At 53.6% G+C, this 144,179-nt stretch overlaps 1 protein-coding gene and 1 non-coding gene across 2 annotated transcripts; both read left to right on the top strand.

Moving 5' to 3' along the window:
- Positions 1–62,028: 62,028 nt before the first annotated feature.
- LOC144723247 (teashirt homolog 3-like) lies at positions 62,029–127,508 on the top strand. Its single transcript, XM_078601832.1, has 2 exons — positions 62,029–62,183; positions 122,779–127,508. Exons 1-2 carry the CDS (start codon positions 62,144–62,146, stop codon positions 127,398–127,400), a joined length of 4,662 nt encoding a protein of 1,553 aa, XP_078457958.1. The 5' UTR covers positions 62,029–62,143; the 3' UTR covers positions 127,401–127,508.
- LOC144723426 (U6 spliceosomal RNA) lies at positions 96,328–96,430 on the top strand. The gene has a single exon (XR_013586178.1). It is a non-coding gene; the product is annotated as a U6 spliceosomal RNA (small nuclear RNA).
- Positions 127,509–144,179: the final 16,671 nt, after the last annotated feature.

Genomic DNA, 144,179 nt, shown 5'->3' with positions numbered 1-144,179 from the left:
CAGACACACACACACAGCCTGCTAACTGGACATACAGACACATAATACAGACACACACACAGCCTGCTAACTGGACATACAGACACATAATACAGACACACACACACAGCCTGCTAACTGGACATACAGACACATACATACAGACACACATACACAGCCTGCTATCTGGACTTACAGACACATACATACAGGCACACATACACAGCCTGCTAGCTGGACATACAGACACATACATACAGACACACATACACAGCCTGCTAACTGGACATACAGACACATACATACAGGCACACATACACAGCCTGCTAACTGGACATACAGACACATACATACAGGCACACATACACAGCCTGCTAACTGGACATACAGACACATACATACAGGCACACATACACAGCCTGCTAACTGGACATACAGACACATGCATACAGACACATGCGGTGAGGCCAACCGGGATGAGCTCGAGGATAAATCGCCCGCTTGCCGTGAGTTATTCCTCCGCATTTTACCCCCTGATCCTTGGCCTTGTTCATATCTCCGAATGTAAACTGCTCTCCAAGCTCAAGGCGAGCTCTGTTCGTGCGTCAACTCTGTCCCGATAACAAAAAAAAAGTTTACTCGAACTCCCATACAGGCGTACGTACGTGTCTCGATGCACGTCTAAGGTTCCCTGTGTAAAGTCGATGGGTTCCTGGTAAGTCTGTGGATCTTCGGATAGCTAGACAGTCTACCCTCAATATAATGCAGTGAGACATTCATCCGCGTGTGAGTCTATGAGTCTCTGTGTAAGTCAGTCAATGGGTTGCTATGCATGTCTATGGGCCCCTCTCCCTCTAAATGTGCCATATCCATTTAGCTCTGTCCATGCTATTACTCGCATAACTTTGCATTGGATACTCCTCCCAGTTGCATCCAATTGTTCAAATTGCGTATGGAGTAACTTAATTCGCTGTCTTCTCTGACTTCTCGCGGTAACTATAATTTTCCCGATTAAAACATTATTTTCATTATGTTCAGTCCCTTGGGCCCCGATGTAAATGTGCGGCTCTCCAAGTCTATGGATCTCCCTTGCAAGTCTAGGCGCTGTCGGCAAGTCTCTGAGTCCTGAGTAAGTTCATATATGAATCGATGTCTAAGTCTACGAGCCTTTGTTTATGTCGATGGGTAGTTGGACAGTCTGCCAGCGACTCGGGGGAAAAAAATATTCAGAAAATTGTTGAGCCTTGCAGTGGCAACACTCGTGGCACACAACAATAAGCACCTGGGGTCGAATCCCGACTCGGGTGCCGTTCTGCGTGGATGTTGTATGTTCTGCCACCACTGCTCTCCAGAGTCGGGATGCGTTGCTGAAAAGTGAGACGACGAAAATCGCCATCTACTTAAATGAAAGCGGTGTACGGGGTAGTGCCGCGGTGGTGGTGGTGGTGGTGGTGGAGACGAAGGCTGAGAGGCGACGTACAACGAGAAAAGACGCGGACAACGCTGCCAGCGACGTGAGTGTGTGGCGGTCGAGGCGACGCAAATCGGGGTAGCGGTGGCGTTAGCAGCAATGTGACGGCGCATTTGCGAAGCGACGTAAGACGGAGGGAAGCGCGAATCGGGGCGTCGCTTTGACTCGCATTGGCCAAGAAAAACATGTCCCGACGTGTGACACTTACTCGCACGCAAATTGCACTCGATCTGATTGTCACGCAACCACGGCGGCAATCGCTCCCTGCTGCAACTGCGCAAATATGTGGCAGAAGCCTCTTTGGAAAACAAAAACGAGTTTTGAGACTGTGCGAGGGGCTTTTTTTTTCATGGGTGAACCAGCGTAGTAACAACAACAATGGTAGCAAGAGAAATAATAATGAATATATAATTTATTATTCATAATAAAGAAACCCCACGGCATCACCCCCCGCGCGCACTCACCTCAAAGTCTGCAGCCAAAACAACAAGAGGAGTAGGAGGTAGTCCCCAGACGTCGTTCCTGGAAGAAGCGGCGGTGGCCAGGAGATGCTGCATCTCATTGCTCTGATTAAAAACATCCCCTGCCTGTGAGAAGCGGAGACAGACAGACAAAGCGAGGGACGACTGCTTGTGTGTGTGTGTGTGGGTGCCACGGTGGCGAGATGTTAACTACCTCGCCTGGTATACAGGATGTCGTGGGTTCGATCCCGACCCTGACGCATGCTGTATATTTTGGAGTTCGCGTGTCTCTTTCCCTGTGGTCGCGTGGATTTTTCTCCGGGTCCTTCGGTTCTTTTCCCTCCACATTTAGAATCCACATCACGCGTTTAAAAGTATTTGGCTGCTATAAATTTCCACGTGATAAGCAATTTCGTTGAGCCATTATTCGTGGCGAGGTCGCTTCTGAAAAGAGCTATATAGCTCAGTGGGCCATACCTGGCAAAATACAAACGACAGTTTAGTTTGTGTGTTTGTGTGTTTGTGTGTTTGCTGCGCTACGAACCCAGCAAACCGAGTTCGATTCCAGCTCACGGCCACCACCAGCAGTGACGATTATCTGCACTGGTCCCCAACCTCCCCTAAGTCGACTCAGCCTCAAGTGAGTACCTGATGCGGTGTGTAAACATCGCCACCGGGGAGACAAAGGCGGCTGGGCATGGACCTGCCGGCCAATCCTCTTGTGTGCCGTGCCGGACTTCATAGGTGATCGCGAACAGCACTTTCCCCAATGGTCTGTCAAGACTATACGGGTGATCTTTGCATTTGTTTGGGAGCGAGTGATCTCTTCGTGTTTATCGTCATAGCGCAACGAGCCTGGTGACCCGAGTTCGAACCCCTGGGCTCGAACAGTGGCCAGCGATATCGGAACCCTGCCCTGGGCCTCCCACGTAGGTCGACTCAGCCTTAACCTGAGCACTGTAATCTGGGTGCCAGTGCAAAGTAAACATCAGAGGCCTCGAAACGGGGTCGTCGTCTTTTTTTTGCCACGCATCCCGTTCGCGTGCTGCGTGACGGAATTCACCGAAGGCTCTTTCAGAGACCACTTGTCCCACAACTCTATGTAGGTTACGGGGGGCGGGGTGGGAGTAGAGGTGGAGGAGGAGGAGGAGGAGGAGAGGGGGGGCGGTCTTGTTTGTGTCTCTTTCATAGCCATGCGCCTGTGTGTGTTGTCACCTTTGTTGTCATATTCTGTGCTGCCATCATCTGCGCTGTCATCAGCAGCGCTGTCATCAGCTATTATGTCTTCAGCTGTGCTGGCATCATTTGTGTTGTCATCCGCTATGATGTCATCGGTTATGCTGTCATCAGCTGTTATGTATTCAGCTGTGCTGTCATCAGCTGTTATATTTTCAGCTGCTGTGTATTCAGTTGTGCTGTCATATGTGCTGTCATCAGCTGTTATATCTTCAGCTGTTATGTATTCAGCTCTGCTGTCATCAGCTGTGTTGCCATCAGCTGTGTTGCCATCCGCTATGATGTCATCAGCTGTGCTGTCAGCAGCTGTTCTGTCATCATCTGTTGTCATCAGCTGTGCTGTCATCAGCTGTGCTATCATCAGCTGTGTTGTGGCGACAGGTGTAAACAGACGCAGTTATTTTTACTGCTCCCAAATTCCACGTCAGGCTCAAGCGTTTGTCCCAATCACCCGGATTTCATTTCTGTGATCAGGGCGCCCACGTGACCAAGAGGAGAGAGAGAAAGAAAGAGACGCAAACTCCAAATCCACAGCAGGCGTCAGGGTCGGGATCGAACCCACGGCCTCCTGTATACCAGGCGAGGGAGTTAACATCTCCTAGCCACCGTGGCGACTCGAGGAACGCTGCTCATAAGGAGGACACCTGCACAGTGTTAAGCGCGTGAGGGCGAGGGGTAGTAGGGGAAGAATGAGGGGGAGGGGAGGGCTCAGGATGGGGGGCTCAGGGGAGAGGTTGGGGGGGCTCGGGGGAGGAGAGGGCTTGGATTGGGGGGCTCATGGGAAGCGTTGGGGGGGGGGGGGTGCAGATAACCGGGATCAAGTTTCCGCTCCGTGTCCCCATTGAGTGAGATTCACGGAGACCCGGTGAGACGAACGGTGACACGAATTTGTAGCGAGCAAAAGCATTTCCATGTTTGCCTTCTCGCATTTGATTTGATTTGGAGTTTAATTTTGTCTTCAATTGGGGGGCGGAGTAGGGGGAGGGTGGGGGTGGTATGAAAAGAGTACTAGACATTAAATGAAGCCGGGTGTCTGCGCTTGCCAAAGCGAGGGGCACTCTTAGCGAACACATTAGAATAAAAACAATCCATTTCACAATAACGTGGACTTTATAAATATATTTATTTAATATATATAGCGTACATTCTCCCCACCACCACCCCCACCATCCACCCACCCACCATTCCCTCCCCTCTATTTTTTTTTCTTTAAGCCTCACTTTGCGGTGAATGCGAAATTGTTTTGTTAAAGATGACAACTCCGCAGGAATCGAATAATAATAATAATAAGAAGAAGAGTTCACAAAATTAATACAATGATGAAGATGATGATAATGGAAAAAAAAAATACCGCCCACACACCCGAAGCAAAGACAAAGATCCCTCGTGTAGCCTTAGGCGACTTTTGGGGCAAGTGCTAATTTTTACACAGCACACCAGGCACTCACTTCAGACTGAGTCGACCTATGCGAGGCCACACGACTGGTCCCGGTAATCGTCACTGATGTTGGCTGTGAGCTGGAATCGAACTCGGATCGGCGGGTTCGTAGCGCAGCGCGCTAAACCGCTGCGCCACCGCTCACCCACACAACACACCGCTCACCCACACAACACACCCCATCACACACAAAGACAAAGATCCCCCCTATAGCCTTAACAAACTGTTGGGGCAAGTGCTGTTAGCGAGCACCTACGAAGGCCGGAACGGGTACACGAGGGGATGGGTGGCCGGCACCAACTCCGACCGCCTTTGTCTCCCAAGTGGCGAGGTTTTAAAACACCGCACCAGGTACTCATTTGAGGCTGAGTCGACCTAGGTGAGGCCCAGGACGTGTTCAGATAATCGTCACCGGTGTTGGTCGTGAGCGGGAATCGAACTCGGTTCACCAGGTTCTTAGCGCAGCGCACTAACCGCTGCACTACCGCTCCCCACACACGGATGCACACGGACAACACGCACACACGCACACACGCACACACGCACACACGCACACACACACACGCACACACGCACACACGCACGCGCACCAGGATATAGTTTGCATCGGGAGGCGGTCCATTTTAAAGTCAACATTTGTATTATTTAAACTCAGAAGTAATTTGCTTTGCTTCCCTCCACAATTCCCACCCCTTGTCCCGAAAGCCGCAGCGGTCGCTCGCAATTTCCGTCACTCGCAAGAAGAGGAGGGGGTGAGTCGCGGGCAGAGGACTCGGCTCTGGGTTGGCACGGCTCCCCCCCCCCCCGCCACCCCCCCCCCCCCGTAGTTTACCAAACGAACGCGCAATGTCCCGTCCGCTGTTGACGCATTCTTCATGCTCGTAGCTCGCAGGCAACGATGCGACCCCTCTCCCCCGGCCGAGAGAAGAGACAAATAAAAAGAGCCCCCCGGTATAGCCTCAAACGAGTGTTGGGGCAAATCCACATCCGATTAGCGCGGTTGGCTAGGTACGGTGCAAAAGAAGTTCAACATAGATGCATTCTGTTCGCGAGTAGCAGATTCTATATATATATAAAACTAATTTATCTTGGAACGTCACGCTGAATCTCACGATTATTTTACATTGTACTTTTTAAACATCTTTTCAGCGATTAATTATTGTTTTATTATCATTGTTAGTATTATTCACCTGGAGCAGCCGGAGGAAACCCTAGGCCACGCGCGAGGGCGCAACACTCGATATCCCCCGCACAGACGGAACAAACAGACGGCCGTTGAGCCCACGTGTTCTCCTGGCTACCCAGGGGTGTGGCACCTCGTCCCCCTCGACGCCCACGCGGAAGGGAGTTTCACAATAGCATCTTTTCGGTGATCCACCAACCCTATGAAGGCCAGGCACGGCACACGAGGGGCTGGGCGACCAGCACACATCGTGGCAATGTTTACGAGTCGCACCAGGTACTTATTTGAGGCTGAGTCTACCTAGGGGAGGCCCAGGACCGTTTCAGATAATCGTCGCTGGTGTTGGTGGCCGTGAGCGGGAATCGCGTGGTGCTGACTGCTACACGACCGCTCCCCACACACGGAGCCCCGACACACAACGTGGACGTGTAATGAGAAAGACAAAGATCCCCCGTATAGTCTTAACAGACTGTTGGGGCAAGTGCTGTTAGCGAGCACCTATGAAGGCCGGCACGGCACACGAGAGGGGTGAGTGTTCAGCACCAGGCCCGGCCGCCTTTGTCTCCATAGAGGCGATGTTTACACACTGCACCGGGTACTCATTTGATGCCGAGTCGACCTAGGAGAGGCCCAGGATTGATTAAGTTCAAATATTCGCCACTGTTATTAGTCGTTAGCAACAAATCGAAATTGAGTCACACGGTTCATCGGCCAGTGTGCTCACCACTACGCCACCGCTCCCCGCAACGTGCACTGACGCACAGGTGATCACGCGTGTGGAACGCATGTTGATTCTAAATGTGTGGGGCGTGGGGGAGGGGGGGACCGGAGGACCCGGAGACAAAATCCACACACAAACTCCAAATATACAGGTGTCGTCAGGGGTGTGATCGAACCCACGACCCCCTGTATATCAGGCGAGTAAGTTAACATCTCGCCACCACGGCGCCTGGCAAGCCCTGATCGTTACCCATCCAGATCCTGCTAAGTCCGACAAAAAATACCGGGGGGGCGTACAACTTGCAAACACTCCAAGCGCCGCACAGACGGATTCAATAATCCATTGCTGGGTCCAATGCCGTCTCTTAGGCACGTCTCACCCCATCCACCCCCAAGGCCATCGAACTGAACAAACATCGCAATTCCATTAATGATCGCTTTGAATGCAGGAGACAAAGCGTAGTGCCTCTGAGTGAGTGAGAGCGCGGGAGAGATAAGTGAGAGAGATAAGCGCAGAGTCTATCCCACGCACGCAGACGGCTAACGATAGTGCGTCACTCGACGAGAGAAATGCTCGTCTCGTCTCAAGAGCTCGGAGTCGTGACCTCTTCTGAAGCACTCCCCACACCCCCCTCCCTCCCTCCCTGCCTCTTTTTCCACCCCCCCCTCCATCCTCCATCTGCCTCTCTCAGAATGAGAACCTTTATTTGTTCTGGACAAATCCGATGAGCTATGAAGCTCTTTTTCACAGATGCCCCTCCCTACTTCCCTCCATCCCTCCCTCCCTGCATCCTTCCCTCCCGACTCTTTTACCTCCCCCCCTCCCACCAAGCCTAGAATTTGGCGTTGTGGCTCAAAGACTGAGAAGACGCTGATGAGTTCCTGGGGTTCATGAACGGGAATCGAACTCGTGGGGGGGCGGGCAGAGTTCGTAGCGCAGAGCGCCAGCCACTACCCCCCCCCCCTCAACACATACTCACGTGCACACAGACAAATACTTCCCGGAAAGCCTCAAGAGACTGTTGGTCAAAGTGCTGTAAGCGAGTAGCAGCTGCGACGGCGACACGGCACACGAGGGGGGGGTGGTCAGCACCACGCCCGCGAGGGCCGCCTTTGTATCCCCAGTGGCGATCTTTACGCAGCGCACCAGGTGCTCTTTTGAGGCCGAGTCGACCTACGTGCACACGCGCGCAGACGCACCCACGTGCACACTCCGCGCCGCAAAGCAACTTCTATCGGAGTTGATGTTAACATCTATTTGCTTTGGGGTACATAGATCACACTGGTCTACAATTTGTTAGACGTCGTCTGCTTCAGAGATGAAATGTGCTCTTTATTGTTGATTTGATTTGCTGAATTCAAATATGACAATTATAACAACTGATTGGCTACTGTTCCCATGATATTCAAGTTTTTACATTTCACGTCTATGTATATTGTGTAGATAGTAGAGTTTTAATCATAAATTGTAAACCTCGGTGTTTCCATGTGTGTATAGTTGCTTTACATGATCACACGTCACCTGTCCTGTTCATGTAACACTTTTAAAATCAGCAAAAGGGTTATATCAATAAAACGTATTATGAAACAAAAGGTACAAAACCATTATGTATATATATAAGTACATAGTTGAGTCCTTATTCAATGTCTACTCGTCGCTTCTTGGCTTGTCTCTTGTAGGCATCAAATGGAGCATCTCTTGTCACTGTCCAGCAATAGTCGACAAGCATTGATGGGCTACATTTGCCCTGGTAGCGTTTCTCCATTGTTGCAATGTCCTGGTTGTCTGCCTTGTTGTTTCCGAGAAAATGTGTTGCGACTAACTGGAAGGCGTTCCTTGCCGTGTTTTCCTTGCCATGCAGTGCACTGTCAAATACATCATCTCGAAGAAGTTTACGAATCTGAGGACCAACGAAGACACCTTCTTTATCTTCGCTTTGTCTTAGCTTCACTTATCCTTGGAAATTTTCCACGGAGGTACTTAAAAGCTGTTTGTGTTTTGTCCATGGCTTTGACAAAGTTCTTCATCAGACCCAGCTTGATGTGTAAGGGTGGTAACAAAATCTTCCTCGATTCAACAAGTGGTGGATGCTGAACACTATTCCTCCAAGGCTCCAATGACTGTCGAAGTGGCCAATCTATCTTGATGTAATAGGAATGTCTCGCACGACTATCCCATTCGCAGAGAAAACAGCAGTACGTTGTGTATCCAGTCTGCAGACCAAGCAAGAGATTAACAACCTTCAAATCGCCACAAAGCTGCCACTGATGTTGGTCATATTTTATGCACCTCAAAAGTTGATTCATATTCTCACATGTTTCCTTCATATGGACTGCATGACCAACTGGAATTGATGGCAACACATTTCTATGATGCAGCAAAACAGATTTAAGACTCATCTTCGATGAATCGATGAACAGTCTCCACTCATCTGGATCACGGACGATGTTGAGGGCTGCCATCACACAATCGATGTTGCTGCAGGCTACAAGATCACCTTCCATGAAGAAGAATGGGACAAGATCCTTTTGACGGTCACGGAACATGTAAACCCAAACATCACCTGCCCGGAGATGCCACTGCTGCAATCTGGAGCCCATCAGCTCTGCCTAGCTCTTGGGTAGTTCAAAATCCCTGATAAGGTCTTGCAGATCACGTTGTGTTATGAGGTGTGGTCAAGAGGAGGAGGATGGGAGAAAATCTGGGTCATGTGACCTTGATGGTTCAGGACCAGAAGTTTCATCCTCTTCCTCGTTTGACTCAAGTGAGAATGATTCTTGTGCATCAGGAACCGGCAGTCCTTCTCCGTGGGGTACTGGGCGTGTAGCTGATGGAATGTTTGGATAATGCACGGTCCACTTTTTCTTCTTTGACACACCTTTTCCAACTGGAGGCGCCATGCAGAAGTAACAATCGCTGATATGATCTGTTGGCTCTCTCCAAATCATTGGCACTGCAAAAGGCACAGATTTCCTTTTCCTGTTCAACCACTGGTGAAGATTCGTTGCGCAAGTGTTGCACCATATGTGTGGGGTCCACATCTTGTCCTGATCTCCAATGTTGCAGCCAAAATAAAGGTGATAGGCTTTCTTAACCATCGTGGTTATACTGCCCTTTTGTGATGCAAAAGCCACTTCACCACAAACAGCAGAAGTTTTCTGCATTGTCCGAGGCATCTCTGATCACTTTGGCTCAACAGAAATGTGTCCCTTTGCAAACTCAAACACTGACAAATAACAGAGCACGACGCGGTATTATTTCTCGAGCTGATATAGGGCAATTTAATCAGCAGAAGGATGTAAACCTAGTTATGATTGCATCATCCATGACTTATAGGAATATCATTATGCAATTCGTATCATGTATGATGCAATGCCAGGTTCAGATTGAATCATTCATTGTTTCGTTAAAAAAACAAATACTGTCCAAACCCAGTCAAAGATTTATTCATAGATCCAGTCAAAGATGTATTTTTGTAATTTCTGATTTAAATTGAAGTCCCTTCCCTTTATAACTTACTTATCCTCCGCCATTCCCAAGTCAAGGGTCATATATACTGACCCAGTAGAATATCTTGAAAACGAGAGCCAATCAACAATTGTAATCATCATTTTCATTCTCAGTGACCCAGAATTAGTGAAGTCGGAGTACATTTACTTCGCAAGCATGTTGGCTGTAGACCAGTGTAGTTAATTATCATACCGGCAGATGGTGATGCTTGTTAAGAACACTAACACGTGTGTACGATTCACGTCGAAGTGTGTGGGCGAGAAAACCCCAAAGGTGGCATGGTGAGGGTGGGCGGCACCGATTTAAGGGGCTTGACTCATGATGGCACCTCCGATTGGCTACGTACGGTGCGAAAGAATTTCACCATTTACAACATACACACATAACAAGTTGCATGCTCGTGATCCAGCACTGTGTGGAGGCGGCAGTTGGTGAATCACGGCGCGGATGTTGCTGTGGAACTCCGCTCGCCATGTGCAGCCGAGGAGGAGCCTGGCTCGCCAGGTGAAGACACTACATCAGTGTGCAGACGAACATGATCTGCCCCATCCGTATGGGATAGAGCGTTGCCCCTTTACATTGTTGGGTTGTATCCCTGGGAGCTCCTCCGACGTGAACACACCTACATTGATTGGCTAAAAAAGCATCTTACTCAATAGAGAAATGCAGAGCTTGGGTAATATGTTGGAACCGGTTCACTGCCTGGCTTGCTGCCTTCCGGCTTATCTGTGGTTTTTCAGAAATTGTGAAATGCAATTTGCATGCGTGACGACGCGATATGTCATACTAAACAACGTACTGATGATTCATAACAAGGATGAAACAGGTACATAGGGGACCCATTGCGTTATTGATGCTCTTGTGAGTTTGTGGTCTGCACCACGTAACATACAAACTGATTTCCTGCTCAAATCATCATTGAGAGCGCTCATCTCCCGATGTCACTCAGTGGTGACAATTCCACATTACCACGGGGCGAGGCCGAGTCCATGCATAGCACAACCACTGGCGACTTCCCCGCAAAGTGATACTTGTTTTATCGACTCGCGGAAGGATGATATGCCGAGTCATTAACTCCCAATCAAGATGTGTTATGGCAGTACAGCAGGTGGCTTCGCGGACAACGCTGGAGTGTGGCCGTCCTGTGAGTTTTACGAAGTCTCCTTCGATAAAGGACATTTTCTGTCGGTGAAACAAAATCAATGTTTTACTTCCACGGAGTTACGCTGCTATAGACAGCCGGGCTGTTGAGGCGAGTGCTGTGAGCAAGCCCAGGCGCTGTGTCGTGGAGAGCACCCATCCCAGACGCATTTGTCTCTCCCCTGCACCAGGTGCTCATTTAATAAAACCGCCGAGTTGACCTAGAGAACACCCGGGACTCGATCACATGGAATTGAAGAGGGCGTAGGTTCGATCCCAGACCCTAACGATGTCAAAAGTGATGTCCCTTATAGGCCGCGTACATCCCCAGATAGTGATGTGAGTCTCACTCACCCACTCACTCAACCACTTACTCACCCATTCCATCACTCACTCAGACACTCACTCACCCACCCACTCTCAATCACTTAATCTCTCACTCACTAACCCATTCACTCACTCACTCGCTCACCCACCTACCCAATCTCTCACTCACTTGAACTCTCACTCACTCACTCACCCATTCACTCACTCACTCACTCAGACACTCACTCACCCACCCACCCACTCTCTCACTCACTTAATCTCTCACTCACTCACCCATTCACTCACTCACTTGCTCACCCACCCACCCACTCTCTCACTCACTTAAACTCTCACTCACTCACTCACCCATTCACTCTCTCAAGACACTCAACCACTCACTCATTCTCTTTCTCACCCACTCACTCACCCACTTAATATTTCACTCACTCACTTACCCGCTAACTCACTCACTCTCTCACCCACTCATTCAATCTACACAATGTGAAGCGCTCCTGTAGCGAGGATATGTTACCTGCCTCGCGTGCTATGCAGGGAGACGTGGGTTCGATCCCGTTGTTGTTTATTTGGAGTCCGCGTGTCCTCTCTCTCTCTCTCCTCGTGGTAATCACGTGAATTGATCTCCGGGTTACTCCTCTTTTGCCCCCCCCCTTCCTCCACATTTAAAAGTCAACACGCGACGAGAATATTAACCTGCTGCTATACATTCCCACGTGTTTGGTGATGATTATGATGATCATGATGATATAAGCCACTTCGATGATGTGGCCAGGTGGCCTGTGAACAAAGAGCTAAAGGTGGTCAGGTTCCCATCGCGGTGCCCTAACCACTCCACATTCTGAGTCACCCTTCCACCACATCTTACCCACGACCGTGACTCTCCCTCACTCCCTGTTCGTCTCTCTCTCGTTCTCTGCCCCCACCCTCCCCCACCCTACTCCCTCCCCACCTCCCTCCCCACCTCTCTCTCTCTCGCTCCACTCCTCCCCATACATCTGCACAAGACCCCACTTAGCGCTGAGACGGCGCGCTCTGCCTTTAACGCAATGTAGCTTCAGCTCAGTGTAAACTCACATCGCACGATGCACACCAAGGTCGACCCCCCCCCCCAGGCAGCCCCCCCACCCCAGTCTCCCCCACCCCCCTCCCGAACACCCCACGAGCAAACAGCCGTCGCGTTTGTAGAGCGAGAGTCGTGTCGTTTATCACGTGTTTGCTTTCGTGCGGCGGTCAGATGCACGGATTTTCTGTCACGGCGGTGAGCGCGAGAGCCACCACCATCGCTATCGTCACGCACCCCTCCACTGATACTGCTGGTGTCACGGCCTTCGTCGTCGTGATCGCCATCATCGTCGTTATCACCATCATCGCAATATAACCGCCACCATCGTTATCATCATCACCCTCCTCCAGCGTCACAATCATTGACATCACCAATATCATCACATTCCCAAAACTACCACAATAGTGATCATCATCAACACTCTCGGCCAACCACCACGCTCATCATCTTCACCTTCCTATCGTCATCCTCACCCTTCCATCACCATCACCCTCACCCTTGCATCACCGTCACCCTCACCCTTCCATGACTATCACCAACATTCGCAGCCACAGATAAATTAGCGGGTGGCTCCGCGCAATATACATTCTGAAATAAAAATAAGCAAAGCAAACCGAAATTTCGATTTAAAGCTTTCGTGACTGCAGGGATTCATCTTCTTGGTTCTTTCGGTAAAGTCACGTAGAAGGAAAATAATAAAATAATACAATTTAAACATAATAAAATAATTCTCACGACGTTTCGGCCACAACGCAAGTAGCCGTCCTCAGGTGAAGAAACAGGTCTGTCGAGAAGACAGCGGTACTCATTTGAGGCTGAGTCGACCTAGGGGAGGCACAGGACCGAACACACAGAGACAAGCACACAAATAAGCAAAGCACTCAGCCTATGTGTATTATGCAACAACAACAACAACAACAAAACTGATCAGCAGTTCATGCGGAACTGCATTATGCTCCACTCGTGTTAAGTCATCACGGGGAAGAAAAAAAGCCGTGAATTTGAGCCCAGTCGACCGACTGAGCAGGCAGCCAATCGGTGAGACGCATTGACAGCCGAGCTTCAGCATCGTCACGATTGGGACTCGCCAGGAGCATTGTCCGTGATGACCGCGAGGCGATGACTCGGGATGGGGGGGGGCACACGGGGAGGGGGTGCGAGGGTAGCGGGGTGGGGGTCGTGGGGATGAAGGAGGGGAGGGGCGAGTTGGGGTGTGAGGGGCGGGGGGCGGGGGGGGGGGACAGCTGTTGCCCTGACTGTGTCCGACCGCAAGACGAGATCACATCGATCCAGTTTCACCATAAGCACACACACACACACACCTCTCCTGTATTTCACTTAAAAAGTTGCGTTTACGGAGCAAGTGCAATAATTGGATTGTTTGTTAGGCGAGGCGGTCATCTTTATTTAATGGTAAAAAACCCTCCACCACTCGACAGCATAATGTATACGCGAGTAACACTGTATTGGTCACAATTTATTGATCACATTATATTGGTCCCCATTGCATTGGTAACATTGCACTGATCACATTGTGGTGATCACATTGTATTGGTCACGTTGCATTGGTCACGTTGTATTGATCACATTGTATTGGTCGTATTACATTGATCACATTGTATGTTACCGTATTGATCACATCGTATTGGTCGCATTGTATTGATCACTTTGTATGGGTCACATTGTATTGGTCACATTTTATCAACCACACTGTATTTATCACATTGTATTTATCACACTTTATTGGCTACACTATATTGATCATATTGCATTGGTCACATCGTATTGATCACAATGCATTGGTCAAATCGTATTGATCACAATGCATTGGTCACATCGTATTGATCACAGCTCCTGCTGACTGAAATTCAACATCAACGTGAACTAACAGACTCACGAGTTCACGTGGCTCTGGTGGAAACTCGAGAGGTTGAAAGAAACGCCGCCGTACGTTGATGTTGAATCAATAATGTTCAACTTCTTGGTTCTTTCGGTAAAGTCACGTAGAAGGGAAGTAATAAAATAATACAAATAAAACATAATAAAATAATTCTCAGAACGTTTCGGCCACAACGCAAGCAGCCGTCCTCATGTGAAGAACAGGTCTGTCGAGAAGACAGAGTCTGAATGACAACCCCAGGCTTGGAGCGTCTTTTTAAGCTGGGTTGGAGGGGGGGAAGAGCGCCTTGTCTCGACAGACCTGTCTTCACCTGAGGACGGCTGCTTGCGTTGTGGCCGAAACGTCGTGAGAATTATTTTATTATGTTTTATTTTTATTATTTTATTACTTCCCTTCTACGTGACTTTACCGAAAGAACAAAGAAGATGAATCCCTGCAGTCACGACAGCTTTAAATCGAAAAATAATGTTCAACTTCTCAAGCCACCATCGATGCAGCTGTGGCTCTTTCTGTTCGACTGTGATCAATACGCTGTGGCGCTTGTCGGGTGGTAGAGGGGGTCACGACAACAATAGTTGGAATATTAAACTCTCGCAAAAAAATAATATGGATCACACCCTCGATTCTCCACTGCTGGATAAATGAATAGTGCCCTCTTTACACTGTATAGGGTTGTTTCACGCTTCAACACACCGGTGGGATAAAACAGTGAACTATTTGTCTTTTGTCAACGTGACACTTTTTTGCTGATTGGCCGTGTCGGGTGGTGGAGGGTTACGACACATTTATAAATAACGCGATCTAACCCAAAAACGTTGATTATGAATAATATTCAAACTTAATTTGGAGCTTTCGTGACTGAAGGAATTATTCTTTGGTTCTTTCGGTAAAGTCACGTATAAAGATAAAATAATAAATTAAATTAAATACTAGCATACGACGTTTCGATTGCAACAAAAGCAATCATCATCAGGTACAAATTAAATAGAAACACAAATCTAGCATACTTAGAAATGTAATGTAATACAACAATAATATTGGTCGCGAAAGCCTACGTGTTTTCTTGGGAATTGAAAGCACTCGATGATTTCGCTCGTTGTGATGAGCGTGGGGAGACAGAGAGAGACTTTTGACTTTTAAACAACTTTCATTGCCGCCAGCAGCAACAGCACTGGCGGCGATTCCGATATGAAATACACAGTCACCAGCAACACAAATAGTCGCTATAAATCCACGCGCTGAGAGAGAGAAAGATGCGGAGAGACACACATGTATTTATGTTGAACTTCTTTCGCACCGTATGCAGCTTAGCCGTGTTCATAGGCGATGCGAGTGAAGGACAACAAACGAAACGCAGAATGCCGTTCTAAATGAATGGGTTTTTAATCTCGATGCAATAGTCCATAACTCCAGTGGCTTCCTAATATTGGACGCATAGAGATACAGAGAGATAGACACGCATGGAGGATGCATACAGAGAGATAGATGCAGACAGAGAGGCATACTTTGAGGGTGACGATGATGATAGTGGTTGTAATTGTGGTGGTAGTGGTGGAGTAAGGGTGCCGATGATTGTGGTTGAGGTGGTTGTGCACCTATCATGGCCGACCAAGCCTCAAATGAGTACCTGGTGCGGTGCGTAAACCTCGCTACTGGGGAGACAAAGGCGGCCGGGCGAAGTTGCTGGTCACCCACCCGCTCTAGCGCCGTTCCGTGCTCGCTAACAGCACGTGCCCCAGCAGTCTCTAAAGGCTTTAAGGGGGTTCTTTGTCTTTGGTTGGGTTAGAACGATAGTCATCATTGTAGCGGTGGCGGTGGTGCTGTTTGGTGACGGTGATTTGAGGGGGCGGGGGGTTGGCGCGGGGGGCGCAGTGGGGATGAGTACAGCGAGCAAATAAACGCGCCTACCTTTTGGGGGGCTCGGGAGGGGGGCTGGGGAGGCGGGGGGGGGTTCGAGTTACGGAAGAGTCGGGGGGAAGGGATGGTTCGTTTGTGGATGTTGTGGGCAGCGCCACCACTAAAAGCTTAATTCAACGATCTCCGCTGGAGCCGGGTTCGCTGAATCATTTATGTCCATGAGGCTCCCCGGGCGGAGCGGCTGACCCGAGACTCCTCTCGCGCGCGCGAACACCTCCCCGGGTCGCACCCGGGTGCTCTGTCTCCAATACCGGGAGGATGGGAGGGGGGGAGGGCGAGTGGCAGTGGGGGGGTGATGCAAGGAACGGGGGGGGGAGATGGGGGAGCGAGGTGGTGGGTGTCGGAATTCAGAGTCGGGGTGGCCACATACAGAAGTCACGTGCTTGACGGAATGATTGAGCTGATTTAGACACAGTGATGATGATGATGATGACGATGTCTGTTACGTGTGCTCGAACAGGAGCGGGCAACCCAAATATCAAGATGAGCCATTTTTGTTTCGAATTCCGTAATGAAAAAAATGCTTGGCGCGTCAGATGGGACGTGTCGAACAATCATCGGGCGCGCGCGGCGTGCATGGAACGGCTTGATTTGTGTTGGGATGGAGGGTGCGGATGGAGTCAATTGGTAAAAGCAGATAGACGGAGTGTGGTGGTGGTGGTGGTCCGTGCGGACTGGAGTTTGGTAAAACCCTGTTGTCCTGCGTGTCGGGTGGTGGAGGGTTTTGACGACACGCGCCACGGTGGCCAAAGGTCAACTACCTCGCCTGGTATGCAGAAGGTCGTGATCGACCCTGACGCCTGTTCTATATTTGGAGTGTGCGTCTCTCTCTCCCCGTGTTCGCGTTGATTTGTTCTCAGGGCTCCTCCTGTTTTTTCCCCTGCACATTTAGAATCAACATCACGCATTCAGAGAGGAGTATCTGGCTGCTATTCATTTCCACGCAATGAGAAGCCACATCGTTGAGCCATCGTTTGTAGCCAGGTTGCTTGTGGGGGAAAAAAAAAGAGTGAATACCTTTAGATGTGAAGCTGTCGTGACTGCAATGATTCATACTCTTTGTTTTTTTTCGGTAAAGTCACGTAGGTAAAAAATTAAATGAAATAAATGATGACAACTAAATTAAATCACGACGTCTCGGGCGCAACACAAGCGTCCGTCATCAGGTGGGAAAGCATCGCCTACTGCTGATGCATTCTGTTGTGTTGCGCCCGAAACGTCCTGATTTAATTGAGTTGTTTTCATTCATTTTATTTTTTACCTACGTGACTTTACCGAAAAAAACAAAGAATATGAGTGAATACCTTACTTGGTAAAATAAAAATAGCGATTGAACCAAATAAATAAAATAGATTACCACCTCGCTGCTGCGTCTCTGTGGCTCTGTCACGCGGTGCCGACTCCGTAACCGTGGATCCGGAGGTGTGTTTTTTGGTGTTGTTCAAGAGGAGGCCCCGAATCCACTCCGCGGATTCCCAGTCTCAGGTGGATTCACCGACGACGACGATGATGGTGATGATTGATGATAATGCACCGGTCCTCCTGGAACGTGATGGCAGTGGCTCCATCATCACTGTGCTCTCCGCCAGGACTGCCGCATAGACACACAGGCGCACGCATACAGAAGAAATGCCCCCCCCCCCTCCAACCCCCCTCCGCCCCTCCCTCCCCCCCCCATATAGCCTGAACCGACTGTTGGGGCAAGTGCTGTTAGCGAGCACCTATGAAGGCCGGAACGGCACACCAGTATGTGGGTGGTGAACACCACGCCCGCCGCTTTTGTCTCCCCAGTGGTCATGTTTACACACCACAGCAGGTACGCATTTGAGGCTGAGTCCATCTAGGGGAGGCCAAGGATCGGTTCGTATAGTCGTCACCGGTTGGTGGCAGTCGGGTCCCCTGGTTCATAGCAAAGCACGCTATTCCCTACACCTCGGTCCACCACAAACAACAACCGCTATTCGCCACTAAGTGGCGGTGACATCACCACGGCGCTTGTGCCAGGCTAGGTGCACATTAAGGCCACGTGAAGTGTCGAACGCCCGCCGACAGGTGGTCACAGGACAGGCCCAGCAGGTGCCATGGGTCGACTGACTGAGATGACTGGCCGATGCACCACCTGTGCCCCCTACTGTGCCAACTCGCTGTGTTTTAATCGCCCGACGCTCCACTCGTTGTTGTGAGCTTCGCTCCTCTGCCCTCCGTTGTTGCTGGAGGGCGACTGCCTCCAACTGCCCAGCAGCAGCGTCCTTCACGATCCAGATCTTGACACCGCTGGTACCAGTCATTGGCAAGCGGACTCCCCAATAAACCCACACACTACCACACATGCACACACTCTCACGCACACAAGTACAAAGATCCCCCATATAGCCTTAACAGACTTTTGGGGCCAATGATGTTAACGAGCACCTACGAAGGACCGTAAGGCACACGAGGAGGTGGGTGGCGAACACCACACCCGACCGCCTTTATCTCCCCAGTAGCGATGTTTCCACACCGCACCAGGTACTCATTTGAGTCTGAGTCAACTCAGGGTAGGAGGTCTAGAACCGGTTCATATAATCGTCACCGGTGGGTTTTGGCCGCGTTTGTGTGAAGATCAATTTGGGCAGCCGGGTTCGCTGAGCGGCGCGCTAACCGCTGCACTACCGCTCCCCTCTCTCGCACGGACACACACACACGCTCTCGTGCACACACACACACGCGCGCTCTCGTACACACACACACACACGCGCTCTCGTGGACACAAACACGCTCTCGTGCACACACACACGCGCTCTCGTGGACACACACACGCGCTCTCGTGCACCGACACACACACACACACGCTCTCGTGCACACACACACATGCGCTCTCGTGGACACACACACACACACGCTCTCGTGCACACACACACACGCGCTCTCGTGCACACACACACACACGCCCTCATACGCACACACACATGCGCGCTCTCGTGCACACACACACACGCTCTCGTGGACACACACACACACGCGCGCTCTCGTGCCCTGACACACACACACACACACGCTCTCGTGCACCGACACACACACACGCCCTCGTACACACACACACACACGCTCTCGTACACACACACACACGCCCTCGTGCACACACACACACACGCGATCTCGTGCACACACACACACGCTCTCGTGGACACACACACACACGCGCGCTCTCGTGCCCCGACACACACACACACACGCTCTCGTGCACACACACACGCTCTCGTGGACACACACACGCCCTCGTACACACACACACATACGCGCTCTCGTGCACACACGCGCGCTCTCGTGCACCGAGACACACACACACACACGCGCTCTCGTGCACCGACACACACACGCGCGTGCTCGAGATAAGCGAGGAAGTAGCGTCGAGGAGTGTCGGACGGTGGGCGCGCGATTGACGCAGTTATCAGCTAATTCCAGGTAGCCTTCCATTAGTTTCCATGGTGATTTGCGCGGCAGATTAAAGAGCCGAATTAAGCACTGTCACGGCGCGACGTCTTAATTCAGAGCACGTGCCTGAGCCGCGCGCAACACGCCGGACGGAATGATGCGTACACACCAAACAAGTACAAAGATCCCCCGTATAGCCTTAGCAGGCTATTGGGGCAAGTGCTGTTAGCGAGCACCTGTGAAGGCTGAGTGGTGGAGGCGGCCCAGGGACAGGTTCAGATACATCGCCACTGGGTGTTGGCCGTGAGCGGGAATCGAACTGGGCTCGCCGGGTTAGTAGCGCGGCGCGATAGACGCTACACCCCCCCCCGGCCGCCCACAATACACACACTACACACGTACAAACGCGCGATCACAATTATTATACGTATAACCTTACAACAGTCTGAGTAGCAGCGGCGATGTAGGCCTGCCCGGCACGCGAGTGGGTTGAGCGACCATTAATCCCCCCCCCCCCACCCGGTCGACTTAAAATTTGAGGCTGAGTCGACCTAGCAGAAGACCAGGACCGGTTCAAATAATCATCATCGGTGAATGGGCCGTGAGCTGGGATCGAACTCTGGTGGCAGGGTTCTTAGGGCATGCAAAGACAAAGGAATCCCCACCCCCATATAGCCTTCAACACACCGACGAGGCAAGTGCTGCCAGCGAGTACTTACTTCCGAAAGATCGGGACGTCGCATACTGCTGGGTAATCGTGGCTTCAGCTTTGCATTCAAAGCGGCATTGGTCAAATATCCCAAAAGCGGACACTGCTAGTCTATTGTGGCGCAGACAACAGTGGGTTTATTAAGCGGTCCAAAGTTGAGGTTGCATTGGCCTAATCTTACGAATATTACTTGTCTTAAATGTGTTTCTACGTATCTCTGTGGGTCTCCATGTATCTCTGTGTCTATATGCATCTCTATGAGTCTATGTATCTCTATGTGTCTCTATGGCTTTATTATATGGCCAATAGTCTGGGTTGCATGGCCACAATCGTACGAATGTTACTTGTCTTTAATGTGTCTCTGTGTATCTCTATGGATCTCGATGTATCTCTGTGTCTATATGCATCTCTATGAGTCTATGCATCTCTATAGGTCTCGATAGGATTACTATATGGCCCTTAGTCTGGGTTGCATGGCCAAAATCGTAATGATTTAACTTGTCTTTAATTTTCCATTCATTAAGGAAATTTGCCAATCGGCTTATTGGTCATAGGGGGGGTTGGGTGGCGTGTGGAGGTTCCTCATCCAGCAGTGGATTGCCCATGGCTGATGATGACGATATTAATAATGACGAAGAAAAAAGTGGTGTCTCAAGCGAGCCATCAATTCTGCTGCATGTCGGCTATATCAAAGATTAATTGGAGACTCCATGAGATTAATTAGTCGCTGTAATTACCAATCAACGTAATGGATCAATTACAACTGAAAACTCGGGCGCTAAGAGGAAGTGCTCATTTGACCAACCATACAAAAAACACAAACACACAACAAATACAAAGGTCCCCCGTATAGCCTTAACATACTGTTGGGGCAAGTGCTGTCAGCGAGGGCCTGTGAAGGCCCAACACGGCACAGAATGATGAGGTGGGTGGCCAGCACCACGCTCGACCACCTTTGTTTCCCCAATGCTCATGTTTACGCACCGCACCAGCTACTCGTTTTAAGGCTGACTCCACCTAGGGGGAGCCCACGATCTGTTGCGTTATTCGTCACCGACGTTCGCTGTGAGAAGGCATCGAACTCGGGTCGCCGAGTTCGTAGCGGAATTCGCTAAACTACTACACCACCGCTCCCAACTAAACAAAGACACTGATCCCACGTATAACCTTCACCGATTGTTGGGACAATTGCTGCTAACGGCACACGAACGGGTTGGTGGCCAGCAACACGCCCGGCCGCATTTGTATCCCCAGCGGCGAAGTTTGCACACACCCGTTTAATCGCTACGATAGTCACGCCTGATTATCAATAACCAAACGGTTATGGTCGTAATCTTTCGCGTGGCATTGCCTCTCAGGTCAATAGGTCACAGAGGGTCAAGGTCGAATTGATTTTAGAATCGGGCTTCGCTGCCTGATATCGCCATGTTTAGAGTAGTCACCAACCCCACTTCATCATCAACATCTGGGATGACCCTGGGTGGCTCAGCTGATAGAGTTTGGGGGAAGGGGGTTGTGGTTGTTGAGGTTAAGAGGTCAAGGTGAGACGGACAGGAGGTACGCTTACCTCCTCTGTCACCTCTCGCGAGAGCAGCGTTACACCACTGCTTGGCGTTACCTCCCCTGTCACTTCTCGCGAGAGCAGCTTTAAACCTCGGCGTGCCGACCAATGTTTTGATTCCATATCCAAGCATGGCGCTTCATTAAGCACTATTCAATTTTGGTTTTCAAATGTAAAATATATATACATGTACGCGACGCGCAAATGTGATCAGACGTTTAATTAACGGAAAGCGACAACAATTGTCGTTACTTAGATTTCTTTCGAGTTTTATTTTTTTCGTAAGCTTGGTGCGTAATCATACGTGGGTGTAATGTTGGAATGATGGTAATGCATCCCATCGCGAACGCTTGGTTTCTGAGTGTGCGCGTGTCGGGAAGGGGTGATGCAGTGGGTTAGCGAGCGAATATCTGAACCGTTCCTGGGCCTCCACCGAGGTTGACTCAGCCTCAAATGAGTACCTAGCGTGATGTCTACTAAACATCGCCACTTGCGAGACAAAGTCGGCCGTGCGTGGTGCAGGCCCTCAAACCCTCGTGTGCCGTGCGGGCCTTCTTAGGTGCTCGTAGCTCAACAGCACTTGCTCCAACAGTCTGTTAAAAGCCGTGCGGGGGACCTGTTTCTTTTTTGCAAGCAGAAGCAGCTTCTGTTTGGCCGGATAGAGGGGGTCAAACGGGATGCGGCGCGGGATAGAGGAGAGACGGAGCTGATGCGGTACAGATGGACGTGGAGCTGAGTGGACTTGCCGATGACGGGTACCAGCGGTGTCAAGATCGTTCCACTGGCCCTCCCTCCCCTCCCTCCCCTACCTCCCTCCCCTCCTTTCCGTTCCGTCCGCCCGTGTCTAAGAGCGCCGATTTCTTTTGCAATTCGCTGCCACTTTCAAGCAGCCCACGAGACGCGTGCCCACGGACGACGCGTTCAGTTGTTTAAAGTGATTGGAAATTGTTATTGATCGCTTGTGATTGCCTCGCGAACCCCACTGGCTGGGCGCGCGGAGCGTTAGCGCGCACACGTGGTCTCGGCCTCTTCATGCGCGCGCGTGTGTGGCGGGGAGCGGTAGCGCAGCGGTTAACGCGCCGAGGATTGCCAAGTCGGCGACCCGAGTGACCGACACCGGTGACAATGATCTGAACCGGTGCCTAGCCTCCCCGAGCTCGACTCCGCCTTGTGTGTAAAACGTCAGCGCCGGGGAGACAAAGGCGGCCGGGCGTTGATGGTTGACACCAACCCACCGCTTCGTGTGCCGTGCCCGACTTAATCAGCACTTGCCCGAGACAGTGTGTTGAGGCTATACGGGTGATCTTTGTCTTTGTGTGTGAGAGTGGTTGTCGAGGCATTTGTTGGTGATGCGGTCAGAGCCGAGCCCGGCGACCATCACCCCACACAGGCCACGGTCGCTGCGTTGTCTTGTGGATGCACTGCACGGGGAAGGGGGGAGGAGAGCGAGAGATAGTTTTGGGGGTGCGATGCGTGGTGGGAAAGAGGAAAGGAAGGGGAAAGGGAAGAGAGAAGAAATATTTAGTGAAATCTTTCATTTAAACAGTGGGAGGGGGGCACATAACGCAAAGCATTGAAAAAAACGAAATGATGAACGAAGCAAAGTGCCGACGACACCGAGCATCTTCTTGCATCCTCTGATCGTAAAAAAAGAAAGAGAAGAAGGAGAGATGGAATGTGAGACGAGAGGTGAAGGATGGAGATGGAGCGGAGAAACGGGAGCACGGGGGATCAGGGGAGACGAGGAGAGGGAGGAGGGAGAGGCTTCGTCAGGGCCTCCACCCTGCTGCTGCTGCTGTACACACGAGGAGCGGCGTCTGTTTTCCCAGCGGGCGGCGACATGGGAGAGGGGAGGGGGTTCAGAGTGGGGCTGGCCACGAACACGAGGCGCTGACGCTGGCTCTGGCTCTGGCTCGGCTCGTGCGCCTCTTCCCACGACGCACGAGCGACGCGGCTCAGCCGGGGCTCGGCTCGAGGGCTCCGCTCGTGGGCATCCAAAGGACGGCTGGGACCGTGCTTAGAGCCGGCTCAAGTTAAGCGCATGGCTCCGAGCCGCGGCTGACTTGAGCCAGAGCCCAGCCTGGGCCGAGTCGTGACTGAGAAAAAAATATGAAATGATGAACGAAGCAAAGTGCCGACTACACCGAGCATCTTCTTGTTTCCACTGATCGTAAAAAAAAGAGATTCCTGCACGGCCTCATCCGAGCAAGTCGAGGGTAATGGCCACGGAAGGTGTCCGAATGCACCAACGCGGGAGGAGGATTTATTCAGATGATCGCACGAGCCCAAGTATCGTCGATATCGACCCGACGTGGCCAGGAATCAAACTCGATACTTCGGAGGTTGATTGGCACCATAAGGAGATAGGGAGAGAGTGAGAGATGATGTCATCGAGGGGTCATCCCGTGAGCTCAGAGGCACCGGGCACGGGGAGAGGGGAGACGGAGCGCGCCCTTCAGACTGGGGAGGGAGGGAGGGCGAGAGAGAAGGGAAGGAGAGAGAGAGGGAGAGTAGGGGAAGACTCGCGCCCAGGGGAGTGAGACGAGGCTCTCGTCAGAGGCGCCAGACCCTGCGTGAGTGTCTCGATATGTCCGTGTGTATGCATGTATTTGTGTATGTGTGTATGTATTTGTGTATGTGTGTATGTGTCTGTGTGTATGGGGAGCTGTAGTGTAGTGCTTAGCTCTACGCTGCGCTATGAACCCGGCGACCCGGGTTCGATTCACGCTCACGGCCAACACCAGTGACGATAATCTGAACCGGTCCTGGGCCTCCCCTAGGTCGACTCAGCCTCAGACCAATACCTGGTGCGGTGTGTAAACATCGCCACTGGGGAGAGAAAGGCGGGCGGGCGTGGTGCTGGCCATCCGCTTGATCTCGTGTGCCGCGGTGGCTCGCGAAAAGCACTTTCCCCAACAGTCTGTTAAGGCTATATGAGGGATCTTTGTCTGAGTCTTTGCAAATATGTATGTGTGTAGGTGTGTAGGTGTCTATGTACCTGTGTGTGTGTGCGCGCGCAAGCACGTGACGTAATCGTGACCCAGGCGCGGGAGGGAGAGGGAGGGGAGGGAGAGGCAATGCGAGGTGGAGAGAGACGGAAGAAGGGAGATGGGGAGACGCAAAGGGAGAGTGGCGAGCAGAAAGACACCACGGCCATCGAGTTGCGAGAGGGCACCGCGACACAGAGCGGAGCGAGAGAGAGGGCGAGCGGCGAGTGTGTGGGAGAGCGGGCGGGAGAGTTCGCGTCAAGGGGAGAGCGTGGTGGCTGGGAAGGTGGGGGCGATGGGGAGGTGAGGTGGGCGGGGGTCAAACGGAAACGAGGGAGACAACGGTGAGCAGAGAGTGGGGACAGTCACAAGGGAGGGAAGGAAGGGGAGGGGGGGAGGAAAGTAGGGGGGGGGGGAGGAATGGTAAGGAGATGGGGGGCGAGAATTGGAGGAATTGATGCTATTGACGATAAGATTGCAGGACGGATGAATAATATGGAATTGGTTGGTGAGGGGTGGGTGTGGAGGGGAATGGAGGGAGGGGGGGTATTTTGGATGCTAGGCGGAGGGAGGGAGGACTGAGAGGGAGGGGATGTGAAATCGCGGAAGAGAAGAGGGGTGGGCTGGGTGCGGCAATCAGGGGTCGTGTAGGAGCTGGGGGACACGATTTAGGAGCGGCATGGAAGGAGGGAGAGATCCGATGGATGGTGATGGAGGGAGAGGGATGGAGGGAGTAAATGATGATGGGGGGGGGGTGTTGAAGAGAGTGGAGGGGGCGTGGCTAGAGAGTGAGAGCCCCACCCCCTACCCCCACCCCCCCCACCCCCGCGCCACCCCCCAACCCCCACCCCCTTGATGCAGCGCCACGTGACGAGCCCGCGCCGCCTTAATTGCGCCTCGCCCGGCCGAAGCCACAAGATTTATGTCCGTGCCCGGCCCCTATCTGCGGGGGCTAATGACATGTACGACGGCGGCATCATTGATTTGTATGAGGAGTCTCCGTTCATCATTTATCACAATTTACGGGCAGCCCGGTGCTTTATTTTTGTTCGTGTCTCTTGCATTGGCGACCCCTCCCCCCCACCCCTCCCCGGTCGGCTGACCGCCCCCTCCCTCACCTTAACCCCCCCCCACCCACAGGCAAGCAACAACTCCCAGCCGACGCCCATTCTCACCAATGCTGTGCCAAGCACTTTGTGACCAGCCCCCCCCCCCCGCTGTGCACCCCCAATCTACCCGCGACCGTCCACCCAACTCGATCTCACCCCGCCCCCTCTCTCTCCCAGCCCGCTCTCATTAGCCCCCCCGCCCCCCCCCTAAACGATGCTGTGCCAAGCACTTCCCACCACCCACGCCTCCCTATGGCCCCCTAACACCCACCCCCAACCACCTCTACATCCCTCTAACCCCCCCAACAACCTTGACCCCCCCCACGCCTCTTTTCACACCGACACCAAACACCCTCACACCTCCACCATTGTCTCTACCCCACGCACCCCCATGACAACACCCCACAACATCGCCCCCAACTCCCACACTCTACCCCGTAACGCACACAGATCCCCCGTGTAGCCTGTGACAGACTGACAGGGCACGTGCTGCTAGCGAGGGGCACCTAGGAAGGCCGGCACGGCACACGACGTGGCCAACACCACGCCCATCCAGTAGCGATGTTCACTACACGCCGCGCCAGGTAGACATTTGAGGCTGAGTCGATCTACGCGGGAGGCCCAGGAACGGTTCAGACAATCGTCACCGGTGTTGGCCGTGAGCGGGAATCGAACGCGGGTGGCCGGGTTCATAGTGCATTGCCACCAGCAACCATGCTACGTAACTCCACCGCCACCACCACCACCATCACCACCACCACAGCCACCACCGCCACCACCACCACCTCCTCCTCCTTCCTCCACCCCGTAACGCAGCGAGTGATCAATGTCTCGCGAGCGCCGCGAGGCTACGGAGCCCGCCTTTATTTTGTTGAAGCGCCGCGTTAGGCGGGGAGACGCGGCTTGCAACGCGCGGGAATTTGGGTTGAGTGTGGGTGGAGGGAGTGAGGGAGGGTGGAGGGAGTGAGGGAGGGAGGGTGGAGGGAGTGAGGGAGGGTGGAGGGAGTGAGGGAGGGTGGAGGGAGGGAGGGTGGAGGGAGTGAGGGAGGGGAGAAGGGGGAGGGGGGCGTGGGGAGGCGGCGTGGGGGGAGGGGAGAAGGGGGAGGGAGGGGGAAGGGAGGGCGGGGGGGTGAGCCGAGTGAACAGCAATAATTTTTCACAATGAACCGGATTTTAATTTTAAAGACCGCGCATGGGCGAGATGATGGTGGGAGTGAGGGTGAGGTGTGGAGAGGTGGGAGGAGGAGGGAGGAGATTGGAGGTGGAGCGAGCGGTGGCGCAGTGGTTTGCGCACTTCGCCTTGAACCCGGAGACCTGAGTTCGATCCCTGATCAACAACGGCTGGCGAGCGGTGGTGCGTGACATCTGACCAGCCCCCACCTCCCCTTGGAACCTTATCTCAACCAACTTGCACTGACCAATGCGGTGAAGTATGGTCGAACAACCACCCCAACCTCCGTGGCGCTGTGTCAATCAGCAGCTGGTCAAAGGCTGCGCGCTCTAAATTAATAAATTAATTTGTCGATTAATTAATTACTTCCCACGAAACATGTAAATACACATGCGTCACGTGATGTATTGTTTATGATTATGATCAGAATGGTATCAAGATTCAGGATATAGAATTAACACGGGTCAAACAAAATGTTTATGTTATTTTAGCAGATAATACCCGCTGATCTATGCAGCTATTTTATTTTCAGAAGCTACCTGGCCACAAATGACAGCTAAATAAGTGGCTCATCATCATGCGGACATTCATAAGCAGCCAATCACCCTAAACGCGTGATGTTGATTGTAAATGTGGAGGGGGGGGGAAAAGGAGAAAAATCGACACAACGACGGGGAGAGAGACATGAACACTCCGAATATACAGCAGGCCTGAGGGTCGGGATCGAACCCACGACTATCCTGTATACCAGGCGAGGTAGTTAACATCTCGCCACCGCAGATAATCGGAGTTGCGGGACAAGCCCTTGAACTAAATTACGAGAATTTACCCGGTCGTGAGGCAGACTCGGGGAGAGGACATTATCCGTTAGCTATGAGGAGCAAGGCAAGGTAATTTACCCTTTTTACCGGGTAAAAGGGTAAAGGTAAAGGGTAAACGTGTCGACATGCCAAGGGGTAAGGTAATGGGTAAGGTAAAGGTAGGGCGAAGTATTACCCTGTAAATACCTTGTTTACCGCTGGCTAAAAGCTCCGTGGCACAGTCCGTGGAATCCATTTGAAATTGGAATCATCGAGAGTATTCTATATGAATAAAGCGCTCTACCTCGCATTTACCTGTTATAAACCTTTTTCATGTGTAGTAGTACCCCAGTAATTACCCTGTAATCGGGTGATTTGTATGGGGTAAGGGTAAAAGATAGGGTAATGGTAGGCTCGTTGTTTTTACCTTTTACATTTTACCTTACCTTGTCGAGGCCTAGGAGAAGGAGCGACCTCCCATTGAACTGCAAGACGACATGGGACCACGTGGGGGGGGGGGGCATTGAAAGTACCAGGGACTTGTTTTCAGATGGCAGCCCCCCCAATCAAGCCCACTATCCCCCCCCAAGATCCCATCGCCCTCCAGCACCCCCTTCCACCTCCCCCAGGTTACTAAGAGCGCTTGTCCACACCTCTAGACAACGTGGTGTTAGACAGGCGTTTGGTGAGTGTCGTGCTTCTAGATTTGAAGTTTTCGTGACTGCAAGGATCCATTCTCTTTGGTTCTGTCGGTAAAGTCACGTAGGTAAAAAAAAAATTAAATGTACTTTTTTTATTTTTAGTTTGTATTTTTTAACCTACGTGACTTTACCGACAGAACCAAAGAGTATAGTGTTGTGCTTGTGGTGGTGTCGTAGTCAGCGCACCGCGCTAGGAGACCCAGCGAGCCGAGTTCGATTCCCGCTCACGACCATGAACAGCGGCGAATAATTTTGCATCGGTCCTGGTGCCTCCCCTAGGTTGGCTCAGCCCTAAACGAGTACCAGGTGCGATGTGTACGCGTACAAACAGAAATACCGCTGGGGAGACAAAGGCCACCACACCACCCTCTCGTGTGCCGTGCTAGCCCTTTATAGATGCTCGCAAACAGCACTTGCCCCGACAACCTCCGTTGGCTACACAGAGAGGATCCTAGTGGCGTGCTGTCTGGGAACGAGGAATTCCTCCGTCAAAAACGTCTGACCAGTGCGGAAGAGTAGGCCAAACCCACCCCACCGTGTGTGTTGCGCAGTGTGTGTTTCGTCACCGAAACGTGGGGCTGGACTAGTTAGTTAGTTAGATAGTTCGACACTTGGCTTTTGCCTCCACATTCAGAATCAACATCACGCGTTTAGAGGATTTGACTGATATGAATCTCCACGTGACGATGAGCGAATTCGTTGAGCTATCGTTTGTGGCCAGGTCACGTGTCTAAAAAAATAGCGACATAGCTCCATGGGGTTCACCCTTGTAAAAGAAAAAAAAAACATATATTTTTGTTTAGTTTATCCTGCACGGTATCCATGCTGCGGCCTGCGGTTTAAGTTCCCCCACCACTGATACGGGGATGTGGCCACCCGCATTAGGGACTGAATCGTTCTCAAAAGCAATTTGGCGATATAAACCGTCTCCACGCAGTTAGCCGCCGATCCGCATATCAGCCAGATAATGGATCTCAACGAGCTCCCGGCTGGTGAACGGACATCGATCAGTCGACGTCTTAATTACGCAATGTCGTTTGGCTAATCGGGTGAGACCCAGATGAGAAATTCAATCTTTTTTTTTCGTTTTCTTTTTTTTTTCATAAAGGAGATCCCAGAGATGTGCTCACGTGAGCGATGCATGTTACGAAGACAAATCTATATCGTATAAAGTGGAAACACACCACATGCCAAGTTTATACTCTGAGCTCTGACCAATCGCCAGTTACAGCTCTGGCCATCTTGAGAGCCTGAACGTTCGCATTTTGTTGATATTTAACAGAGAAAATACGTGGATAATTATCTATTGTTTCCAAAGGAATGTAAGGCCCTATTTTAATCCTGAATCTGCATATGCCTCTATGACGCGGCATATATATACTGTACGTACACAAGAGACATGGACCCCCCCTCACCCCACTTCCCCATTCCCTCCACCCCTCCCTCCTGCCCCCCACAGTGTAGCCATGCAATGTCAGGGCTACATCTTCGCCTCAACCAGCGTTCAATGCGCGACACATTCTGGCACATTTAATAGACATCATATCTCTCTATCTAAATCAGCTCAAGCCTCCCTGTAAATCACGTGACTTCTGTGCGTCACCGCCCCCCACTCTGAACCCCTCCCCTCTCCCCCCCATCGCCGCCCACTGTGAAAACAGACGACGCTCCGAACAGCAACAGCAGCAGCCTCTCCCTCCTCACTCTCCTCGTCTCCCCTGAGCCCCCGTGCTCCCGTTTCTCCGCTCCGTCTCCATCCTTCACCTCTCGTCTCACATTCCTTCTCCTCTGAATCCCTGCAGTCACGAAAGCTTTAAATCAAAATTCCTTCTCCTCTTTCTATTCCCAGGCCCCTTCCCTTTTTATTTCCCATACAATCCATCCCATACAAACAATCCCATACAATCCATCCCATACAATCCCATACAATCCATCCCATACAATCCCATACAATCCACCCGCGGCTCTGCTCCTCTTTCCCGTGGGGTGTGCGCCACGGGTGAAACGTTGCCAGAACATTGAATATCAAATTCTCGCGTGCGAAACACTCCACTCCCACTGCCGGCGGCTGTCCCATTACCGCTCATCAGTGGCAATAGAAATGTGATGCGGCATCCTGCACGTATTTTAATTCTAAGCTTTCATTACCCGAAATCAACAATCAATTTCAAAAACTGCGTAGGGCCCACCTCCTTCCACTTTAGGCCTCACCATTTCCTGATTTGGCCATTTTTTTTCTCAACTCCGCACCTTTCCTTTTTTAGGGACCGCCCCTTTCTTATTTAGGCCCCGCCCATTTCTTCGTTGGGCCCGCCCCCTTATTTCTGACACAGGGAGGGGGTTGTTTGGGTAGTGGCGTCATTGGGGGGTGGGGGGGGGGGTGTTGACCGCTTAACGATAACACTGACCAAAACTAAAATCCGTCTTAGAGCAGCGATTGCATCAAATATTATTGTGATTATAATCCTATTAACACTTTGGCACACATTTCTTGAGAACTGCCTTTTTGTGGTTAGTTTGTTGTCCTTCCACCGCACCTGCGATGAGCACGGTTGGCTACGTACGGTGCAAAAGAAACTCAATATACTCACAGTACATACAGCAACGTGTGACCAGGCAGCTCGCCCTCGCTCGCGTTCTCTCGTTCCCCCATCCCTCTCTCTCCCCTTCTCCCCCTCTCTCTCCCCATCTCTCTCTCAGTCGCGCACACCCAATGCGTCTTTTTTTTGCAGGAGGCGCGTCAGTCTGTCGCTTAACCTGACGTGACAACTTTTGAAAAATTAAAAGAAAGGCAACATTAATTAAGTCGCTGTCGGAGTGGAAATGTGCAGGGAAAGGTCATGAGTGGAGCGTGAGGGTGAGACGCGACCGTGCATATTAATGCGCCTAATGAAGACGCCACTCTTTGTCACTGGGCACGTGTGTGCGCACGCGCGTGTGCGTGTGCGTGTGTGCGTGTGTGCGTGTGTGGGTGTGTGTGTACGTGTTTGTGTGCCTGTGTCGGGACCAATATTTGTGTGGGGGGGGGGGTGTACCAGTGTCACATTCATGTGTTGATGTGATGTGTGTGTCACGTTGAACCAGGTGTGTGTGCGTGTGTGGGCGCACGCGCGTGTGTGTGCGTGTGTATTTGTGTGTGTGCGTGTGTATTTCTGTGTGTGTGTGCGTGTGTATTTGTGTGTGTGCGTGTGTATTTGTGTGTGTGCGTGTGTGTGTGTGTGCGTGTGTCGGGACCAATATGTGTGTGTGTGGGGGGGGGATGTGCCAGTGTCACATTCATGTGTTGATGTGATGTGTCTGTCACGTTGAACCAGGTATGTGTGCGTGTGTGTGCGTGTGTATTTGTGTCTGTGTGTGTGTGAGGGTGCGAGAGTTTCACATGGATGTGTTGATGTGTGTGTGTGTAACAGAGAGCGTGTCACATTGTGGCACGGGTGTGTGAGTGTCGCATTGTGATCGGTGTCACATTGTGTCAGATTATATTTTTATCCGTGTGTATGTCACCTTGTTAGGTTCCTGCTAACAGCACTTGCCTCAATGGCCTGCTAATACTATAGGTGTGAGTGCCACGTATATGTATGTTGAACTTCTTTCGCACTGCTACATCATGGGACCCCCTTGCCAATATCAAAATATACGAATGGGTTTTCATATTTCAAGCAGCGAAATGCTCTACGTGCCACAATTACGCAATGTGTGTGTGGAGCGGTAGTGTAGCAGTTGGCACGCTTCGCTGCGAACCCAGCGACCCGAGTTCGATTCCTGCTCACAGACACACACAGATTCTGGACCTCCCCTAGGTCGACTCAGCCTCAAATGACTACCTGATGCGGTGTATAAACATCGCAACACCCCCACGTGTGCCGGGCCTTAATAGATTGCTCGCTCGCGCAGCACCTGCCCAAAAGTCTATACGGGGGATCTTTGTCTTTGCATTTTTAACCGTCGGGGGGAGTGGTGGCGCAGTGGTTGAGCGCACTGCGCTACGAAGCCGGTGGCTCGCCGAAGTCTGGCGACAAGATTCGTCCCTTTAACTCAGCCCGAGCCGCAACTCGCACGCGTGGATTCTCATCAATGCGGCGGTCCCCCCCAATATCGCCACGTGGCTAAAACCGAGCGCCTAACTGGGAGATAAAATCTGGGCTCTTCCCACCGCCTCAATCTTCGCTCTCTCTCTCTCGTGAGCGAAGGGTGGAGTTCATCTTGAACTCTGTGATAGAAAACGTGTTACAAAACAAACACAGACAAAAGGCCCCCCCTACCGTATAGCCTGTGCAGTCTGTTGGGGCAAGTGCTTTTAGCGAGTAGCACTTACAGAGGTCGGTACGACGGAACACAATCGGGGTGGGTGACCCAGCACCACGCCCGTCCGCCTTGGTCTCCCTAGCGACGATGTTTACACACCGCACCAAGTACTTATTTCAGGCTGAGTCTACTTAGGGGAGGGAGGTCCAGGACCGGCTCAGATAATCATCACTGGTGTTGGCCGTGAGCGAGAATCGAATGGGGTCGCCGGGTTCGTAGCGCAGTGCCATAACCGCTACACTACCGTTCCCCACGCATATACACACAGGCGAACACACACGTAACACACACAAGTACACGCACGTACACACACGTACAGACACACACGTCCACACGAGTACACACACGTACAAACACAAGTACACGCACGTACACACACGTACAGACACACACGTCCACACGAGTACACACACGTACAAACACAAGTACACACAACAACAACAACAACAGCCATTCGCCACTAAGTGGCGGTGACGTTACCACGGCCCTTGTGCCAGGCTATGTGCACGTTGGGGCCACGTGAAGTGTCGAACGTCCGCTGGCAGGAGGTCACGGGGCAAACCCAGGTGACACGGGTCGACTGACTGAGATGACTGGCTGATGCACCACCTGTGCCCCCTACTGTGCCAACTTGCTGTGCTTTAGCCACCCGGCGCTCTGCTCGTTGTGGTAAGAGTCGCTCCTCCCGCCTCCGTTGTTGTTGGAGGGCGACTGCCTCCAACTGCTCAGTAGCGTCCTCCACGAGCCTCATCCACAGAGGCCGATCTTGACACCGCTGGTACCTGTCATCGACAAGTCCACTCAGCTCCACATCCTCCTGTACCACATCACTCCATCTCCTCTCTCGGCCGTGCCGCGCCCGTTTAGCCCCCTCGATCCGGCCGAATAAAAGCTGTTTAGGCATGCGGTGGATGGGCATGCGGGCTACATGACCCAGCCAACGCAACCTTGCCTGCCGGAGGTGCTCACCGATGGGACTTTGTCAGATCTTTCAAGAATATGTGAGCTCCTCACACAATCCAGCCTGGTTAAACCCAGGATGGATCGTACGCAGGCCAACCTAAATGTTTCTAACTGGCTAAGATGTTCAATTAAGAAGGTCCACGTTTCACAAGCGTAGAGAAGGGACGGAATTACTGTGGCCGAGAAGACCTGAAGCTTCGTGCGGAGCGACAGACCAGGTAGCTTCCACACAGCGTTACGCAACCGATTAAAATATAATGCCGCTCGACTGATTCGGAGTGAGACCTCTGCTGTCAAACCGGAGCCGGTCATGAGCACACTGCCCAGGTATGGGAAACTCTCCACTCTCTCCACAACTACCCTATACACATACACGTACACATCCAAGTACACACACATACACACACGCACATTGGAGGCAGAATGTCTGTCGCTGGAGTGAGAAGGCAAATTGGGGAAAAACACAAATGAGGTGTCGTAAGCCCTTGCCAATACCGCATCGCTTTCCCCCCCTCCATCATCTCACCCCCCCCCAGGCCCCCGCTCCCCCTACCCTCCCCCCTCCACCGCTAGCGACGAGCGTGCTTGTTCATGTTTTGGAGTGAGTCGTCGACGGGCAATGGATGCGTACTGACATCGTTCGCTCTTTCTCGCTCGCACGCGCTCGGTCATCAGTGATGACCCAAGCCACTGCTGGAGGAATGCCCTCACCGAAACGTCGGACACCCCCCCCGCCCCCGCCCCCCCCCCCCTCCACCACTTCCTTCCGCCCCACCCCGCCCGCTCGCGCCGCTGCAACACCAGAAATGACTCTCTCGATTAAATGTGCGCTATGGAGGTGGTGCGTTGCCCGAAACGTCGCACGTTATTATTGTTTTAAAGGTCACGCAGTGTTGTTGACAAATGTCGTTTCGCGTGTTATATGTACGTTGTTTCCCTACGCGTTTAGAAACACGCGTTTAGAGTATGGGGCTGCTAATACATTTCCACGTGATGAGCCACATCGTTGAGATATCATTTGTGATAGCCGGATCGTTTTTTTTAAACAGCTACGTGGCGGCTCACTGGGCCTCACCTGTCAAAATAAAAATAAAAATAGCCGTTTTTTTTAAGAATTGTAATCACCTCGGGGAGAATTATTCTGCCAAAATGTACCAAGTGCTCATTTAAGGCTGAGTAGACCAAGAGAGGACCCACGACAAGTGACAGAAGGCATCCTCACCTCCTGTGTCTGAGCATACTACGTCAGCACGCTCCTAAGTGCAGGTTGGTGTGACAACGGGAAGGTTGGGAAGGTTTGCTGGACCTGTTATAATGTTTCAATTTGTATCCACTCGAACACAGATGGTGTCCGCATCCTTCGATTAGCACGGTTGGCTGCGTAGGGCGCGTGCGAAGTTTCAACATGCGAAGGAACCGCCAGCGAAACGTCGTACGCGAAATGTAAATGTTGCTGCGGGTTTTGCTTTTCTAAACACGGGTGTGCTACACTGGTAACTAATCGGCACCCTTACTCATTGGCTGTGTCGGCTGGTGGTGGCGGGGTTAACGGCACATTTATACTTACGAAATCTAACCCAAAAAAACAAAACGTTAGTTTTTACGCGATAGAATTGCAACATACGTACAACATACGGACAACATAGTACAACATACGTGACCGTCGTCGGGGAATTGAACTAGGCTTTGGCGGTCTTAGAGCGCGCCAGTTGCGCTAACCACTGCGCTACTCCCCTCCCCTCCCTCCCTCCCTCCTCTCCCTCCCTCCCCTCATATCGTTCTACCTCTAATTTCTCTTCCTGTGCGGCGTGCACGGACCGCTCTCGCTCTCTCGCTCGCTCTCTCGCTCGGCCGCGTTAGTGGCGAGGAAATTAAATCAGCCTAAGAAAGACCAACAATGTTATCCCACCATCAGCGCTCAAGTTTAATTGCCACGGGCGTGAGGAGCCTTCGCCTCCAACTGCGCCGCATTAATATTCGGGCGTCTCTCTCTCGCTCTCTCGACGCTCGCCTCTCGCATCAACCCCCCTCCCACCACCGCCACCACCACAGCCACCGCCACCCTACCCTTCCGCTCGCCCTCCACCCTTCACTTCGTTCGCGACGCCGTACGCGTCAACACATTACGCGATACTAATTGCGCGGTGTCAGCCACTCGTCAGAGGCGAAGTAAACAACAAATGCAAGCGACGCGACGCGACGCGCTGCCTCCGTGCTGAGAATGACGGCGGCGGCGGCGGGGATGATAGCGCAGCGCAACCATCGTCAGCTGTGCGGTGGCTGGGCGCGCGCCCGGTCTTCGTGGTTGTCGTGGTTGTTGTGGTTGTGGTGGTTGTTGTCATCAGCATCGTCAAGCAGCAGCAGCTGAAGGGACACATCGGTGTGCCTGTGGCGTATGCATGTATGATGAACTTCGTTCGCACCGTACGTAGCCAACCGTGCAAATGGGAGATGCAGGACAACAAACTGAGCAACGCGTCATCGTGGAACAAATCATCAGGGCGGCGGCGGTGCTAATGGCGGTTGTTGTGGTGAAGGTGGTCGTGGTGGTAATTGTTATTATCATCAATACGATCACCGCTATCATTATCATCACCATCACTCCGACATCATGAATCCTACCACCACCATCGTTATAGGTGTCATGGTCACCACGGCGGCGGCGGTGCTGGTGGTAGTGCTGTAGGTGGTGGTTGTGACCGTGGTGGAGGCGTGGTGCCGGACACGCCACCCACTCGCGTGCCATGCCAGCCTTCGTCATCGGTGCTACTCCTCGCTATCATCACTTGCCTAGTAAAGACTATACAGAGGAGTTATGTATTTTTTTCTTTATTTCGTGACGGTTATGATCGATGATAGGGATGATGGTGACGATTGCTATAACGACGATAGCGGTGGTCCTCGTAATGATGATGATGATTAGTATTGCAACGACGATGATATATCTACGTTGTTGTATTGACAGCAATTATTTTAATTATAACTAAGTGGTGACGAGGTGTCATGGTCGTATCATGACGTCAATAATGGGGACAATAATAATATAATTGATATCATCATCGTCCCTCTCATCAGTCTTCAACGTAGTTTTAAATATAATGACAATGTTGATCAGAATAATGATGATGGCTGCAATGAAGATAACCCAACAATCATCATTACAGTGTGGACGATAATGATGGTGATGATTATAAATCATCATATTGAAAATGATGAAGAATTACCGTAATCATGATCATGGAAATATCGTTTTTTTATTCTGGCAAAAGGTCCAATCGATACATCATTATCGCCATCATTGTCACCATGAAGGTAATGATGATTGACCAGCATTATCATTATTATAATGATAATAATCATCATGATTGGTCATCATCATCATCAATGTCAATATTGCGATTGATCATCACCAGGATAATGTGGCCACACCACTAGCCCAACAACAACAACCCTCCATCGCATGGAAGCGCATCGTAGGAAGCGCACGGCGTTACACAGAACGTCGCAGTGAGCTGAGCAGAGAGGTAAATAACACAAGGGAGGTGATCCTCTTCCAATTAATCCGAGCGCGCTGTGAAATCCATGCAAAATTACCCCCCCTTGCCCCCTCGATCCTCTGCCGCCCCCTCTCCACCCTCCTTCGCCCACCGTCACGTGACATCTCCGCAAGAAGCCCCGACGAGCCGCGCTTATTATAAATATACTCTGCAGACCCGAGACAATGTTAAAACATCGTAAATTAGGTACCGTGCGTACATTTGTAATGCTGTCCCTCATTCCCGTAATTATTCGGAGAATTCCTTTAATAGGTGCCACCGCGCCACGGATCGGCAATTAGACGCGAGGCGCGGGGAGCGGAGACGTTTCTTAAAGGTGTCACGGGAAAGTCATTTGGGATTCTTTTAGAGTTTCTTCCAACGTGAAACTGACAAAGTCACCCACTCTGCCTGCCCGCCCCCCCCCCAAACCCCCCACATTTAATTTTCTTTACTGGAGAGAATAAAAAATATCCTCCTCTAGATGGAACGAGCTGACGACGGGATGAGGGGGAGAGGTGGTGGGGGAGGGGTGCTGGTGGGGAGGTGGGAGGGATAGGTGGTGGGGGGCGGGGGGTAGAGCAGGTAAGTAGATGGTGGCCCGGTGATGGATAAGCGACCCGTGGAGGGGGACGGGGAGGGAGGGGGTGGCGGGTCTGTGGAGCGAGGATGGAGGAGAGTGTGGGTAGGGTGGGGGAGGGCTGTGTGGGGGGGGGGTGAACAGGATCAGGGAGGACGGGGTAGAGTCTTCAAGGTTCTGTGTTCAGCCCGTGACCGTGGGCGCCACGCGTGGGAGGGAGGTAAGAACAGAGGCATGGTTTTGGTGGCTTCCGAACACAAAACGGAACTGCGATCCTACACCCCCCCCCCCTACCCCGCTCCTCCTCCTCCGCTCTCCCCACGTCTCCGGCTCCCATCCTCCCCTCCTCCTCTCTGTCTCTGTACGCTAGGGTCAGGAAAAAGCGAGAGAGGGTAGCGCTTCAATCGCATAACTCGTGTGTGTGTAAGGATTTCTGTGTGTGTCTCTCTCTCTCTCTCAGCGGTGACTCCACGAGGAGAGGGCAGGGGGGTGACCCCCCCTCCTCTCGCTCCTCCCCACCTCGCCCACCACATCCCATGGGGAGTTTCTGTCTCCGTGTCTGCTCGCGTTTTCTTCTCTCTTTCTCTTGCAAGCTCACGCGTACGTTCAGTAGGCACGTGTGTGTGTGTGTGTGTAGGTGTGTTAGTGTGTGTGTAGGTGTGTGAGTGTGTGGGTAGCGGTGGTGTAGCGGTGTTGTCGCGGTTAGCGCTACGCTGCGCTACAAACCCGGACACCCGAGTTCGCTTTCCGCTCGCGATCACCAAAACCAGTGACGATTATCTGAACTGGTCCTGGCCTCTCCCCGAGTTGAACTCAGCCCTAAATGTCTGCCAGGTGCGACGCGTACGCATTTAAACTATGGCACCGAGGAGACAAAGGCGGCCGGGCATGGTGTGTACGCCACATCGCCCCTCGTGTGTCGTGCCTGCCTGTTATAGGTGCTCGTAAACAGCACTTGCCTCGGCAAACCTGTGTTGGTCTCACGGAGGGGATGGTTAGTGGTGTATGAATGCGAGTAATTCCTCCGTCGAAGAATGTTAATTTTATTTTACCAGGCAAGGCCCACTGAGCTATGTAGCTCTTTTTCAGAAGCGACCTGGCCACAAACGATAGCTGAACAAAGTGGCTTATCATGTGGAAATGCATAGCAGCCTGATGTTGATTCTAAATGTGTAGGAAAAGCCGGAGGACAGGGAGAAAATCCACGCCACCAAGGAGAGAACATGCAAACTCCAAATATACAGCAGGCGTCAGGGTCGGCATCGAACCCACGACCTCCTGTGTACCAGGCGAGGTAGTTAACATCTCCTAGCCACCGTGATGATGATGAAAGAGAGAGACGCAGACTCCAAATATACAGCAGGTGTCAGGGTCGGCATCGAACCCACGACCTCCTGTGTACCAGGCGAGGTAGTTAATATCTCCTAGCCACCGTGATGATGATGAAAGAGAGAGACGCAAACTCAAAATATACAGCAGGTGTCAGGGTCGGCACCGTCGGGAATGCGTTCGTGAACGGTGCGACGGACGATTATCGAAACGACGCAAATCAAATCGATGTGCAGGGTAGTAAGTAGGTGGTGAGGCGAAGGCTGAGAGGCGACGGACAATGGGTAAGATCGGCCAGTGCTGGCAGCGACGTACGTGTGGGTTGTGGCGACGCAAATCGGCTCGTGGTATGAATAACGTGACGACGTATTTGCGAAACGCCGTGAAGCGGGTATCGATCTACACTATATCTACACCGTAAACAGATGACACGCGGGTTATTACTCCCAGTTAGTCAAGCGACAAATGTTACCATGACACGTGTGGGATCGATGTTGTGCAACGTTTGGGATCAATCCTCAAGTTCCGTGACGACTAGTTCAGTGGTTTTTTTTTTGTTTCACGCGCGAGGCGACTGCTCCCGGCTCGGCGTGGCTCGGCGTGGCGAGCGGCATCTGCCTCCTCAATAATGCATCGCCCCGTCGTGACGTCTTTGTTTTCGGGGTTGTTGAGCAATTTGACATTCGCCGGCGGTGTCAGCTGGTGATGCGTCTCAACGGCTACCCGGTGATATACACACGCGTAGTATGTGTGTGCGTGTTGGTGTTTGTACGTGCTTGTGTTTGTATATGTGTGTGTGTGTTTGTCGCTGAGTGTGTTTGTGTATATGTGTTTGTGGGTGGTTGTGTGAGCTTGTGTCTGCTTGTGTGCGCTTGTGTGTGTGTTTTTTGTGTGTTGTGTGTGTCTGTGTATGTTTGTACGCGCGCGTGTTTCTGCGTTTTGTGTGTGTTTGTGTGTGTCTGTGTGTGTTTTGTCTGTGTGTGTCTGTGTTTCGCTTAATGGTGCGCAGTGCGTTAAGCTCGTTAGAGATCTGGCGATGGTGGGGGGGGGGGGGCGACATCAACTCCCCCCCACCCACCCCTCCGCATCCTTCTCTTCCTCTTCCCAATCCGCTACGTCTCCCTCCCCCCCCCCCACTTCTCAACCTTCTTCACCTCTCTTCATCCAGCCTCCAACACCGCAACGCCACCCCCCCTAACTCTCCCCCCCCCCCTTCCACATCTCTCTCGACCCCTGTTTCTAATCCTCCACACAGCCCCTCTATCTATCACGCATCCTTATAACTAGAGCCCTCTCCCCCTCTCTCTTTCACCACCCCCCTCTCTCTCTTCCCAATCATCTTACAACACCCTTTATCCACCCCCCTCCCCCATTTGACCCCTCCCCCCACCCACCCCCTCACCCCCCAATGCCTCCCCGGCTCCTCCTCACTCCTTCCCCTGTCGTCTGCGTATTTTTGAAGATCAGCCAGCGAATGGCTCTCGTTACCGCAGTCTCGGCAGGCCGAAACCGCGTGAGGAGCTCCACTCCACCACGCTCGCCACTGCCCCCCGCCACTGCTGCTCACTGCTGCGATCATGAGATCGTGCAGAGAGAGAAAGCGACACGCGACCTGGATGAGGAGGAGCTGGAGTGGGAAACAAAGATCATCCTGGTAACTTAATGAGCAAATCGGCTTAGCTCGATTGTTCTTTAACGGCCCTTGCTGCTGACTCAAAGCATCCGCTCGCGAGTCGCGTTGTGACACCGGCTAGACGACTCGTGTGCGTGTGTCACAGTGCCACAGTGTGTGTGTCACAGTGCGTGTGTGCGTCTGGGCAAAGTCCCATCGGTGAGCTCCTCCGACAGGCAAGGCTGCGTTGGCTGGGTCATGTAGCCCGCATGCCCAGCCACCGCATGCCTAAACAGCTTTTGTTTGGCCGGATCGAGGGGGCTAAACGGGCGCGGCACGGGCTACAGAAGAGATGGAGTGATGTGGTACAGGAGAACGTGCAGCTGAGTGGACTTGCCTATGACTGGTACCAGCGGTGTCAAGATCGGCCTCTGTGGAGGAGGCTCGTGAAGGACGCTACTGGGCAGTTGGAGGCAGTCGCCCTCCAACAACAACGGAGGGCGGAGGAGCGACGCTCACAACAACGAGCGGAGCGCCGGGTGGCTAAAGCACAGCAAGTTGGTACAGTAGGGGGCACAGGTGGTGCATCAGCCAGTCATCTCGGTCATCTCGGTCTGTCGACCCGTGGCACCTGGGTCTGCCCCGTGACCTCCTGCCAGCGGGCGTTCGACACTTAACGTGGCCTCAAGGTGCACATGGCCTGGCATAAAGCGTCGTGGTGACGTCACCGCCACTTAGTGGCTGTTGTTGTTTTGTGCGTGTGTCACAGTGGTGGAGCGGTGGTGCAGCGGTTAGCGCTAAGCTACGAGTTATATTCCTGCTCAGGGCCAACACCAGTGACGAATATCTGAACCGGTCCTGGGCCTCCCCTAGATCGACTCACCCTCAAATGATAACATCGTCAGTAGGGAGACAAAGGCGGCCGGGCGTGGTGTTGACCACCCACCCCCTAGTGTGCCGTTCCGGCCTTCATAGGTGCTCGCTAGCAGCACTTGCCCCATCAGTCTGTCCAGGCTCTAGGGGGGATCTTTGTGTGTCACAGTGTGCTACACCACGGGGGAGCGGTGGCGCAGTTGTTAGCGCACTGGCGCTACGATACCCTGGCGACCCGAGTTCGATTCCCGATCAACGGCGAAAACAGTGGGGACGATTGCCTTGACCGGTCCTGGGGCGACTCCCCTCGGTCGACTCAGCCTCAAATGAGTACCTGGCGCGCGGTGTGTAAAAACATCAGCACCGGGGAGACAAAGGCGTGCGGGCGTGTATTTTTTTTTCTACCGGCCACACCACCGCCCCTTCATGTGCCCTAACGGGTGCTCGCTAACAGCGCTTGTCCCGAGGGAGGGAGGGGATCTTTGTCTGTGCGTGTGTAACCGTGCGTGTACGCGTAGCGTAATAGTGCGCCAGTTCGCACGTCCGCGTATAAACGAAGTGCGTGAAACGCGCTCGGTAATTAAGCGACTCATTTAATAATCAAGCAGATGGGCGTCACCACGTGACGGCGAGAGACGGTGAACAAGAGAGACGGTGCGAGGAGGTGGTCGCCGCCTCGAGCATTTTGCGCCGGGCCCGGCCTTTAATAGGTGCTCGCTGATTGTACCCATTGTGTACGTGTGTGTGTGCGTGTCACGTGTGTGTGTCAGATGCGTGTGTGTGTGTGTGTGTTATTTGTGCGTGAGTGAGATGTGTATGAGTCAGGTGTGTGTGTGTGCCACGTGTGTGTGTGTTTATAATGTGTTCGTCAGTGAAGTGTGTGTGTGGGCAGCGATGGTGTTGCGGTTAGTGCGCTGCGCTGTGAGTTAGATTCCCGCTCAACACCAGAGACGATTTTCTGAATCAGTGCTGGGCCTACCCTAGATCGACTCAGCCTCAAATGAGTATCTGGTGCGGTGTGTAAACATCGCCACTCGTCCTCCATAGGTGCTCGCTAACAGCACCGGCCCCAAAGGTCTGTTGAGGCCACACGGGGGAATCATTGTTTCGTTGTTTGTATGGATGGGGAGCGGTGGCGCAGTGGTTAGCGCACTGCGCTACTTAGCCGGGCTGGCAGAGTCGCGCTCCCGCCTAGGTCGACTCAGCCATAACTGAGTACTTTGAGTTCAAATGCATTTTGTGGGAGCCCCAAGAGACGAGCACAGCGTCTGATTCACAAGAGTGACCCTGGGTGGGTGGGTGGGTGAGCAATGTGGGCGTGAGTAAGAGGGTGGGTGGTCGAGGTCTTTGAGTGAATGAGTGGCTGAGTTGAGTTGGTGAGTGGGTGAGTGAGTGGAGTGGGTGGTGAGCTCCAGGTTGCTCTTGCAAATGAGATTGTATCCCGGTCTCCGTGAGTGTCATATCGCGTGTTTCACGGTGGATAGGAGATGTTAACTACCTCGCCTGGTATACAGGAGGTTGTGGGTTCGATCCCGACCCTGACGCCTGCTGCTGTATATTTGGAGTTTGCGGTGTCTCTCTCCCCGAGGTCACGTGGATTTTTCTCCACATTTAGTATCAACATCACGCGTTTAAAGCATTTGGTTGATAAAAATCTTCCCTCGCACGTCATGCTCGGACTTTTTTTTTCATTTTCATAGGGGCTCGCTAACAGCACTTTGCCCCAACCGCCCTGTGTAGGTTGCAGGGCGATGCGTCTCGTGTCGGCTCTGTCGAGGATCTCGTTACATCACAGCTCGTATCCGGCTCGCTCGCTCACTCGCTCCGTCGCCGGAGTCGCCTTTCAGCAGCCAGAGCCGTGACCTCGTTCACTTTCGAGCCGCCGCGGTCTCCCGTTTAACGCGAGCCACGAGGAGCGGAACCGCGGCGAGAGTGGTGGAGGAGGATGAGGTGGTGGGGAGTGGGCTGTGTAGGGGTTAGGCGCGCTGCGCTACGAACCCGGCGGCCGGAGATCGATTCCCTCTAGGTCGACTCAGCCTCAAATGAGTAGCCGGTGCGGTGTGGTAATAAAAATCGCCACTGGGGGTACAAAGGCGGTTGGGTGTGGTGCTGACCACCCACCTACTCGTGTGCCGTGCCGGCCTTCATTGGTGCTCGCGAACAGCACTTGCCCCAAGAGTCTGATGAGGATATACGGGGATCGTTGTAAGTGGTGGTGGTGGACGGTGTGGTGGTTGTGGTGTGAGCAGGAAATCGGACTCTGGTTGCCGGGTTTGCAGCGCAGCGCTCTAACCGCTCCACTCATGGCGTAAGTGTTCCAGGCGGAGCGTATTGCAGCATGAAACACCACCACCCCCGCTCCCAATTACCACCACCAAAGACAAAGACCCCCCGTGTAGCCTTAACTGACTGGAGGAACAAGTGCTGTTCGCGAGCACCTATGAAGGCCGGCACGGCACACGAGGAGGTGAGTGGCCAGCACCACGCCCGGCCGCCTTTGTCTCCCTAGTGACGAAGTTTCACACACCACAGCAGGTACTCATTTGAGGCTGAGTCGACCTAGCGGAGGCCCAGGAACGAGTTCAGATATTCGTCACTGGTGTTGGCCCTGCGCGGTAATCGAACTCGGGTCGCAAGATTAGTAGCACGAGTGTGCTGCTAACCACTGCGCCACCGTTCCCTTGTGGTGTAACACACTGTGACAACAAGAAATACCCCCCCCCGTCGATCCTGAACAGAGTATTGAGGCAAGTGCTGTTAGCGAGCACCTATGAAGGCCGGCACGGCACACGCGTGGGTGAGGTGGTCAGCACCACGCGCCCGGCCACATTCGTCAAGCGAGCGGCGACGTTGACACATCACGGCCTACCAGGCACTCATGCGTGGCCGAGTCGACCTAGCGGAGACGTGCGGACCGGCTCAGCAACCGTTGTAGACAATCGTCGGAGACACGTAGAAGGAATATAATAAAATAATAAAAATAAAACATAATAAAATAATTCTCACGACGTTTCGGCCACAACGCAAGCAGCCGTCTTCAGGTGGAGAACAGGTCTGTCAAGTAGACAGTCATTTTTTTTGACTGTCTACTTGACAGACCTGTTCTCCACCTGAAGACGGCTGCTTGCGTTGTGGCCGAAACGTCGTGAGAATTATTTTATTATGTTTTATTTTTATTATTTTATTATTTTCCTTCTACGTGACTTTACCGGAAGAACCAAGAAGATGAATCCCTGCAGTCACGAAAGCTTTAAATCACAAGAGAGACCCCCCCCCCCTCCAGACTCTCGCTGTCACGCGCGGTGAGACACGTGGAGTCTCTTCCTCGTCCCTCTCTCCTCCTCGTGGTCGTCTTTGACGACGACGAAGACGACTACGTGTCACCCCTCTCCAACCCGCGTCACATTCCCCACGCGAACGGCGCTGATTAATTAGTTTGTTTAGGAACCCAATTAGGGTGCTGGGGGGGGAAAAAAAAACCCCGCGGGCCCAAGCGAAGGAGAGCCGGCTCCGCGTGACAGCAGCAGACAGACTACTCGCGAGGCGCCCGTGTCTGCGTTGTGATCTTCGACCCGCGAGGATGCGTCGGCGGCGAAGCGCGGTAATTGTCACATCCACCTTTTTAGCGACGTCCAATGCACTCCGCGGTGTGTGTGTGTGCGCGCGTGTATGTATGTGTGTGTTTTTTTAAAACTCATATTTCATTTTTCTCTCTTGCAATCCCTCACTCCCATCACCACTCCTCCTACTACAAGCCCCCCCCCCTTCACCCTCTCCTGCCCACAATTTCGTTCTCTCCCCACCACACAACCATTGCCGCCCCTCCCCCACCGACTATTACCCCCAACCCACCCCCCTTTGCACCCCCTACCCAGCCACTGCCTCCCCATGCCACAGCCATGCAAATCTCACGACACGCCAGCCCATCAGGCGGGCCGTGTCTCTTTCGACCCCTCCCCCCCCCTGTCGCTAACCCCCCCCCACCCCCACCGCACCTCCCCCTCCCCCCACCTCAATCCTATCACCAACCTCACCCCGCCTACCGCATACTCACGTACCACAAACGTCGCGATCCGTCTATCCACACCTCTCATCTCCATACCCACACCGCACCCACCCAAAACACTCACAGACACAAAGGCAAAGGTCCCCCGTGTAGCCTGCACAGGCTGTCGGAGCGCGTGGCCGTGAGCGAGTAACACCTGTGAAGGCCGGCAACACGCAGCGGTCGCCTTTGTCTGCCCAGTGGTGATGCTCACACACCCGCGGCAGATACTCATTTAAGGCCGAGTCGAACGAAAGGAGGCCCAGGACCGATTCAGATTATCGTCACTGGGTGTTGGTGGCCGTGAGCGGGGATCGAACTCGGGTCGCCGGGTTCGTAGTGCAGCGCGCTACCCGCTTCACGAGGGCTCGCATGTCGCAAAGACAACGATCCCCCGCATAGCCTTGACAGCCTTTTGTAGCAAGTGCTGTTACACACCACAGCCCCCCCTTCCCAGCCTTAACGCCACCACATCATGCAAATCTCACGACAACGTCATCCAGGAGCTTCTTCGTCTTCCGTACGGCTCCTGCTGCTGCTGTAGACGCAGAACAACGACTGCAATGTCACATGCAGGTGGTGGTCTAGTCAGGAGCAGAGGAGTTTGTTCCATCGCTTGCGATGTCTCCCTCGTATTGGCGGATCGGACATTGCGTCGTTACACGTTGTTAGGTCTGTTCTGGATGACCACAGCGGCACCACTACGACTGGAGAGTTTTTTTTTATTTTCCTATTTTGTGGATGAGGGTATCCGCATCTACTGCCACGGTTTGTGCAGTGGATGTGCTTCTGGGTCGACCGTGAGCTTCGTGGAAGATAAAACCCCAGGGATGTTCTGCGTGGAGTCTTTCACATCCAGCAGATACCCACCCCCCTCATCCGTATCTCTCCCCCACCCCTTCACCCCCTCACTCTCCCCAATTCACGGGACCTTCCCTCGCCTCTCATCCCCCCCGCCCCCCCCCCCGTGCAGCCATGCGCTTTCTTAATGATGTTAAAGACACGAGAGGAGAGACGCGGGCGGCCATGACTGAGCGCATGGCTGCGTCGAGCATCATCAGCGGCAGCGCCGTCTTTAAATATCGCGGGCGAGCGAGTGATCGGTGGCACCCTCGGTGAGCAGCGCACCGCGCAACGACGATTATCTGAACCAATCCTAGGCATCCCCTAGGTTCGACTCAGCCTCGAATGAGTACCTTGCGGGGTGTCTAGTAGGCATTGCGGGAGACGAAGGCAGCCGGGCGTGGTGTAGTGCTGGCTCGTGAACAGCTCTTGTCCTAACCGTCTGTTGAGGCTATAGGGGGGACATTTGTCTTTATGTGTATACAGTGATGCAATGATTCGCACAGGAAGAAAGAAAACAATAATAGAGGATTATTAAGCATAATGATTAATACAAATCTAGAACTCTAGTGGTTAGTGCCTTACGCCGATAAATCGCTTCCCCCGAAACGTTCTGAAGAATTCTGGAGTGAGAAATTAGGCCACGCAAACGTCTGCACGCGTACCAATACAAAGATCCCCCATATAGCCTTAACAGACTGTTGGGGCAAGTGCTGTTAGCGAGCATCCATGAAGGGCCGGCACGGTACACGAGGGGGTGGGTGCCCAGCATCACGCCCGACCGCCTTTGTCTCCCCAGTGGCGATGTTTACACATCGCACCAGGTTATACATTTGAGGCTGAGTAGACCTAGGGGAATGGTCAGGAGCGATTCTGATAATCGTCGCTGGGTGTTGGCCGTGAGCGGGAATCGAACTCGGATAGCCGGGTTCGTAGCGCAGCGCGATAACGGCGACACTACCACTCCCGCCCCCCCCCCCCACACGCACACAGACACACGCACACAGACACACGCACACAGACACACGCACACAGACACACGCACACAGACACACGCACACAGACACACGCACACATATACAAATACACACACACACACACGTGGAACGCGCGTGGCGTCGATGCTCACGCGCCGCGGGACGCGTGAGTGACAACGCTTTGGCACGGTCAGCCCTATCCCGAGCTGCACACACGCGCACAAAAAAAAGAGAATAAGAAAAACCCACTCGCATTTTCCGGACGATCGCACAAAAGCCGTGGATAAATTGCACGTTTCAGCCGCCGTGCGTTGTATTCGTGACCAGCGGGAGCGGGGGGGTGTGGGATATGAGGGGGGGGGGGGCTCATCTCACAGCGCGAGGGGGGTGACCCACGGAAGAAGACGCTCTCTTTCCCCCACACAGCCTCCTCGCTCTCTCTCTCCCCCCACACACTCACCCTCCTCGCTCTCTCTCTCGTGCTCGCTCTCTCTCGTGCTCGCTCTCTCTCGTGCTCGCTCTCTCTCGTGCTCGCTCTCTCTCGTGCTCGCTCTCTCTCGTGCTCCCTTGCGGCGCTCCCACGGCCACTGGAAAACCGTCCCGAGGAGCCCCGAGGAGCCCCGAGCCGTGCTGTTCCACAGCGCTCATTTTATTGTCCCTGTTGCGGGCCGGAGTGCAGTAATCGTAATAACACGTAGCAGGCTTTCGCGACCAATATTATTCATGATAAACGTTTTTGGGTCAGATCGCGTTATTTATTTATAAATGTGTCGTAACCCTCCACCACCCGACACGGCACCGGATTGGGTTAGATGATGACGTCACCCTGCTGCTCTATTTAAGACCGGGAGCAAGCGGAGGGCTTCACCATTCTGGCAAAGTGCCCGATGATGCTGGATGTAATTACCAGCGAAACGTCGCACTCAAAAATTGTAAGTGATGTTGAATCACTCTTCAACACACCGGTGGGCTAAAGTAGTGAACTATTTGTCTTTTGTAAACGTGACACATTTTTTACTGTTTGGCCGACTTTACTGAACTTAACACCGCCTCTGTCCTCCCCCCCCCCAAGCGGTATACCTGCACGGGTACGCCACTCCTAGTCGATCGGCAGTTAGTCGCGTGTGGTGGGGTAAGATGTGAGTACTCGCCACCTCCTCCCAGACGTACCGGCCAGCGTGTGACAGTCGGACTGGATACACTCTCCACAAACCCCCTTTTATTGTCTAGAAGCGATATAAACCATCACCATCACGACAACTCGGACATTCTCGCAGCAGCAGCAGCGGCGGCTTTTGGCTCGGCCATCGAACAAAGGCGGTGGATACCGCATCATCGCGCGGCGCTTTCAGATGCGCTTCTGCGGCCGTCTGGAACGCTCTTCCCTCCGATATTAGGAAACAACTGGGAGCTACGCACTTTTATATCTACACTGAAAACTAATTTCTAAAGAACAGCTTTTTGCGTTTAATTTGTTGTCCTATCCCGCACCTCCGATTAGCACGGTTGGCTACGTACGGCGCGAAAGAAGTTCAACATACACGCATAATGGGGGCCCCTTTCCTGCAGCAGTGGCGTGAGTGAGAAATTGCAGGGCCGTGCCTTTACCCGTCATGCATTGCTAGCCACGGCGCTGCCGTGGCTAGGAGATGTTAACTACCTCGCTTGGTGTGCAGGAGGTCGCGGGTTCGATTTCGACCCTGACGCCTGCTGCTGTATATTTCGAGTTTGCGTGTCTCTCTCCACGTGGTCCTGTGCATTTTTCTCCGAGTTTTTCCCTCCACATTTAGAGACCTGCGTTTAGAGTATTTGGCTGGTAAAATAAGAAAAATTGTTTAGTTTAGCAGTGGAGTTACCAGGAAGCTCTTGTCACCGCGAAACACATCAATACATTTTAAGCTGATCTGAATGAAAACTACAGTAATATCCCAGTTTACGTCCGGGATGCGTTCCTGAAATGTGCGACGACGAATATCTAAACAGCGTCAATCGAAGCGATTGACAGGATAGTGGTGGTGGAAGGCTGAGAGGCGATGGATAACGAGAAAGCGACGGATTACGCCGCTAGCGACGTAAGTGTGGGTTGGGGGAGGCGACGCAAAATCGGGTAGCGGAGTTAGTAAAGTGACGACGTATGTGCGAAACGACGTAAATCGGGGCATTGCTGTGGCAACGGCAGAGACATCGCATTGAGTGTCGACAAGGGGTTGATCTTTCTTCTTTGGCACGACTGCTGCTGCTGTAGATGCAGAGCATCGTCTACAATGTCACATTGAGGCGGTCAAGCCAGCAGATAACCGCTTCAGGAGCAGCAGCGGAGTTTGTTCCATCGCTTGCGATGTCTCCTTCGTATTTGCGGATCGGGGCCTTGCGTCGTTATCTGTTGTACAGTCTGTTCTGGATGATCACACGACTTGAGAGTTTTTTTTTCGAGTTGTGCATCAGTGGACCCGCATCTTCTACTGCCATGGTTTTGTGCAGTGGATGCGGTTTAGGGTGGACCGTGAGCTTTCGTGGAAGATCAAACCCCAGGGGATGAAGTTCAAACCCAGGGGTTGGTGAACGCGAGCGGCATGACACGGCCCAAATGAGAGATCCGCTCCCGACAGCGCCGGCACCAGCGTGGAGATGGAGCGCTGAGATCGTCGCGTGCGCCGCAGGAGCAGCGATGGATCTGCGCCATCGCAGGGCGTGAGGGATCGCGTGGTGTCGTGGGAGGGGTGGGGGCCGGGGGTGAGGGCTTCATCCAGCAGTGGATAGGGCATGGCTCATGCTGCTGCTGTTGACGATGGTGATTAATGAGGTGCCTGCTGCTGTCTTTGATGATGATGGTGGTTGTGTTCCAGATGATGATTGTGGTGGTGGTGGTGATGCATCTAATGGTTGCTGCTGATGTTTCTGGACTTGACGTTGCTAGTCATGCTGCTGCTGAAGATGGTGATTAATGAGGTGCCTGCTGCTGTCTTTGATGATGATGGTGGTTGTGTTCCAGATGATGATTGTGGTGGTGGTGATGCATCTAATGGTTGCTGCTGATGTTTCTGGACTTGACGTTGCTAGTCATGCTGCTGCTGCTGCTGCTGAAGATGAGTAATGTCGTGCACGTGACTGCTGCTGCTGATAACGATGATGGCCCTGACTGGTGGTAATTAACGTAACGTTCGCTGCTTCTGTTATTACTTTTCCTAGTCTTGCTAATGATGGTGAAGATTCTATGGGTATGCTCCTAATGATGATAACCCAAACACCTCTATTATGGATGATTTTGCTGCTGCTGCTGTTTGATGATGATGATTATAACTTGTTAGAGAATTGCACACACACAAGCAGAGCATCACGTGACGAAGTTGAGGTCACTCCCGTCTGGGTTCGTGGAGGGGGTGGAGGGTGCGGGAAGGGGGGACTCGAAGAAGAGCTGTGGGTGGAAAATTACACAGCGGAGAGAAGGTGACAGAGCTAAGGGGGAGCTAAGGGAGAGCTAAGGGAGAGCTAAGGGAGAGTTAACGGACAGCTAAGAGAGAGCTAAGGGACAGCTAAGGGAGAGCTAAGGGACAGCTAAGGGAGAGCTAAGGGAGAGCTAAGGGAGAGTTAAGGGAGAGTTAAGGGAGAGCTAAGGGAGAGCTAATGTAGAGCTAAGAGATAGTTCAGGGAGATCTAAGGGAGAGCGAAGGGAGAGCTAAGGGAGAGTTAAGGGGGAGCTAAGGGAGAGCTAAGGGAAAGTTCAGGGAGAGCTAAGGGAGAGTTAAGGGAGAGTTAAGGGGGAGCTAAGGGAGAGCTAAGGGAGAGCTAAGGCAACAGACAAGGTGAGAGTGAACGACGTTGATTGTGCAAAAGCACTTAAACTCAGCCTGAACAGTCCGGCACGCTGTTCCGGGAATTTATCTTCCATGTAATAATAATCAGCATCATCAGCATCATCAGCATCATCAGCATATATTCGTATAGGATGACCAATAGCGAACCCGTTACTTTGCAGCGGAAAATAAAGGACATCTGTCATATCCAGGCTCTTCTTACGAAATCATCCTGTACGCAGAGCGCTAACGGTATGTATGTTGTTTTCGTTATAAATTAGCAAGCTAATATGTAGAGTTTATATTCTTGGTTCTTTCGGTAAAGTCACGTAGAATGGAAACAATTAAATAATAAAAATATAAAACAATAATTTTATTGTTTTATATATATCTATTTTTTACCTTCTACGTGACTTTATCGAAATAACCAAGAATATGAATCCCTGCAGTCACAATAGCTTTAAATACAAATGTAGAGTTTAGTTACGTTTTTAGTTTAGTGAGTGGGGATCTAAATCGGCTCGCTCGTTTTGGTAGCGCAGCGCCAGCAATGACGGGCTACCTCCCTTCCTACTACCTACTACTACCTACTACTACTACCTACTACTACCTACTACTACCTACTACTACCTCACACCTACTGCCTACCTACCTACTACTACCTACTACTACCTACTACTACTACCTACTACTACTACCTCACACCTACTGCCTACCTACCTACTACTACATACTACTACCTACTACTACTACCTACTACTACCTACTACTACTACCTACTACTACTACCTACTACTACTACCTCACACCTACTGCCTACCTACCTACTACTACCTACTACTACCTAACTGCACGACAATTATCACCATAACCACCCTCCGCGTACATTCCACCTCTCTCATCCATCGTTCATCATTTCGGTTTTTTTTCAATGCTTTATTTTATGTAACCCCCCCCCCCCCACACCTTTTTAAATGAAATATTTCACAAAATATTGTACGCTCTGCTCTCCTCCTTCTTACCCCTCTCCTCTCTCTCTACCCCCTCTCTCTCTCTACCCCCTCTCTCTCTCTACCCCCTCTCTCTCTCTCTACCCCCTCTCTCTCTCTCTACCCCCTCTCTACCCCCTCTCTCTCTACCCCCTCTCTCTCTACCCCCTCTCTCTCTACCCCCTCTCTCTCTACCCCCCTTTCTCTCTCTCCTCTATGTCTATTGTTCCCCCTATTTTCTACGTAATATTTTTTTTACTACGACAAGTGCTGCATCTGCACCCAGCCATTCTCGCAGCCCTACGGCCTCCGACGGGTAGCTCACATCTGCATGCAGAGCTCCCCGTCTTCTGCCAGCGAGCACACGGCCTCCTCCAGCGCCCACTGCCCCCTCTCTCTCCTCTCGCTCTCTTTTTTACGATCAGTGGAAACAAGAAGATGCTCGGTGTAGTCGGCACTTTGCTTCGTTCATCATTTCGTAAAAAAACATTTTTTATTTTATTTTTATTTTTAAATAACTTTGCTTTATATAAACCCCCACCTCTCGCTCACTCTCTCGCTCTCGTCTCTCTGCATCTCTCAACACGACACGCCAGAGAAGCGGAGACTCGCAGCGGGGGAGTCCGCGGGAGTTCCGAACAAATTGCTGGCCAAAGCAACATCCCCCCCACCTACAACCACACTGCCCCCCCCCCCACTCAAATATTCCTAACCCCCACCGACCCCCACCACCACCACCAACCTCCCCTCCGCCCTCCTCCCCCACCTCATACACCGCTACCCACCCCTCAGCCACCGCGGTTGCCCCCTTGCTCTCCGCGTGTCTCAGACAGTAACATCATTCCTCATTAGGCGGCGGCTGGGCCAGACGCGCTCGCCGCCGCCGGTGCAAATCTGATCGGGGCCGCAGCAGAGCGAGAGACGCCGAAGGAGCCACCGCCGCCGCTGCTGCAGCCGCGTGTATCTTCTATGGGGGGGGCGAGGGGGGGGCGAGGGGGGGGGGACGAGGGGGGGGGGGAGACGAGGTGGGGGGGGGGGCTCGCGGAACTGAACACGGTCCGCGACTTGGTGTTGACGAGGGATCGAGTGGCCGCACGTGGCAGCCCCACGTCTCGCTGACGGTTACTGGCGTGCCTCAGCCGCACTGATCCGAGTCTTCATAAAAAATAAATATATAAATATCAAATACGTATATAATATATATAACTATATAATAACAAATGCGGTATTTCTTTTTACTGCCCACCTACCCACCGAACATAATTAGTGCTCCCGGCTCCTGCTCGACGGGTGACATCAGTGGTGAGTGATGTCGTAACCAGTCCTGCACATCACACCCCCCTCGCCACCACCTCCCTCCACCCACCCCTCTCCCCCCCACCTCTCCCCCCCACCTCTCCCCCCCACCTCTCCCTCCCACCTCTCCCCCCCACCTCTCCCTCCCACCTCCCCCCCCACCTCTCCACCCCACCTCTCTCCACCCCACGCCCTTCGCCAAACCGCATGCACCCAGCGCGGCGAGGTATATAGTATTATCGGCCAATTGCACTTAGATTGTAAATGGTGCTGTGGGGTTTTCCCCTCCGACACCCGGGCCGTGGTGCTGGAGTCGTCACTCGTTGCCACGTTTCGTTCCACGTGACAGACCTCGCCGATTGGCCGTGTCGGGTGGAGGTTGGGTTTACGACACAATTACATTCACCCGATATAACCCCTTAAGCTCGCAGTGGGTTGATAAATGTTTGTAATTGTTCTACTGTTATTATTATGGTTAATATATAATTTATGGTGGAATAATTCGTATTATTTTTTGTGGGCTTAAACACCCCCCTCGCCTCCCTACAGATGTATCCTGGTCGTGCTCTGGGCCTGGTGCCTTGGTGAGATGATGAATCCATTCGGAAATCTCGGGGTTGTTAAAGAACGGTCCACTGAAGTGGATGTCACGGCGCTACCTCGGAGATCCATTCGCGTGAAATCTAATTCACGCATTACCGGGCAGCGCATTAACCACCCACTCTTAATAACGAAAGGTGATGACGCTTCACCGCACGGTATCCACTCATCGCTCTCGTAGAGAAACAGAGGGCGACTCAGAGAGATAAAGAGATGGCGACTCAGAGAAGGAGAAAGGACGACTCAGAGAGAGGACGACTCAGAGAGAGGACGACTCGATAGAGAGAGAGGACGACTCAGAGAGAGAGGACGACTCAGAGCGAGAGAGAGAGGGACGACGACTGAGAGGAGCCTGGAGAACGAACCACAGACGAGGAGCGCGAAGGAATATACTTGACCAATGAATGGTTGTGTATAGATGTGGTAGGTGGCCGGATACAACTCACGCGTGCGAGGGGACAGCACTATATCCCCGTAAACAGATGGAACAGGTGGAGTCCACATTGCTTCTTTTTTTTCCGGTACCCGCCTTTACCTGGCGATCCAGGGGGTACGGCACCTCCTCGACTCGACGCCCCCCCGCGGAGAGGGGGGAGTTTGACAACCGGTGCCGATCGCACCTCCGATTGGCACGGTTGGCTACGTATGGTGTGAAAGAAGTTCAACATACACACATTGGTGTGTGATCTACAAACCCTCGCTGCTGTCCCCACACGCGGCCACGTGCAGCAGCAGCGCAGCCACCATCGCCCATCACAATTACACTGGTAGGAACCACCTGGTTCCACCAGCCCACAGGGGATTATTGTGCCCGTCCGTCGTGCATCCAAAAATGGGAGGGGTGGGCTGGGTGGAGAGGGGAGGGTGGGGAGGGGCTGGGTGGGGAGGGTGGGGAGGGGCTGGGTGGGGAGGGTGGGGCTGGGTGGGGGGTGGGAGGGGTGGGGCTGGGTGGGGAGGGGCTGGTCACCCCGTGGTGCCCTTATAAAACTCAACGTTTAACCTACTCACGCCGGCTTGTGCCCGCCCTCACAGTCGGCAATATTTGCGGAATGTACCACGCCGCCGTTGACCCTGCAGGCCATTGACCGAGCAACCCAACGTTCCTACCAGCTCCCTCCGCAGGACAACGTGTTAGCCTCTGATTTTTGGTATGTTTTCGTATTACTTTTAACCAGGGTCTGTACTTGAGGCGTATTAAGTGAAGAAGCAAATTTAATGGTATATTTTAATCCGCGCCAGGTGTCGTTGGTGACCGATCTGACACCATCACCACATCCAACTTGACAACCGTTTTATAATAATAGTTCAGAATATGGATGGCTCGCGTATTTTATTGTAGTTGCAAACTCTCAGTGAGAGACACAGAGAGAGGGAAAGAGACGGGGAGATAGGAGTGATGAGAGAGAGAGAGGGAGAGAACGAGAGAGAACATTTCAGAAGCGTTGGGAAAACCACAGTCAACGTGTCCATTGGAGAGAGAAAAAAAACCCGCCTCGCAACAATTGCCCGAACTCTGGGGTTCAACATTTGGGATGCTTGACCAACTCGATCAACGAGTGATCTACAAAATCACCGGCGGCTCGTTGACTGCATGGCTGTCCTGGATTGGAACCCGGCTCGTCAGCGGTGCGTGGCTCTCGGTCTGCATTCAACTTTCACATTCAGGGGTGCCGCGGTGGCGAGATGTTAACTCTCTCTCCGGGTATGCAGGAGTCTTGGGTTCGGGGTGGGGGTGGGGGCGGGCTGGGTGGGGGGGCAGCCGAAAGTCCAAACCGAGGAGTCGTCTTGTCGAGCAACAGCAACCCGCTGAGACGTGGCGAGTGGAGCTGATGGAGCTTTCGGAATGGAGAGACCACGATGTGCTCGATGTCAATTACCTCGCCTGGTATGCAGGAGGATCGTGGGCTCGATTCCGACACCTTGCCGACGCTTGCTGTTTATGCGGATTTTGCGTTTCCCCCCTCCCCTTGGTCGCGTGGATTTTGTCTCCGGGTCCTCCGGTTTTTTCCCTCCCCATTTGTAATTAATCAATATCACGAGTTTCGAAAATTTGCCTGCTATAATTGTCCTCATCATCAGCCACTTTGTTGAGCTATCACTTGTGATGGGGCCAGGTCGCTTCTGAAAAATAGCTACATAGCTCAGTGGACCTTACCTGGTGACAAAAAAAAGTTAGTTTAAATAATAGCGTGGGCGTCGTTAAAACTAATTGCAAACGCCCCCTTGCCTGCGTGGTTGGGTTCATGAATTATGCGCGCTTTGTTCGCTTTAATTTGTAAACAATTAACACCTCCGGGTGTTTTTGTAAAGGAGGTGGGGCGGCCAAGAGACCGCGGAACGCACCGCGAGCGAGCGAGAGCCGCACGTTAATTAATCTCGTCAATTCATTATCTCACTCGAATTAACCGATTATTAATTGATTAATTTATTAATGTGTCTGTGATTCGTACGTGGCCCCGGCTTGCTGGAGTGTAATTGGCGCCATGCTGAATTGATAAATTAATCGCTTCATTAATAGATCAATTGATAATACAGTTAATTGGTTGGTGAATTAATTTGCTTCCATATGACGCACTACACTACAGCGACTGGATCATCACTTGTGAACATTACGAAACTAAAACATGGATCCCACGTATAGCCTGATGTGCTGTTAGCGAGTAATACCTATGAACGCTGGCACGGCACACGAATTTGTCAGCACCACGCCAGGCCGCCTTTGTCTCTCCATTGGCGAGGTTTCTAAATCGAACAAGGTACTCATTTGAGGCTGAGTCAACCTAGGGGAAGCGGAAGACCGGTTCAGATAATCGTCACTGGTGTTGGTGGCCGTGAGCGGGAATCGAACTCGGGTCGCCGAGTTTGTAGCGCAGCTCCAAAGGACAAAAATAGACCCCCCATGTAGCCTCAACAGACTATTAGGACAAGTGCTGTTAGCGAGCATCTATGAAGGCCGGCAATGCACACGAGGGGGTGGGTCTCCATCACCACGCTCAGCCGCCTTTGTCTCTCCAGTGGCGATGTTGATACTACCGCTCTCCACAAAACACGCACGCGCGCGCGAAACACGCACGCGCGCGGACACACACACGCGTGCGCGCACACACGCACTCACACGCGCACACACACACGCACAAAACTTAATTAAGAAACATTGCTAAACATCGCAATTAATTTCGCGTTACGACCGCGACTGATTTTAAGGTGCAGCAGCAGCAGCGCTGTCCAAACCGTGACCGACACGGGGATGAGAACACCGTCACGTGGTCTGTGGTAGACCCCAGACGAAGAAGAACTAAATTAAGAATTAAAAAGGGACGGGTGGAGGGGGGTGGAGGGGGGGGTGGAGGGGGGGAGCGTTGGTGATAGCTGGCCGCTATTTCTGTCGAGCGAGTGGCTCGCGATGGGAAGGCAGAGAGTTCAAATCCGAGTTGTTGGCGTGGGGGGGGTTGACCCAGCCCGTTATCCCATCACCCCTCCGAGGGGCATCCATCGACTGAGCACCACTATTCGGCGACGTCAACTGACATCGTCCTATTGAGCGGGTAGACTCGTCCGCGCGATCTAACCCAAAAGATACCTCTATTATCAATAGAATGCGGATGTGGTTCTTCTCTTCCGTTACACCGTGAAAAGAGTTGTCAGCACACGATGACGATGGTGGTGGTGGTGGTGACGATGACCACGATGCGTGTGCTGGTGTCGTGGGGTCGAGCGGTGGCAAAGTGCTTGGCGCACTGCGCAACGAATCCGGCGGACCCAACACGAGCGACGGCGAAAGTCCTGGAGCGAAGCTCATGCTACACCGCGGTTAAGTCTGTGATCGGCAGGATGCGTGTGGTGGTGGTGGTGGTGGGGTGAAGTGTGGGTAACTATCACCACTTCCATCCACGACTTCTGGGCCAGTGTGGGTTAGTCGAACCACATTCCCCCTCTCTCTAGAACCGTCTATTCCGCAGGGCTGCGCTTCTATCTGTGTTTTTTTATAATTAAACTCGTATTAGTTTGTGAACGTCCCCCCGAAATTAATGATAATTAGAATCAATTCCTATTTTGTATGTGGCTATACTCTCGCAGAATGCAGTGTGTGACTCGCATGCATCACACACACGCACACCACACACGATCGGCGAAATGTTCAAGACAATATTTTAAAAATATTCGAGAAGAAGCAACATTTTCAATTACGAAACTGTATTTGTTGTTGTTGTTGTTGTTTTAGTGGATAAATCGTGGTGCCTCGTTGGTGGGGAGCGGTGGCGCAGTGGTCAGGGCCCCGCGCTACCAACCCGGCGTGCCGGGGTTCGAATCCCGGCCAGGGCTAACAACAGTGGTGATCGATAACTCAATCGGTTCTGTTCCCCACGCAGTGCCTTCACCAACTAGCACTCGACCACGCTGGTGAAGTATGGTTAAAACACCCCCAATATGACCGATATGGCGTAGGGGAGGCCCTTATCCAGCAACGAATCCGGCGATGTACAATGGGGTCGTACATATACACAACACACAACAACAACAACACACAAACACAACAACTATGACAGGCAGTAATACACACAACAACGGACAATTCAACCACAAAACTATAAAGAGTCAGATCCCCCGTATAGCCTTAACAGACTGTGGGGGCAAGAGCTGTTAGCGAGTAGCACCGATGAACAACGCACCACAATGCACTACAATACACAACACGCAATCGTACAACTGCAACACAACAATGCCAACAATAGCACAATAGCGTATAACAACCGCAACACACAACGAACAATGATGCCGAACAACACGACCACAGCACACGGACACAACACCGCGCAATAAGACAGCGAACTGCACGAGACAAAGACGCAACAATAGAGAACGTCCTTCGCGGAGATGGAGCCACAAATGCTGCTCGGTGGATCATTGCACAGCAGTGGTAGCGTTGACGGCTTTGGGAACGCCTTCATCCAGCAGTGGATTGACCATGGCCGTTGATGATGATGACGTTGGATTGCCAGCTGTTGGTGATTTATGGAGAGAGAAATGATGAATAGAGAAACTCGCCTCCTATGCGTAAATATATCATCATCAGCAGCAGCAGCAGTTATCTTTCCACTGCTGGATGAAAGCCTCAGCCGAGCCGTGCGCCGTCTCTCGCGACCGTCCCAGCGGAGTAGCAATCCACCCTCGCTGCCCGATTCCTTGACTCCATCTACATCTCCGTTCTGCCATGCACAAGTAGCCTTGCCTGAACAATTGCTATAAATTAATTAATTATTTAATTGACCACAACAACAACAACACATTTCACGGTGAGAGTTATTTTGTAATTTTTCATATTCGAAAAAAAGATTAATGTTTAAATTGACTAACGGGGTGATTCTGTTCATAAATCGCCCGTGACGCGACAGGTTCGGCAGCCACGATACAGGCGGAGAGTTGTAGGTGATGGGGGGGCAGTGGGTGAGGGGGGGGGGCAGCGGGTGAAGGGGGGGGGTTAGTTGGCGAGAGGAGGCAGGGGAGAGGGAGGGGGGTTACATAAAGCAAAGTAAAAAAAAAATCGAAATGATGAACGAAGCAAAGTGCCGACTACACCGAGCATCTTCTTGTTTCCACTGATCGTAAAAAAGAGAGAGAGGTGGAGGAGGAGGGTGAGGGGGGATGGAAGAGGAGGGGGGAGGAGGAAAATTAATGGGGGGGTGGGGTAGGGGGGGTGAGTTGGCGGGATGGAAGAGGGAATGAGGAGCGGTGACTGCGCTCCCCTCGTGTCTCTGTCGTCTCTCGCTTATCTGCAGAGCGAGGTGAAGGGGAGGGAGGAAAGTGAGGTTGAGTGGGGGGGGGCGATCAGAGTTGGGAGGTGGGGGTTGGGGTGGGGTAGGGGTGGGGGTAGGGGGGGTTCTGAAGGAAGCATCGTGCAACTCCGAGGGCGAACATCTATTCACGGCGCACGAAGCGATCGAGCGCCGTGTCATCGATGATGCGCTCATTCCTTTACCTAACCACTCACCCACGTGTCCAGCCACTCACCCACGTGTCCAGCCACCCGACCCTGCCAACCGCACTCCCGCCCGCCCACCAACGCATCCACCTACCCAACCACCCATTCAATCATCCACCCACTCAGGCACCCACTCGCATACTCTCATACGCACCTACCCATCCACCCCATTCACCCACTCACCACTCACCCTACCACCCACAGAAACGTATACCGACCCATCCCACCCACCGATCCATCCATCCACCCACTCACCCACCCAACCACCCACCCCCATCCACCCGTATACCCAACCACCCAAACAACCTCTTACCCACCCCTCCACCCACCCACATGCTCATCAAAGACACAGAGCCCTCAACCGCACCACCCTCAATCACTCTTCCCCCCTCCCTCTGTCTGTCTCTCTCTCTCACAACCCCCGCCCCTCAACATCCCCTACCCACCCACCCACCCCGTCCCACATCCATCCCTCTCCTCCTACTCCTCCCCCTCCTCCTCCCCGCTATCTGCCCACTACAACATTCTCACATCCGTGAGTTCGCGCGCCGGCCACTCAACGGACGCGGGCGGGCGGGCGGTCGCACGGACAGCCACGCGAACAGACAGACAGCCAGACGGACGGAACAAACAGGCGGAACAACAGGGCGGAACAAACAGGCGGACACGCACGGGACTTGGCTCTCGTTCTCTTTTCCGCGATCGCCCTCGCGTCAAAGGCGCCCCTTGGGTCGCCCTCGCAGCGGCGGTGCCTCAAGCGCCGTCTCCTCGTTGGGACGGGGAAGGTGCGGGGGGGGTGCGGGGGGTGGAGTGGCATCAGAGAGCCTGAAAACGCGCGCCGCGAACACCGCTAGCAGTGAACAGAAGAGAGCGGACAGTGAGTGGTGTTCGAGAGAGGTGCAGTGAGAAGGGGAGAGAGAGAGAGAGTGGATGAGTTCAGATTGATCGAGAGACACGCAACAGAGACACGAACCTTCCTTTTCCGAGGCGACACGCTGCGACTTCCGAAGCGGGGACCACGCCTCGCCATCAACCGCCACAGTCATCATCCGCATCATCACTGCCACCACCACCAACAACAACAACATCGTCGTCGTCATCAGCATCGACACCACGTGCGTGGGGAGCGCATCGCGCCATCGCGTGTGCCTGGGGAGTTCTGCCTGCCCGGGGACTGGCGACTTTGAGTGGCCGAAGAGCAAAGGGGGTTCGTGGGATCGTGCTGGGGGTGGTGGTGGTGGGGGGTGTGCGGTGGGAGAGGTGGGAATCAAATCCAGGAGGAGAGAGCGCGCGTTGTGGTCGCTGGGAGTGGTGGGAAGTGGCGAGCGGAGAAGCGTGGAGGCGGGTTGCGAGTGAGAGAGGGAGGGAGGGAAGAGAGAGGAGTGGAGGGAGGGAGGGAAGGAGAGAAGGAGGGAGGGAGGCGCTGGAGCGAGGAGGTGGGGAGGACACGGGCAGGAGGGAGAGAGTCGAGTGAGGGAGAGAGGGCGGGAGCGGGAGGTGGGATCCCGAGACGAGAGAGAGAGAGGCAGTCGCTGCCTAAAGACGCCATTGAACGATCCGCGCGCCGAATCGCGCTGCGTGTCAACGCGGGACCCGGCGCGCATCGCCAGCGCTGTCCTCATCAGCATGCCGCGACGGAAGCAGCAAGCGCCGAGGCGTGCGTCCGGTAAGCAACACGGTGTGCTTGGATGTTGCGTGCCCCCATCCGTCTTTGTATCTCCGTGACTTGTCATCCTGTCTCTGCCATCTGTCTCTCTATCTCCCCACTCTCTCACACACCCCCCGCCCGCCCCACCGTCTCTCTGTAGTGGTGGGCAGCACGCACGCACACGCGCGCGCACGCACATACACGTGTGTGTGTGTAATGCGTTCCACGCTGTCTGTCATGTGAGCTGTTGTGCGTTGCCTATGATGTGAGACAGACGCGGACACAGCACCCGCGCGGCTGGTATCATGGGTGTCTCGCTCGGGGGGGTGGGGGTAAAGTTTGTGATGGGTAACCTGGTTTGCCCACTTTTTGTGAGAGTTGAGAATGCTTTGATAATTAGTTAATGAATGCGAATGAAGGGGGGGAGGGTGGAAGGAAAACACAGTGGGGAGCAGTATCGCAGTTGTTGAGTTTTCCATTTGCTCTGTCATGTTGTGTCAAGGTGGCTAGGAGATGTTCACTACCTCGCCTGATATGCAGGATGTCGTGGGTTCTATCCCGACCCTGGCGCTTGCTGCTGTGTATTTGGAGTTTTGCAGTGTCTCTCTTCCCGTGGTCGCGTGGATGTTTCTCGGGGTTCTCCGGTTTTTCCCTCCACATGTAAAAAACAACAACTAAAACGTGTTTCTTTAGAGTATTTGGCTGCAATACATTTCCACGTTGAACTATAATTTGTGATCGCCAGGTCGCTTCTGCACAAACACGATGTAGAGGTCAGTGGAGCCTTGCCTGGTAAAGTAAAACAATTTAATAGTTTCGTTTTAGTTTTTACCACGACACAGCGCCGGGAAAGGCGACGGACAGTGAGCGTGATGGCCTTTTATATTGTTTATAGATAGATCGTGTGTATATTATGTTGGACTTCTTTAGCACCGTACACAGCCAGCCGTGCTAATCGGAGGTGCGGCGATCCAACCGTGCTAAAAATCTGAGTTGATTGCATTGTTTTATTTGTATTTTATTTGTATTTTATTTTTATTTCTTTCTTTCCCCTTTCAGTTACAATTCGCTTGATCTTTTTTTTACCGACGTAACGAAAGAAAACGCACGCAAAAAAAAATAACTATGCTGACACGGACACAGACACACACATTATATATAAATATATATTCAGTACTGTATATCCTAGCAAAGAGCCTCCGTCTGGTGCAGTTTTCGCAGACGAATTGCCATCCTCGATTTGACGTGTGATTGATTGTCCGTCATGCTAGGAACTTTGATCTATTCATTGCGGATAAACATCAATAAATCAGCCCCGCTCTCGACCGCTGCTACTGCAGCGTCTGCTGCGTTAGAATAAACCGAAGAGGATAAACACGCGTATGGATGTGTGTGTGAGTGGTGCCACTGGGGGAGACAAAGGCGGCCGGGCAGGTTTGGCGCTGACCAACCACCCACCCACTCACCCACCTCGTGTGCCGTTCCGGCCTTCATCGGTGCTACTCGCTAACAGCACTTGCCCCAACAATATTTTAAGGCTATAGGGTGATCTGTGTCTTTGTCTCTGTCTGTGTGTGTCACCCGGCACACAAACAACAAAGACAAAGATTCCGCAGCCCCCCCCCCCTCTTTCCCGTATAGCCCCAACAGACTTTTAGGGCAAGGGCGATTAGCGCGGACCTTTGAAGGCCGGCACGGCGCACGAGGGATTGGGTGGGTGGCCGGCACCACGCCCGCCCGCCCGATCGGCCGCCTTTGTCTCCATAGTGTCGATGTTTTAACACGTCGCACCAGGTACTCATTTTCATGCTGAGTCGACCTAGGGGGAGGAGGCGCAGGACCGGTTCAATTATTCGGCACGGGTGTTGGCCGTGAGCGGGAATAGGACTCGTGTCGCCGGGTTTCGTATTGCAGCGCGATTACCACTATACTACCGCGTGTGCGTGTGTGCGTGTGTGTGTGTGCGCGTGTGCGTGCGTGTGTGTGTGTGCGCGTGTGTGTGTGTGTGCGTGTGTGTATACGTGTGTGCGTGTGTGTGTGCGTGTGTATACGTGTGTGTCACCAGCACACAGACCCACGCACACGCGGTTACGCCGCCGACCGCTGTGGGATACTCGCGGAAGATTGTTGGCACCTGTCACGAAATGCTCGCGCCACTCCGTGCCATACCTTAGCCACACCGTGCTACGCCGTGCCACTCCGTGCCACTCCGTGCCATACCTTAGCCACATCTTAGCCACACCGTGCTACACCGTGCCACTCCGTGCCATACCTTAGCCACATCTTAGCCACACCGTGCTACACCGTGCCACTCCGTGCCACTCCGTGCCATACCTTAGCCACATCTTAGCCACACCGTGCTACGCCGTCCCCACGCCGCGCCACGCCGTGCCACTCCGTGCTAAACCGCGACGCACCGTGACGCACCGTGCCACAAGCCACGGGCTAACGCAGTGGTCTACACACTGGCGCGCGTGCAGGTTCGACGTTGGGGCAAGCTCAAGGGAGCCACTGGGGAGCATTTGGGACGCGGGGAAGCGCGGGCTCGATGGACAAGGCGCAAGGGTGGCAGGGAGAGACCCGGGGAGGCTTAGCGGAGCGTGGGGTTGTGGAGATCGCGGCGAGCGACGGGAGGGGGCAGAAGCAAGGGGTGAGGTCGTCGCGAGAAGGTGGCAGAGGACGCGGCTGTTAGGGGAGGCAACGTGAAGGAGGAGGGAGCGAAATGGGGAGCAGGGCGTAGGGGAATGAAGCAGGGCGTAGGGGAGGTAAGCAGGGCGTAGCAGGAAGAGGGAGCGTAACGCATCGCTGCGAAGAAGCAGAGGGAAGCAAAGGGAAGCAGGGGGAAGCAGGGGGAAGCAGGGGGTGTCGAAGGAGGAAGTAGGAGGTGGAAGAGGCGCGATCAGAAGGTAGTCGGAGGGAAAATGATATTCGCATATCCGGCGACAGGCACGGCATGGGGTAGGGAGGTTCGAGTAGGCGAAACGCGGTGGTGGTGGTAGTTGTGGTGGATCTAGTTGTTGTGGTGGTGGTTGTGGTAATTGTGGTGTTTCTGGTTGTGCTGGTTATAGTGGTGGTGGTGGTTGTGGTGGTGGTCGTGGTGGTGGTTGCGAAAAGGGCCCAGTGGTTAGTTGAGATGTCTCTCTCTCTCGTCCCACCCCGCACCGTCTCCGCCTCTCACGGCCCGTCAGAACGACTCTGTTTCCCTTTTGATTTAATTGTCTGCCGCCTGACAGGCACATTCATCAGCGGGCTTAATGGTCAATCAAAACCTGGCAGCCTGAGTGCTTTCATTCTCTATCGAGAGCGGTCCCGACTCTCCGGGCTCCCCTTAATGGCTGCCGCAAGTTTGATGACCGAGTGAACAGCTATTTAGCGGGATAAAGCATTAAGTCGCAATGTTTATTTTTTATTTGTTTCATTATCTGCATTGTCCACCCCCCGCCCCCCCCCCCAACTGATGAATTCGGATCGAGAGAGCGAGATAAGATGACCGCTAACCAACCGACTCGCACGACCCACCCGTGTCTCGTAGGGTACGGAAATCTATTCGTCGTGTCGGTAAAACCAGGCGGAGGATATCGTCTCGAGACGACTCACGGCTCTGGGGAAAGGAGGGTGGACTCACCATGTCTCCTCGAGCTCGTGACGGCCGCGGCAAGGCCACGCGTGATTCAGGAGATGGATGCCGATGTCGAGGTCTGATCTGCAGCTCGCCTACGCTAAGGGCGAACTGTGGCTGGCGTGATCAGTCACCTGTGTTCGATTCCCGCCACGGCTAGCAATCACGCGACAGTGCAGCTATGTATCTACATTCTGTGTATGTCTTCTGCACCTCCGATTAGCGCGGTCGGCTACGTACGGTGCGAAAGAAGCTCAACATACACACGACACAGTGTCGCTCTCTATCTGTCTTTATTTTCTGCACAGGTCGAGGTCACTCATAACACCGCTCTTGTTCACCAACCGACGCGGTGAAATATGGTCAGACGAAGCCCCCCTCCCCTCCATCCACCCTCCTCCCCCAACGACCAACATTGCTGCCTTCAATCCAGCAGTGGATTTGGTAGGGAGGGGAGATGTTGATTGGCTAGTTTCACGGTCCTTGCGAGGTTTTTAAAACGCGCCTCTTGCGATAGCAACGGCCGCATTGTTAGCAATGCACTTGCGACCATCGGATACATCCGAGTCTCTCGCATCTCCTCTCGCGTCATCCCGCACTCACATCCACCACTCACTCACGTTCACCACTCACACACTCGCATCACTCACTCACATCCACCACTCACATCCACCACTCACTCACATCCACCACTCACTCACATCCACCACTCACTCACTCGCATCACTCACTCACATCCACCACTCACTCACATCCACCACTCACTCACATCCACCACTCAGTCACGTCCACCACTCACATCCACTCACTCACATCCAAAACTCACTCACATCCACCACTCACTCACATCCACCACTCACTCACATCCACCACTCACATCCACCACTCACTCACATCCACCACTCACTCACATCCACCACTCACATCCACCACTCACTCACATCCACCACTCACTCACGTCCACCACTCACATCCACCACTCACATCCACCACTCACTCACTCACATCCACCACTCACTCATATCCACCACTCACTCACGTCCACCACTCACATCCACTCACTCACATCCACCACTCACTCACATCCACCACTCACTCACATCCACCACTCACTCACATCCACCACTCACTCACATCCACCACTCACTCACGTCCACCACTCACATCCACTCACTCACATCCACCACTCACTCACATCCACCACTCACTCACATCCACCACTCACTCACGTCCACCACTCACTCACATCCACCACTCACTCACATCCACCACTCACTCACATCCACCACTCACATCCACCACTCACATCCACCACTCACATCCACCACTCGCTCACATCCACCACTCACGTCCACCACTCACTCACATCCACCACTCACTCACATCCACCACTCACATCCACCACTCACATCCACCACTCACGTCCACCACTCACTCACGTCCACCACTCACATCCACCACTCACTCACATCCACCACTCACTCGGATCCACCACTCACTCACGTCTACCACTCACATCCACCACTCACATCCACCACTCACTCACATCCACCACTCACTCACATCCACCACTCACTCACGTCCACCACTCACTCACATCCACCACTCACATCCACCACTCGCTCACATCCACCACTCACTCACATAAACCACTCACTCACGTCCACCACTCACTCACATCCACCACTCACATCCACCACTCACTCACGTCCACCACTCACTAACATCCACCACTCACTCACATCCACCACTCACTCACATCCACCACTCACATCAACCACTTACTCACATCCACCACTCACTCACATCCACCACTCACATCCACCACTCACTCACGTCCACCACTCACTAACATCCACCACTCACTCACATCCACCACTCACTCACATCCACCACTCACATCAACCACTTACTCACATCCACCACTCACTCACATCCACCACTCACATCCACAATTCACATCCACCACTCACTCACGTCCACCACTCACTCACATCCACCACTCACATCCACCACTCGCTCACATCCACCACTCACTCACTCACATCCACCAATCACATCCACCACTCACTCACATCCACCACTCACATCCACTCACTCACGTCCACCCCTCACTCACATCCACCACTCACATCTACCACTCAATCACATCCACCACTCACTCACATCCACCACTCACTAACATCCACCACTCACTCACATCCACCACTCACATCCACCACTCACTCACGTCCACCACTCACTCACGTCCATCCCTCACTCACATCCACAACTCACATCTACCACTCAATCACATCCACCACTCACTCACATCCACCACTCACTCACATCCACCACTCACTCACGTCCACCACTCACTAACATCCACCACTCATTCACATCCACCACTCACTCACGTCCACCCCTCACTCACGTCCACCACGCTCTCACATCCGTCCCGTACCTCACGCTCACACATCACACGCGTCTCTCACAACATCTCCAGCTCGCGCACCATCTTTGAGGATTGTATTGTAACTTTTAGTGTTTTCATTGATTCCGCGCCTTCTTAAATAATTCCTATCCTCTATCACCCCCCGCGACCCCCAATCCGAACCACCCCGCAGCGCCCCCCCCCCCCCGTCACACTCGCTCGGGAAATTAAGCGGAGCATATTGAGAGAGGAAGCGAGAGAGAGAGAACATCCACGGTAACAACCCAATTGGCCGAAGAGGTTAAGCCGGGGATGGGATAATGCGTGCGTGAGTCTGACAGTTTGCCCAAAGGGGAGCTTAATACATGCTCACACACACAGACGCTCACACACACGCTCACACACACACACGCTCACACACACATACACAGACGCTCACACACACACACGCTCACACACAAAGACGCTCACACACACACTCACGTTCACACACACAGACACACACACACACGCTCACACACACACGCTCACACACAGACGCTCACACACACAGACACGCTAACGAACACACACGCTCACACACACGTACACTCACACGCTCACACACACGCTCACACACACACACGCTCACACACACGCTCACACACACACGCTCACACATACAGACCCTCACACACGCTCACACACACACACGCTCACGCTCACACGCTCACGCTCACACACACACGCTCACACACACTCACACACACGCTCACACACACTCACACACACGCTCACGCTCCTCGGCAAGGTTTTTTATTTTCACGGCGCGAGTTATTGAATCGTCTGAAGTTGAGCAGAGATTCCCCTGCCGGAGCTCTTAGCGAGGAGGAGGGATAAGACGGCGCTTCGAGTGCGGTCTTCGGGACCTTCTCGAGTCGCCCGCTCGCTCGAGTCGCCCGCTCGCTCGAGTCGCCCGCTCGCTCGAGTCGCCCGCTCGCTCGAGTCGCCCGCTCGCTCGAGTCGCCCGCTCGCTCGAGTCGCCCGCTCGCTCGAGTCGCCCGCTCGCTCGAGTCGCCCGCTCGCTCGAGTCGCCCGCTCGCTCGAGTCGCCCGCTCGCTCGAGTCGCCCGCTCGCTCGAGTCGCCCGCTCGCTCGAGTCGCCCGCTCGCTCGAGTCGCCCGCTCGCTCGAGTCGCCCGCTCGCTCGAGTCGCCCGCTCGCTCGAGTCGCCCGCTCGCTCGAGTCGCCCGCTCGCTCGAGCCGCCCGCTCGCTCGAGTCGCCCGCTCGCTCGAGCCGCCCGCTCGCTCGAGTCGCCCGCTAGCTCGAGTCGCCCGCTCGCTCGAGTCGCCCGCTCGCTCGAGTCGCCCGCTCGCTCGAGTCGCCCGCTCGCTCGAGTCGCCCGCTCGCTCGAGTCGCCCGCTCGCTCGAGTCGCCCGCCCGCTCGAGTCGCCCGCCCGCTCGCTCGAGCCGCGGCGGCTTTGGCGGCGCTGTCCGTGGTGCCTGCGCGGGACGCCTCTTCGTGTGCTCGTGTGTTGTACGAGTTGGTGTGTTGTGCGAGTTCGTGTGTTCGTGTCGACTTAGCCTCAAATGAGTACCTGGTGCGGTGCGTAAACATCGTCACTAGGGAGACAAAGGCGGCCGGGCGTGGTGTTGGCCATCCCACCCCCTCGTGCGTGTGCCGTGCCGGCCTTCATAAGTGCTCGTTAACAGCACTGTGCGATGTTGTGTACGCGTGTGATGTTATATAGCGTGCGTGATGTTGTGCAGTGGGCCTTATTGTGCAGCGTGTGATTTTACGCCCCTCGTGGGTGTGAATTTGTCTGACTCCTGCATGGCGAGCGCGTGTTATTTTGTAAATTGGTACGGCATGTGTGTGACGAAAGGCGGTGCGCTGTATCGTCAAGCGTGCGTGCGTGTCTGTGTGTCTGCGTGGGAGCGGTAGAACGAACCCGACGACTCACGTTCGATTGCCGCTCACGTTCAATACCAGTGACGATTATCTGAATCGGCCCTGGGCCTCCCCTAGGTCGACCCAGCCTCAAATGTGTACCTGGTGCGATGTGTCGGCATCGACGCTGGGATGGTAAAGGTGGCCGGGCGGCCAACCCCCTCGTGTGGCGGGCTTCATCGGTGCTCGCTAACAGCACTTGCTCCAACAGTCGATTGTGGTTATACGGGGGACCTTTATGTTTGCGAACGTGAACTTCTATGCCGTGTCTGTGTGTATGTTTGTACGTCTGTGTGAGATTGTAAAGTGCACCTAGCCTGGCACAAACACCGTGATAACGTCACCACCACTTAGTGGCGAACGCCGGTCGCTCTTGTTGCATGGACGTGTGTCTGTGTGTCTTTGTCTCAATTGGTAAACGCCTGCGTGTGTGTGTGTGATTTGTAGGCTGTATTGCGTGTGCGTGTGTGTGAGTCTGTTCGTGATTTTTACACCGTGTGTCTGTGCATTATGTAGGAATTGGTGATCGTATACACCGGGTGTCACTTTGCACCTTCTCTGCGCGCGTGTGTGCGTCTGATTGTACATACGACAAGTGTGTTTTGTCATTTTAGATAACGCGCGCGCGTCTGTGTGTATCTGCTTCTGTGTGTTGTGTGTGCGTCTGTGTGTACGGTCTGATTGTAGTGTGTACTGTTAGCGCGCTGCACTACGAACCTGGCGCCCCGAGTTCGATTCCCGCTCACGGCCAACACCAGTGACGATTATCTGAACCGGCCCTGGGCCTCCCCTAGGTCGACTCAGCCTCAAATGAGTACCTGGTGCGGTGTGCAAAAAAAACATCGCCACTGGGAAGACAAAGGCGGCCGGGCGTGGTGTTGGCCACCCACCCCCTCGTGCGCCGTGCTGGCCTTCAAAGGTGCTCGCTAACAGCACTTGCCCCTACAGTCTGTTACAGGCTACACGGGGGATCTTTGTCTTCGTCTTTCACGGTCTGATTGTACACCCCGGCTGTGTGTGTGTGTCATTGGATACGCCCTGGGTGCAATATGCAGAGATGCATTGTAGAGAGATGCATTGTAGAGAGATGCATTGTAGTGAGATGCATTGTAGAGAGATGCATTGTAGTGAGATGTATTTGGAGACGTTACACTCCGTGTAGCGTCAATCGGTTGGGTGGTGGGTTCTGCGCACCGCGCTCTAATCCCAGTGACACTGAACCTGTTCTGGACCTCCCCTAGGTAGACTCAGCCTTAATAGATTACCCTACCTAGTGCGGCGTGTGTGGACGTCGCTGGTAGGGATACAAAGGAGGTCGGGCGTGGCTTTGGCAACATCGCCCCATCGAGCGTCGTGCTCGAATAGGTGCTCCTCGTGAACAGCACTTGCCCCCAACATTTTTTTGTTAAGGCTATACGGGGATCTTTGTCTTTGTGTACGCACGTACGTAGACACGTGTCTGCGTGTGCTTAGTTTGTCTATGCATGAGTAGCTATTGCGTGTGTGCGTGTGTCCGTGTGTGTGTATGTACGTGTACGTGTGTATGTACGTGTACGTGTGTACGTGTGCACGTGTGTACGTGTGCACGTGTGTACGTGTGTACGTGTGCACGTGTGCACGTGTGTACGTGTGTACGTGTGTACGTGTGCACGTGTGTCCGTGTGCACGTGTGTACGTGTGTACGTGTGTACGTGTGTCCGTGTGTACGTGTGTACGTGTGTCCGTGTGCACGTGTGTACGTGTGTCCGTGTGTGCGTGTGCACGTGTGTACGTGTGCACGTGTGTACGTGTGTACGTGTGTACGTGTGTGCGTGTGTCCGTGTGTGTGTACGTGTGTGCGTGTGCACGTGTGCACGTGTGTTTGTGGCTTCGCCAACAAATCTCTTGCCTCAACAGTCTGTTCATGCTACATGGGGGGTCGTGGGAGCGGTGGCGCAGTGGTTAGCGCGCTGAGCTACGAACCACACCCCCCGAGTTCGACTCGAGCACACTACCAATTATCAGTGGCGAAGATCTGCACCGGTCCTGGGCATCCTTTAGGTCGACTCAACCTCCAATGAGTACCTGCTACGGTGTGTAAAAACATCGCCACTAGAGAGACAAAGGTGGCCGGGCGTGGTGCTCGCCACCCCCACCCCCTCGTGTGCCGTGCCGCAACCCTCCTAGGTGGTCGCTAAGAGCACTTGTTCCTGCAGTCTGCTAACAAGGCTATATGGGCGATCTTTGTCTTTGTGTGCCTGGGTGCGCGTGTGCATGTAAGCGTCTGTATGTAAATGTGTATGTATGTAAATGTTTCTGTGTGTATAGTGTCTGTATGTATAGTGTCTGTATGTAAATGTGTATGTGTGTAAATGTGTATGTGTGTATACGTGTCTGTATGTAAATGTGTCTGTGTGTATAGTGTCTGTATGTATACGTTTCTGTATGTAAATGTGTCTGTATATAAATGTGTCTGTGTGTAAACGTGTCTGTATGTAGTGTGTCTGTATGTATAGTGTCTGTATGTAAATGTATCTGTGTGTAAATGTGTATGTGTGTATACGTGTCTGTGTGTAAATGTGTCTGTATGTATAGTGTCTGTATGTATACGGGTCTGTGTGGATGGTGGTGTCTGTATGTATGTACACGTGCCTGTATATCGCATGTGTGTGTAGACGTGCCTGTACGTGTAACGTGTCTGTGTGTACGCAGGACATGTTGACGCGCGTACATTCCTTACGCACCAAACCCATTCGCGTTAACGCGTAGCCAGCCACTCGGCGCTGAATAACGATGACCATACTTCACCCCGCGGGTCAACGTGGCGAGGTGAAGGGGATAGGGTGCCCAGACACCGCCTCGCCGTGGCTTGGTCGAATTGAACTCGGGGGTGGGCCCCGGGTTGATGGGATCCGTGGCGTGCTAACCGCTGCGCCACCGCTCCACAGCACCGCGCTGCTGCATCATCATCAGCAGAATGCAGTGGCGGCAGCAGCAGCAGCCACCGCATTGATCATCATCAACAACCACCGCGTTCACCACGTTGATCGTCGTCATTAATCCACTGCTGGATGACAGTCTTTACGACAATCCGCTGCTATCTTTCATTGGACCTGCAGCGCAACTCACAATCCACACTCACTTTATTATGATTATCAAACCACTGCTGGATGAACGCCACTCCCGCAAGCCATCGCTATTTATCACGGGCGTTGTATGACCATCGGTATTACCATCATCACCATGATCACCACCGTCATCATCAATCAACTGCTGGATGAAAGCCTTTCCCACGCGCGTTGCATGTCCACCATCATCATCATCAACACCCTCGCCATCATCATCATCATCACCACCATCAATCCACTGCTGGATAGATGCCCCTCCAGCAATGCTTCGCTATCAGTCAGCGGTCTTGCGATGTGGCCAGCACAGCGAGCGATCCACCCGCGCCGTTTCTTAAGCCTGCAAAGACACAGCGCCGCGTTAGAACGCGCTAGAACACCCCGACCCTCCGCACGAACATCCGACGCACTGCAACAGCCGTCGAGCTGGAACGTCCGCGAGTCGGGGTTGTCGTTCGAGCCTGCGATCTCAGTCGGGGCTCGTGGTGAAAGAGAAAAAAAATTACACAAATGTGCAGCGTCGAAAACAAGCGCCGAGACGGGCTTCTTTCGCCGTGTTAAATGAACACATTTCATCGCGAGGACAATGACACGGAACAAATATAACCACACGCGCACGCTTACGGACCAACGTGGCAAGTTGCCGCTCGCGTGTAGCACCTGTGAATGTAGGCATGGCACACGAGGGGGGGCGGGAGGGGGTGGCCAGCACCACGCTCGGCCGCCTTTGTCTCCCGCACCAGGTCCTCCTTTAAGGCAGAGTCGACCAACACGCATGCAATAAACAGCCGAGTTACGAATCACATATTTTACTTGGTATTCTGTTTTAATACATATATGTGCACGTACCATCTGCAAATTGCAAGTGACATTGCCACTAGTTCTTCGGATTCCGGACAACCCTTTGTGCGTGCGGTATTCACGGCGTGACGCCGATGTGGTGTTAGGCGTGAGCGTTCCACAAGTGACGGCTTGCGGTTTCGCCTTTGTTGTTGTCACTGTTGTTTAGAGTAATCTGCTTGTAGAATGGCTGTGAAATGTGACGCGGAGAGACGCACAGGCAGACACAGACAGAGAGAGAGTTAATCACGTGGGCTTATTGCAGAGGTACAAACAGATATGTGCACATACGCACACATACTTAGACATAGCTGGCGCAGAGACAGATACACACGCGCGCAGAGGACAAATACGAACAGGGAGAGACACAGATACACGCAGACGCATTGAGGCATATGTGAAACACGCGCACAAAGACAAATATCACCTATATCGCCTTAACATGCTTAGCGAGTACCGATGTAGGTCGGCACGGCACGGCACACGAGAAAGGTAGGTGGCCAACACCTCGCTCGCCCCCCTGGATGTATGTTGAACTTCTTTCGCACCGTACGTAACCAACCGTGCTAATCTCAGGGGTGCGCATGTGACTCGTAACACATCGCCCCAGGCACGCGTTTCAAGCTGAGCGAACCTAGGGGAAGCCCAGGACTGTCTCAGATAATCGTCATTGGTTGGTCATCAGCGGGGATCGAACTGGGGTGGCCGGCTTCGCAATGCAGTGCGCTAACCACTATCCTGCCTCTCCCCACATGAACAGAAAGACACACGCACACAGACACACGTATAGACATCGACACGTACACACGAACGGACATCAACACCGACACACACCACGCACCGGATCCCAACATGAAGCAGCCGGCATTTGCCACGAAGTGCCAGCGCTCGTGCCAGGCTAGGTGCACTTTCAGATTATCACGTGAATCGTTGAAGGCTCGAAGCTGCTGGCAGGAGGTCAAGGGACCGGGCCCAGATGCCGCGTGTTGAGTGACTGAGATCACTGCCCAGATGCACCACCTGCACTCCCTACTCTGACAACTTGCTGCGTTTTATCCGCCCGGCGCTCTGCTCGATGTTGTGAGGGCGGCTGTGACAGTTCACGCACGCACGCACACATACAAAGACACAGTTCCCCCGTATAGCCCACGTGGGCTATTGGGGCAAGAAGCGAGCGCATGATACACTTGCCGGCAACACAAGGAACCGCGGCGGTTGTGTTTGCCAGAACCACGCCCGGCCGCCTTTGTCTCCCTGATGCCCGTTCAGATAATCACCTCTGATGTTGGCTGTGGCCGCGCAGCGCGCGCTAACCACTACGACGCCGCTTCCCTGCTAACAAAGATTATCCCTCGCACATGCAACGTCTGCCTTCTTCACGAATATATACGTTTACATTTATACAGACGATAACATGTGTACTTAATGTATATTTCTGTCTCTAGGCGTTAAACAAATTGAACATATCCCATCATCCCCCTCCCCCAAACACCATATTTTATTTTTTAGGAGTGAATCGTTTCCAGCTGCATCATTTTTACGTTGAATGACAAACAAAAGTCACCCAGCACCAAACACGCGACATTTACATTCCACGAATCCAGCGACGATCGGTCGCCGCTTTCCATCGGCTCGAGCGTCGCACTCCAGCGGGTGGGGGGGCGAATTACTCGGTGCGACGTTGCAGTTGACATCGCCACTGGAGAGACAAAGGCGGCCGGGTGTAGTACTGACCAACCGCCTACTTCATCGGAGGATGCTACTCGCGATCAGCCCCTCCACGTAAGTCCGTTAAGGCTGCACGAGGGCCTTTGGGTTTAGCGCACGAATCTCGGCTGAGCCTTCACTCGGCGTGACATCTTCGGGGCTACGCAGTTCCTAGTCGCCAATGTTCACCTGCCGGATGTGTCCAGGCGCAGTATCAACATGAACCGGACTCGGCAGTTGTTCGACGTTTCAGCCCTCCAGCCCATTGGAAAACATCAACAGAAATGACACGAGGCGGCTCGCTCGCTCACTAATCCGCCCGCTCGCTCGGTCGCCTTCCGTCTGCCATGGATTGCACTCGCAAGTACAACCGCAATGATAATGCGCGGTGGTTGCATAGTTGAAAATGTGGGCAAGTAACGGCGGTTTGGTAGTAATAATATCACTCGTCAGGTTTGTTTAGCCGTGGCCGGGAATGAAACTCAGCTATCCGCAGGGCCGTCCATAGGGTGGGGATCCTGGGCCCGGGACAACTCACACTCCTACGCACTCCTTCAAACTAAACTGGAAGCATTACGTCTGACACGTGACGTCGAAGCGTGCCAACCCAACCCCCCTCCCCTAAAGCGCGGGGCCCGGGGCTATCCGCCACGATTTGGCGTACCCGAACGACAGCTCTGGGGTATCCGGGTTCACAGTCTGCGGCGTGCGCTAACCGCAGCGCCACCGCTCCGCTGGACTCGGATCGACCGATACGCGGTTGCAATCGTCACATGTAGGGTACATACGGCATGCGTGTGTGTCATTGCTGTGTGTACTTCGGGGGAGGGGAGAGAGCGGTGGCGCAGTGGTTAGCACACTGCACTACAAAACGCGATCACCTGAGTTTAATTCCCCGAGGTCAGGGGTCTGGCAACCAAAGGACCAAGGGGAGCCATTTTTTTTTACGAATTCTGACTCCCCTTGTCAAAGGGACTCCCATGGTAAATTGGGATTCCGTGGCAAATTGGGATTCCATGGTGCACTGGACTTCCATGGTAAATTGGACTTCCGTGGTAATTCGGTAAAAAAAATCTATATTTTATGAATCGCATGATGTAGGTTGCCGAACCCTGCCCTTGGTCGAATCAGCCAAGGAGCACTTGGTGCGGTGTGCGATACCGCTCATCCGACTAGCTCGGTTGGCTACGTACGGTGCTAAAGAAGTTCAACATACGTCCATAACAAAGGCGGCCGGGCCTACTGTTGGCCCCACCCCCCGGCATACGAGGGGTTTACTGGAGATCTGTGTCTGTGTTGGCTGCACCTTACCGTGTATTCATCTTGACATCGGCAGTGACATCACTGTGCACGTGTGTGTGGATGTTTGTGTTATTGTGTGGCTGGAGTGGTGGGGAAGCATGAGCCAAAGGGAGACAAAGGCGGCCGAGCGTGGTGACGGCCACACCAGACGGGTTGTCTCGACCGCATCCTAAGGCCATCGCTAACAGCACTTGCCCTTAGGGCTCTACAAGGCTAACTGGGGGATCTTTGTCTCGTGTGCGGGCGTATGCTTTGACTGTCTGCAGCGATGTGTGTACCTGAACGTGTGTGCGTGGGTGTGTGCGCTTGTGTGGATCTCTGAGTGTGTGTGTACGTGACTGTATGTTAGTGCGTTTGAGTCTATATCAGTGTCCAGGGAGCGGTGGGCAGTGATTAGCACGCTGCTCTACAAACCCGGAAACACTGAATTCCCATTCCGGCTCACTTCCAATACCAGCGGTGATTAGCGAGCACCTATGCAGACCGGAACGGTACACGAGGGGGTGGGTGGCCAGAACAACGCCCAACCGCCTTTGTCTCCCCAGTGGCGATGTTTACGGACCGCACCAGGTACTCATTTTAGACTGAGTCGACCTAGGGGAGGCCCAGGACCGGTTCAGATAATAGTCACTGGGTGTTGGCCGTGAGCGGGAATCGAACCCGGGTGGCCGGGTTGATAGCGCAGCACGCTAACCGCTACACTACCGCTCTCCACAGAGATACATACACATACACACATATAGACAGAGAGATATGATTGATTTCCTGATCAATGCAATCTTTGAGGCATTGGGTGCTCATCTCCTGCTGACAGTTCTGGAGAGCCAGTGGTGGAAATTGCACATTCTTATGGCGGGGGGAGGGGGTGCGATTCTAGGTGGATAGCATCCACTGGTGACTTCCCAATAAAGTCGGAGTTATTTTAACCGATCCCAGAGGAATACGCGGCTGAGTTAAACCCCCCGAACCAGCATTTGACTTCGCAACCTTCTCATGAGAACCTCTGCCGTTGAGCCACGTGGCCTGAGTGTGCACTTCGACACAAGCAGCCTGAACGTGACGTCACAGTTGGCCCACGTGGTTCTGTCCGAGCAATTTGGTGGGTGAGTCAGTGGGTGAGTGAATGGTTATATGGGTGGATATGTGGGCGAGTGGGTGGACGGATGGATGCGTCGTTGAGTTGAGGAGTGAATGGGCGAGCAAACCAGCTTTTGGGTGAGTGAGTGAGTGAGTGAACGGGTGAGCCAGACGGGTGGATGCGTGAGTTTAGCGAGGAGGTATGAGCTTAAATGAGCCTGCGATTGAAGGCGTAAGTTATCAAGCGAGTGAGTGACCGTGTGAGTGACCGAATGAGAGAGTCACTGTGAACGAGTGAGCGAGCGAGTGAGCGAGTGACTGTGTGAGTGGGCGAAAGAGCGAGTACGTGTATGGGGTAATGGCTGGATAAGTGTGTGTCTGTACGTGTGTCTGTGTATTTGTACGTGAATATGACTGTACGCGTGTCTGTCTGAACGTGTGTCTGTCTGAACGTGTGTCTGTTTGAACTCGTGTCTGTCTGTACGAGTGTCTGTCTGGACGGGGATCTCTCTTTGTACGCATGTATGAATGCGTACTTGCGCATTAATTAATGCATTTATGTTCCTATCTTTATTCATGTGTTATGAAAATGGGGCATTACCGTAAACGTCGTCTATATTAAAACCACAGTAGTATTGACAAATGTGAGTTTCTTGTTGTTATTATGAGTGATTGTTCACCATTGACAACGCAGCAGCGGCATCACCACCACCAATAAAACCGGGACATTAGTAACCCGGTATGAAGGGTTCCACGCCCTGAGAGTACACACCTGATGAGTTTGCTCCCTCGACCCCGTCCATCTAACCCTCAAACCGTGTTGGGGATCTCTGCGCTCCAACCCACTCTATGCCTGTCCCTCTCTCTCTCTCGTTCCTTCTCTTGTTCAATGCGCGCTTTGGGAGGAACGATCAGGGGCGGGTGAGGTGGTTGAGGGGGGCACAGATTGACACGGCGGCGTGTCCAGACTCGTCGCTGCGTCTCTCCCCAACCGCCAACAAGGGAGACGCTCCCTCGTTTTTCGCGGGGGGGGGGGGGGGAGTTGGTGGGGGAGAGATTTTTCTCCTCCGTAGGGTGAGCGGCTTTGGTGGAGAGGTGAGAGAGTTGGAGAGGCGAGATGCGAGCAGGGGATTGAATATGAGATATCATCATACATATCGTGGGGGGCTGGGGGTGATAAGGTGTTGAGTGGTGTATTACAGCATTGGCGTTCCGAGGGGGTTCATCTGTCCACGCCAACTTGGCGATGAGTGGAGATGGTAATGGGACAAGCGGGATACGCGGATGGGAGATCGGGGCGAGAGGTGTTGAGTCCGCGCGGAGATCTTACCCACAGAAGGCTTTCGGATTAATTTTTTTTGGGGGGGGGGGGGGGGGTCCGCATTCACACACCACCCGCAAACCCACCCACTCGCCCACCGCCTCCCTAAAAATATTTAATGAATCCATCATTAATATCTCGGCAACACCCCCCGCGGAATCCTTCGCTGACAACCGTCGCTTCGAAATCATCCCGGCCCCGCGCGCTGTTGATAGCGAAGCGCTGCACGCGAGCCAATGAACACTGAGAGCTCTTCAACTTAGGATGGATGTATGGTTATTGATGATGATAATGATCATATGAATAAAGATATATGATGAACAAGCGCAAAGTTCCCGATTTGCTCCGTCCATCACTGTCGGTAGTGGTGGTGGTGGACATCTGTGAAAAAGAGCTTGATAGGATTACTCCGGTATAAAACAATATTCTGATTGTGATGATGATGATGATGACATGGTGAGTGGTTAACAGCGCGACGAACCCGGCGACCCGAGTTCGCTTTAGGTTCACGTAACAATAACACTGCCCCCGAATATTTCAACGGGTGCTGGTGTCCCCATAGGTCAACTCGGCCTGAAATCAGTACAGTGCCTGGGGCGGTGTGCAAAACATCAGCACTGGGGGAGACAAAGGCATCCAGGTGTGATGTTGACCACACCACCCCCTCGCTAACAGCACTTGCCCCACAAGTCTGTTCAGGCTGTACGGGGGGGATCTTTGTCTTTGTGCGTGTATATTGTCGGAGAGGTGGGAGGGAGGGAGGGAGGGAGGGAGGGAGGGAGGGAGGGAGGGAGGGAGGGAGGGAGGGAGGGAGGGAGGGAGGGAGGGAGGGAGGGAGGGAGGTGGGCGAGGTAGTGGGGATTGGGGTGGGTGGTGCGTGGGACGTGGAGGAGGAGGGGGGGGGGGGCTGTGCGGGGGAGGGGCGGGGGTGTGGTGTAGGGTGTGTGGGGGGGGGGGCGGGGGTGTAGGTTGTGGGGGGCTGATTGCTGGGGGGAGAGAGGCGCGGGGCAGCTCGTTATAGCGACTGCGCTAATTAGCAGCGGGGACGGGTGATGGATTCTTGACGCTGCGATCGGCTCCGGGTTTCCGACGGAGCCATGAGCCGGCGACCCGTAGCGAGGACACGCACACAAAGACAAAGACACAACGCCCAGCCCAGCCCGCCCGTATAGCCTCTAAGGCTGTTGGGGTCAAGTGCTGTTAGCGAGCACCTATGAAGGTGCGGCAAAATACACACGAGGGGGTGGGAGGCCGGCAACTCTGCCCGGCCGTCTTTGTCTCGATGTTTATACACCGCAGCAGGCACTCGTAGGAGGCTGATTCGTCGCAAGGGGAGAGCCAGGGCGGCTTCAGATATTCGTGGTGGTGAATGGGAATCGAACTCTTGTCGCCGGATTCGTAGCTCGGTGCGCTTACCACTACGCTGCCGCTTCGCGCACACACGACACGCACACGCACAGATAAACACATGCAGACAAACCAGCACACGCATACACACATATGCACACGCATAGACACACACAAAGAGGCACACACGTAACACACTCATACGCATACACTCCCACAAACGCAAACACGCCAAGCACAAAGATTCCCCGTTTAGCCTCTTAGACCGAAGGGGACAAGTGCTGTTAGAGAGCGCACGAGACGAAGGCAACGATTCCGCGTTTTTTTTTTATTTTAAAGCGACAGAGAATATTCCAAAGAAATCTCGCCCGTCTATGAATTTAATGCGGGCAAATCCTCAATGGCAACGATTGTGTCCGGCCACTCACTCGCCCATAGACCCAGCCACTCACTCGCCCTGTGCCCGTCCACTCACTCGCCCATAGACCCAGCCACTCACTCGCCCGTGTGCCAGTCCACTCACTCGCCCATAGACCCAGCCACTCACTCGCCCTTGTGCCCGTCCACTCACTCGCCCATAGACCCAGCCACTCACTCGCCCGTGTGCCCGTCCACTCACTCGCCCATAGACCCAGCCACTCACTCGCCCGTGTGCCTGGCCACTCACTCGCCCATAGACCCAGCCACTCACTCGCCCGTGTGCCCGGCCACTCACTCGCCCGTGTGCCTGGCCACTCGCTCGGCCATGGACACGCGCGCTCAGCGAGCAGCACCGCGAGGTTCCTACGCGACCACCCGGCCCCTCCTCCCTCCCTCCCTCCCTCCCCTCCCTCCCTCCCTCCCTCCCTCCCTCCCTCCCTCCCTCCCTCCCTCCCTCCCTCCCTCCCTCCCTCCCTACCACCCACCCCCTTTCTCCCGGCGCGGCATTAACTCAATTCCCGGCCAGCGGTGATGAATAGGTCAGGTTACCTGCCTAATGACAGCCACGCCGAGGTGGGAAGGCGGGAGGGCGACAGGGAGAGAAGGAGGGAGGGGAGGCAGAGAGAGTAGAGACAAGGAGGAGGAGGAGGACAGGGTTCGGGAGGGAGGGAGGAAGGGGAGTGGAGGGAGTTGGCGGTTTGACGGTTTTGGCGGTGGCGGTCCTCTGGGATGTGATTGAGACCGCCTGACTCTGTCAGACACTGGCGCATCAAACAGCGTGGGGATTTTCCACCGCCGTGTTTCCCCCGCCACCCCTCCCCACCAACCCCCCGCCCCCCACCTCCCCCACCCCCCACGTGAGATGTTTTACGACAAAATGCGTGGCCCTGTACATACGTCCGTGCGTGTTTGTGTGGTGCTTGTGGTCGCGGCCAACATCGCTGACGGATACCAATACACCAACCACTGCACCACCACTCCTCCACCGCCCTACACTATACACGAGTCCCTGTGGGTGTAGATTGTGGGATCGTGTAGCCCTACGAACCAGGCGACCCGAGTTTGATTCCCGTGCACGGCCAACATCGCTGACGAATATCTGAACCCGTCATGGGCCTCCCTGGCCTAGGTCGACTCAGCCGTAAATGAGTACCTGCTACAGTGTGTAAAACGTTATTACTGGAGAGACAAAGGCGGCCGGGCGTAGTGCTCGCCACCCAACAATTGCTGTGCTGTGCCGGCCTTAATAGGTGCTCGCTAACAATCACTTGCCCCAACAGCCTATACGAGAGATGTGTGTCTTCGACCTGTGTGTGTCTATGTGTACGTATGTATGAATGTGTGTGCAAATTATCGTGTGCACGTGTGTGTATCTACGCCTACCTGTGTGGATGTGCCTTTGGAGAAGGACCATTTCCAGAAACGTCGCTAAACAAATGTTTTCCGTTTAAGGCCACAATACTTTAATGTATATAACATCGACAACTGTAATAGTTTAGCCAAATGGGAGCGTTAAAATTGCTTTAACACGAAGAGGCTTTCACGACCAATATTATCCATTATAGAGGTTTTTGGGGGGGGGGTTAGATCGCGTAAATATGAATGTGTCGTTAAACCCGCCACCACCCGATACAGCCAATTGGTAAGGTTTGTCACATCAACAAATAATCTGGCTGTCGCCTGATGATGCTGGTTGTACTTACTGACGAAACGTCATACTGGAATTGTTTACTCTCCAACGCACCGGTGTTGCTGTACTGGTAACGAATTGGCACGTTCTGTTTACGTGACAAACCCCTTACTAATTAGCTGTGTCGGGTGGTGGAGGGGTTTAACGACGCATTTATATTCATGCCATCGATCTTGGTTTTTCATTTCCGTGAGTGTGTAGCTGCAATGGCACGGTCCATGATTGGGTGCGTGGCCGGCCGGCCGCCTTTGTCTCCCCAGTGGCAACGCTTTACACAACGCACAAGCTAGTCATGTTTAAGGCTGAATCGACCTAGGGGATAAGGCCCAGAACCGGTTCAGATATTTAGCAAATGGCGTTGGTGAACCCGTGAGCGGGAATCTAACTCGGGGCTCTGGCCAGGTTCGTAGCGCAGTGCGCTAACCGATGCGCCACCGCTCTTACGTAACACACACACACACGTGCATGTACACGTACGCGCGTGTGTACGCACGCACGCACTAATCTCACCCTCAATTCCGATGTCACCTGTCCCATCTGCCCACTGTGTGTGCGCGCGCGCTCATTTATTTATGAAGTCATGTGGTCCGTTAGCTACTCGCGTGGCTCTGTCAGCGGCGTTCGGTCGGGACATCTCCCTTCCACGCTCGTTTAGCTCTGCTCACAGCAGCCCCCCCCCCACGCCCTCTCCTCTTCCTCCCTCCTTCGCCCACACCTCCCCCTCCCCCCTTATCGAGAAGGGGAACCGGCTCCCCCCTCTCATCTGTTTCTCCACAAAACCCCACTTTCCCTCGCCCCACCATCTCAATATCTACCCCCCTCACTCAGTACGTCTCCCTCGCTAGGTATACCCACTTAGGGCCGAGTCGACCTTGAGTAAGCCCTGCACAAGTTCAGAACAAAACGTGCCACTTATGTTACGCCATGGTCGGGAATCGAACTCAGGTGCGTGGGTTCGTAGCGCAGTGCGATGCCCAAACAAAAGTTGATTGGGCATGCGGTGGCTGGGCATTGCGGGTTACATGACCCAGCCAACGTAGCCTCGCCTGCCGGAGGAGCTCACCGATGGGAATGTGTCCAGATCATAATTCAATGATTTGTGAGCACACACTCTCCCCTCCCTCACCACCAATCCTTCAAGAAGTCGAGACTGAACCTCTCACCATCCCTCCCCTTCTGCCTCTCTCACCTCTGCCCTGCACCTCTCGCACTGTATCCGACTCCAAACGCAATTACCCCTCCCTCCCACCCTCCCTCTCCACTCACCACTTATTCTCAATGATCCCCGAACTCAACCTTTCACCATCGTTCAATTCATCCACCCCTTCTATCCCTCCGACTCACTCCCTCACCTTTCTCCCTGTATTATCTCCCCCCCCCCCCATACACCCATCACTCCCCCATCCCTCCAATCCTCCACCCCTCCCTCCCCTCGCCTCTTCCCCATCGCCTCCTCCCCGCCCCCTTTTTTACGCGTGAGATTTACGCCCGAGATGAATTTATCACGCCGCCGTTTGAAGCAGCGACGGTTTTCTGCTCTACTGAAGCATGACCAGCCTAAACGGTCAGCGCAGCAGAATTTTCGTGATCTCACTCACACAGAGACGCACAAAGACAAAGATCCCCCCCCGCCCCCCGCCCCTGCCCACCCAGTATAGCCTTTAACAGACTGTTGGGAGCAAGTGCTGTGAGTAGCAGCACCCGATGGAGGATGGACCGGTGCACAATGGATCGGATGATCGACACCATGCACGGCCTTCTTACGCTCCTTAGCGGCGATTTTCATGATGCACGGCACCGATTTAAGGCCGAGTCAACGTTGGTATGACCCAGCACCGGAGCAAATGGTCGGCACTGATGTGGGCCGTAAGCGGGAATTTAACTCAGGTTCGTCCGAGTTCGTACACTAAGCACTATACGACCACTACCCCCATTACTCGATCCAAAAAAAAAACAAAGACACCCCGTATAGCCTTCAACAGACTGTAGGGGCAAGTGGTGTTCGCGAGCACTTATGAAGGCTGGCACGGCACACGAGGGTTTGGGTAGCGAGCACCACGCCCGGCCACCTTCGTCTCTCCAGTGGCGATGTTCACACACCGAACCAGGTAAAGATTTGAGGCTGTCGACCTAGGGGAGGCCCAGGATCGGTTCAAATAATCGCTACTGATGTTGTGCACACCCACACACAGATAACACAACAAACAAACATACGCATACGCGCATACTTATAGAGACAAAGACCTCCCGTGTCTAATATTAGTCTGATACCTTCCTGCGATACAAATCCCATTGCTCGCTATGGGAATTACATGGCTCCCTTATCTACATTCCGTTTGGTCAATAATAGCAATGCTTATCAACAGTATCGCCGATGAGTTGCGTGCAATCCCCACACTATCTCACTCTCTCTCTCTGTCTGCCTTCTCCATTCACGCACCGTTACTCACGCTCCCGTATTCGCTCAAGTGCCAAGAACTTTGCGACTCGCAGATGGCAGTGAGGCGGAGGTCTACGAAGCGTTAATTAGTTGGTTAGTTCTGGGTTTACTCTCCGTACCACACCGGGCAAGAGACTAATAACGAATTGGTGACGTGACATGCATTACTAATTGGCTGTGTCGGGTGATGGCGGGTTGAATGACACATTGACATTCATGCCATTTAACCCAAGAATGAAACAAGAGGTTGGTGGTTCTGCGCGTTAGGTGAACGCGATGTCGATTGGAACCTTCGCTTTGCGTAAATGGGTGTAGATTGTGACGAACACCGCCGCTAGGTTTAGCCTGCTTCTTCTCCTCCTTCTGTTCGCTGTCGAGTTATAAGATAGACATACACACATCGTTGAATTGCTTTATGATGATCAAACGATGGTGGTGTGATGATAGTGATTATGATAGTGCTGACGATGATAGTACTGATGATGATGATGACAGCGATGATAGTGATGATAGTGATGATAGTGATGACAGTGATGATGATGATTAAAGCGATGATAGTGATGATGTTAATGATGATGATGATGACAGCGATGATAGTGATGATGATAGTGCTGCTGATGATGATGATAGCGATGATAGTGATGATGATGGTGATGATGACATGATTACAATTGAAGAAAGAGGAGTACTTTGGCACGTAGAGCTGTTTTGGCAATCTACTGCTGGATGATTACCTCCCCACGCCTTGCCGGTTATTTGACCATACTTCACCACGCTGGTAACTGTGGGATGGATGCTTGCTAGCCACCCAACCACCATCCTCACTGTGTGCTCTTACGGCCTTCATAGGTGCTGCTCGCTCACAGCACTTGCCCCAACAGCCTGTTTAAAGGCTATACGGTTGACCTTTGTCTTATTTAAAGCTTCGAGAAGGAGACAACAATACAAATATCCCCCGTGTAGCCTTAATACACTCTTGGGGCAAGTGCAGTTAGCGAGCACCTATGAAGGCCGGCAGGGCACACGAGGGGGTGGGTGACCAACATCAAGCCCTAATCCTGATGAGTACGAACCGCACTAAGTACTCGTTTGAGGCCGAGTCAACATAGGGGTGGGTGGCCGTGAGTGGCGAATCGAACTCGGGTTTCTGCCGGGTTGTGTGTATATGTACGTTGAACTTCGTTCGCACCGTACGTAGCCAACCGTGCTAATCGGAGGTGCGGGGAAGGACAACAAAGACTAAACACAACAAGCAGCTCGGACGAAATGTGGCTCCCTAGCGCGGAGCGCCAACCGCTGTCCCACCGCTCCCCGCGGAAGAGACAGCGACACAAGAGACAGATACAAAGACCCCCCGTGTAGCCTCAACAGACTTTTGGGGCAAGTGACGTTAGCGAGGAGCACATCTGAAGGCTATGGTTGGCCAACAACCGCCTTTGTCTCCCCAGTGGCGTTGTTGTTGTTGTTTTTACACGGTGCTCGTTTTTGTAGGCTGAGTCGACCTAGGGGAGACCCAAGGGACCGGTTCAGATAATAGTCACTGGTGTTGGCCGTGAGCGGGAATCGAACTCGGGTAGCGGGGTTCGTATCACGGCGCGCTAACCGCCACACCACTTCTCCCCACACACACACAGCCACGTATGCGCACATCCTCACCCACCCACCCACCCCCTCCCCCTCCCGCCCCCGCTATAAATGTGAACTCTGCACATCTGGTGATAAAAAGGCGGGGGCCGTGGGAGGGAGACCACGAGGCACGCGCCGCACGGGACGGGGAGCGGCGTTCGCCATGGCTCGCGAGACAAATGAAGAGATATCCCTCGTCACGAACGACACTTTACCCTTGTCACGGGCCTCCCGTTCCGCTCTGCTCCGTGTCGTCTCGACACGGGCGGGGGAGCGGGCGGGGAGAGGCGGGGAGAGGTGGGGAGTGGAGGTCGCGGTGGTGGTGGTGGTGATGGTGTGCGGATGAGTGGAACGCCGCGCTCACAAAGCCGGCAGAGGCCCCGAGTTCGATTCCCGCTCGACACCAACAACGGTGGGCATTATCCGAACCGGTCCAGGGTCCTACTCCAGATCGACTGGGCCTCAAATGAGTTGCCTGCTGAGACGTTACGAAAGTGGCCGCGAGTGGCGTGGTGCTGACCACCCACCCCCTCTCGCGTGCCGTTCCGGCCTTCACAGCTGCTGCTCGCTCACAGCACTCGCCCCAACAGTCTGTTGAGGCTATACGAGGGTGGGCTTCTTTATCTTTGTCTTGGGAGGGAGGGGGTTGTAGATTTTCACCGCTGTGCTGTAATCGCTTGCGCGAGTTGGTGTCTGGCCGTAAGCCTCGTGTTCTTCGGCAACAACATAATGTCCGACGTTTCGGAGGGAACCGCCGTCGGGAACTTCACGTGCTGGAATCGAGCGTTCTGTACGGATCTGACTTTGGCTTCCGGGGGGTCGCGTGAAGCGAAACGTCGGACAAGACGAAACACGCCGAGGAACCAACTACGCAGCATGCCCAGGCGCGAGGAGGCGCCGCAGTGAACGCGTGACGGCTGGAGCGGCGTTCTCCGGGCGATGGGAGAGCGAGCGAACACAGAACGCGTGGATCTCAGTGGTGGCGACCGTGGTAGATGAAGGGTGATCGAGAGTAGCTCGTGTTGTTGTTGTTGTCGTTCGGTACTTGGCCTTGTTGTGAGGTTGTTAGGGACGATTGTATTCTTTTCTACGCGGATTCGTCCCTTCTTAGTCGACCCAGCCAAGAGCGAGATCGTCAGATCTGTCACCCTTCCCATTCCTGCCGCCTCCCGCACCTTCGCCGACTCGAGCCGCCTCCTATCCCCACATCCACCCCTCACCTTCCACCCCCCACCCCCATCTCGTTGCCTTTTTTTTTTACCCGAGCTCCAATCGATGTCCGGTGCGTGTCCCCAATTATTTTGTTCATTGATTTATTAATCTGGACACCGCCCCCGCGAGGCGCCCTCGATAGGGAGAGAGGCGCCCACCGGTAGGCGGTCGGGATTATTATAGCGGGGGCGGGGGGGCGGGGGGGGGCACAGGGCGTGAAGGTTGACGATCGCATCTTCCTCTTCCTAGAAGTGTCTCTCCAACCCTGCGCAGAATTTAAGCCCGCGCTCGCTCCCTCGCTCTCCCCATGTCTCCCTCGCTCTCCCCATGTCTCACTCGCTCGCTGTCTCACTCGCTCTCCCCATGTCTCACTCGCTCTCCCCATGTCTCACTCGCTCTCCCCATGTCTCACTCGCTCTCCCCATGTCTCACTCGCTCTCCCCATGTCTCACTCGCTCGCTGTCTCACTCGCTCTCCCCATGTCTCACTCGCTCGCTGTCTCACTCGCTCTCCCCATGTCTCACTCGCTCGCTGTCTTACTCGCTCTCTCGCTCGTGTTCTGCGTAAACAAAACATGTCCCCGTATATTCCCTTCCAGCGTCATGATCATCACCATCACCATGATAAACACCATCATAATCACCATCATCATCATCACTATCATCATCATTATCACCATCACCACTGAGTGTTGCTCTGGATGTGAGTACCATCGTCATTGACAGCAGCAGCAGCACCAAACACTATATTGATGATTATCACCATGATCGCTATCAGCACGATCACGACTCACGTCATCAGCATAATCATCATCACCACGTATAAATGGCACCATTATCATCATCACCATTGTGAACACCATCATCATCATTGTGGTGGCTGCTTCTGCAACTGCTGCTTCTGCTATTGATACTACTACTGATGAGGATGACTTTAATGATGATTATGATGATGATGACAACGAGGGTAGTGAGCTGAGTCGCACCGATTCCGAGTCTCGCTGTTTATGATAGATCACTCAAAACGAATTTTCGCGTCATCGTGGAGAATGTAATATTGTATATATTATAGATATATTTATAAAAGGTTTTGCTGGCTGGCGTGCTGGAGGGAGGGTCACGTTGGTCGTAAATAATAAAATAAATAGGCGGACAACTTCTCGGTCACGTGTCCGTCTTCTCCACGGCCATTCAGTTGCATATACTATGTTGAACTTCTTTCGCACCCTACGTCGCCAACCGTGCTAAGATACTTTAATTTCCGTTACGTGGGGAGACGGACACACGAAAGGCACGAATCGTGCGCTCATTTATTTTGCTCGAAGTTGTTACATTTAATTGGATACAAACTCATGTTGCTAATTAGTCGTCGTGATAATCGTTGGCAAGGAGGAGGAGGAAATCTTCACCGAGTCTCAAGACTCAAATGTGCTCGAGGGTTCTGCTTCAACGACACTTGTTATATTTAGTCGTTTTACTTCGTCACGTGTTATATATATCTTATAATTATCTAATATCGAGCGTTTGTTTTGACCCGGACATCAGCAACACTTACACCCATCGGCTTGGACGAAGATTCTCCCACTGTTGGGGTGGTCGTGGAGAGCATCCCCATCCACGCAATGCCAAGCTGCTAGTTGTCCCACGATACTAACACTTGTGACGATAACCACGTGGCTGTGCTGCCACCATGCTCCCAGCCACAACGACCTCGCGCACCGATACAGCGCAGCTCAAGGGGGGCGGCGGTGGGCAGGGGCGGGGCTGGAGAGAGGGGGGGGGGCTGAGAATTCGACAAATTCCTTTCGTGATCCACCAACCCTTGCCTCCAAGAGACCTCCGTCACAGACACGCACCGCCAAAATCACCACAACCACCGCTAACCACAACCATCATCACCACCGCCATCGCCGCACACAACCCCGAGATAATTAAACGACAGAGTCCTGTGCGATATTAGAAGACATCTTCTTGTCAAAACTAGTTAGGGCAGTAAATAAGGGAGGGTGTGATGGGGGGGTGAGGGGGAGGGGCGCGGGGGGAGAGGGGTCCAAACACCGCCCATCATTGGCCCCAATTGCTCGGCGCTAATCGCTGGCTCTGTGAACTACACAGACAAATATCCCCCCTATAGCCTTAAGAGACTTGTGGGGCAAGCGCTGTAAGCGAGTTGCACCTATGAAAGCCGGCACGGTACACGAGGGGTTAGATGGCCAGCACCACGCCCGACCGCCTTTGTCTCCCTAGTGGCGATGTTTACACACCTCACCAGGTACTCATTTGAGGCTGAGTCGGCCTAGGGGAGGCCCAGGAACGGTTCAGATATTCGCCACTGGTGGTAACCGTGAGCCGAACTCTGGTCGCCGGGTTCGTAGCGGAACGCACGCGGCATTAATAGGGAGACAAAGGCGGCCGGGCGTGGTGCATGTGTTGCCGTGCTGGCTGCTGTGTGGTGGTGATGTTTGGTGATTCTGTGTGGTGTTGATTCTGTGTGGTGGTGATGTTGCGTGGTGAGCCATGTAAATTGCGTGAAATCAAGACCAGACAGACACGCACCACGAACACACAAACACGCACGCTACATTTCTCGAGCATATCTTTGAGCAGCCTCACCCATGCAATGTTTCATTAATTTATCCACTGATTCGTATTTATTCGTGAGAGGTCAAATGGACATTACAGACACGGCCCCCCCCCCCATCCCACCAGTCGCGTGAAACCTCTTCACCCGAACCTCCGGGTGAAGGGGCAGAGTTCATTTCCAACAATTCCGCGTGAAATTCGTGCTGCGTCTAAATGGGACCACCACCACCAATCTTCCCTGCCCCCCCCTCCCCTCTCGCCCCTCCCCCACCCCAACCCCCCTAACTTCGCGCACTTTCATCGTGCGCATCAATGAATAATTTAGGCAACGTTGTCACCTTGTGGCACGGACGCATTACCAGCTTCGGCATGAAGACACGGCGAAGAGTTAGTGGTGGCGGCGAGGTGGGGGTGAAGTAGTGGGGGGAGAGGTGGGGGTGGTGGTGGGAGTAGGGTGGGGGCTGTGGGGTAGGGAGGTGCGGGGGGGAAGGGCGGTAATGGCTCGAGGGAGGAGGAGGTCTGGATGTGTGTGAGGACACACGGGTTACGAATTCCTTGGCGACACCGAGACAATTTCTCGATAGCGTCCGAAGCACAGCAGCACCGCCTACGAGCCAGGGTTGGTGGATCACGCCGAGATTTGTCACGCGGCCAGTTGCCGCTGTGACTGTCTGGGGAGCGACCACGAGGTGGGACTTCTCTGGACAACACCGTGAGCCCCATTAGCGTTGGGCGCCGCCGTGGCGAGATGTTAACTCCCTCGCCCGATATACAGGAGGTCGTGGGTTCAATCCCGAGCCTGACGTCTGTATGTTTGGAGGTTGCATCTCTCTCTCTCTCTCCATGGTGGATTTTTCTCCGGGTCCTTCGACCCTCCCGATTCCACATTTTCGAATGGACCTCACGCGTTTTGGAGGGTATCTTCGGCTGCCGCTGCGCACTTTCCCACACTCCGAGTAGCCACTTGATGCGACGATCGTGCCGAATGATCCCGCCATCTCGATCGACCCCCTTCGAAGGACGACCTCGCGCTTCGAGGGGAGGGGGGGTGGCGAGGTTCGGGGGGCTAAGCAGAAATTCCGTCTCTCGTGGGGGGCCCCGAGTGGCGTCACGCCGCTCATTAGCGCCACTCCCGAGCGCCGTTTCCACGGAGGCGTCGCGCGTCGTCGTCGGTGCCGTGGGCCTAGTGGCACCGATGAATCATTCGATGAACGAGTTGATTATTTTTTTAAATGAGTTGATGGGAGACATTTTTGAGAATGTTGGTCGGATCCATTGGTGCATCGGACGCGGAAACGTCGCCTCGTTAGGTAACCTTCATTTGTCTCGCAGCGCCAATTAATCATTCAACGAAGGATTTAATTAATCTATGAATGAGTTACGGAATCAATAGCGTAAGCAATTAATTAAGTAACTGATCAATGCATCGATAGATTAAGTGAGTGATTAATTAATCGACTGAACGTGAACTCGTGCGATGCAGGGACATTGCCTCGTTCGGGTTCTTTCATTTGGATCACAGCGCCAAATTGAATCGTTCAATGAATGAATCAACTGAAAAATACGTGCGATGGAGAACTAATATTACGTTCACCATCATCATCGTCATCATCCATGTTCAACCTACTGCTCGATGAAAGCCTCTCCAAAGTCGTCTCCATACTCACAGGTTCTGCGATCTAACAAACCAGCACACGAGCTCGTTTCTTCGCTCCGTCTCCTTGGGTTTTCTCGTCCTCTCGACGGGGGGTTAACAATTCTTTCGCCCAGCCCGGATTTGCCAGATTTGGTGAAGTATGGTCGCTAACAGGACTGTCCATAGGGAAGGGGTGGGGAGGGGCGGGGGAAATCCCACACCGCGTGGGCCCCCCGACGCTTTCAAACTAAACCAGGAGTTTTACATCTGACACCGTGGCATCGAATATGCGCCCCCCCCCCAAAGCCCGGGGCCCAGGGCGGTCGCCCCGATTCGCCATCCCTGATTTTATTTGGGTGGTGAACGGTGGCACTGGTTAGCGCGCTGTTTAACCACCCCGGTGAGCTGAGTTTGATTCCCGCTGCTAGGGCAAGACGTCAGTGGCGAGTGAGATGTCTAACGGAAGGTCCTCGTGGGCAGCCCGTTCACGAACTATTATTGAGCGGTGTGGTGAAGTATGGCGCAGCGGGGGGATCAAAGACCTTCATCCAGCAGTGGATTGCCACGGGGCTGTACATTTAGTATGATTATTAATTGTATTATGATTACTTTACTGTAGATGTATGTAGGTTGAACTTCTATCGCACCGTACGTAGCCAACCGTGCTGCTAATGCCAGTGAACGCCAATGAGTCGTTCGACGAAAGAATACGTGGAAAAAATATATAATTGATGAATCAATTAATTAATGCAATAATTAATGTGTTATACAATTAATTAATTAATCGCCCGGGAATCGCTCGATACACAAGTCTTGTCTCGTTAGGGCGGCCACGTAATTCGGCTCGTAGAGTTATCGATCGAGGTCCTTAAATCTTAACAAACCCCGCGGCATTAAAGGGAAAGAGAAAAAAAAACACAAAGATATAATTAAATGCCAGTAAATAGTCGTGGAATTGTTTTAAGCCTTGACAAAGGAATGACCGATTCGCTGTGCACTGTGGTGCGGCCCAGGTGTAGTGGTGGGCCCAGGTGTAGTGGTGGGCCCAGGTGCAGTAGAGGGTCCAGGCAGTTGGTGCGTCTTCTGTGACAGAGCGAATCGGCGACGTCACGACACCGTCGCCATCGCTTCCTTCCCTCTGCAAGCCCCACGGTTGGGTTTGAAACAGTCGACAGCCACACTCTAACGGGGACCCCTCTTTACAACCTCACCATCCGCATCATTATCATCATCACCGCTAGCACCTGCTTTCATGTCCTCCACTTCGTCCGCGTAGACACGTGCTCCAACGACCACTCCTTGCAATCTCACCATCGCTATCGCCGTCTCGCTCCATGTCTTCTCTTCCCTTGGGTCGCAGAACTCTGGTGCGCACACGTGTCCCACCCATCACGACTCGCTCATTGTAATGACTACGTCCACGTCCTAATCAGAACCTGCAAGTTGCTTACCCGATACGTACGGCGCGAAAGAAGTTCAACATACCACCTACATACACGTTGATGGAATTCCGCATACGGGTGTCCACTGCTCGACGAGCCAACCCTCTGCAATGTACCGTGTACTAGCCGGCGGCGTGAAGTATGACTGTTAGCGTTACTATTCATTCATTTATATATCTTATATATCTTTGTTTGGTTTATTTGTTTGTTTATTGCATCGTGCCCCCCGCTTGGCACACGCGGCTAGGCGAGGTATGGATGTTACAACATCGTTATGATGATTATTATGATACATATCAGTGGCAATGCATTGATGATGAGTATTATGATACATATCAGTGGCAATGCATTGATGATGATTATTATGATACATATCAGTGGCAATGCATTGATGATGATTATTATGATACATATCAGTGGCAATGCATTGATGATGATTATTATGATACATATCAGTGGCAATGCATTGATGATGATTATTATGATACATATCAGTGGCAATGCATTGATGATGATTATTATGATACATATCAGTGGCAATGCATTGATGATGATTATTATGATACATATCAGTGGCAATGCATTGATGATGAGTATTATGATACATATCAGTGGCAATGCATTGATGATGATTATTATGATACATATCAGTGGCAATGCATTGATGATGATTATTATGATACATATCAGTGGCAATGCATTGATGATGATTATTATGATACATATCAGTGGCAATGCATTGATGATGATTATTATGATACATATCAGTGGCAATGCATTGATGATGATTATTATGATACATATCAGTGGCAATGCATTGATGATGATTATTATGATACATATCAGTGGCAATGCATTGATGATGATTATTATGATACATATCAGTGGCAATGCATTGATGATGATTATTATGATACATATCAGTGGCAATGCATTGATGATGATTATTATGATACATATCAGTGGCAATGCATTGATGATGATTATTATGATACATATCAGTGGCAATGCATTGACTGTATTGCGCAGTTGTTATAGGCTGTGTTGTGGAGAGGGGGTGGAGGAGGATGGGGGGTGGATATTATGCTTTGCTGTATTGTAATTATAATAAATAGACGTTTCTAAGACTACACCCCTTTACAATTAGCCACCCAACCCCGCACCTTCCACTCCATCCTCAGCTTCTAAAATGAAACAAGTTGCGCACGTAGTGTGTGCTTAGTGCTGCGCTTATTACACATACACACACACACACATCGACGCGCATACATATATCGGAACAGAATTAACATTTCAGAAATGTTTTTTTGATAATCCCGCAATTTGAAGAAGAGAAGAGAAAAAAACCCCTGAAATCTCATTACGCACAAAGGTAGCGGCTCCAAATGCCAACGGTTTTAATTTCCTTTTCAAATGCCTACATTACGCGCCTCCATTTCCCCTCCCCTCCGTAGAACCCCCCCCCCCCTCCCACACGCACACGCACGTGTATAAAGAAATACAAAAAAAAATGTGTTATCAGTGAAATAACGTTGAAATCGCTTGTGTATAACTGCTATGTTTTATGTTAATTATGAACGTTATATTTATTTATTTAAAGCCGTATAGGTGTGCAGTAGGCTATCGCGACTTAGAATAAAAAGGCAGAGCAAAGTTTATGATTAACTATTTTTTTCTCTCTATATATATCTCTCTTTGGATATATATTTTTTAATGATATGGCAATTATAAGAGCCACACAGTTCAAACGACTTATAGACTTAAGAGCCAATTTAGATTATAGTAATGGCAATGCCTTTACGATTGCGGAGTTTTTTTTCTCTCTCTCTCTCTCTTTGCGAGAATCAAAAAGATAATTGTCATCCCCCCTGTACTCCAGAGATGGGGAGGGAGGGGAACGCGTGAGCTGCGTTAATTCCAGCCTCCTTCATTCGGCAGCGGCAGCAGCAGCCAAGATCAGACAGACACGCTCGCCTGTTTAATCACGTGCAGCAAGAGGACACCCTGGTCAAGTTAACATTGCGGGGGGGGAGGATGGGTGGATGGGAGGGAGAGAGCTGGGCTAATTATAGGCGTGCGGTTGCTAGAGAGGGCAGACAGCTGATCTATCAGACACCGTGGATGTGTGTGTTGAACTTCTTTCGCACGGTACGTAGCGAACCGTGATGAGCGGAGGTGCAGGGAAGGACAACACCTACGTGATACACTGCTCCATGAAATCCTCCACCACCCCCGCCCCCATACCTCCTCACTGCCAAGTCCCCTCTAACCAAACCCCCTGCGTGGACTCGCCGTGTCTCGATCCATCCCAGTGTTCTTGCGAACGTCTCTCACGTGTCAATTAAACAGCTGTTCTCTTCGTATCACCATCACCATGATCTTCATCATCAATACCCGGCATGGTCTATCAACTGCTGGATGGAAGTCCCACTTGTCTCTCTCTCTCTCCAACCACTTGCTCCGGCAGTACATATACTAAAATTGGAACGATACAGAGAAGATTAGCATGGCCCCTGCGCAAGGATGACACGCAAATTCGTGAAGCGTTCTCCAACCAAGCAGTCGCCGTTTCTTTTCACGGTCTAGCCCATCGCAACGATCTTGCAACGATCCTGCACCTCGACTCTATCCACTGCTTGAAGTCTAATGCAGTCCCGTCTAGCCACTTGACCCAGCCAGTGTGCACGGGAGATCCGTGGTGCATTATCAGCACGCAACAACTGCGTCGGGGTGATCAGTATGGAGGAACGGGCAACGTAGGAACTGAACGTAACGCAGATTTTGTTCTAGATTTGAAGCTTTCGTGACTGCAAGGATTCATACTCTTTGGGTTTTTTCGGTGAAGTCACGTGGGTAAAAAAATAAAATAAAATAAATGAAAACAACTAAATAAAATCACGACGTTTCGGGCGCAACACAAGCGTCCTTCTTCAAGTGGGGACAACGTACGTAGCGAAAGCACAACCCCTTAGCACACTTAAGCGGTTGTGTTTACAAAATCGCCTGATGAAGCTGGTTGTAATAACCCGCGAAACGTCGGACTCAAGTTGCAAACGTTGCGGGTTTACTCTCCAATACACCGGTGGTGCTGAACTAGTAAATCATTTGCACGCTTTGTTCACGTGACAAACCTTACTATTTGGCTGTGTCGGGTGGTGGTGGATTAACGATACATTTATGTTTACGCGATCTCACGCAAAAAGTAAACCTTTATTATGGACACGCGCTAAGTTGAAAATCAGTCTCGAGACTCGGTGAGGACGCTAAGCAGGTTTGAGCCTGGAGAGTGGTTGTATGGGCGACCACCATCGCCATACACACCTCCGATTAGCACGGTTGGCTACGTACGGTACGAAAGAAGTTCAACATGCATAGTCTCGTGCCGTGGGCGGATGCAAGGGGTTGTTCCGTTCGGTTTTGTTGACGGCATTTTAGGGCAGTGCAGAAAATGATCCATTACACTGGTCAACACACTTTTTCTGACATAAGGTATTCCAACGGTTTTGGGGTGCTGATTCCAAATCTGGCATCAGTTTTTGTCTATCACATCAGGTTTTTGAGATATCAAATATTGCATTTTCAATAAAAACTGCAGAAGAAAAATATTAAATAAATGTGGATATCTACATAAAATGATATTATAAACACACTATACTAAAATACAGCACCATATTTTAACACTAAAGCAGTCACTGACTCGCAACAACTTGCAATCATAAGTGACAGAGTTAATTTCGGGTAAATTCAATGAAAATGGGGTATGCCGATTGCATAAGAATGAGATGTCATAGAGCAAATCTGAGATCAGATTTGGAATTAGCACCCTGGAATTAGTCTAAAACAGCTGCAAAAAGTCCAGGCCAAAAAAAAAAAATTGTTGACCAGTGTTATTGTATTGCACTTCCTATGCTCCCATAACTTTCCGTCAATGCCGATCCGAGCGTGGGGGGTCTGGACGTCTGTGGAAATCGAGCTTCGCAGCTCATCGGATTCTAAAAACCTATCACAGATTCTAGATTTGAAGCTTTCGTGACTGCAAGTATTCATATTCTTAGGTTTTTTCGGTAAAGTCACGAAGGTAAAAAATTAAAATTAAAATTAATAAAAGTAAAATAAAAATAAAACAAAAATATCTTCACACATCAAGCGTGCTGTGACGGTTCCACCTGAAGACGGAAGCTTGTGTTGCCTCCGAAACGTCGTGATTTTTATTTTATTTTTATTTTACTTTTATTAATTTAAATTTTAATGTTTTACCCATCACAGATGTCTGCCTCTATTCGATGCGCACCGACCGGCGTGGTGAAGTATGGTCATGTTACGCACGTGACACCGAAGGCTGTATACCGATTGAGAAATTTGAATGCGCCAGTCTATACACATCGTGTGGAATAATGGCATTGAGAATACACGCACCAAAGGCCAAGATCCCCCGTATAGCCTTTATTAGACTTTTGGGGCAAGTGCTGGTAGTGAGCACCTACGAAGGCTCGCACGGCACACGAGGGAGTGGCTGACAAGCACCACAGCCGCCTTTGTCTCCCCAGTGGCGATGTTTACACACTCGCATCGTGTACTCGTTTGAGGCTGAATCGACCTAGGGGAGGCCCAGGACACACACACGCAACGTGGTAACACGCAATTTCAAACGTTGTGAACGGTGAATCATCGTTTTGGAATACATCTTTGAGTGTCCCTCATCCTAATCTGATTTATTTAACCAAAAAAAAAATACTCGAATCGCATTTTGAGCGAGAGATAGCGCTGAGGGTGCGGGAGCTTTCTCTCTCTCACACACACGCGACAAAGATCCCCCCCCCCCCGTGCTGCCTGAGACTTCTGGGGCAAGATCTATCAGTGAGTAGCACCTGCGAACGCCTGAACGACACGCGAGGTGATGGGTGGCCAGTACCACGCCCGGCCACCTTTCTCTCCCCAGGCACGATATTTAGACAACACAACAGGTGTTATTTGGAGGCTGAGTGGACCTAAGAGAGGCCCTGGCCGGGTTTCAGATAATCGTCATTGATGGTGGCCGTGAGTGGGAATCGAACCGGGGTTGCCAGGTTCTTAGCGCAGCGCGCTAACCGCTGCACTACCGCATACCACACCCAGTCACTCACCCAGTCACTCACTCACTCACTTAGTCACTCACTTAGTCACTCACTTACCCAGTCACTCACTCACCCAGTCACTCACTCACCCAGTCACTCACTCACTAAGTCACTCACTCAGTCAACTACTCACCCAGTCACCCACTCACTCACTCAATTACTCACCGAGTTACTCACTCACCCACCTACTCACTCACCAACCCAGGCACTCACTCATTCACCCAGCCACCCACTCACCAATTCAACTGATACATTTTAGAGTGAAGCAACAGTCGGTCAGTCGCCTACTCGCCACTCTTCTGTGATGCCGTGCGTGGTGCTGGCCACCCACCACCTCGTGTTCTGCGCCGCCCTTCATAAGCGCGGCTCGTGAACAGCACTTGCCCCAACAGTCTCTCAAGGCTATACGGGGGATTTTTGTCTGGGGGGGGGGGATTCACTAATGAGCCAGCTGACGCATCCCCCCTCCCCCTCCACCGTTCTCTGGAGGGTCGAGTTAGATGTTTTTACCTCTTGGGGGGTTGGGGGTAAGAGGGCGGGGGGGGGGGGTCGTGCTTGCCGGGGGGGGGGGGTCACGATGATCACTTCCGCGCATGGGGAGCGCACAGAGTAGCCCCCCCCCCATCCATCCCCCTATCCCCCGTTCCCCCTCCACCACCCCCTTGTCCACTCAGCAGTGAATGGATGGATGGTCAGACCACGTCGCGCGCGCGGTGCTGTCGGTGAGGATGGTGGGGTGAAGTGTGGGTATCCTGCCCGCCTCGGGCGAGAAGTCTGCGGCCAGAGCGCGTACGTAGCGAGAGCACGGCACATCAGTAAACCATCTCTCTCTCTCTCTCACACGTCTCTCGCGCTCCGCGATAGAGCGGCTCGGGGAAGGCAAGGGCAAGGACATGCTCCAGGGCAATTGCACCTTTACCTTTGCATATATAATTATTAATGTTTAAATGTTAAACTCAACAATGTTCGCAAGATGCAGCCGGCTGTAGGCGAGCGAGCGAGCGCTCCGTAATATTTTAGTCCTAATTAAGAGCGCGCATTTTAACAGCAATGTCGCACGCAGACGCCTATAATTCATATCAGCTCAACGAAGACTGATCTTGATTTGTATACTGCCATGTATCACCTCCCCCACCCACCCACCCCTCCTTTCCCCAACATCCCCGCCCCGCGCAACCCGCGCCTCTGATTATCACGTTTGGCGACGTACGGTGTGGAAGAAGTTCGACATACGCACCCACACGTCACCAACACCACTTTCCACCAGCCACACACAAAGATCAAGGACAAAGATCTTTGATCAAAGATCCCTCCCCAAGAAAAGCCTGTAACAGACCGGTTGGGGCGAGTGCTGTTAGCGAGGAGCGCTAGCAGCACTTGCGATGTTTACCACGCACCGCAACAGGTACTTATTTGAGGCTGAGTCGACCTTGGCGAGGCCCGTGACCGGTCTCCCTGATAATCGTCACTGGTTTTGGCCTTGAGCTGGGGTCTAACTCTGGTTGCACTCCCCCCGTCCCGCACCAGACCTGTTCCATCTGTACGGGGTAGGCCACGGGCCCTCAGTCCCACGCTGCGTTGTGCCGCCTTCGCCTGGACTACCACGGGGGGTCACGGCGCCTCCTCGACTCCCATCCACGAGGGAGGAAGTCTCACAACGCACGGGCGGGGGGGGGGGTGCGTGTGCGTGCGTGTGTGTACCAGTGTGTGTGCGTGTGTGTGTGCATGTGTGCGTGTACCAGTATGTGTGTACCAGTGTGTGTGTGCATGTGTGCGTGCGTGTGCGTGCGTGTGTGTGTGCGTGTGTGTACCAGTGTGTGTGTGCGTGTGTGTGCGTGCGTGCGTGTGTGTGCGTGCGTGTGTGTGCGTGCGTGTGTGTGCGTGTGTGTGTGCGTGTGTGTACCAATGTGTGTGTGCGTGTGTGTGTGTGCGTGCGTGCGTGTGTGTGCGTGCGTGCGTGTGCGTGCGTGCGTGTGTGTGCGTGCGTGTGTGTGTGTGCGTGTGTGTGTGCGTGTGTGTACCAGTGTGTGTGTGCGCGTGTGTGTACCAATGTGTGTGTGCGTGTGTGTACCAGTTTGTGTGTGCGTGTGTGTGTATGGTGGGAGCAGTGCTGTCGCAGTTAGCTACGCTACGAACCCGGTAACCCGGGTTCGATTCCCGCTCACGGCCAACACCAGTGACGATTATCAGAACCGGTCTTGGGCCTCCCCTATGTCGACTCAGCCTCAAATTAGTACGTGTTGCAGTGTGTATACATCACCACTGGGGGAGACAAAGGCGGCCGGCGTGGTGTTGGCCACACACCCCCTTACTCGTGTGCCGTAGCGGCCTTCATAGGTGCTACTCGCTCACCGCACTTTTGTCCCAACAGTTCGTTGAGGCTATACGGGGGATCTTTGTCTCTTATTTTATTTTAGCGATCCACCAACCCTCGCTGCTACCTCCACAGCAGTTGTGGGTCTACAGTTCCACTCGCAACACCTCCAGCAGCGGAGCAGCCACCACCATCAGCAGCAGCGTAGCAGCCACCACCACCACCACCAGTAGCAGCCACCACCACCACCACCACCAGCATGAGCTACCACCACCACCACCACCAGCATGAGCTACCACCACCACCACCAGCAGCGTAGCAGCAATCACCACCACCAGCAGCCACAACCACCACCAGCACCAGGAGCAGCAGCAGCCACCACCACCACCAGCAGCCATCACCACCAGCACCAGCAGCCAGCACCAGCAGCAAGCACACGGGCCCCACGTGTCACAACTCACACACAAACCCTCGGCCCTGTGTGTGCGCGAGTTCTCCCCCCCGCCCCCCGCATCTCTCTCCTTTCAAGAAGCGACTCACGGCCCCGTGAATAATTTAATCGTAAACCACTGGCGGCGTTGCCCGACGTCGGAGGGCTATTACGCGCGCCGCTTACGGGCAGTGGATCATCGCGCCTGGAGGGCTGGGATCGAGACAAACGCGCGAACGATAAACGTAATCCGTCAGCTGACACCGTGGGTTTATATATATTTTTTTAAAGTTGAACGCGATTCCAGGGGTGAGCTGCCGCGTGTCGTCGTAAACTAACAAAACAAATTCTATATTTGAAGCTTTCGTGACTGCAAGGATTCATATTCTTAGGTTTTTTTCGGTAAAGTCACGTAGGTGAAAAATTAAAATTAATAAAAGTAAAAGTAAAATAAAAATAAAATAAAAATCACGACGTTTCGGAGGCAACACATTTCTCTCACTTGATACAGCGATCGTGCTGTGACGGTTCCACCTGAAGACGGAAGCTTGTGTTGCCTCCGAAACGTCGTGATTTTTATTTTATTTTTATTTTACGTTTATTAATTTATTTTTTTTACCTACCTGACTTTACCGAAAAAACCTAAGAATATAAAACAAAAAACACTGACACGGGAGACGTTTCGAGTCGCAGCGATCAAACCTTCTGGTCTTGTGGCCGTCAATGATCTCCGCTTCTCTTTACTTCATTAATTGCTTGAGGTTTTTTTTTGCTGTCGATTATCACGTGATATTATATATACATATTTAATATTTCGATTTAAAGTTTTCGTGACTGCAGGGATTCATCTTCTTGGTTCTTTCTGTAAAGTCACGTAGAAGGGAAATAATAAAATAATAAAAAATTTAACATAATAAAATACAATTCTCACGACGTTTCAAGGACGGCTGCTTGCGTTGTGGCCGAAACGTCGTGAGAATTGTATTTTATTATGTTTTATTTTTATTATTTTATTATTTCTCTTCTACGTGACTTTACCGAAAGAACCAAGAAGATATTTAATATTGCTTTGTGTGTGTGTATATATGCAGAGCAATACCCCGATTTAGGTCTCCCCCTTAACGTCGTTTCGCAACTACGTCGTGACTGTATTCATGCCACTACTTCGCGGATTTGCGTCGCCTCCAACGCTACAAACTTACGTCGCTGAGCGTCACCCGTCCTGTCTCGATATCCGTCGCTACTCCCTCCACCTTTTCGGAACGCAACCCCGACGTAAACCGCGGTCTTACTGCAGAAAGTTTCGCTGGCTGGCTGGCTGGGGACGGAGCGACGGATGGACAGATGGATTGTCTCGTCCAAAGGTTGTGCGCGTTGCTCATACACGTTGATGAGATCTTACTTTTTTAATGCTATTTTAATTATTCTTTGTAATTGAATAAACAATGCTGTTTGTCTCGTAATTAGAGTTCTTAAAGATGTTATTGTGAGTTGTAATGTTAGGTTTGTCGCACTTGTGAGTCCGTGCCACTCTGCAGATGCATGGGTGACAAGTTGGCGCGAGGTTTGCCCCATCCTGGCCAGCTGACTCAACAAACGTAATCAATGATTGAAGATGTCAGCATAATAACAACAATAACACAATAATAATGGTGTAATAGGTGACGGGAAATGGCCCTACTTCATAGCACGTAATTTGTGTACAAAAATTCTGGAGTGCTGATTGCGGTGGTGGTGGTGATAGTGGTGCCAATGATTATACTGTCCACTTCATTCTGCGGAAGCTCGACTTGAGTCTCGAGGCGTGTTCACAAGAGCTCACTGCCACATTGGGATGGTTTCAGTCGTCGCAAAGACTGCCTGGGCTCGTGTCGGAAGACAACCCCCCCCCCCCCCCCGATAAACCATCGCCACCGACGCGATCACCAACATCACCAGCATTGCCACAACCACCACCACCAATGTCACTGCCACTGCTACCCACCGCCACCAACATCACTATCACAGCACAACCACAATACTATCACTACCAACAACACGAAGCGATGGAGAAGACGATGATGATGATGGTCGGTCAGGGATTGAACCCGGGTGGGTGGCCCTCGTTCGGGAATCGAACCCGGGTGTGTGTGGGACTCGAGCGCAGGGTATCGCTCATCCACGAGCGAGCCGCCTCATCGTGTGATGGGTCGCTAGGCAACGGTAGCAGCAGCTGTTTGCTTTACCGCGGTTGAAGAGCTGTCAATCATCCCGACACGGGGCTCAAGAGGGAGCAGTGTGTGCGTGTACGCGTGTGTTTGTGTATGTGTAGTGGGGAGCGGTGATGGAGCGATTAGCGCGCTGCGCTACGAACCCGGCGACCCGAGTTTGATTCCCGCTCATGGCCAACGCCAGTGACGATTATCTGAACCGGTCCTGGGCATCCTCTAGGTCGACTCGGCCTCAAATGAGTACCAAGTGCGGTGTGTAAACATCGCCACTTGGGAGACAAAGGCGGCCGGGCGTGGTGCTGGCCACCCACCCCCTAGTGTGCCGTGCCGGCCTTCATTGGTGCTCGCTAGCAGCACTTGCCCCAACAGTTGTGTAAAAGGCTATATGGGGGATCTTTGTCTTTGTGTATGGGGAGCAGTCGTGTAGTGGTTAGCGCGCTGCGCTACGAACCCGACGACCCGAGTTAGATTCTCGCTCACAACCATTAACAGTGGCGAATATTTGAACCGGTCCTGGGTCTCCCCTAAGTCGACTCAGACCCAAACGAGTACCTGGTTGCGGTGTGTAAAACATCGCCACTCGAGAGACAAAGGCGGTCGGGTGCCGTGTTGTCCTTCATCGATACACCGAGCCTCGTGGCGACTCGTATAGATGCATAGTGACTCGTACATGAATGACGAACCATAGATTTGTGGGCAAGCAACTCACAACTATGAACCACGGAGCAATCGGACTGTGGTCTCCAGTCTGCGCTCCTTCAACAGAGGAGGAAACACAGAAGCAGCAGCAGGTCCTCGACATTGATGGCGTTTGGCAATAGAACACAATATGCATGCACGCGTGCATCAACGTCTGTTGAGGCTGTTGGGTGTCTGCTTGTGTCGTCTGGGTGTGCGTACTCCAGTGTGCATGTGCGAGTGGCGGGCCCGGGGCAGGTATACGTGGATGTCTCCACCGCAACACGTACCGCACACACACACAGAGGCGCGCTATTGTCATTCGAAAGGAATAATTAATCAGGTCGAGGATAGATAATTAAAAAGATAGGACCCAAGCAGCTGCTTAGCAGCAGCTCCCACGCGGCTGGATGGAGCGGGTGGAGGTGGGGGTGGAGGTGGGTGGGGGGGCGAGTGGTGGTGGGGGGTGGAGTGGTTGGTTGGTGGGTGGTGCTGGGGGGTGATGAGTGAGGGGGGGGGGTCGAAGGAGGGTGGGGGGGGCGATGCTGCCCATCATCATAGTCACGGCCACATCTCGTGGAAAAATAAATAAATTATGAATTAAAATGAAAACATCCATTAGTGAACTAGGTTACGACAATGGGAATGCCTGGTAAGCATCTCGCCTCGTGATGAATATTGACGCGCTTTGGACACATTTTTTTTGTTATAATCTGAAAGCGCCCCGCTATTCAGAACACGAGCGCTCTCGTGTGCGCGCGCGCGCGTGTGTGTGTGTGTAAGTGCGCGCGCGCGCGCGTGTGTGTGTGTGTAAGTGCGCGCGCGTGTGTGTTATATGACCAGAATTCATTTCATCAGCTCCGTGCTTTTAACGCGTGCAAATATGATGCATTTAAAGGCCTCTCAGCGGGTTCCTAATTCCTCGCGCGCTCTTTGTGACGCACGTAATTGACGCTGCTCCGCGGGTTGAATGTGTCGAGCGATGAGCGACGCGCGCGCGCGTGCACGCGCACGGACCACACACACACACTCACTCACGCTCTCTCACTTACTGTCACTCACAAAGACAAAGATTCGCTCCGCGTAGCCTCAACAGACTGTTGGGGCCAAGTGATGTTCACGAGTAGCAGCTACGAGGCCCAGGCACGGCACACGCGGGTGGCCTGCAACCACGCCGGGCCGCCTTTGTCTCCCTTAGGGGCGATGTTTTCACACCGCACAAGATACTCATTGGAGGTTGAGTCGACCTAGGGGAGGCCCAGGACCGGTTCAGATTTCCGTTGGCGGTGTTGGCCGTGAGCGGCAATTGAACTGGGCTAGCCGGGTTCGTAGCGCAGCGTGCTAATCGCTACACTACCGCTCCAGACACTGCCACTCACGCGCACGGGACATCTTACTCACACGCGCATAGGCAAGCGGCATAGGTGATATATACAAGCTGCCGGTGCTGATGTTTAATACACACTGCACCAGATACTTATTTGAGGCTGAGTCGACCTAGGAGATTCGCACGATGTTAATGTCGGTGAGCGGGAATCGAACTCGGGTCTCCGCCAGGATCTCACTCACTCACTAAGCTCACGGTCACACGCAATGTGTGACTCACGCTCTCTCTCTCTCACACACACACCCATCCACTCACTCACTCAATCATACATACGTAAACACACTGACATACTCTCACAGACATGTACTCACTCACTCACACGGTCGTACACACAAAAGCAAGCCGTCAATCACTCACGCGCCAAACTCTCGCTCACTCACTCGGCAATGACACACGCCGTCTCTCATAGACCCACGCTCACGCGAATATCAAGCTCACAAAGATCCCCCGCATAGCCTTCACAGACTGTCGGGGCAAGTGCTGTTTGCGAGCACCTATGAAGGCCGACGCGGCACACGAGGGGGTGGGTGGTCGACACCACGCCCGGCCGCCTTTGTCTTCTCCCGTGGCAATGTTTACACACCACTCCAGATATTAATTTGAGGCCCAGGACCAGTTCATATAATCGCCACTGTTGTTGGTGGTGGCCGTGAGCGGGAATTGAACTCGGACCGCCCGAGATTGCCGCGCAGCGAGCTGACCACTGCACCACCTGTCCACCCAAGCAAAGGCGTCCCATGTAGCCTTGACAAACCATTGGGGCAAGTGCTATCAGCGACCACGCTATTAACAATCGCACATAGACAAAGGTCTCCCGTATAGCCTTGACAGACTGTTGTGGCAAGTGGCATTGATAATTATCGTCATTGGTGTTGCGTCGCTCACACACACAGACCCGTGTTGGTTGTTGGCAACGGGGCGAGTCGCGTCGTCAAAGCCGCGCCCAGACAGAACATCACAAACAAAACCTCCGTCACTCACACTCGAACTTGAGTTTTGACTTTCGATTCTCCCGATCTCGCTCACACTCAAACGCGTGCTCTAATGGTTCCTCATTCGTGCTCGCACACTGACAGTCGCGCACATCTCTGACTCGCACGCAGACGCATGCACCCGCACGCATGCACAGCAACACACGCTCTCGCTCTGGCATCCGTGTGCACGCAGACGCGTGCCTTACACGCGAACATGCGCTCACAAAGCACACGACAACAACAACAGCCGCCATTCGCGACTAAGTGGAGGTGACGTCACCACGGCGCTTGTGCCAGGCTAGGTGCACTCCGAGGCCACGTGAAGTTTTGAAGGCTCTCTGTTGGCAGAACGTCACAGGACAGACCCAGGCGCCATGGATCGCTTGACTGAGATGACTGCCAGATGCACCACCTGTGCCCCTTGCCGTGCCAACTTGCTGCGTTTTAGCCGCGCGGCGCTCCGCTCGTTGTTGTGAGCGTCGCTTCTCTGCCCTCCATTGTTGCTGAAGGGCGACTGCCTCCAACTGATCAGGGGCGTCCTTCAAGATCCTCCTCCGTACAAAGGACACAAAAAGAAAAAGACAAAGACCCCCCGTATATACTTAACAGACTGTTGGGGCAAGTGCTGTTAGCGAGCACCTATGAAGGCCAGTACGGCACGCAAGGGGGTGGGTGGCCAGCATCACGCCCGGCCGCCTTTGTCTTCCCAGTGGCGATGTTTACACACCGCACCAGGTGCTCATTTGAGGTTGAGTCGACCTAGGGGAGGCCCAGGACCGGTTCAAATAATCGCCACTGGTGGTGTCCGTGAGCGGGAATCGAACTATGTCACTCACACGCACAAAATGCCACACAAAATGTATCGCACACAAACCCGCTCCCACGCACGCATACACTTTGCACACCTATCACAAAGACAACGTTTCCCCATATAGCCTCTTCAGACTGGTGGGACATGTGCTGTTACCGAGCAATGTGCAACGAGAGGAGTGAATGAGTGAGATGATGGGGAGGGAGGGAGGGAGTACATTTCTGTGATCTCAGAAGTGGCAGCGTTAACACCGCTACCACTGCTACCCACATCCCAGCCCCCCCTCCCCCTCGAACTCTCGCGGGAAGCAAGGCCGATAGAAATCGGTGCAAATCTGATGCTGGGGAATAGACGAAAGAGGTTAATTTAGCCTTCAGCTGATGCCTTTGTGGATACCAGGTTGTATTAACGATAGTGAGAGAGACAGAGAGAGAGACGTGGGTGGTGGTGGTGGTGATGATGATGGTGATGATGGCGGAGGGGCGAGCAAAATCAGGAGGAGGCGAGAGAGAGAGAGAGGGAAAACAGAAGATAATGCGTGGCTTGGGAGACATCAGCCGCTCTCTCTCTCTCTTTCGTGTTATAAAACGTGGAGAGTGACTGACACCATTATCACTTCATTTACACAAGCGATGACGCACGTTCGCGCCTGCTGCTTCTGCTCCTCCGCTGTTGCTTCCACGCCAGTTCTCCCGTCGCGAGTTCCAATCAACATCATCAACAACGTAGCGCGCCGACTCGCACAAACTTGGAAGAAGTTGTTGCTAATTTTAATTACAGAGCTGTATCGCTTTCTCCCTCCCCTCTCTCTCTTTGTCTCTCCTTCTGTCTACCTGCCTGCCTACCTCTCTACCTGCCTGCCTACCTCTCTACCTGCCTGCGTGTCTGTCGGGCGACGCGTCCGCAGAGTGGCACCGCAGCCGTCTCCCCCTCGAATTGAGAGCTCACGATCGCTACGGGAGACGGCGGTCGCAGATGCCAAACGGTGGCATTTCTCACGAACTCGATCCGTCAGACTCCTCCGACACAGCGGGCGTCTGTGCGGGATCCGCCCGCGCATCGCCAAGTAAATGTGGACGAGCAGATCCCGAGACGGCTCGGCAGAGCGGAGATTAATTGGGTCGCGGCTTCATTGCGTGCGGGAAATTGATCAGAATATCCGCAGAATATCCCAACATTGATCCACATATTCCATTAGCTACCGCGTAATCCCGTGTAAGCGCGCGCGTGGGTGCACGCGTGTGTTTGTCTGTTCGTTGGTGAAGGCGGCGTGCCTGTTGACTCTGTGTGTGTGTTGTGTGTGTTGTGTGTGTGTTTGTTGTGTGTGTGTGGGTGTTGCCCCAAAGGCGGCCGGGCGTGCTGCTGGCCACTCACCACCCTCGTGTGCTGTGCCGGCCTCCACAGGTGCTCGCTAACAGCACTTGCCCCAACAGTCTGTTACAGACTATAGGGCGGGGAGATCTTGGTCTGTGTGCGTACCGTAGTTGTTAGTGCATCAATGCTAAGATCCCGACCGTAACACAAACATACAAACACACAACAACGGCCATTCGCCACTAAGTGGCGGTAACGTCACCACGACGCTTGTGCCAGGCCATGTGCACCTTAAGGCCACGTGAAGTGTCGAACGCCCGCTGGCATGATGTCACGGGCAGACCCAGGTGCCACGGGTCGACTGACTGAGATTACTGAGATGACTGATGCACCACCTGTGCCCCCTACTATGCCAACTTGTTGTGCTTTAGCCACCCGGCGCTCCGCTCGTTGTTGTGAGCGTCGCTTCTCCGCTCTCCATTGTTGTTGGAGGGCAAATGCCTCCAACTGCCCAGTAGCAGCGTCCTTCACGAGCCTCCTCCACTGAGGCCGATCTTGACACCGCTGGTACCAGTCATCGGCAAGTCCACTCAGCTCCACGTCCTCCTGTACCACATCACTCCGTCTCTTCTCTAGCCCGTGCTGCGCCCGTTTAGCCCCCCTCGATCCGGCCGAACAATAGCTGTTTAGGCATGCGGTGGCTGGGCATGCGGGCTACATGACCCAGCCAACGCAGCCTTGCTTGCCGGAGGAGCTCACTGATGGGAATGTGTCCAGATCTTCCAGATACATACACACGTACACACACACATACATACACACATACAAAGAAACATACACACACGCGCAAAGATGTTCAATTTTTATATCGAGTTTCACCTCGATCATCGCAAATCCTGGGGTCATCATCACTCCCTTGTTGGTGATGATGGAGACCTCGTTCGTGGTGATCGCCAAAGATCGATTCTTGAAGGGTTAAAAGCGCAGCCCTGCAATTATTGTGTTTGACGCGGCCTCGGCGAGAGGCCGCTCTGGAGAGCCCCTTCTGTAGGGTACTTGGTCTACTCTTCCACGCCGGCCAGACGGACGTCTTGGAAGAGATGAGGGAGTGCCACCCACGAACATCAACACGGGACGTGCCGATCGACTTACCTGTGGTTGAACCTATGCGTATACTGCTGCGTGGCAAAACAAAGTCTACCCAGTGGGGGGCAGGGGGGCGAGTGAGAGATTTCAGAAATTTTCCCCGTTGTTTCAAAATCGCCGCGGAACGGCCTTCCTCTGGAGCCCGGAGCCAATCCGCGTGCGGCTAAACCACTCACGACATGCAGCGCCGATGACCCAAGCACTCTCAATAAATTGAGCTTCTTAAAGAAGAAGAAGAAGAAAATACAATTCCCATGTGAGTGCGCGCGTGCGTGAGTTATCAGTTTGCGACACTCGCGAGACAGTTCGGAATTAACTCCTCACTTTGTTTGGCTGTGTGTTTTATTAGTTCGCAAGTGAAACGTGCCCGGTGCGATGACACACACACACGCGCGCACACGCGTGCGCGTAGACAGACAGACAAATAATGAAATAACTCGCATTAACATTGCAACACCCCCCCCACCCTCGTCCCCCACTTCATCGCCCCCCGCTCGCCCCCATTTGATTTATTTATATATTCTTTCTTTTTTTTTGTCAACCAACTGCAAGTGTCTGGAATTAAAAGAAGGCAGGAGTGGGGTTAGGCCAGCGGGGGGTAGTAGTTGGGGAGGCGGGGCTCAGCCGAAGTGGGGGCAGGAGGAGGAGGAGGGGGGGTGCGAGGGGATGAGGGGTCGGATGCAGGGGGAGGGGGGGGCCATGCGATTCGCCGTGCAGCAGCAAATTAACACTCGGCAGAGCGACGCTTCCTGCTGCTTTGGTCGGGCCAGTCGCTTCCAATGCAATCGGCAGCCCCCTGTAGTTCTTCATTTGCACGAGTCAGTCGTTCTCTTCTCGCGCGCGCTCTCTCTCTCGCTCGCTCCCATCGTCGCCCTCGCTCTCTCTCTCTCCTTCTCTCTCTCTCTCTGTCTCCATCGCTCGCTGTGTTTCGCCGGCCTCGTGTTTTGTCTTGTCTCCCCATGTCTACTCTCCCCGTGTCTCCTCTCCTAGTTCACTCTCCCCACTCTCTCTCCCCACTCTCTCTCTCTCTCTCCCCGTGTCTCCTATCCACATTTTCTCTCTCCACTCTCTCTATCTCCCCGTGTCTCCTCTCCCGGCTCTCTCGCCCCGCGTCCTTTCCTCCCATCCCGCCTCAACCGGCACCACCCGCCCTCCTCGCTCTCCACTCACTCCACTCATCGTCTCGTTCTCTCTCTAATGTCCTTGTTCCGTCTGTTCCTTGTCCATATCGCTCCCCCTATCGAGTATCGTTGCAGGAGGGCGGGTCGTCTGTGAGTGTGCACACACGACCCGCACTGCGCTACGAACCCGGCGACCCGAGTTCGATCCCACGCTCACGGCCAACACCGGTGACAATTGCTGGACATCTGTGAAAGATAGCTTCATGGCTCATTGGATTCCTCAAGTATAAATATTCATATTCTGATTATCTGCACCGATCGACTCAGCCTCAAATGGCTACATGGAACGATGTGTAAACATCGCCACTGGGGAGAAAAAGACGGCCGGACGTGGTGCTGGCCACCCACCCCCTCCGTGTGCCGTTCCAGCCTTCCTAGGTGCTGCTCGCTAACAGCACTTGCCCCAGGCTACACGGCGGGTCTTTGTTGTGTTATCTCTCGCTCCGAGTTTCATTTCCTGTTCTTTCTCGCACCCGTTTCTTGTGTTGCTTTTCATCAAATTCCCACTCCCTCTCCCCCCACCCCGCTTTGTGTCTTTGTCTCGCGTTTCTCTTGGCCGTATCCTTCATCTAACCGTGCGTTCGTGCTCTCGTGTCTATCCGTGTGTCGCGTGCGTGTGTGGAGAGGTAGCGGTTAGTGCGCTGCGCTACGGAAAACCTGGCGACCCGGGTGTGACCCCCGCTCGCGGACACCAACACCGGCAACGGATTATCTGAACCGGTCGTGAGTCGATTCCCCTAGATCGACTCAGCCTCGAATGAGTACGTGGTGCCAGTGGTGTAAATATCGCCACTAGAGAGACAAAGGTGGTCGGGCTCCTCCAGCCTGCTAAGTCTGTACGGGGGGGGGGGGGGAAGCGCAGCGGTTAGCGCGCGCGGCACTACGAACCCGGCGACGCGAATTTCTACCCCGGGCGTGGTCCTCCCCTAGATCGACTCGGCCTCGAAAAGATCCCCCCCGCCGTGTCAGCCTTAACAGGCGGTTGTGGGCACGTCCTCTCCGCGAGTCGCGATCACCTAGGAAGGGCCGGCACCGCGCGCGCGAGGGAGGCGGTTTGCCAGCCATGCGCCCCACTGCTTTGTGCCCTCTTCCTGGCCACGGTGTTTGCACGTCCCGCGACCGGTCCTCCTTCGAGGCCGCGTCGACCCGTGTGGGATAGAGGCAGGAGCGCGCCAGAGAATCCTCAGCCACCGGTGTTGTTGGCCGCGAGCGGGAATCGGACTCGGGTGGAACTGGTTCGTGGCGCGGTGCGCCCGCCGCTCCGCCCACGTGGTCAGACGCAGAGACGCGTCGTGACCCCCCCCCCCCCCCCCGTCGCGGTGAACGAGATGAAAGATCTTGGTGATCACGTGGGAGGAGCGAAATTGCTCGAGAGACGTTTCACAACTACACCCTTCACCCCCACCACACACCCACACAACTCCTCCATCGCCTCACATTTCCCGGCTTCGTGAATGCTTCTGTGGGCGACACTTTTGGGGTAGTGTTGTTGTTGTTGTTTTCCACGTGATAAGCCACTTCGTTGAGCTATCAGTTGTGATAGCCAGGTCGTTTATAAAACAGAGCTATGTGGTAAAATAATACAAAATAAATAAATAAAGTGGCTTTTTATCAGCGCCTCTGTAACTCGATACTGCATTGTTGCGTCTCGGGGCTGCGATGTTTCGCGATGCCTTGAGGGCGGCGTTCATCCAGCAGTGGATAGATCACTGCTCGTGCCGATGAATGTGACTACAGACGACTACAATGGCTGCTACTGCTGCTGATGTTGATGGCAATGCCTTAAAAAAACGCCTAACATGCGAAGTTTCGCACAATGGCATAACATTGGGAGTGAAACTTTACATGAAGCGATCGCTATTTGAAGCAAAATAACAGAGAAACCGGTTGGTGGATGAATGGTTGCACTGTTGCGTTGGTAGCCGTGTGCTTGGGATGGGGTCGGTGGGTGGTTAGGTAGGTGATTAGGTTAGAATGGTGGTGAGTTGGGTGGTTAGGTGGCGGGTCAGGTGGGTGGTGAGGTGGGTGGTTGATAGTGTGGGTAGATTGTTGGGCGCATGTGAGTGTAGAATGTTGGGTCTTTGAATGGATGAATGGATGGATAGAGTGGGAGATGCTTGGGGTGGTTGGGTGGATCGACTGGAGGCTGGATGGTTGCGAGTGCAGATTGATTTGATGGGTGTTTGGCTGGGTGGAGTGGTGGGTGATTGTTTTGGTGCCTGGGTGAGTGGGTGGGTCAATTAGTGGGTGGTTGGATCGGTGTATGTCTGGGTTGATAAATTGGTTGGGTGGCTGGCTATTTGCCTGAGTGTGGCTGGGTTGGTATATTGGTTGGGAGGTTGGCTGTATGTAGGTCCTGAGTGGCTGGGTTGGTGTATTGGTGTTTGGTTGGCTGGCTATATGGCTGAGTGGCTGGGATGGTATATTGGGTTTTGTTTGGCTGGGGCTGTATGGCTGAGTGTGGCTGGCCGCGTGAACATCTGCACCTCTCCTGCCGGGCATTTCCACGGTGCCGTGGCTCTCCGTGTCGTTTGGCAACACTTTGGATGGTGCCGCACGGTTTTTTTTTCCATTACCCAGCAACTCGCAGCCTCGTCGTTGATTAACAGCGACAATTTAGCGGGGTCCAGTTCACGCGGAGCTGGCGTCCGTCGCTTTCTACCCGATTATTTGGCGACAACGCGTTGACGGCGGCTCGATCAGCGGGCGCGCGGGCCGAGCGGCCGAGGCGACGCGACTTGGTGAGTTGCCTGGCGGACGAATATTTGAATGGGTCCTGGGTCCTGGGCCCCCGCTAGGTCAACTCAGCCGCAAATGTGTGCGGTGTGTACACGTCAGCACTGGGGAGACAAAGGCGGCCGGGCGTGGTGCTGGCCACCCACTCCTTCGTGTGCCGTTTCAGGCCTTTATAGGTGCTATTCGCAAACAACACTTGGCCCAAAAGTCTGTTAGAAGCTATACGGGGGATCTTTGTCTCTGTGTAGAGAGAATGAAATGTAAACGAGACGTCATTGTCCGCCTATTTATATTCTCCACCACGACGCTAATGCTTATTTTGCCAACAGACTATTAGACGCATCGCTATCATTTGCTTCTTTTTTTTAAAGACAGTGAGCGTGCGTCTTATAATCCGACAAATGTGGTAGTCCAGCAGAATCGATCCGTCCATCCGACCGTGTATGGTTGTTCTTCCTTCGCGTCTGTCGCAACGAGCGCTTTGTGTGAGACTGGAACCCGTCAGTCGATTGCTTAACGGCCAATAAAGATTACGGAACATTCTGTTAATATTCACCTCGCTCCCTCTCTCTCTCTCTGTTCCTTTCAAACGATCACCCGCATCCCCAGCACGCGCTAGAGCGGAGTTAATCACCCACAATTAAAGCTTTTTTCCCGGCATCCCTTGAATTATGAACCCCCCCCACCACCCCTCCCTCCTCATCTACACCCCCCACCCTCTCCCCCCCCCACAACCACCCACAATCATCCCCCGCCCCCCACCATAATCACCGAAAGAGTGTAACAACTTAATGCGGTGGAAGCTGCGTGTAGTATGAAGATGTCCAAAAATATAAGCGATTACGCACGCCTTCATACGCAACGTTGCCTCGACGTTTTACGGATGATCGATAGCAATTTCATTCATTTATTCCGAATATATATTAGCCGCGCATTCATCCATAAACTAGCATCAGCCATCTCACATCTCTCTCTCTTTTTCTCTCTCTCTCTCTCTGCCGTGCATGCACACACAAAGACACAGTTCCCCGTATAGCCTTCAACAGGCTGTCGGGGAAAGTGCTGTTAGCGAGTAGCACCGATGAAGACCGCAACATCGCACGAAAGGGTGCTGTGACCATGACAACGCCCGGCCGCATTTGTCTCCCCAGTTGCGATGTTTACACACCGCGCAAGGTACTCCGTTTGAGGCTGAGTCTACCTAGGGGAAACTCGGGACAAAGGTTCAGATAATCGTCACTGGTGTTGCCAGCTTTGAGCGGGAATTCAACTCGAGCCGGGGCGTTCGTAGTGCAGCGCGCTAACCACTGCGCCACCGCTCCCCACGCACACACGCTCATACGTACACACACGTGCAGGCGTAGACACGCGCACGCCATGTGCTACAGGCGTGGGAACTGCGAGCTGTGTACAGGAGGCTGGCAGTGCTGTGGTGGCGAAATGTGAACTACCTTTCCTGGTATACAGGAGGTCGTGGGTTCCATCCTGACCCTGACTCCTGTATATTTGGAGTTTGCGTGTCTCTCTGTCACTCTCAATGGTCACGTGGATATTTATCTGGGCCCTCCGGAATTTCCCTCCACGTTTAGAATCAACATGCTGTTTCGAGTATTTGGCTGCTATAAATCTTCCCATGATAAGCCACTTCGTTGAGCGATCATCATTTGTGGCCAGGTCGGTTTCTCAAAATTTGCTATAGAGCTTAGTGAGCATTACCTGGTGAAATAAAATTAAAAAAATAGTGTTTTTCTAAGTTTATCTCCCACCGTTCGGCTGGGTTTTCTCCAGGCTTTCCCATACCCTCCTCCGTCCACACGAAGCGACAAAGCAAAAGCACGAACCGAAGTGCTAAGACAGCTTTGGCAGGACCCTCCTGTAAAACACGCGTCGAGACTCCGGCATTAGCTTTCCCCGCGATGCAATTGTCGCCGTTAATTTCACGTTCGATATATCATCGCTCGCCAACCCGTGCCGAGCCCGTAATGAAACACGCTCAAATACAAAAAAACGTGTGCGGTTGTACAACAATTATACCACGCTGGTGTGTGCAAAGAGACCCGGATAACATTCTACCATTCCTCTTCGCCAACCTACCCCCCCCGCCAATCCACCTCCACCCCTCCACCCCCATATCCTCCCCATGCTTGGTAGGCGACGCACACATCCGTTTTTATTAGCGTAATAAATCACCCGGCTTGTCAATCACACTGCAGAAAGTAATTGGACATGGTCTAAGCCCGAGCTGATGGATTGTAAATCATTCGAGATTAAATTAAAAGATAATGCACAAACTTAATGGCTTGTGTTTTGCCATCAGAATTACTCTGCTCTATTGCCTTTATTTTTATCTAAATTCGCCATTTATTAACGGCGTCTGATGCATTGCCACCTCCAGGCCTGACGAGAGCAGGCCATTCCCCATTCGAAACCTCGCTCCCCATGCTTCTCCTCCCGCCCCCCTCCGTCGCCTCTCCCCACATCGCGACCACCCACCCACCCCCCGCTGCCCCCAGCCCCTCCCAACGACGGAGAGAAGGGAGCAAGAGACACTCTATTAGTTATCTATGCAGAATGCGTCAATACTGGAGGAGGGTGCAAACGCGAGGTCGTTTGAGCAGGCCACATTTTCAATCAGGGGGGGAAAGGGAAGCCTACGGGCGTTGCGGGCAGAACACACGGCCAGCGACTACATCTCACGCTGCCCATGACTCCATCTCACTTGGCCCGTAACTTCATCTCACGCTGCCCATGACATCATCTCACGCTGCCCGTGACTTCATATTCAGATGGCCCGTGACTTCATCTCAAACAGCCCAGAATTTCCCTGAATAGTTTTCTGCTCTTTATATATTGCCAATGTTATTTTTCGTTCTTAAATGGGGATTGTATGTAACTATACATCTAAATATATGATAAGTATCACATATATTTTAAACAGCCTCTAATTTGCATGCGTTTCTTTTAAAATAAAATATCAAAACACTCATTAACTTGGAATTGCCCAAAAATCCCGTGGCAGGATCCTCTTGAAAATAGCGCCTATGAAGGCCAGAACGGCACACGAGCGATGGGTGGCCAGTACCACGCCCGGCCGCATTTGTCTTCCCAGTGGCGATGTTTACACACCGCACCAGGTCCTCATTTGAGGCTGAGTCGACCTATGGGAGGCCGAGGACTGGTTCAGATAATATTCACTGATTTTGGCCGTGAGCGGGAATCGAACTCGCCAGGTCCGTAGCGCAGCGCGCTAACCCCTACACTGCCGCTCCCCACGCACACAACACACACACACGCGTACACACACGCACACTAACACTCTCACGCACGCACAGAGAGACACAACACGCGGGGCGGCGTGGACGAGGGTGGTCCGCGTACGTGGAGGAATCTCTGCGGGGCGAATGAGCGCCTTTGATCAGCGGTGTCGGGGCGGATGAGACGTGAGCGACGGCGACGGTGGACTGCGCAGGCAATCGCGGGGCCAGAAATAAGACTGCCAGTCACCCATTAGGCGGCACGCACGCGGGTACCGGATTCCTGCCACTTTCGCTCAGGTCGCAGCTCCTCGGCCCAAATCACGCGACCGGCGCCAGTCGAAATTGTGCATTATCGCCTCTGGAAATAGTGGTGATTTGAGCCTGGTCTGGCGATCACTTACCGCAACAGCCACTGTGTGCTCCCCCCTCATCCCCTACCCCACTCTGCCCTCCCCTCCCTCCGCCCCGTCAACTCGCCCCCTCCATGCCCAACACCGCCACCAAATGCAAAGATCCCCCGTATAGCCTTAACAGGCTGTTGGGGCAAGTGCTGTTTTGTTGAGTAGCACCTGTGAAGGCCGGCACTGTGGCCACACGACGAGGTGGGTGGCCAGCAGCACAAAGACAAAAACTCCAACGGCGTCAACATCACTTCGGCTCCCTGAGTCTAAACCCCCCAGGGGTCTTCAACCAAAATAACCAACAAGAGGCATTTCGTTTCGAATTCGGTAAAACAAAAAAAAACGACTCTAATTCATGAGCCCGAACGCACTGTGGGTGAATACGAGCTGGTGGTCCTTATCGCGAAGCAGCGGTCCTTAAAGAGCCGCATGCGGCTCCGGAGCCGCAGCTGGTCGACCCCTGGGCCGACCCCAGCGGCCACCCTGCGAGTCAGCGCTCGAGACATAACCCTGCCTTGATCAAGGCTATGAACGACGATGGTGCTCCAGGGTGGGGAGGGGGAGGCGAGAGGCGAGGGCAGAGGGGTAGAGTGGATGGTGGGGGAGGAGTGGGGGGGAGAAGCGGAGTGGTTGGTTGGTGGTGGTGGTGGTGGTGTTGGTGGTTGTATTGGGCGGTATGGTTTGCCAGGGTGCTTGAATCGCGCAATAGCTAAAGACCCCACACGCATCTGTTCAGCAGGTGCGCATGCATGTGTGTGTCCGTGTGTGTGTGTGTGTCCGTGTGCGTGTCCGTGTGTTTGGGAGCAGTGGGGGAAGTGGTTAGCGCGCTGTGCTACAAAATCGGCGATCCGAATTCGATTCCCGCTCATGGCCAACACCGGTGACGATTATCTAAACCGATCCTGGGCCTCCCCTAGATCGATTCAGTCTCAAATGAGTCCCATGGAGTGGTGCGTAAACATCGCTAGTAGGGAGACAAAAGCGGCCGGGCATGGTGCTAGCCACTCACTCCCTCATGTGCTGTGCCAGCCTTCATAGGTTCTCTCTAATGGCACTTGCCCCCTACCATCTGTCAATGTTGGCTACATGGGAGTGGGGAGCGGAGTGGGGAGCGGTGGCGCGTGGCTATCTACGAACCCAGCAATCTGAGTTAGATTACCGATCACGACCAAAATTCAGTGGGCAGTGATATTTTAACCGGTTTTGGCCCTCCACGAGGTCAACTAAACCTGACATTATTACCTGATCGAGAGATACAAGCGGCCGGGCGTGGTTCTGACCACATCACTGCCTCGTACTCCACTCCGTCATAAATGCGCGCTCAGTAACAGCATCTGCCCCCAATATTCGATGTAGACTGCACACAGGACAAAGATTACCTGCATATCCACACACACACACGCGGGCAAGGACACGCTCGCACACATACACACACACAGAGAACCATGCACACGCAGTCACGCGTACAATTACGCATACGCGGCAAGGCACACATGGAGTAACTCACACAGCGACCCAATGTACCCTTTAACAGACTTGGGGAAAGTGCTGTTAGCGAGAAGTACCTGTTTCGGTCGGCACGGCACACGAGAGGGAGTTGTGTTGTCAGAACCACACACACGCAGAGACAACGAATGAGATCCCCTGTGTAGCGTTGAACAGACTGTAGGGGCAAGTGTTGTTAGCGAGTACCTATGATGGCCAGAACGCACACGAGGGGGTGGGTGGCCAGCACCACGCCCGGCCGCCTTTGTCTCCCCAGTGGCGATGTTTACAGATCCCACTAGGTACTCTTGTGAGGCTGAGTCGACCTCGAGGAGGCCCAGGACAGGTTCAGATAATAGTCACTGGTGTTGGTGGCCATGGGCAGGAATCGAACTCGGGTGGCCGGGTTCGTAGCGCACTACTGCTCTCCCATTCCACTCCCAGCCCGCACACACACACGTACACACGCACTACAAACATATTCAACCACACATCAAACGTTAACTCTTCTCGCCTCTCCCCTAACCTTCTCCTCCATCCTCTACCGCTCGCGGTGCCTTACACTTGTTCATTATCAGCGTCAGCGAGCAGGCAATGTCGTTCCGCTACCGGCAGCAGCAGCAGCAGCTAGCCAGTAGCAGCCAGTAGAAGCAGTAGCCCAAACATAGTCCCATCACATTCGGTTTCACGTGGCTCAAACTGAAACTGCCACCATCACCCAAAGCACTCAGCTCCCACCCCCCTCCAACAAACACCCCCCCCCCACCCCCTCTCAATGGGATGCTCTTGCCGGTCGTGTCGGTCCCTTGTAGCGGTCCCGCGCCACCGAGGAGCCGCGTGTCCCGTGTCCTCCCGTCTCGCCGGAGATGGGCAAGGTTATTGCCTTTGACACCGGCGAAATGGTTCCTAGCTGCGTGTGCGCGCGACTGTGACGGTAACGAATTTGCTAACCGAGTGCGGCGCGTGGGGGTGAGGTGAGGGGGGGGCGAGTCTGGATGTGGGGGGGGGGGTGAAGGTAGGGGGTGGTGGTGGAGAGGTGATGATGGAGGTAGGGTTCGATACGGGACGGTGTTGGGGTATTCAGACGACCCGTTCGGAGATACGCAGGTATCTTTGGACGAACGTAGAGACTCGTAGATTGATAAAGAGATCCCAAAGACTTACATCGGGACCCAGAGACTCACATAGCGACCTGTAGACTCTCATAGATGTATTCACTCACAAAGGGACTTGTAGACTCAATTAGGGACCTAAAAGCTCCCATATCGACCCTACTATATAGGCTCCCTTGGATAATCGTTGCCTCGCATTGGGAGCGGCAGACTTATAAAACCATGCACTCGCAGTTACTCATAGATTAACTTATATATGTATAGACTCACGTGGAGACTAACATAGTCACGGAGAACCATAGACTCACATCAAAGTGAACAGCTCCATGAAGATTATTGGTGTGTGTATGCATTTTGAACTTCTTTCGCACCGCACGAAGCCAACCGTGTGAATCAGAGGTGCGGTGAAAGGACAACCGAGTAAACACAAAGAGCAGTTCTCAGGAAATGAGTTTTTACGACGACGAATCACGATGTTGATGGCCATGACGACAGCCCTGCTGATGCTGTTTCGGTCGCTGATGATGATAACGGCGATCATAATCATGATGATGAACGCATCTCATGAGGACGATCACATTGACGACGAAGGCCATTCTGAAATGGGGTTAACGTTATTCTTTCGTGGGCCGCGTCGCATACACAGGCCACTGCTGTTTGGAATAGCAACCATTGCTCTAAGTCAATGTGTGGGGGTGGGGGTTAGCCAATCAGTTGCGTTGGCTGTGCGCACGTGGATGGCTGTTGTCCAGCTGTTCGGCCGACTTCGTGGGTGATTGGCAGCAGTTGACCACGTGTCGTCCACGGATTGTTACATTCCACATTCGTAGGTGTTGCCACTCTTCTTCTTTAAACTTCAACTTGTGCAGTGGAAGACTGGCAACACCTTGTTGTTTCTTGATTTAAAGCTTTCGTGACTGCAGGGATTCATATTCTTGGTTCTTTCGGTAAAGTCACGTAGAAGGGAAATAATAAAATAATTATTATATAAAACAATGAAAAAATTTAATATTTTATTATTTCCCTTCTACGTGACTTTACTGAAAGAACCAAGAATATGAAACCTTGTTGTTTGTTTTGTTTACCCGTGGAAGGGGAGCAGAGTGAGCGATGTAATGCGTGGTGGGGGAGACAATCGGGGGGGGGGGGAGACAATGGGGGGGGGGGAGACAATGGGGGGGGAAAGACAATGGGGAGGAGACAATGGGTGGGGGTAGACAATGGAGGGGAGAGGTAGACGAGACAACGAGAAGGAATGGCAGATGAAAGGTAAAGGGCGCCACGGTGGCAAGATGTTACGACCTCACCTGCTATGGAGGAGCTTGTGGGTTCGATCACGACCCTGACGCCTGCTGTATATTTGGAGTTGGCAAGTTTTCCCCGTGGTCGCGTGGATTGTCATCTCGGTCCTCCATTTGTCCCCTCCACATTTAGAATCAAGATGCGGTTAGAGTATTTGGCCGGTATACATTTCCACATGATAAGCCCACTTCGATAAGCTATCATTTTGTGGCCAGGTTGATTCTGATAAAGAGCAATATAGCTCAGTGGTACCTTACCTCACAAAACAGCAAAGTTATAATACTAAGGGATGGAGAAGGAGCGGAGGAACGGGAGGACGGTGGGTCAGGGGAGATGAGGAAAGGGGGAAGAGAGAAGCTGCTTCATGGCCTCCCCGCTGCAGTGAGCGGTGTCTGTTTTCACAGTAGGTGGGGAGAGGGGAAGGGGTTCCGAATGGGAGTGGCCAAGGACGTACGTCACGTGCTTGATTTTGAGGCTTGGGCTCATTTGGATGGAGATGAAATAGATGAGAGGGGAGGGATCCAGCGTGGTGGGTGGATGTCCACGAACGTAAGCCACGTGATTTACCGGAGGCTCGAGTTGATTTGGATGGCGAGGTGGAGAAGACATCGTCGCGCGTGCCGTGAGGCCCGAATGCGATGGTTCACCGCGGCGCGGGGTTTATGGGGAAGCAAAAGTGAATTTCCCCATGTTTGTTGTTGGGTGAGGCCATGCAAGTAGCTGGATGTCAACATTAATGACGCACACATTAATTGTGTGCGTTGAAGAAGGCCCATTACTCGAAACGTTCTGCTGTGATTATATAATTTTCTCTATTAAGGCCACGCAGTATTGTTGACGAATGTGTAAAGTGCTTTTATAGGTTTTTAAAGTTATTTTTGTTATTAATCTTTGCACTGGCCACAAAGGGCCTACGTTTTAAACTTGAAAAAGCTCACCATGCAACCGTTCCTCACTTTTCCTCTACAACCCAATTCTCCCCCCCCCCCTGTCATCCCCCCCCCCCGACCTTCCTTGCCCATTGCCCCCCCCCCCCCACCTCTCTCCACCGCAGCTTACATCGATGACGACGAATTTGCGGAAGACTGTGCGCATGAGGAGGAGTCCGGAGAGGCGAGTGAAGATGATCCTCGGATCCCGAGTCCTTCCCAGGGACTCGAGCAGCAGCAGCAGCAGCAGGAGCATGAACCTCTTGCACTCAGAGCGCTCACGCAGACGAGGGACAATCAATGCGGCAATATCGACAGCAACGGCAACCACCACCTTGTCCAGGGCAGTGACGACGAGGGTGATAACAACAACGATGTTGACGACGACGATGACGGCGGTGGTGGTGGTGGCGACGACGATGAAGGCATGAACAACCACAGCCACAACCACAACCACCACCACCACCATCACCACCGCAGCAGAAGCAGCAACAGCAGCAGCAGCAGCAACAACAAGACAAAGAACGGCATCAGCAGCCAGATGAACAACAGCGGCAGCAGCAACAATGCCAACGGTGGCAACGGCAATGACATTGATGATGATGACGATGATGATGATGACGGTGGTGGTGGTGAGATGGAGGATGAGGCGGAGGAGGAAGAGGAGGAGATGGTCGATGATGATGGCGACGTTGACGACGATCGCGGGGTTGCGCTGGAGAAGGAAACGACTGCAGCGGCGGCGGCTGACGGCGGTGTCGGGGCCCCCCCCGCCAAGTCGGCCCCCCACTTCTGCTCGGGCAGCAGCAGCAACGGGCAGACGGACTCGGACAAGGCGGGCAGGAGACGCGCGGCGAAACAAGAGGAGGAGGCGGCGGCGGCGGCGACGACGAATGCGGAAGAGGAGGAGGAAGACAAGAAGAAAGACCCCGTGTCTCCGTCCGTGATCGAGGACAGCCTCTCGCAGATGAAAGCTGCCTATGCCAACTTCCTCTCGAGCTCCTATTGGTCCACGGTGGGGAGCTTCAGCTACGCTCAGCCCAACGGCGCTGGCGGCGGCGGGGGCGGCGGCGGCGCGGGCGCCAACTTCGACTGGCACCGCGCGGCCGTGGCCAAGAGCCTGCAGCAGGCGACGTCCCCCTCGACGCCGTCGCCGCTGTACGCGCACGACCAGCAGTGCGGCCTCTTCAGCTCCGTGCAGCTCTACCGCCAGAGCAGCAAGCTGTACAGCCCCGTGTTCACGGGCGCCAGCAAGTTCCGCTGCCGCGACTGCAGCGCCGCGTACGACCGCCTCGTCGACCTCACGGTGCACATGAGCGAGACGGGCCACTACCGCGACGAGAGCATGCGCGCGGCAAACGGAGGAGGAACCGACGGCTCGGGCAACCGGCAGGCGTGGTCCAAGCCGCGCAAGCGCTCGCTCATGGAGATCGAGGGCAAGGAGGAGGCGCAGAAGGTGCTCCGCTGCCTTTGCTGCGGCCACGCATTCGAGTCGCTGCAGGACCTCAGCGTGCACATGATACGCACCAAGCACTACCAGAAGGTGCCCCTGCGCGAGCCCATGGCGGCCCTCACCGCCAAGCCATGCCACGCCACCAAGAAGCGGCCGCACCTCGAGACGACGGCGGCGGCGGTGGTGGCGGCGGCGGCCGAGCGCGCGTGCAGCTCTCCCGAGTCGACGGTGAGTGACGCAGCCGCGACGCCGCCAGCCGACCAGCTGTCGGGCAATCACAAGGGGCAGGTGCTGGGTTCCAACTGCCCGGCTCGCTCCTCCTCTACCACCGCCAACACCACCACCACCACCTCCTCCTCCCATCACCACCACCATCACCAGAACGGCACCAGCTACTCGTGGCAGTTCGAGTCGCAAAAAGCGCACATCCTCAAGTGCATGGAGTGCGGAAGCTCGCACGACACCCTGCAGCAGCTCACGGCTCACATGATGGCCACGGGCCACTTCATCAAGCTCACTGCGCCCGCCAACTCCTCCTCGTCGTCGTCGCTGCTGCTGGCGAGGAAGAGCAAGCAGGTGAACTTCGAGGCGCACGCGGCCGACGACAAGGTGCAGAGCGTGCACCTCGGAGCGACGAGCAAGCTCGGCGCCGTGCCTCCTCCGGCCGTCGCGGCAGTGAAGGTCGAGAGGCAGTCGGCGAGGGACGGTGATCGCCACGCGGCCGCCGAGGGCAAGAAGGCGAACGTCAAGGACAAGAAGAGCGAACAACGGGAGAAGCGGGAGACGTCGGCGGCGGCGGCTGAGAAGGGAGTGACGTCGCCGTCGCCCGATTTGCCCAAGCACCAGGAGGCGGACCTCCCCTCCCAGTTTGACTACCTGAAGGAGGAGGACCTCTCCGAGAGCTCCAAGGAGGGAGGCCTGGACATCCTCAAGTCCCTGGAGCACACGGTGGCGTCCATCATCAGCAAGGCGCAGAACGGCAGCGGGAGCTGGGGCGGCTACCCGAGCATCCACGCCGCGTACCAGCTGCCGGGCCACGTGGCACGGCCCGCACACGCGCCGAGCGTTGCTCCAAGCAAGCTCGTCACGCGCGATGACCTCGAACTCCAGCAGCAGCAGCGGCAGCAGCATCGCCATCATCACCGTCGGCAGCAGCCGTCGCCGCCACCGTCGCGCTCCCACGTGGAGTCGTCGTCGTCGTCGCCTTCGTCGTCGGCGGCGACCACCCCGTCGCCGCCCGCGTCGCCGCACGGCGCCAAGGTGCCGCCGCTCGTGCCGTCGCCGCCCGTGCAGCCGCTGCCCAGCAACGTGCGCGCCATGGAGGAGCTCGTGCGCAAGATGACGGAGAAGGTGAACTCGTCCTCCGCCCCCTCCTTGTCCTCCTCCCCCTTCTCCGCCGCGTCGTCGTCGCGGATGACGAGGGACGCCTCGGAGTCGAAGGGCGCGCCGCCGAGGACCGCCGGCGTCGTCGCCGGGAAGCGCGAGGCCCGAGACGACAAAGGTCACGCCGCCGCGAGGGGCGCGGAGCTCTTCGGCGGCCGCGACGTCAAGTGGGACCTTGGCCAGGAGCTCCGGAGGAAGGCGAGCCACGAGGCGAGGAGGGGGGCGGGCGCCAGGGACGCCCGCGAGAGGCACGGGCGCGAGGCGCAGCGGCTTGGCGGTGGCGTTGAGCGACTACGAGACGTGAAAGTGGAGAGGACGATCGAGGTTAAGAGCGAGGCGACGCGTGGAGCTTCTCCTCCGGCCGGCGTGGAGGCGAGCGCCGTGTGCTTGAAGGTGGAGGGCGCGCAGGGCGCGGGCCGCAGGGACGGAAGCTGCACGGCGGCGGCGAATGCGGCGGAGGTGGCGGTGGCAACCACGGGTGGCGCGAACAAAACGTGCGAAGCCCGGAATGGCAAGAGCGCGGATGAGAAGCCATTCTCCTCCTCTTCCTCCTCCTCCTCCTCCTGCACACCTCCCGGTTTCAGCAGCCTCTCCATCATCACGGAGCATTCGGGCGAGCCCTGCCTCGTGAACCCGCTGAGCGCGCTGCAGTCGGTCATGAACGCGCACCTCGGCAAAGCGGCCAAGCCTCTGTCGCCCGCGCTGCTCGACCCGCTGAGCAGGCTACACCGCCTCGGCGGCTCCTCCCTCGACAGACCTCGCTCGGCGGCGGCGGTGGCGACGGCCCTCCCCGCGTCGCTCGGGCACGCCCGGCACGCCGACGGTGCCGCGGGCGGGGACGAGCGTGCCCCGTCCTTCTCGGCCCGCGGGGAGCCATCGAGCGACCAGCCCATGGACCTGACCAAGTCCAAACCGGCGTCGGCGGCCGCGGAGCGGTGCCGCGCGGGCGGCAGCGTCGCCGCGATGCCCCTGATGCTGGCGGCGTCGCCCGCCGGCGAGAACGCGCTCTCCGACATCTCGGACCTGGTGCGCAACCTCGCCGGGCGCCTCACGCCCAAGCCGCCCACCCCGTCGAGCGCCACATCGAGCGTGGCGGCCTCCGACAGGTCCGACGGCGGCGACGCCTGCGGCGGAGGCGCCCCCGACGAGGACGCGGCCGAGGCCGAGCGGGGCCCCCTAAGCGGCGGGGCTGGGGGGGGCTCGGCCGCCTCCGCCGACGTTTCAGGAAAGCAGCGCAAGGCCGGCCGCCAGTCGGCGTGGAACCCGCGCCACCTCCTCCTGCTGCAGGCGCAGTTCGCCGCGAGCCTCCGGCAGACCGCGGACGGCCGCTACGTCATCTCGGACCTCAGCCCGCAGGAGCGGCTGAACGTGGCGCGGGCCACGGGGCTGTCGGCGAGCACCATCAGCCACTGGCTGGCCAACGTCAAGTACCAGCTGCGGCGCACGGGCGGCACCAAGTTCCTCAAGCACATGGACACGGGGCGGCCCGTGTTCTACTGCTGCGACTGCGCCATGCAGTTCCGCACGCCGCCCGCCTACGTGGGTCACGCCGAGGCGCACCTGGGCTTCGGTTTGCGCGACCTCAGCAAGATGGCCGTGGTGGAGAGGACGGGCGCGGAGGGATTGGCGGTGGGTTCGCAGCAGGCCGCGTCTCCGTCACCGCCGCCGCCATCGGTGGCGGCAGCGGCGGTGGCGGCGGTGGCAGCAACAGCAGCGGCGGCGGCGGCCGGGCCTCGTGACGAGCCCGAGTGCGGAGCGCCGTGCCGGTGCCAGCTGTGCGGGAGATCGTTCAGCAGCAGGCACGCAGTGAAGCTGCACCTCAGCAAGGCGCACTCCAAGTCCCCCGAGGACCACGTGATGTTTGTGAGCGACGTGGCTGCGGATCAGCCGGCGCCGCAACCGCAAGCTTAGGGCCTGGTAAGCAATGGCGATGATGACGATGGTGATGATGGCGAGGATGATGATGGTGAGGATGGTGGTGAGGATGATGGTGAGGATGATGATGCCTCCGCACACGGCGCAGATGAATGGGAGTGGGCGGTGGGGGGGTGATGAGTGGTGTCCACTGGCTGAGGAATCTGCAGTCTCGAGTGATGGTGCGTGTGGCAGTGGATTGAGTTGAGAGACTGTGAACGTGATGGTTTTGGTGTCGCCGATGCATCCACACACACACGCGCGCGCGCGCGGGCTTTCTTTCATCTTCCGTACGGCTGCTTCTGATGTCGACGCAGAGCAGCGACTAGAATGTCACGTGCAGGTGGTCAAGCTCAGACAACCGCGACAGGAGCTGCAGAGTTGTACCGCTGTGATGTCTCCTTCGTTCTTGTGGATCGGGCATTGCAATATACGCATTTAGATTAAACATATACGCAGTAATTCCTCGATATACGAAGCAGATGCATTCCTGGAGCTTAGTATGCACATAGAAACGTCGTATACTGTATCGAATGACTTATACTATTCGTACTATGTGGTTGTGTCCCCAGCCTTCGTAACTTACCGTGTCATGCTGTGAATAACGACAATTTATATTGAAAATAATATAATATTTTATATTGTACAGTGGGACCACTTCCGCCGATAAGACATCATCAGTGTGAGGGCCGCCACACATTTGAAACCATTGGGGGTTTGACAGCAGCACGACGACGATGATGATGATGACGATGAGGGGTGTTCTCACTATTTGTGTACTGTCGGAGGCCGCACGTCACGCGGCAGCATTGAAGGCCACCAGCGTCCGCCCGTAGCCCACGGGGTCTTGCAATGAAGTCCATTGCCTTCACCGGTGCTCGATGACAGCTCCAACGCACGCACAGATACGTACCCGCTTTACTCCCTGCGGTGCCACTAAAAGTCAACGCGTTCATCAAAAACACTGCACTCGAACGAACAAAACGTAACCTTATTGTAGGCGACGTTTCGGGAAATGGCCCTTTTTCATGGCACACATTATTGACACGGATCGTGTTGAATTTTTTTTGCGGATTTTTTTGTGGACTGTGCTTGTGCGCCACTGCCAAACGCATCAGCATCACCAACGTAATATTTTTAACAACAACACCAACACACAACAACAACAACAACAACGGATCATCACAGACGCGGCCAAACGTGGAGTCGAACCCAGCACCGAATCTCACGGCTGCCGTCTCATCGCTCAGAACTCGAAGCGCTCTGTGACTCCCTCCCCCACTCCCCCACACTGTGAAGCTCGGACCTCTCCCTGCGCCACGAAACCGGTCCTTCTCAAGGTCGACTCAGCCTCAAACGAGTCCCTGGTACGACGTGTGAACATCGCCGCTGGGGAGACAAAGGGGGTTCTACCCACCCACCCAGCCCCCTCGTGTACCGTGCCGGCCCTTCATAGGCGCTACTCGCTAACAGCACTTGCCCCAACAGTTTCTTAAGGCTATCGTGGTGGCGGGGGGCGGGGGGGATCTTTGTCGTTGTGCTGTGGAAGACCCACGCGGTTGATAGAAGCTCGCAATTGCACGTAAACACATTGCAGCCATTCATCACACATAGCCGCCGCCGCGCACAGCTCTGCTCCGTACACTCGTGAGTTGCTAGGACAATAAATGTGAGATCACATGGGCAATGTAAAATGCTCCTGCAGGCTGTAAAGCACTTATTTTCATATTGAATATTTTGTCCACGCCTATCATAAACAATTTAATACACATAACGCACGTGCTCTGTGTGTGTGTGTCTGTGTGCTCGCGCGTGTGTGCTCGTGTGTGTGTGGTGGGAGTTGGTGATCGCTAACAACACTTACCCCAACAGCCTGTTAAGGCCCTACGCGGTATCGTCTTTGTAGGGGAGGGTAGTGGTTGGGAGCGGTGGCGCAGTGGTTATCGCGCACTGAACTCGGTCCTGGGACTCCTCTAGGTCGTCTCAGGCTCAGATTAGCACCTGGTGCGGTGCGTCAACATCGCCACTGGGGAGACAAAGGTGGTCGGGCGTAGTGCTAGCCACCAACACCCGCGTGCGTCGGCTTTCATTGGTGTTACTCGCTTACAGCACTTGCCCCAAAAGTATGTTAAGGCTACACCCGGGGGGTCTGTGTCTTCTGGGGAACGGTGGTGCACTGGACAGAGTTCTTGCGCCGGTGCTGAGTTCATCTCGAATTCGTCAACCGACGCATTGACCAGCGTGGTGAAGTATGGTCAAAACAACAGCTAAAAATAACCATGACCGACAAAACAGCCTGTGGAGGCCTTCATCCAGCAGTGGATTGACAACGGGCCGCACATTGTTAATGATTACAATGTACGCACCTCAATAACATGCCAGTTAATAATGGGCGTGTATAATAACCACGATGGCAATGCCCCCCTTTGCTCACCCAGGGAAGAATCTCCCGCAGTAGGGTCTCCCAACTCTTCATCGGGAGGATCCTGTCAGCAAAAAACAACCCCCCCACCTTTATCGAGAGTTTTGGGGCATCTCGCGAGCAGTCAACTGGAGGAGCCGGAGTGAACCCCAGCGCCACGCACGCGTTGCACGAGAGGGGACAACACATTACAGGACTCAAAACTCCGCACAGATAGTATCCAAGAATCCTTCCCTGTACTGGCAACTCCACCGGGCCACCTTGGAAGCAGAGCGCGGGTGGTTTCCTCACATTATTAAACGCGCTGGTGGAGACAGGGGCTTGTTTTTTTTTTAAGACATTCAATTCGATGATGGATCGTGTTTTATGAGTGGAAGGTATAGCTTGGGTTGGGAGTGGGGGAAGGGATAGATTTGGGGGGTGGGGGAGGGAAGGGAGCCGGGGGGAGGGGCTGGGGGTTTTGGATTGTTGGGGGGAGGGGGATGGGGGTGGGGGAGGCAATCCGGCATCCGAAACAATGCCGAGCGTGGCCAAACAAAAAACGCCGAGTGAGATGGAGAGAGAGAGAGAGAGAACGAATGAATGAATCGCCAGGTCTGCTCCTCCCCCCTGGCCACTCTTACCACTACCTATCTAATAAAGACAAAGATCCTCCGTATAGTCTTCACATACTGTTGGGGCAAGTACTGTTAGCGATCACCTATAAAGGCACGCACAGCACGCAAGGAGGTAAGGGCGGGAGGGGGTGGCCAGCATCACGACCGGCCGCCTTTGTCTCCCCAGGGCGATGTTTACACACCATACCAGGACCGGTTCCGATAATCCTATCTTATATTGATATCGTCCCCCCCATCTCACCCCCCGCGATGGGGGGCGGGGGTCTCTGCGTGTAGATGGCACTAAGCAGATGCACGCGGTGGTCAAATTCAATTGACGAACGCAAGCGTGCAACAGAGACGAGACGCAGCAGACACAGAGGGCGCTTATCTTGTACGCCACCCACCTCGGCTGCGTGTCCCTGTGTGTGTGTGTGTCCGTCTGCGTGTCTGTCAGCTCGGGGAGCGGTGGTGTAGCGGTTAGCGCGTGCGCTGCGCTACGAACCTGGCGACCCGAGTTCGATTCCCGCTCACGGCCAACACCAGTGACGATTATCTGAAGCGCTCTTGGGCCTCCCCCTAGCTCGACTCAGCCTCAAATGAGTACCCGGTGCGGTGTGTATACATCGCCACTGGTGAGACGAAGGCGGCCGGGCGTGATGCTGGCCACCCACCCCCTCGCGTGCCGTGCCGGCCTTCATGGGTGCTCGCTAACAGCACTTGCCCCAACAGTCTGTTCAGGCTATACGGTGGATCTTTGTCTGCGTGTCTGTCTCTCTGTCAGTCAGACAGCCTGCATGCACGCAATGCACGGCGGTGAGTCAGGCGGACAGACAGAGAGATCGCCGTCTGTGTCACACGCAAAAAGACAAAGGTCCCCCGTCTAGCCTCGCGATCGCGACCCACCCCCCACCCCCTGTATCGTGGGGGTCACGCGGACGCACGCGCGCGCCCCGTAGCTGCTCTCCCCCACGGCTCCGTTCAAAACTCCGCTCCGCGTCTTCCGCAGCGAGAGAGACAAACGCGGCGCCCGCGGCGACCCAGGGCTGTTAACACCTTCCGCGGAGGAGAGGGGGCACAACGGGGGGTCCCTGACAGCTTTAACGAAGGCCCCCCCCCAGCCCCCCCTCCCTCTCACCACCCCTCCCCCCCCGCCTTCCGACTCTCACCGTCCGCTCACGCGCCGCTCTCTCGCCCGGATTAAATTTCACCCCCCCCCACCCCCCACCACCACCTATCCCCCCACTCCACCTCCCCCCACCTAAGCACCCCACCAACCACTACGCCTCTCCCACCCTCCCCAACCACAACACACGCGCGCCCATTACCACTACACGGCGCCTATAAAAATAACAGCGTTGACGAACGTGCAATTCGTCTAATTTACAGGCGAAGCTTGCGGGGAAGATACAAAAGATGAAAATCTTAAATGCGAGGAACCTGCTCGGGCTGGCTCGGAGGAGGGAATCGATGCGTCGGGAGTGAGTTAATGAGCTACGGGGAGACGGAACGCGCTCCGCAGGGGAGCACGCACCCATGATGGAGATTTCGGAGCGAGGATAGTTTTGTTTTAGTGTATTGTCATGGTCGGATCCAGTTTTACAGCTGGCGATGTGTGAGAGGAGGGGCGGGATATGATGGGGGGGGAGGGGAGATGCGTTTATTGTTTGCGAGAGGGGAAGTCTGGTGGTGATGGTGATTTCTTTTGCTGAAATCTCTGCTATTATCTGGTCTGCACACGTCTCTGTATCTCTCTTTCTCTGTGAGTGCGGATGTTGAACTTTTTTCTGCGCCACACGTTGACATCGGTGCGAATCGAAGGTACGGGCGAATGACTACAAACTAAACACTAAAAAGCCGTTCTCTCTGTGAGGTTATTGACTCCTCTGTTCGTCATATCCACTGCTGTATTATAATTGTCTATACGTTTGCGGGTCTCTATATAGGTTCATGATGGGCTTCTCTCTCTCTCGCTATCTCTCTCGTTCTCTGTGAGTCACTCGTGACTGGTTGAGAAGAGCACACTCATTCAACAGCAAAATCCGTGTTTAAACTACGGTTGAATCCCGGATTCAAACCCGGTGCTCTTTCAGCTGTCGGGAGTGGTGACTCCGTGTCACTGCCGGATTAAGCTAGTGCAGGGCCTGTAGCATATGTTATAAAGGGGACCTAAATTAGAAAAAGCACGTAAATATTAAAACGGAATTTTTTACTTGCATAGTAAAGTAATTGTATTCCTTCATTTGCTATACAGCCAGATAATACGACAAATCGCTCACCTTAAACACCCAGTCGTTCATAAAAGTTGAAGGCGGTGTAATACTATAGCAATAGAGCAAGTGCAGAATCACTGAACCGGAATTGATAGCTTGAAAGCATTTAGCGCGGGGCCCTTGAAAGCTACTACACATGCAGCTACTACACATGCAGCTACTACACATGTAGCTACTACTTATGTAGCCACTTTTGTTACTAGGATTACAATCCAGCGCTGCTCGGTGTATCCAATCATTGGCCGCAAAAGCCAGCCAGCCAGTCAGCGGCCTCTCCACGGCGACATTAAATGAAGCAAACATGACGCTCAAGTTGGTTGTGTGTTTAAGCAGGTGATTACTCAAGGGCCTCTTGTGCTATTCGATTTTGGGGGTTGTTTTCTGGTCGAACACCGGTTGGTGAGACACGGCCCTGGAGAAGGCTGCTGTCGCTCTGGTGTCAGCAAATCGGTTTCCAAGACAATGCATACACTTTTCCATTTAAAGCTTTCGTGACTGCAGGGATTCATATTCTTGGTCCTTTCGTTAAAGTAACGTAGAAGGGAAGTAATAAAATAATAAAAATAAAACAATAAAATTCTCACGACGTTTCGATTGCAACACAAGCAATCATCAGCAGGTGTGAAAACCACAGCAAGACATTTAATAGTTTTATTTTTATTATTTTATACGTGCGGTTAATGCAGACGTGATTCCTTGCACAATGCATCTATTTACGGTTAGAATATCTTTAACACGACTCCCGCTTAATGCCAGAAATTATAACCACCTATGCTTATTGTTCCATTATTTTGACCTGGCAAAAAAGGTCCCGTTGATATAGTCTCGTTTGCAGAAGTGGCCTGCGATAACCAGAGCTCGCTTGAATATATCAGCGTATGGAGTTTAATAAAAGAGGGTTAAGTTCATCAGCCTCTTGGCCTTGCACGCCACGACTATCTCAGCTGTCTATCTGCCTGTCTGTGTCCACAGCCCTTTGCTTATACCTGACCCCAACGTCTGTGTGTTAATGTTGTTGTGATTGTTGTTGTGTTTGTTTGTATGTCTGTCTGTCTTACTCACGTGGATAGTTTCAAACCGCGCCTGTTCCCGTCTGTGATTCGCGGAGAGAGATATTTATTTTTTTAGTTTAACACGTAGGTGGACTTCTCCACAAATCTGGCTGTCGCCTGATGAAGCTAGTTGTAATTACTGGCGAAACGTCGTGCTCAGATTGTAAATGTTGTGGCTTGGCTCTCCAACGCACCGGTGTGCTGTACTAGTGACGAATTGGCAGGTTCTGTTTACGTGACAACCCTTACTAGTTGGCTGTGTCGGTGGTGGCGGATTTAACGACACATTTATATATTTACGCGATCTAACCCAAAACAACCTGTATAATGGATTTTTGTTTGGTTTTAGATTTTAATTTAGCACAGCAGGAAGGGCCCAATAAGACGCCCGCTTCGTTTTCTTCCATGGGAGTCTTCCGACGGCGCAGATTGTGTGCGCATCTACAGTATGTGGAACTTCTTTCGCACCGTACGTTAGTCAACCGTGCTAATCGGGAGTTACGGGGAAAGGATGTCGCACGGGACGGATCGTAGTTACAATCTCGGTGTGCATAGGTCGCGAAACAGACACTGGGACACATTTAAACAGATACACGGAGACACATTATCACATGAAGAGACGCACAAAGTCACTGAGAGAGACATAAACGCAGTAAGAGACAGACAGACACAGTAAGACACAGCGATACATGGTGAGACATACCAACACAAAGAGACACAGCAAGACAGAGTGAAATACATCCACACAGAGAGACACGAGACACAGTGGGACACAGAGAGACACACCGATACAGAGAGACACAGCGAGACACACAGAGACACAAAGAAACACACCGATACAGAGAGACACACCGACACAGAGAGACACAGCGAAACACACAGAGATACACAGAGACAGAGACACAGAGAGACACATCGATACAGAGCGACACAGAGAGACAAACAAAGACACGGAGAGACAGAGACACAGAGAGACAGGGGCACAGAGAGACAGAGAGACACACCGATACAGAGAGACAGCGAAACACACGGAGAGACAGACACAGAGAGACAGAGACACAGAGAGGCAGAGACACAGAGAGACACACCGACAGAGCGAGGCACATGCACGGAGAATGACCCTGACCTAACTCCTACCACCAGCACCGCACTCTCCTCTGCCCTCCACCCCACTCCCCTCCCCCTCCTTAGCCCTCGTCTCTCTCGCGCCGCGACAAGTTATCGGCAGGGCTGCCGCGTGGCCCCTCTCTAAATGAACACGTCTCTGCCACGAGCTCGCTCATCCCCGTCCTGAGAGAGGGGGAAAGGGAGAGTGACGGCGGACGTCGCTGCAGCTGCGTTGGAAGCTGCCGTGAGGACGGGGAGGCGCGCGCGCGCGTGAATCAGAATCTGTGTTGATATCGGCTTGGAGGAATCCGATGAGCTATGAAGTTTTTTGTTTTGATTTTTTTTCACGGATATTCCCGTAGGGTTCGCGGGATCAGAACGTTGCGACAATAAACGATAGAAAAAAAAGACGATAGTGTAGGAAAGGTAAACACATCGCGTAAACAAATGTATACGAATAAAACTAAGCTATGTTTATCTTAGCAGGTGAAGCTCACTTAGCTCTTAGGTTATTTTTCAGAGACCACCTGGCCACAAGTGATGGCTAAACACACGTGTGTGGGGGAGCGGTGGCGCAGTGTTTAGCGGCACTCAAAGGGGGGGGGGGGAGGGGTGACCCGCATCACGATCGGACGCCTTTGTCTCCTCAGTGCTATTATATACACACTCCACCAGGTACCTACTTAAGTCTGAGCCGACCTTAAGGAGGCCCGGGACCTCTTCAGATATTGGTCACTGTCAGTGGCCGTTAGCGGGGAATTGAATTCGGGTCGCCGGCTTCGTAGCGCAGCGCGGTGCTGGCCACCCACCCCCTCGTGTGCCACAGTGCCAGCCTTCGTAGGTGCCACTCGCTAACAGCACTTGCCCCTACAGACTGTTGAGGCTACACGGGGGATCTCTGTTGTTTGGCGAAGTAAAGAGCACCTGGTAGGGCTCGCACGACGCACGAGATGATTGATGATGGGCACGATGATGACCATGGTGATCATTTAACAAATATCGATCATCAGGATGACCGCCATGATAATGAGGTTAATGAAAACGATGATGATGATGACGACGATAATGATAATGACAATGATCATGATGATCACGATAATGATGATGATGCCCACGATGATGACAATGATGATGATAATTATGATAATCATGATGACCACGATGATGATGAAAATGATAATTACCATCATGACCACGATCATCATTTGACAATGATCAATAATCAGGACGACCGCGGTGATGTCTATGATGATTATCCTTGATGACGACGCTCACGGTGATAACGATGCTCCGGTCGATACCGACAATGAAGATGATTTTGACAATGACGACAATGGCAACCACGACGATGATGGCGATGGTGATGATGATGATACACACTCAGCAGATGCCACCAAATGCCCGTGCCCCCCTCCCTTGCCCCCCCCCACCCCCCCGTGTATCCGGTGGTTGCGTCGTGAATGTTGCTCGGACAATCACGCGCGGGCACGCGCGGCGCGCGCGACCTTGACTCTTGCCGCAGTGGGCGCGGCGCGTGCGTCTGTGTGTCAGTGCGTGAGCACGTGTGTCTGCATGCGTGTGTGGGTCTGTGTGTACGCTACATATGTGTTTGTGCGTGTGTACATGTGTGTGAGTCTGTCTGTCTCGGCGTGTGCGTGAGCTGGCGTGTGTGTTTGCATGCCCGTGTGTGCGTCTCTATGCATGCATGTAAGTGTGCGCGTGTGGGTACGTGCCCTGGTGTATGTAGAAACGTAAGCGTTTGCAAGTGTGTGTTTCTACTTGTGTGTGTGTGCGTGCGCGCACGCGTGTACGTGTGTGCGTGACTGTACGTCCCTGCACACGACCTTGCGTATACCTGTGCGTACGTGTGTGAGTGTGTATGTGTGTGTGCTTATTCGTTCGTGTACGACTGTGTGTGTATGTCCGTGTGTGTACGAGTGTGTATGCTCGTGTGTGTGTTTTTGTTTTGTCTTTGTGCGTGTGCATGTGCTTGCGTGTGTATGTGCGTGTGTATGTGTGCATGTCCCTGTGAGAATGTTCATGCGCGTGTGTACACGTGCGTGCGTGTATACGTATGTGTATGTGTGCATGTCCGTGTATGCGCGTGCGTGTGTCGAGCGGTGTGTAACCATCGCCACTGGGGAGACAAAGGCGGCCGGGCGTGGTGCTGGCCACCCACCCCTCGTGTGCTGTGGCGGCCTTTATAGGTGCTCGCTAATAGCAATTGCCCCAACAGTCTGTTACGGCTATACGGGGGATCGTAGTAGTAGTGGACACGTGCGTGTGTGTGTACACGTGCGTGCGTGTGTGTACCTGCGTGTATAAACGTGCGTGTGTGTGCGTGCGTGTACACGTGTGTGTGTGCGTGTGTATGTGTACACGTGCGTGCGTGCGTGTGTACAAGTCCGTGTGTGTGTACACGTGCGTGCGTGTGCGTGTACACGTGTGTGTGTGCGTGTGTGTGTACACGTGCGTGAGTGTGTAAACGTGCGTGTGTGTGTGTACACGTGTTTGTATGTGTGTACACGTGCGTGCGTGTGTACACGTGTGCGTGCGTGCGTGCGCCTAGGGTCGTAGGGCCGTGTCGGGTTACACATCATTACGCGCCCGTAACCGCCACTCGTTTGCGCGCGACAGGCGGGCACTGTAAAAGTGTCCGTCCCGTGACAGCCGTCGGGCCTCGCTCGAACTTTTATTGGCGGCGGCCGGATAAGCGGCGGGGAGCGCGCGCCCGTTGCGCCAACCCCCCACCACCTCCCACTGCCACCCTCCTTTCCGCCCCCGCCCCCCACTTCACGACTGCCCTGACGGACAAGACGCGTAGCAGCCTCGTGGCGCCGGTTGTTCAAGGTGGGGTGTGGGGGGGCAGGTGAGGGTGGGGGAGTTGAGTGGGGGGTGGGGGGTGTAAGGGGCAGGTGAGGGTGGGGGAGTTGAGTGGGGGGTGGGGGGTGTAAGGGGCAGGTGAGGGTGGGGGAGTTGAGTGGGGGGTGGGGGGGGTTGCGCGATGTGCCACAGTGGGGAGGCGGTAGAGGGGCGGTTCGCGCGCTGCACTACGAACCCCGAGGACCCGAGTTCGATTCCCACTAACGGCCACCAACAGCACTGACGACGATGTGAACCGATCCTGGGCCTCCGCTAGGTGTACTCAACCTCACAACGAGTACCTGGTGCCATGTGTAAACATCGCCACTTGGGAGACAAAGGCGGCCGGGCGTTGTGATTGCCACCCACCCCCTTGTGTGCGTTGCCGGCCTTCAGAGGTGCTACTCGCTAATCGCACTCGCCCCAATTGTCTTTGTATCCAGTTTCTTCCCACGTGTATAGACTGGGCCTACCCTAGGTTGACTCGGCCTCAAATGGGTACCTATTTTGGTGTGCAAATATCGCCACTGGCGAGACAAAGGCCGCGGATCTCAATATAGGAGCCCAGAGCTTGGGAAATTGCTGGCGTCGGTTTTGCGAGGCCGCGTTATTGCCATATCTTTTGTTCCTCGTGCCTCGAAAGCATTCTCATTGAGAATCATTCTTTATCTCTTTCTAAGAATCATTCTCTTTCTTTACCTGAGTCATTCGATCTCTGAGAATAATTTTCTCCGAGGATAATTCTCTATCTTTGAGAGTGAACGTCCACTCTGAAATCGCGTTAGAAACATCACGTTTATTATTATTGAAATATTATGATTATATAAGGCTGGCCAAACTCTTGTAATTAAACAGGACGAGGGACACGTAAATTCATATCACTCTTTCTGTCCAGTGGCGAAGAGAGTGACGGGAATTCAAGCTCTCGCTCACGGTATACATCTCCGATAATGAATGAATGAATAAAAAACAGTGTTTTTTTATTTTAAAAGGCGGCACAAATACCACAATAATATCATCGCCATCATCACCATCACCGTCGTTGTCGTCTTTTGATTACGACGACCAACTATTGTTTTGTTAAAGCCATCGCAGGTGCAAGACAATGGGGCAGATGAGTTGAACATTGCGATCCAGACGTCGCGGCGGCATCCTCGCCGGATGTGGAATGCTCGCGCGTGATTTTTTTTTATTTTTTTTATTTTTTTTGCCAGCAGAGAGCGTTTCGCATCGCCTTCGGTAAAAATAACCCGGGCCCAATTGGACCGAAGGTGCAAAGTAAAAATGAGACACCTTATCTTCTCTCCTCCTTCTTCTTCTTCTTCCCGAGTCCCACCGATGTATAAATGTTTTATTATAAATGTTTTTCCGCGGCCTATTATTGCCAAGATGCCGCCAGTGACGTCGCCCAGCAATGCCTTAATTGCGTTGCATTTTCCAAAAGAACATCGTTTTGGGGGGAAATTATTTTATTTTGTCATCATCCGTTTAGAAAAAAAGATTTAACAATATATGTGTGCACGACGCCCACTGAATAGGGGACGCTACTTTCACGTGTTGCCTTCACAGCTGCGCGCGCGAGCGGCTCTGCACGATGAGCAACAATGGAGGGCCGGAGGAGCGGTGGCGCAGCGATTAGCGCGCTGTGCCAAGAACCCCGTTGGGCCACGGGGTAACATTCGCGTTCAGATTGCGATTTGGCGGCCGTCTGGAACGCTCTTTCCTTCCGATATTAGGAAGCCACCGTAAAAGTATGCTACTTTAAATCATCTAGCTTGAAAACTCATTTCGTTAGAAATTCTTTTTTGTGCTTGGTTTGTTCTCCTTCTCCCGCACTTCCGATGAGCACGGTTGGCTACGTACGGTGCGAAAGAAGTTCAACATACGCACGCGCCATGCGCTACAACGTAACGACAAACACTCACTCTAGCGCAGTTCACTCTCACTCTTCGTCTTTCACCCGCTACCCAACACCCCCCACCACCAGCCTCCCCCCACACTCCCTCCCCTCTCCCAGATCCTACAGGGGGCCGCGGCGGCTGCGGGGGGAGGGGTGCGGGTTTCTCGTGAGAACATGTACAGGGCACTAAGCGCTCGTCTCGGGAACTCATGGGGATGGGAGCGCGCGGATAAAGCGCCCGGCGTGACTCTTCATCCCACGCCATTAGAGGCGCAACGGACAGTTCCGGACTAACCCCCACCCCCTGCCCCACCCCTCCCCGCCCCGCCCCGCCCCCCCACCAACCTTTCCCTCCCAACACAATCTCTGATGGCGATCACTCATTATGATTTATGGGCGCGCAAGGCACGCTCACTAATTAGCTTGCGAGTGGCGCGGCCGCGTGATTGACAAGCGATTACGGCTTATGTAATGCCTCAGAAATAGCCACTCCGAAATGGCACCGACAATTACTGAGGTTAGATAGCCCCCCCCCCCCCCACTTAAGCCCCCCCGTCCACCCTAGATCATCTTTACCCCCCCCCCACACCAATCGCCTGCCCCCCTCTCTCAGTTCTCTAATCTCCCCACGCCGTGTTACAACACCCTGACCCTATCTGACTCCCACCCCCCCCACCCCCCCGCCAGAGAGATGCGGTCACGATGTCACGGTGAGCGCACCGCGATTACAATGCAGAGAGTCGAAGGTTCCATCCGATTCGAGTCCATCTCCCGGTTGCGATAGTTGAAACAATGGGCGAGAAACGTCGTGAGAGTTTTATTGTTTTATATTTTTATTATTTTATTATTTCCCTTCTACGTGACTTTACCGAAAGAACCAAGAATATGAATCCCTGCAGTCACCAAAGCTTTAAATACAAATTTAATGGGCGAGAAATTATAATCCCCCCCCCTCCCTCAGCTCCCCGACCTCCCCCCCGCCCTTGTCCACCTCCACCGAATCACCGCAGGATGTCGATCGCTGTGGCGACGTGTGGGTGTCCCCTCTAAGTCTCGTCGCCTAGGGAGGGAGGAGGTCGGTGGAAACACCTCCTCGGGAAACCTTTTTTACATCACTTTTCTTCACTCATTTTCAGAGGGGGGCACTTTCGCCGACACGACATCATCAGCAGTGCAAGAGCCGCCACGCGTTTGAAACCATTGGGGGTTTAACAGCAGCACGAAGATGATGATGATGATGATGGGGGTGGGGGGGTGTTCACTGTGGATTGTCGGGGACCGCACGTCAGGGGCCGCACTGAAGGCCACCAGGGGCTGTCTGTGGCCCGCGGACCTTGCCAATGTAAAACCACGCTCCAAGTGCTCGCTCACGCGGAGGCGTTTGCAGCCATCAGAGACGTGAGCAACAAAAGCGCCAGGGCTGCGTCTTTAGCGACTGCAAAGCAGCCAGCAACCTCGGAAGCTAAGCAGTGGTTGAGCCTGGATAGCACTTGGATGGGTGACCTACCGTGCGTAACAGGTGTTATAGGCTGCTGAGGGGAGGATGGGGTGGGGTCAGCAAGAGTTCAGCTCTATTGCTCCTCGCCTTCACTGACCTGCACTGACCAGCGTGGTGAAGTATGGTCGTGTATATTACCATCCCTCGCCATTGTCGCTGTGGTGGGGTGGTGGGGGGGAGGCAAAGGGGGGATAGGAAATATTTTCCGGAGCTCAGTCACGGGCAGCTCCCGCTGGAATTGCGAGGCAGCAGCAGCGGTAGCAGCAGCGGTAGCAGCTGTAACGCCCTAACACGACGGCGCTGGCGTGCGCACACGAACGCACGTGCACGCGAATTTGTGTCACTAATTAAAAGGATGGGGTGGACGGAATTAGTGGGGGGCGTGGAGTGGGTGGGGGAGAGGAATTCACTTGTGTGTGTAGCTGCAAACACGAATCACACACACACACATATACAAAGATCCCCCATATAGCTCTTTGCAGACGGTTGGGACAAGTGCTGTTAGCGAGCGCCTATGAATGTCGGCACGGGCGACCGCCTTTGTCTCCCCAGTAGCGATGTTTACACACCGTACCAGGTACTCATTTGAGGCTGAGACGACCTAGGGAAGGCGCAGGACCGGTTCAGATAATCGTGACCGGTGTTGGTGGCCGTGAACGGGAATCGAACTCGGGTCGCCGATTTCGCGGGGCAGCGCGCGAGCCACTGCACTACCGCTTCTCACATGCACGCGAAAGATCCCCCAGTAGCCTCAACAGACGAGTGGGGGCGAGTGATGTTAACGAGCATCAATGGAGGCCGACACGTGTGGCCCAGTGGTAACAACCACCTGTTTCCTCCTTGCACCTTGATGACCTGGTCAAGGGGCATCAACAATCACGCGAACTCACAGTCATCCTCGCAACGACAGCAGCTTATTACTCGGCCATCGAACAAAGACGGTCACCGCCGTCGCGTGCCGCTTTCAGATGCGCTTCTGCTCTTTCCTTCCGATACACAATTGGAGCTGTGCACTGTTACATCGTCGAGGTTGAAAGCTCATTTCTTTAGAACTGATTCTTGTGATTAGGTTGTTGTCCTTCCCACCCAGCACCTCCGATTAGCTACGGTTGGCTACGTACGGTGCGAAAGAAGTTCAACATTCACAGGAACCACGATGGAGGCTGGGGCGGGGGTGAGTGGTGTCAGTGGGGAGGGTGGGGGAGCGGTGGGGCGAGTGGTTAGCTCGCTATGCTAGGCCAACACCGGTGACGATAATCTGAACTGTTCCTGGGCCTCCCCTAGGTCGACTTAGCCTCAAATGAGTACGCAGTGCGGTGTGTAACCATCGCTATTGGGGATACAAAGGCGGCCAGGCGTGGTACTGGCCGCCCACCACCTCGTGGCCTTCATAGATACGACTTGCAAACAGCACTTGTCCCTAAAGTCCATCAAGGCTATAGCGGGGGATCTTTATCTTTGGTCAATCTCCTGCCACCCACTGTACAGGATGGGGCTAGGGGACATCATGACCCCCCCCCCCCACAACCCTCTCCGTCATCTCTGCATGGGTACCTCTGATGATCTTGCCGTGGTCCTTTGCAAAGTAGCACCTCCGATTGGCTACGTACGGTACGAACGAAGTTCAGCATACATTTGGGGGGGGGGAGGCTTACCAGCTCTTCGCTCTAGACCAGAGCCCCCGTGTGGTGGTGGTGGTGGTGGTGGTGGCTGCGAGCGAGCCACGAGGGTAATGAGGCGACTAATGTCAGCCCCTTTCCCCCAATGGCACTGCTCACAACACAGTGTTACCATCTGGCACGGCGAAGAGGTGGGGGGGTTTGGCTTCTCGTTTTTTTGCCAGGCACGCGCACACATGGACCGCGCGGACACTGCACACCACACCGCGCAATCGCACGCACACACACACACGCAGCTCCTCCTACACGAACACCAACAACAACAAACAACCAAAGAACAACATCTCCCGTTCGCCACGAAGTGGTGGTGATGTCACCGCAGCGATTGATGGCACGGGCTCTTGGTGCAGTTTGAGGCCGCTTGAAGTGTCGAAGGCCTCGCATGCACACGCACACCAACACACCAATGCACACGCAGACATACACACACAGCCATACCTCACACGCAAACACACATACACACACAAAAGACAAAGATCCCCTGTATAGCCTGAACAGACTGTTGGGTGGCCAACACCACGCCCGGCCGCATTTGTCCCGCCAGTGGCGATGTTCACACACCGCGCCAAGTACTCATTTGAGTCTGAGTCGACCTAGGGGAGGCCCAGCAACAGTTCAGATAATCGTCACCGGTGTTGGCCTTGAGCGGGAATCGAACTCGGGTCGCCGAGTAGTAGCGCAGCGCGCTAACCGCTACACCACCGCTCCCCATACACACAAAGACAAAGATCCGCCCTATAGCCTTAACATACCTTAGGGGGCAATTAAAGACAAACGAAGGCCGACACGGCACGGACAATGGGGGTGGGTGTCCAGCAACCACGCCCGGCCACCTTTTTTACCTTAGTGCTGATGTTTACTTCTCACCAACCCACTGCACACACGCACAGACACACACACACACGCGCACACACGCACGCACACACGCACGCACACACGCACGCACACACGCACACACACACACACGTACGCACACGCACGCACACGCACGCACACACGCACGTACACAAGCACACGCACACACACTCACACGCACACACACACACGCACACACACGCACACACACACACGTGCGCGCGGGTATCCGGGTCCCCCTTGGCCGCACATCTTTGAGCGCGCCTCCCCCGTGGCCCCTCGCGAGACGGCGCTCCATTAAAGTTTAAGGACGTGGAGCGAGGGGAGCGCTTGACATGGGGCTCTGGTTTTGTCGTGGCGCCGCGCTCTTCGAGACGCGTGTCAGCAGAACCTCCTGCCACGCGCTCCAATGCAAACAAACAAACAAACTCGCACGCCGCACAAACACACACGCATGCGACAAAGGCGCCCCGTGTAGCCTGTAACAGATCGTTGGGGCATGTGCCGTTCGCGAGTAGCAGCACCGATCACG

The sequence above is a fragment of the Lampetra planeri genome, chromosome 17 (assembly GCF_965212315.1).
Source record: "Lampetra planeri chromosome 17, kcLamPlan1.2.h2, whole genome shotgun sequence".
Classification (NCBI taxonomy): domain Eukaryota; kingdom Metazoa; phylum Chordata; class Hyperoartia; order Petromyzontiformes; family Petromyzontidae; genus Lampetra; species Lampetra planeri.
This window is presented reverse-complemented; position numbering and strand designations above follow the sequence as displayed.

Excerpts from the sequence above, each read along its gene's own strand:
- LOC144723247 (XM_078601832.1), top strand. The coding sequence starts at position 62,144 with ATGCCGCGACGGAAGCAGCAAGCGCCGAGGCGTGCGTCCG. Across the intron at positions 62,184-122,778 it reads AGCGCCGAGGCGTGCGTCCG|CTTACATCGATGACGACGAA; the intron begins GTAAGCAACACG and ends TCTCCACCGCAG.